Genomic DNA, 144,179 nt, shown 5'->3' with positions numbered 1-144,179 from the left:
ATTTATACTATGACAGCTTAGACCACAGAAGGTGGTTGTAGTGAAATTTTGACAGTTCTCTTTGGTATTTATGAAAATTGGCAGCTTTTGCTTTCATCATTTTGAACCATTTGCTATTGGTCCTCCCCACTTGGAATTCAATCACCATGCCAGATGTCTAAACCATGTAAAGAGGCCCATGGATATGTGAGCTGGTTCAAAGGACAGGGTAACACAAGTCAAGGGCTCTAGCTGTACAAGGTAGGAGGAAATATTAATTTAAAAGCTATTGAGTTTTAGTTCACTGAATAAGTTTCTGTCACTCTTAACCAGATGGATCCAGATTAATATGTGTTTATCAGTTTTACTATTGTGGAATTGAAGTATCTCTCCCAATTTCCTTTTCCATTTCTGAGTCTAGCAGCCACATTTTAGTCCTCTTTATCCAATTCTGAATCAGTTAAGGTAAAGATACCTGCTGTATTAAGCAAAAATCAAATTTCCAGTTACTAAGTACAACATAAGCTTCTTTCTGAGACAAATGACAGTCTGATGAGGGCAATCTCAGTGAATGGGTAGCCATCCCGATCCTGTGGCTCAGGGACCTTAGATGTTGCAAATCCATTATTATTTCATTTGACTTAGAATTCTCTGCATCTAGACCCAAAAAGGAAAATAAGATGGCTGAAAAGGAAAGATATAAACCACCAGTGTCTGTATTTGGTCAAGCAAACTTGGATTTTTTTTTTTTAGTTTATTCACATTTATTTAGCTATGATTTACTGGAAAGAGCTCTAAAGTAAATTTGTAGATCTAATCTAGCTGCTTGCCCAGGGAAAAGAGAGAAAGGATTTGTGGTACAGTTATCAAATTCTCCAATGCCAGAGTACTAGTTCTACACTGAAGAACAAAATACATTGTATGGGCAATCTGAAAAGGGTATTAATTTATACTACAGCAAGAATGATGAACAAGAATAAAAAAAAGCTTCTCCTTTAGTCAATGACGGGTGCTTCTTTTGTAAAAGCCCATTTTCTGGTTAGTAGGACAAAATAACTAAATGTCTCATTTGGTTTGGAGTTAGCTTGGTCTAATAATTCAAACAGTCCTTTAGAAAAGAATTTAGTCTTTTTTGTATTTAATCTTTAAGCATCACAAATAATAAACATTCCCCATCTTCCCTTTTGTCCTCTTTAGGTGAGTTTTACCATTAATTGACTCTGATTCAACAAAGCCACTGCTCCTATAAGGAAAGGGGTAGAGGAGAAAATGTAAGCAGGAGGTATCAGGGTCTTGTCATAGTAAGCTGCTACTTATTGACAGATGGCTTAATTGGTTTCTGGATAATATCACAATGGCTAATTTCTGTGAAGTTGTTAGATGAAATCTATCTCAAGTCAGCAAGGTGCTGCTCAAAATATTGCTTCTTTATATCATAAAGTATTCTTTTTTTTTTTTTTTTTTTTTTGCCATTCCTGGGGCTTGAACTCAGGGCCTGAGCACTGCTCCTGGCCTTTCTTTTTGCTCAGTGCCACTTGAGCCACAGCGCCACTTCTGGCCATTTTTCTATATATGCGGTGCAGGAGAATTGAACCTAGGGCTTCATATACACAAGGCAAGCACTCTTGCCACTAGGCCATATTCCCAGCCCTCATAAAGTATTCTTCCAAACACTGTTCCATGTTTTCTGTCAGTGCATATTCCCTAGTATTGTTTCTATCATAACTGTTCTCACAATGTGTTTTCACAGTTCAGTAATGATTGCATTTGATAATTCTTCTAAGTGTTTTGCTGTGGTTTAGAATTTGATTATCCTATAATATCTCATTGCTTGGTCCTCATCCTGAGGTGTTATTGGGAGGCAGTGGATCTCTAGGACTTAGGTCCAGTAGAAGGAAGTGAAGTCATTTGGGGCATTCCTTTTAAAAGGGATGTTGAGATTCAGCACTTTCTTGTCTTTTTTTTTTCCTTTTCAGCTGCATGTGAACATTCTTCCTTCGCCAATTGCTGTCTACCATGATGTGGAGCCATTCCATAAACCTAAACAAGGAAGCAAGTGGACTGAAGCCCTGAAAACATGAGAAAAAATAAACCCTCCCTCCCTCCCTCCTTCTCTCTTTCCCTCCTTTCCTCCTTCCCTCCTTCCCTCTTTCCTTCCTTTCTTTCTTCCTTCCTTCCTTCCTTTTTTTTATCTTTGTTTTTTTTTAATGCACCCCTCCCTCCCCCCTTTCCCTCCCCCCCAGGTGTTCAGTTCACTTACACCAAACAGTTTTGCAAGTATTGCTTTTGTAGTTATTTCTCTTTTTTTACTCTGTGTCTCTCAAATTTGGTATTCCCTTTGAATTTCCTACTTCCAATACCAGTAAACACGGTTTCCAATATACTCAGATAAGATTACAGAGATAGTGTAGGTACAACCACAGGAAGGTGATACAAGAACATCATCAATAATAGAAACTATACATACACATAGGACGTTGAAAGTAGTTACAACTGTGATATAACAATTGTTTCCATAACATGGAGTTCATTTCACTTAGCATCATCTTATGTGTTCATAAGGGTATAGCTATTGGGCCTTGTGATGCTCTGTTATGAATTGCCTAAACCTGTACTAATTATTCCCAATAAGGGAGACCATAGAGTCCATGTTTCTTTGGGTCTGGCTCACTTCACTTAGTATAATTTTTTCCAAGTTCTTCCATTTCCTTACAAATGGGGCAATGTCATTCTTTCTGATAGAGGCATAAAATTCCATTGTGTATATGTACCACATTTTCCTGATCCATTCGTCTACTGAGGGGCATCTGGGTTGGTTCCAGATTCTCGCTATGACAAATTGTGCTGCGATGAACATTGTTGTGCTGGTGGCATTACTGTGATTTTGTTTGTGGTCTTTTGGATAGATACCCAAAAGTGGGGTTGCTGGGTCATAGGGGAGTTCTATATTTAGCCTTCTGAGGAATCTCCATACTGCTTGCCAGAGTGGCTGAACCAGTTTGCATTCCCACCAACAATGAAGTAGGGTTCCCTTTTGGCCACATCCCTTCCAACAATTGTTATTGTTAGTTTTCTTGATATATGACATTCTTGCTGGGGTGAGATGGAATCTCAATGTTTTGATTTGCATTTCCTTTATGGCCAGTGATGTAGAGCATTTTTTCATATGTCTCTTGGCCATTCTCATTTCCTCATCAGAGACGTTTCTTTGTAAGTCTTTAGCCCACTTGATGAGGGAGCTATTGGTTCTTTGCGATTTTGTTTTGGAAGAAGGTAATTTTTTTTAGTTCTGCATATATTTTAGAGATGAGGCCTTTGTCTGTTGAATGTCCGGTAAAGATCTTCTCCCAGTCTGTGGGCTTTCTGTTTATCTTGCGAGCTATGTCCTTTGCCGTGCAGAAGCTCTGCAGTTTGATGCAGTCCCATTTGTCCAACCTTTCTTTGATTTGTAGCCTTTCAGGGTCTTTGTTAAGGAAGTTCTGTCCTGTGCCAAGGAGCCCAAGTGTTTCTCCTACTCCTTCCTTTAGTGTTTTCAGGGTGCCTGTTTTGATTTCAAGGTCTTTAATCCATTTGGAATTGATTTTGGTGCAGGGTGATATATAAGGATCTAGTTTTAGTTTGTTGCATGTGTTGAGCCAGTTTTGCCAGAACCACTTGTTAAAGAGGCTATCTTTCTTCCATACTATTGTTTTGGCTCCTTTATCAAAGATTAAGTAGGCGTAGTTCTGTGGGTTCAATTCTGGGTCTTCAATTCTGTTCCATTGGTCTTCAGGCCTGTTCCGGTGCCAATAACAAGCTGTTTTTATTATTATAGCTTTATAATACAGCTTGAAGTTGGGTATTGTAATTCCTCCAGCACTGTTCTTTCTGCTTAGGAGTGTTTTTGCTATTCTAGGTCTTTTATTGTTCCATATGAATTTCTGGATTGCTTCCTCTATTTCATTAAAGAATGGTGTTGGGATATTAATGGGTATTGCATTGAATTTGTAGATAGCCTTTGGCAATATTGCCATTTTGATTATATTAATCCTCCCAATCCAGGAGCATGGGAGGTTTTTCCATTTTCTTAGTTCTGACTTAATTTCATTTTTCAAGCTTTTAAAGTTCTCATCAAAGAGGTCTTTCACTTCTTTAGTTAAGGTTATTCCTAGGTATTTTATGTTCTTGGGGGTTATTGCAAAAGGAGTTGCTTTCCTGATTTCAGCCTCGGTCTTTGGGTTGTTAGCATAGAGAAAGGCCTTAGATATTTGAAGGTTTATTTTATATCCTGCAACTTTGCCAAAGTTTTGGATCAGCTATAGTAGCTTGGGGGTAGAGTCTATGGGATTCTTTAGGTATAGGATCATGTCATCTGCGAAGAGAGAAAGTTTAACTTCATCTTTTCCTATTTGGATCCCCTTTATATTCTCTTCTTGCCTAATTGCTCTGGCTAGGAATTCTAGTACTATGTTGAAGAGCAGGGGAGAGAGTGGACATCCCTGCCTTGTTCCTGATTTTAAAGGAATGGCTTTAGTTTTTCACCATTTAGAGTTATGTTTGCTCTTGGTTTGTCATAAAGTGCCTTGATTATATTCAGGAATGTTCCCTGGAATCCTAGTTTTTCCAGGGCTTTTAGCATAAATGGGTGCTGGATTTTACCAAACGCTTTTTCCGCATCCAGAGATAAAACCATGTGGTTCTTTACCTTGCTCCGGTTGATGTGGTGGATTACATTAATTGACTTGCGTATATTAAACCAGCTTTGCATCCCTGGGATGAATCCAGTTTGATCGTGGTGTATGATTGTTTTGATGACCTGTTGAAGTCGATTGGCCAGAATTTTGTTGAGAACTTTTGCATCTATGTTCATCAGGGAGATTGGTCTGTAGTCCTCTTTCCGTGATGAGTCTCTGCCTGGTTTTGGGATGACGGTTATACTGGCTTCATAAAATGAGTCTGGTAGTGAACGTTCTCTTTCAATTTCATTGAAGAGTTTGAGAAATATTGGAGTGAGTTCTGTTTTGAAGGCCTTGTAGAATTCTGCGGTGAATCCGTCTGGACCTGGGCTTTTCTTGGATGGGAGATCATTTATTGCTGTTTCTATTTCAATACTGGATATGTGTCTGTTTAGAAGGTTTAAGTCTTCATGGTTGAGTTTGGGGGTATCTATTTTTTTCTAGGAAATCATCCATTTCTTCCAAGTTCTCAAATTTGTTGGCATAAAGGTTTGCAAAATAGTCCCTTATTATTTTCTGAATTTCGGTTATTTCTGTGGTGATGCTACCTGTTTCATCTCTTATCTTGTTTATTTGAGTGTGCTGCTTTCGTTTTTTGGTCAGGTTTGCCAGGGGTCTGTCTATCTTGTTGATTTTTTCAAAGAACCAACTCTTTGTTTTGTTGATTCTTTCGATGGTTTTTTCATCTCTAATTGATTTAATTCTGATTTGATTTTAATTATTTGCTTCCGTCTATTGACTTGGGGTTTGGCTTGCTGTTCTCTCTCCAGAAAATTAAGGTGCTTCCTTAAATTACTGAGTTGCTGTTTCTCCAGTTTGTTGATGTATGTAGTCAGAGATATAAATTTTCCTCTGAGTACTGCCTTTGCTGTGTCCCAAAGGAGCTGGTACTTTGTGCCCTCAACTTGGTTGAAGTCCATAAACATTTGAATTTCCATTTTAATTTCTTCAATGATCCACTGATGGTTCAGCAGTGTGTTCTTTAGTCTCCATGAATTGTGGGATTTTCTGTGGTGGCTGTTTGAGTTGAGCTCTAATTTTATTCCATTGTGGTCTGAGAGAATGCAGGGAATTATTTTGATACTTCTGAATTTGTACAGATTTTCTTTGTGCCCTAAGATGTGATCTATTTTGGAGAATGTTCCATGTGCTGCGGAGAAGAATGTGTATTCTGTTGTTGCAGGGTGGAATATTCTGTAGATGTCGATTTAGTCTAGTTGGTCTATGCAATTGTTTAGTTCTGTGGTTTCTTTGTTCAGTTTTTGGCGTGTTGTTCTGTCCAGAGGTGATAGTGGAGTGTTAAAGTCCCCCACTATCATTGTGTTTGGGTCTATGAATGTTTTTAGAGCCAGTAGTGTTTGTTTGATGAAGTTGGGTGCTCCTGCATTTGGTGTGTAGGTATTTAGGATGGTTATTTCTTCCTGTTGGAGAGATCCTTTTACTAGTATGTAGTGTCCTTCTTTGTCTCTTCTTACCTTTTTTAATTTGAAGTCAATTTTGTCTGATACTAGGATTGCAAGTCCAGCCTGCTTATGGGGGCCATTTGCTTGATAGATTTGTTTCCAGCCTTTCACTTTTAGGAGATGTTTACTTTTGCTGGATAGATGTGTCTCTTGGAGGCAGCAGAAAGATGGATCTTGATTTTTGATCCAACTTATGAGCCTATGTCGCTTGATTGGAGAATTAAGTCCATTAATGTTGACAGTTAGGATTGAGAGGTGATCGTTTGTTCCTTTCATTATCACTATCTTGTTTAAAGCTGTGTCTTCCCATTTCTTGATCTAGTGTTTACTAATTAGGGTTCATTTCTCTGTCTGTGTTGGGATCTTGATTATTTTCCCTGTATAGTACATCTTTAAGGATTTTGTGTAAAGCTGGTTTGGTGGAGATATATTGTTTCAGTTTTTCCTTACTGTGGAAGACTTTTATTTGACCTTTGGCTATGAAGGAGAGTTTGGCTGGGTACAGAATTCTTGGTTGGTAGTTATTTTTATTTAGAGTTTGGTATACTTCATTCCAGGCTCTCCTTGCTTTCATGGTCTCTGCTGAGAAGTCTGGGGTAATTCTGATTGCTTTTCCTTTATATGTGATTGTTTTCTTTGCCCTAACATCTTTGAGTATTTTTTCCTTGCACTCTGCTGAAACTGTTTTGATCACAATGTGTCGGTGGGAAGTCCTATTCTGGTCTGGTCGATTTGGGGTTCTAAATACTTCTTGTATGTGTATAGGCCTTTCCTTCTGGATGTTTGGGAAGTTCTCAGCTAATATTCTGTTAAATAGGTTGCCTATCCCATTAACCTCTTTCTCCAAGTTTTCCTCAATACCTATTATCCTTAAATTGGGCTTCCTGATCGTGTCTTGAATCTCCTGTAGTGATCTGTTTTGTTTTGATTTTTTGATCTTTCTCCATAGAATCTAAGGAATCTTCAGCTCCTGAGATTCGATCCTCTGCTTCAGTTAGTCGGGACTGTAGGCTAGCTATTTGATTTCGAATCTCTTTTCCTTCTGACTGGTCTTTCCTGATGATTTCCATGTCATTTCTTAGGTCCTGTATGGACTTCTTTACTTCATTAACTTCATTACTTTGGTTTTGAGTGTTGTCTCTCATATCTTTAAGCTGGGTAGCTATCTTTTCATTTGACTCTTGAAGCTCATTTATCTTTCTATTTGTGTGCAGGAAGCCGGCAACAAGGCCATTACAAGATGGCTCCTACTTCCTTGCAGCCTTACTGGTAAATAACGGCAAAGCCTAACGGATTTACCGGCCTGAACCCTGCGCATGCGCAAGTGAGTTCTAGTCCCAGCCAATCCCGTGGCAGCTGCTAGTAGCAACCAGTCACAGACCAATCAGGGAGCGACCCATGCTCACCCAACGGTATATAAGCAGGCGGTTTTGGCCTTTTGGTGCCCCTCGCTTCAGCTCTCCCTCAACCAAGCGGCTCCTCAATAAAATGTGATTGGGAAGGATCCTCGTGTGGTGGTCGCCTTTCCTCGCTGGACGAGGTTGCCGCCCGCCGCATTTGTGGATGCCATGAAATTCTCCATTAATTTTTGCTTTGCCTCCTCACGCTCTAACATAATTGACTGAAGAGATTGAAACTTTTCATTTATCATGTTTATCAGTAGACTTTGTAGAGCATTTTGGGGGTTTTCTTCTATGTTTTTGACTGGCTGCTCTGCTTCCTGTTTGTTTTGAGTGGGGTATAAGACTTCATTGTTTGCTATCTTTCTTGTGTTTCTTCTGCCCATTTGAATTGGGGATGCCAGTCTACCAGCACCTGTGAGCACCATTTAAGACCCAAAGCAGCCCTTACCAAGCACTGTTGTGTAAATCTTACAATTTCACAATTATATACAGATAACTTGTATACCTGTCTATAAAGTTAGATTTGGTGTTCCTAAAGAATACAATTTCAATATAACAGCCGATCCTGGGCCCTGTATTCAGTAGTTATTTATTTACTGTTACAACCCTATATGCAATTCTTGTTTTTATATTAAGTTCTTTTAGGACTGGCTTTCTCTATGAACCCCTTTGATTAACTCGTATTAATCTGGGATACCCTCTATCCAATAACCAGGAGTCAATGGAACCTGGAGGTCCAGGCAGTAAGTCATGAGGGTAAGTTGGAGGTAGTAAAGAGAATAGAGTAAAATGTATTGCCGGGGGGTGGTGGTGGTGGTGGTGGTGATTTTGGTTTAGTTTCAGTGATGTGGAAATGTGGAGAAGAGTAGAATCAGTAGAAAGAACAATGTTAAAATGACAGACACTGGAGAGTTAGCAGAAAAGGGTGGAGGTGTTATTTATAGGAAAGTAATTTTTAAAGGAAGAGGACGCAACGAGAGAAATAAAGTAAAAATACTGGAAGACAGATACACAAAACAGAGAAAAATTATTTAAAAAGGAAGCATAAGTAAATAAAAAGGAAAATAACAGAAAAGGAACAACCCAAAGAAATAAACAAACACACAAAAAACTTGATAAAACAAACAGGTAAAAATGGAAAACAAACAAACAAAAAACAAACAAACAAAAAAAAAACCAATGATGTTTCAGATGTGAAAAAATTAAAAAGAAAATTAAAAGAAAAAAGTTTTAAAAAAATGTTTGAAAAGAAAAAGAAAAAAAAAGGAGTCCTCCTTGTTTGGGTGGTTTCTCCCCAGTCTCTGGTTTCCCTGCAATGGTCTGCAGTCTATTTTCCTGCTTTGCTGGTTTGACTTGATTTCAGTTGGCAAGGGGTGGTTCTGTTCTGACCTTCTCCCCTGTTGGTGCAATCGTGGGTCTCTGAGGTTGGCACAGCTTGCAGGCAGGCCTTGGGCATCCTCTGTCGATGGGGACGTGAGCAGTCTCAGGAACTGTGGCTCCTCTGTCTGCTGTGGGGCCGCTGCCTTTGATGCCTGGTCTTGACTAGGCTGTGAACACAGCAGGTCGGGGTGCCTCTGGCCTGTTTTGCTCTGCTGAGAGTTGCTTGCCTGAGGGAGGCGGCCTCCTTGGCCTAGGTGGGTATAGAATGCAGCTCCGTTTGGGGCTGGGAATTAGCTTCCTCTGTGACGGGACCGTTTAGCTGTCCCAGGAACTGTTTGTTCTTCTGTCTGGTGTTTCCGTGCCCCTGGTAGCTTCTCGCAGCTTTTGCTTTAAGTTTAGAAATTCTGGCGGGCAGGGCAGGGCACCTCTGGCTAAGCCCCGGACTTCCCTTCCTTCCTTTTAATGCTGGTCCTGAAGCTTGAACTCAAGGCCTGGGCACTATCTCTGATTTTTTTTGTATACAAGGTTGGAGCTCTATCACTTGACCCACAGCTCTACTTCCAGCTTTTGGGTGGTTTATTGGCGATAAGAGTCTCTTATCGCTTCTCTGCCTTTTCGCTAAGATCAAGAGATAAGAGTCTCACAGATGGAATTTCTTTTCCTGGCAGACTTTGAAACTTGATCCTCAGATCTCAGCCTCATGAATAGCTCAGGTTACAAGCGTGAGCCAGCAATGTCCAGCTTATATCTGTAGTTTCTCAAACAATAATAAATTGATTTATGGGGCAATTAACTATTTCAAACTTAGGTATTTTCTTTAAATATTGCAACAAATCACTCCTCCCTTAAAGAATAAGCACAATGATATGACCTGCTCATAGTTTTAATATTTACTCCTGTACTTCATCTTTTTCTCTTTCTTTTGTCTTTCTAAATGAAACTATCCTGACTGATAGTTTAACTGTATCAACATAAGTGACATGCCAAGGGAAAAGCCTGAAGCTTCTTCCCTCCCCCTGACACCTAAAGAGGGAGTATTTTTGAGGTTTAGGGCTATAATATTAAGCCCCTATGCCCTTTATTGTACAACTAATACTGGAACACTGTACAAATAAATATTATCCACTGCACAGCAGGCAAAGTTATAACTTTAGGTCCCGTCTCTGTATGTATGTATGAGTGTGCATGTATGTGTTAGTATAAATGCATTAACTCTCTCCAGCCTAAATTATCCTTTTACTATATGAAATTTAAATCTGCCCTACAGAGTCAATGAGCAAGGCACACATAAATCACAAATTATTTTCACAGACCAAAAACTCAGTTGTGCAAAAAAAGTAACATTATTTTTTCATGCCTGGACTTAATTTCTATCTTGATCTCCAATTTCATCCAGTCTCAGTAACTGCAGTTAATTAATTATAGGACATCATAAATATGTCAATCATTTCAAGTTTAAAATTAAATATAGAATTGGTTCTCCTTGCTCTTTTTTAAAAATCCTTGAAATTGACAATAAATTTTAGGGATCATATGAAAAACAAGTGAGTTTTGTTATGGAGAAAATTCTACCACTTGGCTGTTATTTATCCTATGTTCCTTTTCAGTGAGACACAAACACAAATGGTTGCTTTCTATCTCTATTGGCATTTATTGATGTGGTCTTACCTATAGTACAAGCAATTATTTCTGAATTTATGTTTGGGTTGAGTTTGAGTGTCTTTCTTAAATTGTGTCATTTTCTTTGAATCAGGTAAAGTTTGACTAGTTCCTTGAATATTTCTGAGACTGGGAGACTTCATTAAATATTCATTGTCCCTGAAATCCCAGGGAGCCATTTGTTCCTTCTGACTTCTATATAAGTGTTTACCCACAGTGCATCTACTGGTATCTTAGAGCCTAGTTTGGAAGTGTTCCGAAAATATCTTCTAATTTTATTTTACCAAGTTTTGTCTCAGTTCCAGAATATCTTCACCAACAAGCTTCAGTTTACTTTCCTTTTAAATCATGTTCCCATTCCAAGTAAGAGTCTTTTTTTTAAAAAAGTTGAGTGCTAGGCAATTAGAGACTGACAAAGACATTTATAATTTTTTTCAAATATCAATGTTCACTTAACATACACAAGTTCAAAGTTCAAACATGTGAGTCTCTGTTCATATCTTCTAGTTTTCTACAATAATGTTCTAGTTGGAATAAAAGCTGTCTCATTTTTCATTTCTAAGCAGAGGCCTCAATCAAATGTAGCTTGAAGATGAGTTCACAGGGAAATTAAAGTTTTTACACATCACTTTTGCACATACTAAGAGCTATGGGTAACTAATGATGGCTATCATAATATTGTGACCAAAAGATCAATGTCATTATACATGATCTTCTAGGCAAAACTTTTTCTAAGTGGGATCTTATTTGAAACTTTGAACAGGGGCTGGGAATATAGCCTAGTGGTAAAAGTGCTTGCCTCATATACATGAAGCCCTGGGTTCAATTCCCCAGCACCACATATATAGAAAATGACAGAAGTGGCTCTGTGGCTCAAGTCGCAGAGTGCTAGCCTTGAGCAAAAAAGAAGCCAGGGACAGTGCTCAGGCCCTGAGTCCAAGGCCCAGGACTAGCAAAAAAAAAAAAAAAAAAAAAGTCTCAACTAAAACTTTGAACATCACCAAGAAGAACCATTTTGTCCATTTTACTGATGAGAAATTATTCTTAGGAAAATTAAAAATTAAATGATTTTTCAGTCAAGGACATACAAGCTCCAAGTGGTGGAGCTGAATTTCAATCCAGTCTGCATTACCATGTAACCTGCTTAACCATGGACTTGTCCCATTAATACCTTTCTTGTTTTCTTGTCCCATTCAAGTCTGAAATTTTAATAATGATACAGAGAGAGAGCAGGTTGTAGAAAGAGAAATGAGAATGGTATGATTTCATGACAATACTGTTTGTTTTTGTGATTACATCTTTAAATAACAAATGGAAATAAAAGGCACATGAATGTAAGATCTTGTTACCATGAAACTGAAAGTATACTATGCTTCTGGATTTCTGACATGAGAAGTTTTCTCAGCATATATCATTACCTATTTTTCTTTGGGAAAACTTGCTGATGAATGTATTGCCTTAGCATTATATATGAAATATTAACCTATAAATAAATAGTGAATAACTTGATCAAAGTACATCTCATTAAAACATTAGCTCATCCATTCTGTCTTAGAATTAGTTAAGTTGAGTTTTAAGAACATCAAGCCTTTCTCTAGTTAAGTATTAGTGTGAAAGAGCTAATTCCTTCTCCACAGCTCTCATTTATTTTTCTCTTACTTTCCCTCATTTCTGCTTTGGTATTATTAGACAAATGATCAGTGAAAATCTGAGTTCAATAATGAAAGTGTTGAAGTACTTTGATATGGCTCTTGTGAGGAGGTTTCCAACATTTTCTTTTTGTCTAGCTGTAGAGAACATTTAATTTATCTCTGGACTCCATTAATTTAAAATTAAACCTTGTTCTTGAAGGTTTAAGGGAACAAAAATGAAATACCAGAAATACCAGAAAAAAATTAACATGAAATATTTGCTGAACTTTCTAATATTTGTGTGAGGATAATATAGGATCATATTTAAGTATACCTATTTACTATATATACCAAACCATGTCTAAACCAGTCTCTTGATTTGGTAGGCTACAGGTGTGAACCATCTTTCTGGGCTTACTGAGTGACATTTTAAATCCTAGAAAATAGCATGTAAATTCTTACCATAATGAACAGTCATATATTCAACAAATGTCACAGTTATAGAGGTCTGGAAATAAGCTTGAGTATCAATCCTAGATTTTCTTTTTTTGTCTTATGATCTATGAATCTGAGCCACATTATAAACTCAGTAAGTCATTTCTTCACTTGTCCCAGATTTGTTCTGCTTATTTGAAGCTAAAGAAGAGCATTCTAGGCAAAGGTTGGGATAATTAATTTAGAGGCACAATTTTCTGAATCTTTACGAATTGTGTACAATTGACCTCCTTATCTTTTTTATTAAACTTTTTTCCTTATTGTCTAAGTGTGGTACATAAGGGTTATAGATTCATATGTAAGGCAGTGAGTCCATTTCTTGTTTAACTTGTTAACTCCTCCCTCATTCTCCCCCTCTCCTTTTCCCTCTCCCCCCCCCAAGAGTTGTGCAGTTGATTTATACCAAATGGTTTTGTAAGTATTGCTTTTGGAATGGTTTGTCTTTTTGTCCTTTGTCCCTCAATTTTGATATTCCCTTTCCCTTCCCCAGTTCTAATACCCATATAAACAGTATCCAGGGTATTCAGATGAGATATAGTGGTAGTGGGGGTACAACCACAGGAAGGGAATACAAGAGAAACAAAACCAAACCAAACAATCAAACAAACCAACAAAAAAAAATACAAAAGGCACGGTTTCACAACAGTGGTAAAACTTTTGTTTCCATAATGTAGAGTTCATTTCACTTGGAATAATCTTATGTGATCATATGGGTGTAGCTATCAGGGTATTTTGATCTTCTACCATAACTAGCCTAATCATGTACTAGTTATTCCTTAAGAAGGATACCATAGGATTTATGGTTCTTTGGGTTTGACACTTCGCTTACTATGATTTTTCCTAAGTCCTTCCATTTCCTTATGAATGGGGCAGTGTCATTCCTTCTGATGGAGGCACAGAATTCCATTGTGTATATGTACCACATTTTCCTGATCCACTCTTCTACTGAGGGGCATCCCATATCCAGCAATGAAATTGAAACTGCAATAGGAGTTCTCCCTTCCAAGAAAAGCCCAGGTCCAGATGTATTCACAGCAGAATTCTACAAGGCCTTCAAAACAGATAGCACACCAATACTCCTCAAACTCTTCAATGAAATAGAGAGTAAAAGCTCACTACCAAACACATTTTCTGATGCTAGTATAATGCTAATCCCAAAACCAGACAGGGACCCATGAAGGAAAGAGAATTACAGACACATTTCCTTCATGAACATCGATGCAAAGCTTCTCAACAAAATTCTGGCCAACCGACTTCAACAAGTTATCAAAAAAATCATACACTATGATCAAATTGGATTCATTTCAGGGATGCAAAGTTGGTTCAATATATGCAAGTCAATTAATTTAGTCCACCACATCAACCAGAGCAAGGCAAAGAATCACATGGCTATATCCCTAGATGCAGAAAAGGTGTTTGACAAAATCCAGCACCCATTTATGATAAAAGCCCTGGAAAAACTGGGATTCCAGGGAACAGTCCTAAATATAATAAAGGCTGTCTATGACAAACCAACAGCAAGCGTAATACTAAACGGTGAAAAGCCACAGCCATTCCCTTTAAAATCAGGAGCCAGACAAGGATGTCCACTCTCTCCTCTTCAACATAGTATTAGAATTCCTAGTCAGAGCAATTAGACAAGAAGAAAACATAAAGGGGATACAAATAGGGAAAGATGAAGTTTAACATCTGTCTTTGCAAACGACATGATCCTATACCTAAAGAACCCCCCTAGAATCCACTTCCAAGCCACTAGAGCTAATCCAAAACTTTGCCAAAGTACCAGGATATAAAATAAATCCTCGAAAATCTATGGCTTTTATATACACCAACCAGAAGAGCAAGGCTAAAATCAGAAAAGTAATACCTTTTGCAATAGCCTCAAAAAACATAAAATATATAGGAATAACCTTAAAAATATAAGTGAAAGAACTCTATGATGAGAACTTTCAAAACCCAAAAAAGGAAATTAAGGCAGAACTCAAGAAATGGAAAACTTCCCATGCTCCTGGATTGGGAAAATTAACATCCTAGAAATGGTAATATTACCAAAAGCTATCTACAAATTCAATGTAATACCCATCAATATCCCAACACCATTCTTCAATAAAATACAGGAAGCAACTCAGAAATTCATATGGAACAATAAAAAGACCCTGAATAGCAAAAACAATCCTAAGTAGAAAGAACAGTGCCAGAGGACTATCAATATCAAACTTTAAATTGTATTAAAGCTACAGTAATAAAAACAGTTTGGTACTTGGATAAGAACAGGCCCGAGGACCAATGGAAGAGAACTGATGACTCAGAAATGAACCCACAGACCTATGGCCACCTACTCTTTGACAAAGGTGCTAAAAATATAGGTTGAAACAAAGACAGCCTCTTCAACAAATGGTGCTGGCAAAACTGGGTCAGCACCTGTAACAAACTAAAACTAGATCCCTATTTATCACCCTGAACCAAAATCAATTTCAAATGGATCAAAGACCTAGAAATAAAATCAGGTACCTCGAAAACACTACAAGAAGGAATTGGAGAAACTTTAGGTCTCCTTGGCACTGGAAGAAACTTCCTCAACAAAGGTTCATAAATGCAACAAATCAAAGAAAGGTTGGACAAGTGGGAATGCATCAAACTGCAGAGCTTCTGCAGGGCAAAGGACATAGCTTCCAAGATAAACAGAAAGCCCACAGACTGGGAAAAGATCTTTATCAGCCATACAACAGACAATGGCCTGATATCTAAAATAGACACAGAACTCAAAAAATTAATTCCTCCAAAACAAATAAAGAATCAACAGCCCTCTCAACAAATGGGCTAAAGACTTAAAAAGAAACTTCTCTGAAGAGGAAATGAGAATGGCCACATGAAAAAGTGCTCTATATCACTGGCCTTAAAAGAAATGCAAATCAAAACAATATTGAGATTCCACCTCACCCCAATAAGAATGTCCATTGTCAGGAAATCCAATAATAACAAATGCTGGAGAGGATGTGGCCAAAAGGGAACCCTACTACATTGTTGGTGGGAATGTAAACTTGTTCAACTCCTCTGGAAAGCAGTGTGGAGGTTCCTAAGAAGGCTAAACATAGGGCTCCCCTATGACCCAGCAACCCCACTTTTGGGCATCTACCCAAAAGATTACAAGCAAGATCACACTAAAGTCACCAGCACAACTATGTTCATCGCAGCACAGCTTGTCATTGCTAAAACATGGAACCAACATAGATGACCTCCTCATCTTTTATAGATAAGGAAACTGGGTTATAATCAGAAATGTTTTGCTCCACAAACAAATTTCCTTTACTTATACTAAACACTGTGATGTTAATGATGGTAGTCTAGCAGCATAGTTACTATAATATTTAGAATATAATAGAAGCTGGGAAAAAACATTCTTACACTCTTAAATTCTGTCTAGTAATAGAATCTTGGGTTTTTGTTTTTTACCCACAAATGTTTTTTGTCTGTTCCCAGAGAAGTAGTAAATGCCTACAAGGTTTGTACACTTGACACCAAATAATGAAATCCATGGCCAAAATATGTTTACTTCTTTGTTGTATTTAAATATGTGCATTTCTTTCACAGATCAGTCTTCTGAACCATTAACAAAAGCTCCATCCCTAGGAGCTTATAGACCTGCATCCTTTGAGTCAGAGGCAAAATAAAATGGCAAAATTTATTGCAAAATATATTTCAAGTACATTTTCCACCGGGAAAAAGTTATAGGTAATTGTACAATTCTAGTTTCTCCAGGCAGTTAGGTCTGTAAGAACATGTTTACAGCAACCAGAAACAAAAGTCCTATTTCAGTGGTATTTCAAGGAAAAGCACCCCGCCCCTTCTCAACACTGTAAAGAAAAGACTATGTCTTGAAGGAGGAATTTTAAATGCCACTAGAGACTTCTGAAACAGTAGATACTATCTGAAGAGTGCTTTACTACAGAGTCTTTAAACACAGGTCTTCAATGGTGACTGCAGTATATAAATGGGGAGATGGAGAATTAATTCATCGGACAGTGGACCAGAAAACTCACATCTGTTCTTTCTACAACCCAGTACACCCCATTTATTAACGCTGTTCCCTGCACTGTCAAGTCCAAGCAATTAACTTGCACAGACTAGCTACTATAGGATAGACATTGTGTTTTTCAGTGGAAATATAGTGGTTTTAACTCTTTTTCTCTATTAAGAGAAAAAGGAGTGCAATTTCTCCTATGTTTTAGTCTAAGCTGATGATACATTTACTGTCATAAGGTAATTTTCAGGTCAAATATTTAAAAATCTAGTTAATCAATAAGAGAAAAATAGATTGTTGGGTTTTCTATTATGTACAGTCACATTTGCACAAATATTGACTATGTATATCGTGTGTATTTTTCTTCATGTATTGGTAAGTCACATCATTAATAATGTACGAAAGTAGGAAAAAACCAAAGTGGATTTTTGACTTTGCTGCTAATTACAGAAATGACAGCATTATATATTTACATGTATATGGCTATGAAGTCCTGTTTTATATGTCCAGTGACTTTATAAACAATGAATTACTTTTTTTCGGAGGGAGTCCACATGAGCAGTGTACAAATTGCCAAATCAACATCTCATTTAGATGTTAACAAACATCTCCCAACTGATACACTCATATTTAAATCCTTAGTTTTCTCCTTACCTTCTTCTGGTGCAACAGTACCACAATACTCTTCTTTCAGTGCTCCCAATTTCAACAACCTGCCCAGCCATTCACCGGTGGCTTGGTTGTCCTGAAGACTTTGGGCTCTTCTTTCTTCAGCATTCAATCTATTAGCAAAAGATCTTCAAATAAGGGTCAAAATAATACTAATCATTGGGTCTGCTACTACTCTCTAGTATTTGGGCTTATTCAGTCTTTTTGCTTCGCTGTTTGTGCCCATACTTGCAAGTATATTTTCTGTTCTGCACATCCCCTAGTGACGTCCAATGATGCTTAGAGAAAATTCAAAAGGCACCACATCATCTAACCTTCACAGACCTCAGGAGATAATCGCCTGCACTTCCCACCCCATTTTCCTTCTCCCTGCCTGTGTCAACTGACCCCCCCAGTTATTTCTGCCCCCTGGCTTTTTGCACCAGCTACTCTTGCTTAGTATGACTTCTCTTTAGGTAATATTGTATCTTAATTTGAGTCTCTGTTGAATGTTATGTTCTCAGAGAAACGTTTAACCATCTTTTAAAAGCATTTTTTCATCATTTTAACCCATTATTGTTGATATTGATATTCGTTCATTTTCTTATTATCCATTTACATTAGCATATACAAAAGAGTTGTTATTAAGTTTTGTTTTATCTTATACTTTACTGTATACAGTATACAATGAGTACACAGTATATATTTTTAGATGAACAAATAAATATACAATGTTATTATCCAATCTATATGAACTTTAGGGTAATGTTTCTCACAAATACACTTTTATCAAATAGCATCATTGATTGTCAAATTCAGCAAATATTAACTTATTGAGATCATTATCAATTAACCAAATGGGACTCCAAAAGTATTCTCAAATAAGAAGAGAGAAAATGATTCTGAAGTGCTGAAAAAAAATCTTTAAAAATGTTTTAATGATCAACAAAAATACATATATTCCAAGCAAAATCTTTCTATTTAGCAGTGAAAAAATAGAGAAGATGTTGTTCTTATTTGGCTGGGTGTAGACACAACCTGACATGGATATTTACCAAGAGTTATGAAGTTTTATTGCTTGAGCAGATGGTGAGCCAAACTCCTGGGAATATAATTGGCCAGACTTTTCAAACAATAAATATAATACTGCATGTATGACAGAGAGGGATCCATATAAAATGGACAGAGAGAACAGAGATTGTTTGTAAAGGTTAGAAGGCTTTATATGTCCACAGTGTTCAGTCCTCGTTCTCTTCCCTCCACACTTTCTATTGCCTTAGACATGAAGTGATCATTTAAATTCTATTTTTCTCTAAGTAAAGCATTTTCTTGGGATGCCCACCCATTCTGACTCACAGATGTATAGAAAACAGTGGTTTATGCTGAGACAATAACCACTTGAAGCATGGCTCTAAAGGAACTCTTTCCAGAAACACTTGAAAAACCTCAGTGTTTCCTCTGGGCACTTTTCCTGCCATTCATAACTTAGTAGGAATTAATATGTAAAATGAATTAATCCTGACAAGTAAAATAACTTTTTGTCTGGGTGGTTTGACAGAATATTGAACTACATATCTATTTATAAGCAATCTTTTTTAAAGGAAAATACCCCTGCCAATGGAGTTTTATTTCTGTGTCATCATTTTTCAACTTCTTTTATCTCTTGATTGAATTCATTCAGAACACAAAAGCAATCCTAAATATAAATGTTCCTAAATACCAATTTGAAAGCATATGAAGCAAAAACTCTCCCTCCACATTCAAATCCCTCCTTTGTGAGAACATATTCACCTCATACAGAAGTTCTCAAAAGAGGCAATAAATTCAGTACTAATTCATATTAACAGATCACCATCTTTTTAGATACACTAGGAGTTTGTGTGGTGTGTGTGTGTGTGTGTGTGTGTGTGTGTGTGTGTGTGTGCGCCAACATATTGGACATAGAGCTTGAACTCAGGGCCTCACTGGTCTCTTCAGTTTTATTTTTTTTTGTTGTTGTTGTTTGATTGTTTTCTACTACTCAAATCACAGTTCCACTTCTGGCTTTTTGGGGTAGATAATTTGAGATAAGAATCGCACTGAGTTTCCGGCCATAGCTGGTTTCGACCCTCAGTCCTCAGATCTCAGCCTCCGTATAGCTACGATTGCAGGTATGAGCCAAGGACCCCCAGAAACACTGTTTTTCTTTTATGGTTATTCCTCCTATATTTAATGAATTTACTTTTTATTGTCAAGGTGAAGTACAGAGGGGTTACAGTTACATACATAAGTGAGTACATTACCTATCCAACTTGATACCACCTCCAATGTTTTTCTCCCACCTTCCCTCATCCCCATCCCCCAGTTGTACAGTTAGTTTACAACATATTGTCTTATAAGAATTGCTGTAACATTGCTCTTCCTCTTCAAAAGTCTCTTTTAGGTCTTTAGTCAGGGCTGGGAATATGTTCTAGTAGCAAGGGTGCTTGCCTCGTATAAATAAAGCCCTAGGTTCGATTCCTTAGCACCACATATATAGAAAAGGCCAGGGCAGAGTGCTATCCTTGAGCAAAAAGAAGCCAGGGACAGTGCTGAAGCCCTGAGTTCAAGGCCCAGGATTGGCCAAAAAAGATAAAAAGTCCTTAGTCCATTTTTTTATGGGGCAGTTGTTTCTTTGAGGATTTATTTTGGGGGAACTTAATTTTTTTGAGGTCTCTGTATATTTTAGATATGAGGCCATTGTCTGTTGTACGGCCAATGAAGGTCTTCTCCCAGTTTGTAGGTTTTCTATTTATCTTGCAAGCTATGTCCTATGCCATGCAGAAGCTCTACAGTTTGGTGCAATCCCATTTGTCCAATCTTTCTTTGATCTGTTGTGTTTCTGGACTGGTATGAGAGTTTTGACCTGTGCCACGGAGCCCTAATGTTTCTCCTATTTCTTCCTGCAATATTTCCAGGGTATCTGTTTTTACTTTGAGATCCTTAATCCATTTGGAATAGATTCTTGTGTATGGTGAAATATAGGCTTAAGCTTTAGTTCTTTTTTTCTTTTTTACAGGTGTTGAGCCAATTTTGCCAACACCATTTGTTGAAGAGTCTGTCTTTCTTCTGTCCTTTTTTTTTGGGGGGGGGGTCCCTTATCAAAGATTAGGTGACCATAGGTCTGTGGTTTCATTTCTGGGGCTTCAGTTCTATTCCATTGGTCCTCAAGCCTGTTCTTTTCCTCCAGCACTGTTCTTTCTGTTAAGCATTGTTTTTGTTATTTGGGGTCTTTTATTGTTCCATATAAATTTTTGGATTGCTTCCTCCATCTCATTAAAGAATGCTGGTGGAATGTTGATGGGTATGGCATTTGTATGCCAATGATGCGAAGAGTGAGGCTAAAATTAGGAAAGCAACTTTTTTTTTTTTTTTACAATATCCTCAAAACAAAACAAAACAAAACATAGGAATAACCTTAACCAAAGAAGGAAAAGACCTGTATGATGAAAACTTAGAAAACCTGAAAAGAAGTGGAAAACCTCCCCTGCTCCTGGATTGGGAAGATTAACATTGTGAAAATGACACACTGAGATTTTTTTTTCTTTATTGTCAAAGTGTGGTACAGAGGGGTTATAGATTCATATGTAAGGCAGTGAGTACATTTCTTGTTCAACTTGGTACCTCCTCCCTCATTTCCCCCCTTCCCTCTCTCCCATTCCCTCTCCCCCCAAGAGTTGTGCAGTTGATTTACACCAAATGTTTTTTATAAGTATTGCTTTTGGAATAGTTTACCTTTTTGTCCTTTGTCTCTTAATTTTGATAGAAGATTTCTTTATCTTTCCAAACACCATAGAAAGAGAATGATGCCTAGCCACAAATGACATTGAATACAATAACAAGAACTCCACATCCTGTCATCCATGCTTATTCAAATCTCCAGATATTCAACTGAGACTTAATTAAGTACAAAAATATGAATGAATTGTGGGGCACTTTCAATTTCAAATGTATTGGGAAGAGAAGAATCCAGAATCACATGTGCAGAGTCTCCTACTCTGTACAGGAGCCTTCTGAGTCTGCTGAAGGACTATTCATTTCTTACTCTCAAGTGTGACTGGCCACTTCCTACCAGAAAGGAAAATCAGAGAGAAGAGCTTAATTCACATACAAAATACATAATTGCCATTTTTCACATGTAAATGAAATAAACCCGGAACTTAATTTAAGATGGAAACTCATCTATTTTAAATGAAATCTGAATTGAAGGTCTTCCTGGCTTTGAAAACATGAGATGTAAAAAAAATGCAAATATTGTTTCTTTGAATGTAGATGTTTATGACAAAAGGTTACCTTTTAAATGTGCAAATAGTTTACAGATTAAAAATGACATTGCCAGTATTCTCTTGGTGCTCCTCTTTGGCAGGCCCTAGGTATATGAATCTAAAGTCTTGACTTCCACTGAAGCTCTTATGAAACCAGTTCCAGTCCTAAGGTGATGATAATTCTTCATAACTTTTATCACAAATTTGATTTGACAAGGGGGTAAAAAAGTGGTAATGGGTTTATTTTCTTTACCAAAACACTATATTTAGTAAGGATTTATTGTTACCCTTGCTTCAGACCCTAAATATCTCCGTGAGTTTTTCTGTTTTTAAGTTTTTAATATGGCTATATTTTGAAAAACCCAGTCCAGATTAATCCAGGGTCCAAACTTTTCTCATCAAGTGCTTTTCACTCTCCACTCCACTAGTTCTGGAAGACATTGCATCATTTAGCTATTTCCTGTTCTGGGAGGTCCAGTGTCTATTTTCTCCCAAGATGTATAAATGTATGGATTTCTAGAGAGGCCCTGAGTAGTTTGCATCTATTGCCTGGACAAGAGAATAGGAAAAAGTGCTTTGGATGACCTGCCTTGCCACTATCATTTCACTCACTTTCCTATTGATGGGATCTTCCTGCACAATAAATAGACAAATTTGGGGTGTATGTGGGAGACAATAGTAGAAATATGGTTTGAATCCATATGTACACTAAATAATAGGGTACTTGCCAATCCATCATTTTTCTGTATTGCCTTTTCATCATCTCAATGTCTCCTAGTGAATAGTCAGAGACAAAATTTGAACAAGTCTAGTGCTTCCTACTAAACAGTAGCCCCCTGTCCTTGTAACCATGTTTTGCATTAGACAAGTTCTTCAGAAGAAATCGACCCTTGGCTTGTACTGGTAGGCTGGAAATGAGCTTTTCTTTGCTAATGAGAGAATTTATTGATTGCAACTGGTACATGTTAGAAATTATGGCAAGCAAATTAAAAAAATTGAGATCCAGATGATGCAGATGTAGAAATATCTGCTTTGGTGCCTAATAACATGGATTCAATGTCTAACCCTCTGTGTTATGAACAGATAATTCACTGTCCAGGAGCCTCCACTTTTACATGCATCCAAGTCAATTTAATACTGCAGGAGGAGCTGATGAACGACTTCAGTGTAGTCACATTAGGAAAAGTCTAGCACAATTTCTGACTGTACAGATACAGTTTTTTATTTTATGAGTGTCCTTAACTATCTTTTTAATTTAATTGCATTTTATTTTACAGGTGATGTGCAAAGTAAGTATGTAAGTAATGAGTTTGTTTCTTGTTGAATCGTGTTACCCCCTTCCTCATTTTCTCCCACTTTCCCTCCCCGACTCCCTTCCCCCTCAAGTTGCAAAGTTCATTTCTAACATAGTGTCTTCTGAGTGTCACTGTTGCATTGGTTTACCCTTTGTTCTTTGGCTTACCGTTTTGTTATTCCTATCCCCTTGCCCAAATCAGATAAATGCATATACAAGACACAGGGTACCAAAATGAAAAAAAACAGTGACAACAGGAGATAAACCAAAGGGAAAAAAAGGAAACAGAAATAACTTCACACAGTACGTCAAAAAACAACAACAAAAATAATGTCTTGTTTCCATTTCTTGGAGTTCATTTTGACTAGCATCATTGTATATGGTCATATGTACATATCCATTGAGTTATTGTGATCCTCTCCTAGGGATATCTTAGACCCATACTAATTATTACTAATGAGGGGAATCATGGAGACTATGTTTCTTTATGTCTGGCTTACTTTACTTAATATGATTTTTTCCAAATTTTTCCATTTCCTTATGAATGGGGCAATGCCATTCTTATATATATGTATACATATACACATAGATATACATATACATATACATATACATATACATATACATATACATATACATATGTGTGTGTGTAATAGTTTCTTGATCTATTCATCTACTGAGGAAAATCTGGGTTGGGTTTGTTCCATTTCTTCACTAGTGTAAATAATGCTGCAATGAACATAGTTGTGCTGCTAGCTTTAGTGTGGCCTTGTTTGTGATCATTTGGTTAAATTCCCAGGTGTGGGATCACTGGAGCATAGGGAAGTTCTATGTTTTGTCCTTTGAGGAATCTCTATACTGCTTTCCAGAGTGGTTGAACCAGTTTACTTTTCCAACAACAGTATAGTAAAATTCTCTTTTGGCTACATCTCTGCCAGCATCTGTTATTATTAGTTTTCTTAATAATGGCCAACTGGGGTGAAGTAGAATCTCAATGTAGTTTTGATTTGCATTTCTTTTATGACCAGACTATTCAACATTTCTTCATGTATCTATTCGCTATTCTTTTTTCCTCTCCAGAGAAATCATACCACCACCACATTGCAATCTGTGCAGGATCAATGGAGTCCTAGGAAAGGATCCTGAAAGCTGTCAGGGAGAAAAGATCAATCATTTACAAACTAACACCTTTCAAAATATCTACAGATTTCTCAGCAGAAACCAAGAAAGCAAGAAGAGCTTAGAATGAAGTTTGCCATGCCCTAAAGACAAAAACTATCAACTGAGAAGAGTGTATCCCGCTAAACTTTACTTCATAACCAAGGGAGAAATAAAAACTTTCCACAGCAAAGAAAAATTGAACCATTATCTCTCTACCAAACCATCATTACAAAAGATAGGTAAATACCTCCTACACATAGAAATCCAACAAGAACAAGATACAAGCAGAGAAATGGCACCTAAACCGAAAATTACATAATCATAGTAAGAATTGAGGCTCAGTTACTAAAAAGGTTGATAAAGATGGCATGAGCTACCAAACACCTCTCAATCCTAACTCTCAACATTATTGGACTTAATTCTCCAATTAAATTACAAAAAGCAAATATCCATCTATCTACTGCCTTCAAGAGATACACCTTACCTTCCCCTCAGCATCCACCCCGCAAAAAAAAACAAAACAAAAAAACAAAAAAAAAAAAACATATTCTGAAAGTGAAAGGCTGGAATAAAATTGATCAAGCAAACAGCCCCCATAGGAAGGCCAGAGTTGCAATTCTAATGTCCTCAACTTTTCTGTGCAATTCTATATGCCCTCATTCTACTCTCTCTCTCTCTCTCTCTCTGTCTGTCTGTCTCTCTCTCTCTCATTTCCCAAGAGAACTCTTCTACATCTTATTGATTTTTGTAAGTCCTGTACTTTATCAACCCAAACTATCTGAACAAAGAAAAGAGCATGGCAGGATTTGACTCTCAACTCTCTGTCTTGTTACATATAAAAGCATCTAATGCACAATCTTTTGAAGTTGTTTTTCCTTCAATTTCCAAAAGTGAAGTCTATCCCCAACCCACTCAACACCTATATATTTAATTTCTCCCTCCCTCTCAACCTATAAAAATACTGATGCCTTCCCAGGCCTAAAAACAGTGGAGAAACATTAAAGGGAAGACAAAAATAGTTTTTGGTCTTTCATTGTCCTCTGGCTACATTCTACAAAGCTATTTCTTCTCAGAAAAGCATCATAAAAGAGTTTCTAAAACTAAGTGTAACTAACTAAAACTACTAATTTTCCAAAACCTTTCTTTTAGACAAAAAATAAATAAAATGGAATAAAAGTAACCCAAATACATATATTCCAGTGTTGGTCAATGAGGTAAGATCCACTCAATTTCCTAAGACTTAGCCCTTTAGATCACCCTCAATTCCTCTGTAGAATTCAGCAGGCTTTAAACATGCATGCATGTGATCCTGAAAACAATTATGTGATTATAGCTAATTAAATAATCAAATCAGGTTTTTACTCCTTTGCTTTCTGTCACCTGACTATGTTAGTATATTCCTCTCATACTCAGTATAGCTCCAGTTAGTCAACTTTTTCTTTTGTCAGTGTAAGAAATAGTGGAGATAATCAACTTATAAGGAGCAAAGGTTTATTTTGGTTCCTAGGTTCATTCATTGGAATTCATTATTGATTGGTCCTATTGCCTTTGGGCCTGTGGCAAATCAGTGCATTATGGCAAGAACAATGCAACAAAGCAACTCTCCTCACCTCATAGCCAGGAATCAGTGAGAGAAAGAGCCAGGGTCAGTGTCTCATTATCGTCTTCAAAGGCATCTGTCCAGTGACCTAAAGTCCCCTTTTATGTACTCCTACTTAAGGGTTCTACTGCCTCCCACTAGCACCTCCCTGGTACCAACTCTTCACAAGTTCTAAGTGAGGGCACAAGAGCCCTGGGTCTCTCTCTTCTATCCCTGCTTATACCTGTAAAGATTCCTGGAGTATCTTGTTAAAAGTTGAGACAATACATGAAAGAAAGATGACTGATCTCATCCAAAGCCCTTCATTGCATGGGGGGAGGAGGCATTACTTAGTATTTCTGGCCTTCAGCTATAGAAATGGTCTACTGACCACTAGACTTGAAAACTATATAAATGCTCATTGTTTCGAACCCTTAAATTTTGTCTGGGTTTGTGTTAAACAGAAGAGTATCTCATAGATAACACATACCTGTTTTAGTAGACTGTAAACTTCTTAAAGGTCCATAACATGTCAGATTCCTATTTGTGATGATTATTTTATTGAATAATATTTCATCTCTCTTTACTTTCCATATTAATTTCACATGCTACTGCTATTTTCTTGATAAGTTTGTATCTATTGTCTGAGTCTAATTTTTTTATGAATATAAAGCACACACTTCTTGGGATAACATCTCCTTCTACTGTCATCTGTATCATCTTAGTGGTGAAGTCATTTGTTCAACATTAGGATAACCCTTCACTAAAACAAAGATGAGTTGTCATTTTTATTTTGATCATTCCCTTTTCTATTAAGCAGTCTCTCATCACCTTACTCTTAGACCCAGTTTTGCTCTTCTAGACCTTAAATGTATTCAGTCTCTTTTCTTGTATTTTTATCTTGTCTATTTCACAAATATTATTTCTATTTATTTTCTTTTGCCATTGTCATGGTCTTTTCCTCTAGATTCTCAGCACACATTATTCTATTCTAATCTGAGTTTGCCTGCTAAGAGACCAGATCTTTCTTCTAATATCCCTTGTAAAAAATATATCCTCAATGAAAATATTTATTACTTGAAGGATAGTTGAAGTCTGATTTTTATCTTGTGGCTCTATTTGTTCTTTTGTGAATTTTGTATGAGCTGTAGTATCTGAATACTTTGCTTGAAGCTACATAACTCAGATCCTATTTTACTATCCATTTCATGACTCTGCTTTAAAGTTCATCCTCAATCACTAAAAAGTGAGGCTGCATTCCACAAATATTACTTGTGCATGTGAAGTCAGTTTCACAAGAATTAAAGAGTCCTGTGTCATTGACAAATTGCAATAAGAAAAGGTAGGAAAAAATTGTGATTATGGTTCATGTTAAAGTTTGTGACATTTATGCAGTGAATGAGCATACACACACACACTGAGAGAGAGAGAGAGAGAGAGAAATAAAGAGGAAATCAGCTATTTTTCATGTAATGCTGAACTAAAGGATTCGGTACCCATAAGGACCTGATACTACAAAATTATTGTGGCCTATGGAAAAATATTGAGAACAAAGACTTTAACAAAAATTCAGTGATTGCCATTGTCCAGATGTAATTATTATTGCAGCATCTTTTCAGCAGAAAGAATGTTTCCATGAGTTTGAGACCCACAATGTGAGGAAGAAATAATCCACTCATGATTGCCAGCTTATTATGATGGAAGATACTTTGGGGTTTGGGTGTGAAAAATGACAAACTGAGGCCATGTTATTTTTTGCTAATAGTATTGTTAACAAAAATCTTAGAGACTGGTCATTCGTTTTGTTAGGGAGACCTGCACAGGGGTTGATGTCAGCTAAGAATGTTCCTTACAATTTATACCATTTTATGTGGTAGCAGTTACTTCTTTTGAAAAAGCTATGGAGTTGAACAATGTTTTTAACTTATTTGTTCTGACTGATACATAAGTATAAAAAGTAAAGAATATATTACACATGGTATGTTGAATTATAACACAGAAACAAGGAATTCCATTTGAGTGTATTCAAATATCCTTTGTTTTATTGTCTGAGAAATAACTTCAATTCTAATTAGGGAAGGAGTGACAAAAATTAAACATTTTAGCAATCTTGATTTTTTGGATTTGAAAATACTACTGCATACTACAATGAGAATTGATTTACTTACAAAAAATAGGAAGGATTGGACTACTTTTAAGTTGTATTATATTCACTCAAACCCTCAAACTAAATTACTCTAAGGTAGGTGAGCTGAGATTCATCAGTATTTCTCAGTTACAAACTGAGGTCACTATCAGCATACTAACTTATATCAAAGAATACAAAATAAGGAATTTATATTGTGTAACTCACATTTGGACTACTGGTGGGAGGAGGGAATGGGAAGTAAAGGGTGATAGTACTTGAAAGAACCTTTAAAAATATAAAGAATGAAAAGTCCTTAGGAAGAACAATATCCATTGTTTAGTTCCTGTTTCCCTTGAACTTCATGGGCTTTCCTGATTACCTCTTCACTCCTTTGATTTTGTGATTTCCCCTTCTCATCTACAAGGGATGATCTGTGTATATTTTCTTTGTTGTTCCTATATTTAGGATATGAACTGTTAATTTTTTTTATCTTCCCAGGGAATATATTTTAATTTAGCAGGGATCTTATGAGAGAAATGGCTTAACAGAAAGAAATGATACATTTACCAACAGAAAAGGAGGATTTCAGTTGTATCATGCCAATGAACGATTTTCTTTGAAAATTGAAGCCTTGAGATGCCTCTGAAATTATACATTATTGCAGCAACCCATGCACTTCAATCTGCTCAGCATTGTGTATTCATTTGTAGGTAAAATTTGTCTCAGAACTATGCAGCAGATGCCTTTGGAATTCAAATAATGTAAGATAAGGATGATAACTTAAAATTTATCATATACTGTAATCGAATTTAAAGCCAAATGAAAAGTAGTTCAAATGGCATGTTCTAAGCAAGGAGCAGGAGAATATTTTAGAAACATGTAAAGTGATTTGATGTGATGATTTAGATTAATCAGATAGTCTTTCCCAAACCTAAAATAGTATCGGGCAATGCAAAATACAACCTACCCTGTTATAACTTTATGCAGTGGCCTCAGATCTAACTGAGAAGTTTGATTTACGGGCTAGACTTCAGTAAAATTACATCAAAGTTCAGGGATCAGTTGTGGCATTAATGGCTGTTTACCACCAATAATCAGAAGACTTAGATATTCTCTGATTCTCCTCTAATCTCTGTGTTCTCACTAGGCTAAAATGTGTAGAACTAGCACTTATACTCACATATGTGGAAATTTTACTTGAGAGCAATACTTCACTTCTGTTGAAGGACAAAATTTACCTTATGATTGTTTTTGCCATCATAAAATTCATATTTATGTGGCTCCATGATTCTGACTTGAAACAAAAAATATTACTTTAAAAAGCCAGGTGAATGCTTCTTCTTCTTTCTAACACTGTTAAAAATATAAAGACCATATTACATCCCCAGACTAAGGTGAGAAAGAACAAGTATTCCTAATATATGTTTATAGAGATATAATGGTAATTCCTACTTGTTGTGTTATGTGGTCAATATACTAAGGGCAAAGGATAATTAAGGGTGCTACCATGGTCATTCAGGTAGACCCATGAAATTAACTACATTGTTAAAACCCATGAGTGATTTAAGAAAATATCTTAGTAGAAATATTGGTTCTATTAATTAGTTTAACAATATTTGAGGTATTTGTGTTTAACTTCTGTAACATTACCTAAAGCTTACTTGATAAAAATGTTATAAAATCAATTGTATGCCTGTGACTCATGCCTGTAATCCCAGCTAGTCAGGAGGCTGAGATATGAGAACCAAGGTTCCAAACCAGTCCAGAAAGTAAAGTCTCTGTGAGACTCTTATCTCCAATTAGTCATTCAAAAACTGGAAATGGTGTTGTGGCTCAAGTGGTAGAGCACTAGCTTTGACCACAAGAGGCTCGGGGACAACACTCAGTCCTTGAGTTCAAACTCCAAAACTCACCAAAAAACAAAACAAAACAAAACAAAGATTGCAAAATCATTCTTGAACACTGAGATCTGAAATAATGAAGTTTCCTTTTCTTTGAGTCAAAATAACCTAAATCTCCACATCACAAGTATTTTGACTAAATCTCTATATCACAAGCATTTTGAAGTATATTCTGCTTTAAGAAAATGAGTGCAAACATATATATATTTCATGATAGTTGTTAGCATTTCAAAAAGCTGTTTCCTAAAAAAAAAAAAAAAAAAAAAGATTCATGATCACATTTTTTCAGAATAACATGCTCTCCCAGCACACCTAAGTGCTGGTTTACACATCATTAACTACTTGACAGAGAGGAAAAGGCTGAGAACAGAGGAGAGACATTTAGAACTAACGTAATAGAATCACTAATAATTGAATATAAAAACAAAATGTACCTGGAATTTATAAAGTAAGTCAATGAGGAAAGATTATTCTATTACCTGGACAATTTAAAACCCATTCCGGTGGCAGAAACATAAATAGCCTTCAATTTATCTTCTTAAAGTAATTGAAGATAGGTTGATTATGGAAATTTCTTTAGCTATCTTCAAGTCAGAATAAAGGTGACTATATTTTTTTTTCTTTGCCTAAGTGTCAGCAGCATTAAACTCAATGGTATGAGTTGTTATGGATGCCCATGGAAACTTAATACTCCTTCAACACAGACTGAGAAATACAGATCAATAACACACAGTAGCTATAATCAACATGCAGATTAATGAACAGGGCTATATCCACTGGGGAACACTAGAACAAAAACCAGTTGAGCATTTTAATTGCTAAGTTGCTGTTCAGTCTCAATTCCCCATCAATCTCCCTCCATTATGACCATTGATGCATAACAGACATTAAGAGGAAAACAATAACATAATGATTCATAAATGCTAGGGTGCAAATGAATGGTTTAACTCTGGGAAAATCATGGCTGTGATTATTTCATAGTTCAAACTACATAAAAGATCTGACACATTATTTCTAATTTTCATTGTTTCCTGTGCCTGACCTCCCTATATTTAATAAGTTGGTTTTAATGGAACTAATAGCACAGCAAAAGGTGAGTTGAGCAATCTTTTTTCTAAGTGTCTCTATACAGTTTTGAATTGCTGCTTTAACAGAAAATCAAAGACAAAGAAACTGAAAAAGAAAAAGACTTATGAAAATTTATAATATTGTCACTTTGTAAGGGCAAGATTCTTCACAGTATAATTATGTATTGTTGATTGGGTTAATCTTAGCATATTCAAAGGCCTTTCTCTTCATTTCTTCATTGTTGACAGCTTAGTTTATATCTTCAGTTTACAAATAATTTTTATGCTAGAAGTTGACTTTCATACAATTCATAAAAATGTTTCCTGATCAATAGGAAATGGTCTGGAGTTGCTTTAGAAGTTAAAAAAAAAAAAAAAAAAAAACTCCTGCTGTAGGCTTACCCGCATATGTGAGAATTTACTTTTGCTCCTTCATTCTTCATATTTTTATATACAATAATAGTGTTACTTTAACAAATTAAGCAACTAAAGCTTAAATAATGTCACACTTCCCATGGGAGATTCAGGTACTGGTGGCTCATGCCTACTCAGGAGGCTGAGATCTGAGGATCATGGTTAGATGTTAGCCCAGGCAGAAAAGTCCTTGAGACTTATCTCCAATAAACAACTCAGAAAACTCCAGAAGTGGTACTGTGGCTCCTGCAGTAGAGCACTAGTTTTGAACAAAAGAATCTCAAGGACAGTGCTCAAGTTCTGAGTTCAAGCCCCTGGCCCAGAGGGGGGGGGGGGGGAAGAAAGAAAAAATGAATTTAGGATATAAACACAAACTATTGTGATTTCAAAGTTAGTGTCATTTCATCTACAACTTGTTGAGCCCTTAACACCATATCTGGACTGGATTCTTCTGAGCATTCTTACTCAATAATGAGGTTTAAGGATTTTTATTATCTTTCAGATATCTGCATTTGGAATGTCAAAGCAATATCTTAAAGGTTATTTTTAAGGCAAGGACCTTGTACTTTCCTATGAACTATTTATCTAAAGTTTCTTTAGATTTTCTTGGATCTGTGTTCAATTTCTGATGGTTTCTGCAATTCCATTGTCTTAATCAAATGCATTTTTGCTTGGAGAGTTTGAACATATCATTAAATCAAGATGCATGAAACATTTTTTCTTAAATATATTGACCTTCTCTGTCATAAAATTCTACATTTTCATTTTTTTAATTGTATGCTTACCACCTTAGAAGACACTAATACCAATATTTGCCTTTCTGTACAAATTTAGATACAGAGAATCATAATATTAAAATAATTGTTCAAGTTTCCAAACATAACTCATCTGCAATGCAGTGGCATGTGAGTTAGGTAGAGCAAGCAGTTAGTGATATAATACCCAACATTGTATTATCACATTCAACATTCTGGAGGCTATTCAGTGAATATATGAGAGGTATGAAGGAACCTATCCAAAACCTGGTTAGTAGGCAGTGAACAATTAGCATTTGTGCTATTATTGATTTGCTGGGATTTTGCAAAATCAAAATATTTATGTTTCTTTTGTAAGTATATTTTAAACACTGATAAAGATTGGCCATAAAGGGATTATCTTTTAAATCAACAATCTCTTTAATCAGAAGAACAAAATAAATTATTGCCAAAGAACCTAGCTATATAAAGTAAATATTTATAAGCATTTCTATTTTTCATAAAGCACACCTGAAAATTACAAATTTTGGGAAGATTTTAACTCAAAATTTCTTTTCCTTTCATTTCTACTGCTGGACTATCAGCTACAACTTGCTATAACTTGTTATAACTTGCAAAAAAATGAAGGTAGAATCCAAGGAACACAGATACCACAACTTACACAGACTATGCATAAGAACTCTTCAAAAGAGTACTTTAAGCTAATGAAGGATTAACAGGATATAGGGCATGCACAGACAAGAGTAAGAATATTTCAATTGGAAGCCTATCTCTCAAGGGTATATTAATGCTATACTACAGACTTAATGAATGGACTGTGAAATGAAGGAAATACATGGGACCAGAATTTTTCTTTCCTCTGTTTTTTCTTCCTTCCCTCTCTAGTAACTGTAGGGTCATTCAAATAGAGAGAAATAAAATCTTTCTTACTTGTATCTGGCACAAAAAGCTGCATTACATTCCCTGAGCTTCTGTAATAAATTACTACAATCAGTGGTGCTTGAAACAACAAGTATCTAGCTCCTCCCAGTTTTGAGGCAACACATTTGAAATCAATTTATTGGCAGACCTACAATCCCTTCAAAAAGTTGCCAGGGAAAATCTGTTCTTCACTCTTCAAGTTCTGCCAGTTTCATATGTCCTGTGGTTTATGGTTGCCTAACTCCAACTTTGACTCCTTTACATGGCCTTCTTAGACATCTATGTTTAGACATATATGTTTTTTCTGTGCTTCGATCTGCTGCCCATACCTGTATGGATAAACTTGTATGGATGAATGATATTACATATCCAAATGTCCTTTGGCAACAACAACAACAACAACAACAACAACAACAACAGCAACAAAATAGCCTCCTACCCTTCTGAAAAGAGAGCATGCCATTAACCCTTCAGTTTTGCACTGTGATAACATTGCATTTAAAAATCTCCTCCTATCGTTTTCATATGCCAAATTTAGGACAAAATATCCACTGCCTCCTTCTCAGGTTCCTTATCTGCAAATTGAATGATTGAGAAGAACTTAATAAGCACTCTATTCATTAATAATAATCCTGACAATAGTAATAAATTATTTTTATTTTGATACTGAGGATGTGTTGTAGAAACTACTATACATCTCTCAGGCCAGTGGGTTACAAAGCAAAGATTAAGAAATTAGGTGACTGGATTTCTTCTTCAGTTTTCTGCATAGAGGAAAGGAAAGAAGTCAGTAATACCCATAATATTTCACATTTGTAGGAAGAATATAATCTTGAATTTTGGATATCATAGAAACATTAGAAGGTATAAAATCTGTGGAGTTGGGAAAGGGATAGGACAGATAGAATTTTATTTTTTTATCCTTTATAAAGACAAATGATTCCAAAAGCAATACTTACAAAACCATTTTGTGAAAACCAACTGTACAACTCCTGGGGTGAGAGGAAAAAAGGAGGGGGAAAAGTAGGGGGAAAATGAGGGAGGAGGTAACAACTTGAACAAGAAATGTACTCACTGCCTTACATATGAAACTGTAACCCCTCTGTACTTCACTTTGAAAATAAAGGGAAAAAAAATTAAAAGAAACCAAAGAATTTTGTTTGAAGAAAGTTTAATTATTAATTCAACTGGATATGACCCTATTGTGCATAATGACATTTTAGTGCACTAACAATAAATTCTAGATTCCTTTTAATTGCCTACAAAATCTCATGTTACCTTTGTTGTATCTATATATTATGACATACACTTCTTCTGTATCTACTTTCCTCCTCCCTCTTTTATATCTATATTTCTTGAAATCTTATGAGTAGGCCTAGAATGTTCTTTACAGTAGTCTTTCCTCATGAAGTTTTTCTTCTAGGACCATCTCTTCGCAGAGATCTTTTATCATAACCTACCTTCTTATCTGTTGCCTTTATGTTCAAAAAGTTATACAAACTGGCCCTTATCAGGATGTGCATTTGATTTTTCTCTGCACATCTGTCTACTTCACTGGTGTATTCTCATTTAGTATGAAGTAGATGAGAATAAAGGCTTTGCCTTCGTGCCAAAAAATACCAGTACCAAGTGTGAATAATTATTTACAGATTGAGTAAATCAAATAAGTGAGTCTTACCAATATTCAGGACTAAACCCTGTCATTGGATTTAGTGTTGGTGACCTGTATATCTTACACATGCCTTACAATTTTGCTTTCTCATTGCTTGCCTACTCCTTACACAAAACTATACGTTTTCTTTGTTTACACTGGATTTTAAAGTCTTAAAATGTGGCCCTCACAAATCTGAAACAAAGAAAATCTGAAGCAAAGAAAATCTGAACCTAACTTGTCTTAAAGGAGCTTCTTTCTCAGGAAAAAAAAGTTTCCACATTACCATGTTAAAAACAAATAGGAGCTCTTTTAAGTAAAATTGGGTAAAAATCTATGAATGTAGGTCTACAATGTTAGGTTTCTATGCTGTCTTGAAACAGGACTCCACAATTAGGTTGTTGAAGACCTTTGGGAAACATCCCTAAGGTATCTAAATATGCACCGAATAACAGTGCCTGAATACCTAATTCATAAGAATAACTCAATAATAATCCCCTAATCACACTCCCTAATCTGCTGTGTGCTGGAAATCTTGTTGTCAATGATACAGCAAGGAGAAACTATTTTTGACTCACAGACATATTTCAACATTTATTCAGTATATTTCCTACAATTCCATTTTCCTTCTTTTGCTCAGGGCTGGAAAAATTTTCAGAATTGAGATTATTTGTTTTAAGAAAAAGTTTCAAAATATTCCAAAAAAATAGTATAGCATTTATCTTGTTCATAGTTTACCAGAAGGCTCTGCCTGAAGAGCCTGATAAATAAATGAGTACATGTATGTCATCTGTAGAATTAAAAAAAAATAAAGTGAAAATAAAAATATTTCATCAACATTCTGGTATTTCTTATTGTCCCGTTGGTCTTTAAATCTTTCCTCTCTTACACTTGCTTGGTTTTTAGGTTCATTATTCTCAAGGTTTTGCCTTTCTCCATCTTGGGAAACAGTGATATGCTTCTATCAAATATTGTCATTTTTGCTTTTGCTCTTATTTTCCTGTTACCCATAACCATGCTTCCAAATGTGCTCTCTGTACTATTTAATACTGCTCATAAGATCCAGTTAAAAATTAGCCTACTAGGCACATTTTATCCTCTCAAACCCATGTAGATGATGGCTTTATTCTCTAGCAACTTTCTCATTGTTCTTTTATGATATTAAAGTAATTATGGATGAATGGCTTAATAGACAAATTAACTTCTCAATTATTGCCTTCAGGTATCAATGTGATACTTTCCAATCCTTTGCCTGTGGGATGAGGAAGGCCATATTTTCCCTTTAATTTTCCTATTATTTCCATATAAGCTACCTAGGGAATGTTTTTGGCTCTGAGACTCAGATCAGGAGTGATTAGTATTCCTTTGTATTAAATATTTTAGAAAGTAGCATAATTTTTGAGTTCAAGAAAGAGTTTCCCCGGGCATTCAAAAAGCAATTAAAAAAAAAAAAAAACATAGTTGAATGATCTAACATGGCTTAAATTTTGTGATGGAAGTTGTTATGTTGTAGCCATATAGAAATTTCAACATAATACAATTTGGGGGATATTTATTTTGTAAATTGTAAAAGTGGGCCTTTAAGATACTCTAAATGGAACTTGAGAACATATGCTCACATTTTGCATGCTGTATTTTTTAGGCCCTCATTTAATTGGCCTACTTATCATGGAGCACGAGTAGCTGTGGTAGTCGAATAGTATGATACTGTCTCTAAATATTATTGACATTGCTTTAGCAATGTGGTCATGCAGTTGTTCAAGAATTTGGGCTCCAAGAGCATCTGTATTTTCTTCTTATTATTATTGTTAATTATCTTTAATAGCTATATAAATTGAACATGTGAGTATACTGGATGTTGATCAAAGTCACCACTTTAATCATTCTCTCCAATCCCTCCAAACCCTGCCCATCTCCTCAATCTACTGGACTCCATTTTCACGTAGGTACATTGAATATCATGACTATGTTCTCCCATTTGTCCTCTCTCCATTCCTCTGCCTCTCATCCCTTGTTCTCAACCTCACCCTTACTTGAAAAGATATGTTCTAGCTTCCTGATACTCCTTTTGTTAAAATGTACATTTACATATCAAAGGAGATACTCTATTGGAATTGTTCCCAGTATTTACCATACTTCAGAAAATATGTTTGTATATATATAGATATGACCTTGTATCAATTTATATACATACTTATAATTTACAACTAACTCCCACATATAAGAGAAAAACACATCTCTGAGCCTAACTCAAGATATATGTGACAGACACACACACACACACACACACACACACACACACACTTACACACCCCACATTTTATATTTTCTTGATCCCTTTTTTCCATTGAGGAGCATATGAGCTATTTGCATAACTTGGCTATGGTGAATAGTACAGCAGTAAATATGATTGTGCACTATCTCTCTGTAAATTTGTTTTCTACCACCACATGCAAGGAGGAAAGAAGGAGGAAGCAGAAGACAGAGACTGGTAATGTGTTTCATTTACTTCTGCTCTTATTTGTTTCATTGATTATTCATCATAACAGATTACTCCTATTCACAACAAACTAATAAATAATATCTTCAGTGTCTATGGTTTCCCTAGATATAGAATCCAAATAGCATTTCATTTCTGTCTTGCAAGGTCTGCCACATCTCTTCCAATTGAGGGGTTGACTAGAATTGTTGGCTTTCGTCAGATCTGTTTTCAGGAACACTCATATGGCTATAGTCCTACCCCAATTCTCTGATATTCCCGTTTTTAGCTTAAAATATCTCTGTCATACCAGACATTTTTAAAGATTATTTATTTGTTTCAGAGAGAGAGAGAGTGCTTGGATGAAGAGAGAAAGAGAAGATCAATCGAGAAATGATCAGTAGTTCTTTTTCAACTCAGTTCAGGAGTCTATATTCTATAACTGTTACTGTATTTTATTCATTAGAAAAGACATATAAGGGCCATCCCATATCCATAACAAAATGCTTGGCTACCTTTGGGGAATTAAGTGCTGTTTTAGTGGCTGCTATTAAAATCTTCCCTCTAGCCACCAATGATTTATGTCCATACCAAATTTAAAAATACTCAGCCCCTACTTAGTTCCCCCAAAGTCTCATTTTATTATAATATCAGCTCAAAGCCCAGAAGCTCTTTATATAATTTAGGCTCAGGTATAGATATGGATTCTCAGATAAAGTTTCTTAAGTAGGGATCCTCGGGGAGTTTCTCTTATCTGTAAATCTGTACACCTATAAAACTAAAGAGAACAGTTAACCATACATCTACCCCCAAACTTGAAGTAATTTAATGAGGGGTAAGTAAATTCCTCCTCAGGAATGTTGGAGGAGACAGAGAGAGAGAGAGAGAGAGAGAGAGAGAGAGAGAGAGAGAGAGAGAGAGAGAGAGAGATCAACACATGTCACAATACTTTTGTAACCTAATACTTGAAATGACATCCTATCATTTTGTCATATTTTATTTATTAGAATTGAGCACTAAATCTAGCCTACCCTCAAGGGTAGAGGTTTTATAAGTATATGAATCCTGAGAGACAGGAATCATTAGAGGCCATTCTGGTTATTCCTTTCAAGATATCTGGCTACGCTTGTGTCCCGGCTTACATTGAAACACACCAGGCTTAAAAAAATTCCCATGACCTTTATAAATTAGCTGAAATTGATTCTTGCTGCTTGAACCAAAGGCTATGTAACTCCAGTCACTCTGGTATTAACTAGATTCTTCTTATCTTTTCCATGCTTTTTTTTTTAACAGAACTCAAACTTTTCTAGGACCATCTAGTACCAGTTGGAAAGTTTCACTATCAGAAACTTTCCTTTTCAATTCATGGTCCTAAATTACCTCTTGAAGTTGGATGTTTTCAGACCATTAGTGTTGATATCTTTGCATTATATGACACTGCTAATTGCTCTTTTTCTTAATTCCTCTAACTTCTGAGTTTAATCCTATGTGTTTATTTTGTGGACTTTTTGATGTCTCTTGAATTTTCAAATACATCAAGATCACATTATTTTGATACCATATAAAGTCTTTCGGTAAGTAGTATACACACTCACGTCCCATGTATCTATATATGTATGCACTGATTGCTGACATCTAAATCCCCATTCCAGATTACCATCCATAGCATTAGTTTAACTGTCAGTTCAACATTACTTGATATGTAACAAACATAACTTAGCATCGTTTCACAACTTTCTCCCCATTCTTAGCATTCTTTATACACCTCAGTTGTCAATCTAGACACTTGGATTTCATCTTTGTTCTCTTCCTTACATTCTACTCATTTAATTGAACTTATGACTCAAGTCCATTTTTCTTTCTGAATGTCTTTTGGGGACATTTTCTCCAACTAATTCTGTACTTTAAAAATAATAACTTACTGTTTCTAGTAATATGGAATACGAAAAAGAGTTTAAGAATAAAGAAGCATTGAGTGAATCCTGGTACTTATTAACTCTGTGTCTCTGAGCTGATCGCTTAACTGCTTTATGATCCAGCTTCCTACTTACAGAAGGAATCCATTAAGAGATGAAAATGAATCCCAGTGTAGAATGCTTACTCCTCTGTGTTCATTCCCCAGAACAGAAAAAAAAGGTGTAAAATTATGTTATCTATCTCATTTAATTTTTTAAAAAAAAGATTAAGTGGAACAATGCAAATAAAACATTTAAAGTAACTTATAGGAAATATAAAGTAGTTACTAGTATTAGTTTTATTTATTAGTTGATGCCTGAAATCACTTCCTAAGTGTAATTGCTTTTTGTACCTCTTTGCAATGTCAATCATTCTATGAAAACAGTGTAATACAAATGTCCTTTCACATTCTTAGGAGTCCTTAGATTGTTTTCATTGTTCTTGAATTTAAAACAAATGAACAAACAACAACAAAAACAAAAAGAAAATTCTAGTACCTACAATGATTCTCACAGTCTATTTCCATTAAACTTTTCAGGCATGATTTTTGTGACTCTCAGACCCTTACAATTTAGAATCATTCATTTCTTCTTTCCTCTCAGTATTTAGTTAATGTATGTTAGATCTGTATTAGACCTGGGAGATGCATTGTCCTGCCCTCAGAGCATATGAATGATTCTAGGAGCCATCATGACTCACTTAGTTTTAAAAATGCCTCACTGTCTGATTCTCCAGAGTTTCTCTTTATTGTTCCATGAGGTAATTGTAATGATTTGTCATTAAGAATACACATGCTTTTCTCCAGAAAATCTTTCTGACCATTCATGTGGTTACTTCTCCTCATAAGGCTCTTTTCAGTTAGCCAAATTACAGTTTTTTAACTTACTTTTCAGTTTTCCCAGAGAGAGTAAGCATCTGGAAGGTCAAGGAGAGGTACGTTTTTTTTATCATTGCATCTGAGTACTTAGTAGGGGAGGGAGGCAACCTTGTAATAACATGTGTATTGCATTTCTGGGCATGGATATGCTTCCCTGGAGGGCTGTTGAGGCAAGGGTTAGGTGAAGGAGAAACTTTTATCCCATTTCGGTAATAATTTGCCAGTGTATAAAGTTACCGAGTCTAGGTACAAAGACATTAGGACTAGCAATGAAATAAAGGGACCTATGTGAATACAGAGTCGAGCTAGTTACTTTATAAATCGCTTGTCCCCAGACCAGAAAATTATCTGATTTTTCTTATAGTGAGAAATTGAATGTATGTGTGTGTGAGAGAGAGAGACAGAGACAGAGAGACTACAGAGAGAGACAGAGAAAGAGAATGACAGAGACAGAGGCTGAGAGAGATAGACTGACAAAGATATTAAGTTACTTACATAAAATGAAATATTTCACAAAAATTTCTGAGGGACCTGTTAGCAAAAGTATAAACAAAGCAGTTACTGTGGTTTAGTTGGCAATTGCTACTCTAGCTGGGGCATAGACCACGCTGTTCTTGCAGATAGCATGTCCCTAGATATCTGGCACCCGAAGTTCAGCCTAGACTCCAGGAGATACCAACAGCAGTGACAGTGCCCCTGGTGAGTACTAGCTATGGAAATCATCTTTCTTATGTTGGCAGCTACAGAAGACATCTGTGCAGCAAGCTGAGCCAGAAAGGAATAAAATGGTATTTGTTGCAAGATAACCAAGAAGACTAATTTTGAAACTTCCATACATACATATCTGCAGAAATGTCTAGAAGGAATGTGTGCAGTAGGTTTAAGAGGATGAAGAGCAAATGAGTCAGGGAAAATAAATTTCTACTTTTAACTATTAACACAAATCTAATTTATCTCCATTGTGTTGTGTGGTATGTCATTATATATACAATATCAGCCCCTTGAATTGAGTCTTTCTTGACGTTTAAGTGAATGCTCTTGAAATGAGTTAAAGTATCTGTGTAAGTCTCATAATATATATATTATATATTATATGTAATATATATAATGTATGTGGGCACACATGCACACGTGCATGTGCGTGCGTGTATGTGTGTTGTTGTTGTATGTCTGCATGTGTTGCTTATATGCATTGGTGAGTCAGTGTGTGAAAGATTATGCTTCTTTAACAATTCTATGACATACAGAAAAAAGCACAGTGGATGGGGGAGTTTGGTTCTCATTTGTCTCTCTGCTATACATTGTCTCGACTTCTATTTGCAGTGTTCATCCTAGGATCTGCTTTCAATTTTAAGCCCTCTTTGATGATACACTGTGCTTGAGATAGAGCAAGGCATAAAGATAAAAAAACCTAGCAATGATTCTTACGGCCTTGTAGTAAACTTCACTTTATATTTCACTGGCATTCCTGACATCATAGGGAATCACACAACAAATAACTTGGTGGTAGGTAAGGATGAATTGTCTTCTCAATGCACTTGCAAGAAATAATTGAGAATGGTAATTTGTTAATCTATGTGCTTCCTTAATTAAATATGAAAAACAACATCCAGTTTCATTTGTCCTCTCTTTGTGTGCTGGTATATATTCACTAGCTACAGTGTTACCATGCTTGTACTTCGTTCTTTACTATGGTTATTTTCTTACTTTATTTTAATAATTGTTTTGTATGGTTATTTTAATTATTGGAAAAAAATCAATCAAGAGCACCTTATGACATTGAGTCTTCAGTTTCCCTTGATAATTTGGAAGTTATATAACCAGAAAACTACTTTCAATTGATTCTTCATTTCTTGAAGGAGAAATGTGTTATTTAGATATTACTAATTGTATTTGTTACTCTTTAGACTAGTTTCTTTTGCAGGAGATTATTATATCTATTTCATATATTTACAGTCTCTCACAAGTTTTGCTTTACAATGCTGGGGCTTAAACTCAGGGTTTTATGCTTGGTAGGTAAATGCTCTACCACTTGTGCTATATCTCCATAACTTTTTTGCATAATTATTTTTAAGATAAGGTGTTGATTCCTCCTCCATAATGGCAATAATCCTTTTATTCTACCTATGAATTCTTATTACTCTGACTCAACATATTTAGCTTTTGGATTAAGATGAGGACCAGCCTTGAACTGCAATCTTCTCAATTACAATCATGCAAGTAACTTCCATTCCAGGTATGGGTCATCATAAGCATCCTTTCTGATTACCAGCCTTGACTTCCTGTTTCACTTATACCTTCAGCCAATTTATCCCTACCAGAAATTGCTCAAGTTTATTAATATTATTATTTTGTATCATAGACAATTATATCTATCATTCATCTATGTACATATCTATGTATCTATGTATCTCTCTATCTATCTAGCTTCAAATGGCACTGGAGCTATTTGAATTGAGAGCTTCAGGATCCAGGATATACTCGAGGGTTTGGAAGGAGAATTTCAGAGGAAATACTTCCAGAGCTGCAAAGCTGAAATAATGTTGGTGTGAATGAAACATGTCAGTTATGCTGACAGTGAAATCAACACCCTGACACTTCCTGAATCTACTAACATGCAAGCCAGGTCCCAAGTTATCAGAGTGAATAAATTATCCACTGTTGGTAGGGGAAATAGCCTAGACATTTCCAGGATCTGTACAGAGACAATGTCTGTAGTCAGGGTTCTCGTTAGCACAGTTGACTAACTTTTGGACCAGATAGAGAAACTGGATCCATAGTCTTGCCTTTGAAATCTTAGGACCTAGAGAGCTCAAGTAAAACTTAAGTTCAGGTGTAAAGACAATTTCTAAAGTTGCTTCTAGAATTATATAAAGTAAGAAAGATCAGGTTGGACAAGAGAAAAGCTACAAAGAATGAGGCAGCCATATGGCTTCATGACTTACTGCTTCAGAAATGAATGTTGGAAAAGAAGAGATGGGCACTTTCAGTACCATGAAAGAAAATATCGTTAATAAAAGCTCCTTGTATAAGATATGGAACCCCTGGTCAAGGTTACTGCAATGGGCTGTGTGGGCATAGGGATAGGTCCATCTCCCCCAAAGAAGAAGAAATACAGAAAAGGTCTCAGGCTACAAGATAGCGTACTTTCTTGAATCTCTACAAAGGTTTTCTTTGCACGCCTTTCGAAGGAATTATGCTATTTCACTTCTCCCTTTTATCTACCGTATCTTAGTTAATACATTTTTATACACTTGCATATCACTCAACATCCTTATTTTTATGTTTTTAAGCTAATTCTAGCTCCCACATGTGAGGGAACATGTGCAACTTTTGTCTCTCTGGGCCTGATTTATTTCACTTAACATAATTTATTCCAAGTCTTTCTATTTGTTTTAATACAGGGCCCTGTGCTTTGTCCTATGACAAATGTTCCTGCATAAGCCTCTCAAAAGCTAAGATTGCTGATATTATCTACCATGGCTAGCTTTTGTGGTATTTCTGTTATCTTGGTTTTTTTTTTTGTTGAAGTCTTAGAGAAACATATATTACACATAGAACTATATGAAAAATTAAAAGTTACAGAAATTTAAAAACTGCATCAGTGAACTATTAAACATTTCCTTCTGATCACTAACCCATCCATATCAGCATAAATTCAAAGTTAATCCATAAACAAGCTCTAAGAATAGCTTTTGAAGAAACTAAACTTCAGTGATGTAGGTTTTCTGTACATTTTCAGGAACATAGGATGAGTCCTTTTTCTTGGTGCAAGAGTGTCACAGTCATTGCTTTTGTCCCTAGCCCCTGGATTTTCCCAGACTCCAGATCAGCTGCAGTGAGAATTATTTGCTACTATATCACTTGCAAAGTATGTTCTTAAGAAAATAGATCACTTTCCTCAAAGGACTCTCATGTCAACTGCTAAAAACTTTGTTTTACTGTATTTTTTATGTTGTTCTAAGCCACAAATGTTACCTCTTGAATTCCTGAGAGAGTGGTCTCTTCTCTAAGAGATAAGGACATGTACTATGTGCCTACCACCCATAGGCCCACTTCATGTAGTTCTGCTCCCTCTCACTGCTAATGTAATGATGTCACCTAGGAAATGGGAAGCTTTCCCTCTACCTGCTTGGACACATCTCTCCACCTAGATAAAATTAGGAGTTTACAAAGTATTTAATATAGATCGCTGAGAGGCAAAAATAGTATAGACGGGAAGTAAATAAAACTATAATCAGGCACAAAGTAGCTTATTATTTAGCAACTGATTTGGCTACATCAATGACAGTAGTTTTTTTTGTTCCATTATTAAATAATTATAAAATGTGCACTATTTGTTTTGTGAGGGAATGGCTGTAAATACATACAATTCAGAGTAAATTCTCACTCACTTCTTTTTTTTCTTCTAAGCCAGACTTGGGTCTTAGGCCTAGGCACTGTCCCTGAGCTTCTTTTTGCTCAAGGAAAGCACTGTACCAGTTGAGCCACAGTACCAGGTCTGTCTTTTCTAGTAGTTTATTGAAGATAAGAGTCTCCCGGAGTTTCCTACCTAGAATGTAATTGACCCCCAGATCTCTGCCTCCAGAATAGTCAGGATTCCAGGCATGGGCCTCTGGTGCCTGGTCATTCTTACTTCTTAGGCCAACTATGTTTTCATGAGTGTCTTTACTGGGAAGTATGAGAGTTTGAACTTAGACTCTTACTGAATGTCTGTTTAAAACTTTTTGTCTCTCAATTTGTTAAGTGCTGAATACAATTTTTATACTGCTCATAAATTTTTAAATGCTTTATTTAATATTATTTGCCTTGATTACTGAAACTTGTACCAAGCTTTACAGTTGTGTCTCACTTTCCTCATCCTAATTCTCACCCCGGGTGGCATCAACAACAGCAATGAAGACTGACTCAGTATTGAGAGGAGCAACAATTGCAATACGTCCATTTAGCATTGCTCCTTGCAGAAGGTGGAACTACTTAAGATACCTTGAATAGTTCCTTAAGTATTTGAAATAAGAGGTACTTTTTGATGTGATCAGTTCTAATGAAATTTAGCAACCTCCAGGAATAGATGCAATTGATATTTTGGTATATGAGAGAAGCTTTTAAAATTGTTGCCAGATTATACATTTCTTGAAGGAGTATCTTGAGATTCAATCGGCCAGCTTAGAAAGTTAAGTCCTTTTCTGAGCCCAGTAACGAAGACATATAACCAATGCAGAAGAGACATGGTGGGCAGGTACAGGGCAAAATAGTTCCTACTGAAGTGAGACAGATGCTAAGGCTTCAGTCTTGCATGAAGGATAAAAGTAGGAGGCCCTAGGGAATTCATGATTTTTTCCCTTTGAACTCTGTTACTTCTTTCATCTTTTCGAATTAGGCTTCTTTTTAAGTCAATCACTATAACCCGACCAATTTTTTTTTTATATTTCAGCTCTGTTATGTTTTTAGACCTTTCCATTTTCCTTCATAGCTTTACCTAGGCCTAAATCCACCTAAACGTTGAGCCAATCACATAAGCAGAAAATCTATGTATTTACATATATATATATATATATATATATATATATATATATGTAATCTAGGTTTTTGTTTAACCCCTACCACTGCAGTCTGACTTTCTACTGAACTTGAGAATTGCACAGCCATCATTTTCTGTGTAGTTAGTTAACCCATGTTTCTATAGCTGCCAACACAATCTTGGGTCAGGTACTTCGGGTGTTCATGCTAGCTGCTCACCCGATCTTGCTATGTTTGATACCACTCTGGTCCCAATTGCAGCCACAGGACTATACCTTTCTTTGTTTGAGTTGATTCATTCTACCTCACCAGTTCCTGTCTCTAGTATCAAAGCTTCAAAGTAAATTACAGACCTCACTTCAGCCTTAAGCTCTTATCCTTGACCTTGTTCTTATTGGTTTTCCCAGAAGCCTGAGTCTGCCCCTTCTCTCCAGTATTGACAATTTCTTGTGGATATGCTATCTGGAGAAAAATTTGTTTACTTCCTTTTCCTAAATACAGCAGAGCTCCAAAACTTCTCAATACCACCACTCCTGTTCCCATCACAGCTTCCAATTGGCTCCATTGTCTAGTGCTGTCTTTCTACTATGCTTCTGACAACCAATAATTACTTATTTGTTGTCAAAGTGATGTACAGAAGGGTTACAGTTTCATATGTAAGGCCATGGGTACATTTCTTGTACTATTTGTTACCTCCTCCCTCACTCCCCCCTTCCCCCCAAGTTCATCTCTTAAAAGATGAATTTCTTACTCAAAACCTCTTGAATACCTTCCAGGGCATTCAGTGTGAATCCCAGAGTCCTTAGAGTTGTCTACTACTATATTTCCTAAATACTATATTTCCTTTGCCTCCTCTGTACCACTTCATTCTTTTTAGGTGCCCTAGTCTAACTATTGAACTATTAATATTGCTCCAGTTGACCATGCTAACTTATTTTTATAGCCTTTTCATATATATACTATTCACTTTACTCATCTTTTTTTTTGCAGAGACATATGATTTACCTCTTCAAAATATGGCTTACCTCTTCAAAATAGTATTTAAGATAATTTCTCTAAGCACTCTTATCTAAATGAGCACTCATGTCTAGTCACAATTTTTTCATTGCTATATTTTCTTTCCTCAGTCCTTATCACCATTTGTCATAGAACATTTTACCTGTCTTCGTTCAGTAGAATGACTATAAGCTCTTTGGAGGTGAGAATGTTATTCATTGCTCTCATGTCACAGAATAGGAAGAATGCCCATCCAGGTGCCAGCATCTTAGGAGGATAAGAGTAGGAGGATAGCAGTTCAAGGCTTTCCTGAACAGAAAACAAAAACAAAAACAAAAAACCTCAAGATATTCATACTTTACCCATAGGAAGGCATAATTGCAGTGTCTGTCAGACCAAGCTATGTAAGAGGTGAACGATTGAGAGGATCATTATTTTAATTCACCTGGGCAATAAACATACATACAAACAACCAAACAAACAAATAAATCTATCTACAAGACTCCATCTCCACGGAGGAAAGTTGTGTGCTTGTGACTCCAAGAATGACTGGAATCTTAAAGTAGGTAGCTTGTGGCTCAAGCAAGACAGGAATTGAGACCTAAAAATGATCATTAAACAGGGCTAAAGATTTAGGTCAATTGTTTGAATGCTAGTTTAGCAGGCATGAGACTCTAAATTTTGAAAAAAGGGAGTGTATATGCAAAGAATAAGTTAATATTCAACTTTTAACAATGAAAAAATTTCTTGAACAAACTTTAGTTTTAGTTGAATACTTGCTCTCCTACTTAGTACATTGTTAAATACATTGGTTCATTCTTTTAAAAATGTTTTTATTTTCTTTAAGTAGGTATACAAAGGAGTTGCCGTTCAAAAAAGCAGTTAATCATTCATTAATTTCATATTCTTTTTCTAGTCAGCAAGGAATCAGAAATACATACTAATCCTTTGTCTAGTTCATGTATGTCATAGGTTGCTTCCTTCTTTTATCAATGAAAAAAAATGTATTTTCATTATACATTTGTCTAACTCATCATCATATATTTGCCATCACTGAGAAACACTGAACTAATTAGACTGTTCTTTTGATTACTAATGAATTTGCTGTTTTCCTTTTGTCATGAGATGTCATTGGTGAATCTAATGTGAAGTTAGTATAGTTATATTTATACATAATACATCATCTTGTAGAAGCAAATGATTTAAGAAAATGTTCATGAAATTTAGAATAATAAATTTGAAATAAAAATTGGGATAAAAAATTCCAATTTGTTTATAACACATTTAGTGTATTAAACATTCTGGGAATCCCTTATTAATCTATAATGTAATTATCTACATTATATACTGAAGCATGCCCTTTTTCATTCTTGTTTTTTTTCTAGTGTTAGAAGTTGTTTTGGTAAGATTATACCTTTGTAGGAAGCACATTGCTTATAAAAAACACTTCCATTAGTTCTTCTATATTTATTTAGAACAGTACAAGTCTTTTGTTATTTAAGAAGGTCAGAGATGACAAGCAACTATTAATAAAATCATGTTTTTTGTTGAACTGGGTCACTGGGTAGCTCCCAAACAACTCTGGAATGTAACTATCATATTTTGCCAAAGAAAGACATCAATGTAAAGTACAGTACAGTTTTTCATTCTTCACAAGCCAAACTAAAGGAGAAACTATGTTAGCAAAGAGTATTTTTGTACAAAATGACAACTTGATGGGCATTTTGAAGAATATTCTAGATGAATATGTAAGCCATGTTTTTTGAATTTCATTTTCTTCATGTATAAAATGATACAATATGAGTAGAACTCCCAAGTTCTTTCTGGACCTAGAATTTATCAATTTTATGTATGGTTATTATTTATACTTTGTATTTTGCAGGCATCCCTACTAAAAATATAATGATGGAACACAATGACTGATAAATTCAATGCTGATACAATCTTAAGACACATCAAGAAATAATTGTTTTCCTAAAACATAATCCCATTATTCAAAAAATAAATTAATATTATATACATTCACTTAAAGTAATTGGCATAGCTTAATGGAATAATAATGCATTTTTTACTGTTTATCTTTTGATGTGAAATATCTGGAGGGTTTATTGTCACAGTGGAAAGTTTGCTGGCTTTAGCTTCATTTATTCAAAACTATACTTTCTCTTTCTAATGGATGGATGAGGGACACTTTTCTTTTTATATCTGCCTTTGGCTTTAACACCAACACTGCTTCTATATTGAAATTTCATCAGATTAATTGCCATTGTGAAATTTTTGTGATGACTATTACATGTGTCAATATATGCTGAAGTTCTGTAACTGAGTCAAACTTGGCCAGAGGCAGCTACAGTGGCTTCTGAAAAGCCACTTTTGAAGGGTTTATCCCAAACTTTTCCTGGATTCAGAATCCTTGTGTAAGATTTTTTTTTCTTTTCTTTTGCCAGTCCTGGGACTGGGATTCGGGGCCTGACCATTGTCCCTGCCACTTTCAGTTTTTTCTGTGTATGTTGTGCTGAGGAATCAAACCCAGGACTTCATGCATGCTAGGCAAGCACTCTACCACTAAGCCACATTCCTAGTCACCTGTGTATAAGTTTTAACACCATGTCCCAATTTCTGTGTTATTTGTCACATATATTCTTTCCATTTGTGTTAACATTCATGGGACATTCCACAGAGAGTTTGAAGAGTTTACTTGCTGTCTGTCACTCCAAATTTCTGTTTTGATGGTATAGATCTACAAATATGGGTGTGCTTTGACTTCGTTCTTAGAACTAGTGAAATCAGTTACTAAATGTATTAGATTTAACTTCATTTCTGAAGGAGTTTTGGAGTGGGATTCTCCTCATTGAATGAATAAGGGTCTATAAAAGTGAAAGCCCTTAGTATCAATTCCAGGGCAGTAACTTCACCGTAGTACCCTAAAGTATTTATTTACACAGACACCAAGTTCCTAAACTCTAGGAATTTTGAGTTCAGGAAGAATGTTTTGTAGTCCTCACAAGAGAAGTGAAAATGGAAGACATGTAAGAAGCTGCTACACAGTCTTCCATCTCCCTAGCTATTTTAGAAAGCTACCATGAGACAGATTGTCATCATCTCCCTATCCCTGGTGAAAGAAGTTGGGGACTTTCAAGCTTACATCTCTAAGAATAGAACATCAGATGGTAAACATCAACTACAGAGTAGGCTCGTCAGAAATGGGATATCTAACCACACACAGCTTGATATGATTGAGTTTATACATACTCCCATGGCAGGAAATATCAGTTTGTAGTAAATGAGAACATAACAGACAGGAAAAGAATGTATCAAAGTATGCTAAGATCTGCATCTCCAACCTAGACATGTCTTCTTTGTGTCAGCCTTCCCTATATTTATTTTACTAATTATTCATTTGCTCTGGATCTTCATATTTTAAGCCAAATAAAACTTGGCTAATATGCATGTGATCTCCCCAAATGCCTGAAAAAATAAAATGAAACTTTGAGGTTATGGGTCCAATGGATCCCAGAATAATTTTTAAATGAGTAAATTGCTGTGTTACTCATTTTCCCTCCATTTCCCAATGTTTTCATCAATAAGGAGTCCTTTTTTTCAAATTCTGAGTCAATTTGTTTATTCATATGCTACATATGATAAATGTGTACACTTTGTTCCCAAAGGAAACTCTATGATCTACTCATAAAAATCTCCATGAGGTATACAGAAATTTACTAACTGCTACTAGAAATCCAGCATGGGCATGATTCTAGGTGGGTAAACAAAAGAATATGAATGAATATTTTCTTTTTTTATTAAGTTTTATTGACAAGGTGTTGTGCAAAGGGGGTACAGTTACATAATAAGGTAGTGAGTACATTTCTTGTGATATCTGTTACATCCTCATTTTTCTTTCTCTTCCCTAGATCAGGTAGGCTTATATACAATATCCAGTGTACCAAAATCATATACAGTAACCATGTGCAGTCACCAAAGGAAATTCACCTAGAACATTAAGCGTAATGTCAACAATAGAATCCTCCTGTGTCCTTCTGTTGGAGTTGGTTTTGGTCATCCTCATATGATCATGTGTACATAGCTGATGCGCTATTGTGATCCACTGATAGGTTTATTCTAGACCTTTGTATATTTGTTTAGTAGTTGTTTGGTTTTAGATACATAATGTAAAGTCGCTGACCCAAACATGTGGAAATACCATTTGAAAAGAAGTTTGTTATTTGGCAGACCTGGTCTCTACAATAAGGGGTCTTGATGTGGCTATCCACATCTATTTTGTGGGAAATATCAGGTATAATGTTGGACCTAATTGTGTAGTCTGATAGCAGATTCTACTTTCAACCAGATTTAGAGTCCTTGCTTCCAATAAAGAACAAATTAATCAGTTCACATTGGCAAATGGGGACTTGCCAAATGTAAATTACATCTCCTGGTTGAAAATAAGATATTTCCTTCTCTCTTCTTAGAACATTTACTTTAGAAAGCATGTAAGTTATTTCTCCTTTTCTTGCAAATATATACAAACTTTTTTACTAGATATATAAGCCTTTTATCTGGTAGATAATCCTGGAATGTCCTTCTCTAGGAGCTAGGGACAATAATGGAAAAGGAGATCATGCTCAAGGTCTCTCCATCCCTCTATAGGAGACTGATTTCCATGGTCATCTTTCTCAAAGCTCCTTCCATACAGATAGGAGAGTGTATAAAATCAAGTAATTTATATAAAATCAAGTCATTTAACACAAATAGTGACTGAAATCACCAAGTAAATTTAAGATGAACTGTGCGAAATAAATAAATGGCAATGTCATGTCTTCTTCAGAATTAGTCCTTAATCTTGAGGACATATATATAATGAGGACAATCTGCTTGGATATCAAGAATTAAGTCTGTTCTCTCTCCAATCTCTATGGATTTCCTAAGATTATGGCTTAATGTCCATTCAATATCAAACTCCCATTCTTTCTCTATTGCCCTTGTAGATTGTGTTTTTGTGATTGGAGAATATTTTATTTTTAATTATATTTTCCTAATAGTCATGTCTGAACAAAATCGTGTGTGTGTGTGTGTGTGTGTGTGTGTGTTCTTAATCACACTGGTTGGAAACAATGTTTGGAAGGGAAGATGCCTTCCATATTGGTGTCTTGTATAAGAGTAGATAAGGCTGTTTACTTCTGTGCAGTCCTTATCAAAAAGCAAAGCTGAAGGTCTTGTACTAGATAAGATTAGAGGGAAAATGGCTGAAAAAGTTAAGGAATGCTAACACTTGGAAATATGTTTACTAAGTACACAAATCTACATCTCAGGAGGCAACAAAATAGAAGAAAGTCAGGGACTTCATGGAGTCCATCTGAGTGGGTCTCTTTACTTCTCCACTTACCAAGTAAACATGGAGTTAACCACCTTCAGGCTCAGGTGCTTCACTTAGAAGAGTAACTTTAACTGTACATATTTACCAGACATACTTTGATTGGGCAATACTAGGTATAAAGTGTTTAGTTTGGGCCATGGTGCATGTTTAGTGCTCAACATATAATTGTTATAATTAGCCTTGAACCTAAAGGTTTCTTCTAATTACAAAATTACAACTTCAATCTTCTGTAGTCTCAAAGGCCACTCACTCACTAAGCTCTTTTCATTAAGATGCAAATGCCCTCTGGGTAAGATTACCTTTTAAGCTAATTTTAACACCTTGTAAGTAATAGTTTCTAATGGACCAGGTATCTGAAAGTGAAATATCCTGAGCCTAAAAAGAACAGGGAAAGGAGGAATACCTTCACTGGGTAATGATTGTGGAGACTGAATGAGACCTACAGGCATTGTCAAAAGGGATGGGGAGGGAGATCTCAGTCTATCATTTTACCCCTTTTCCCAAATGGTCACATTAATGAAGATAATGTAGTCTTTTCTTTATTGTCTTCTGAATATAGCATCTCACTGAATACTTACCACATCCCTACAGTATATATAAAACTCAGTCACAGAATATTCACGTAACTAGTGCCACTACCTATTCCAAACTTCAAAAGCCTAACATTATCATTGACCTACCACTTTCTGAAAAAACATCAAGAATCACTCCTGGGCTAATTTCTTTTAAGTAGAGGCTCTGGAATTCAGGATCCTACCACAGTGAAGCTTAGCCATTTCAATGTCACTTTCTATCATATATTCTGGAAAAAATAAAGAACTGAAATTGCCTCTGGGTTTTTTTAGGGATCTAGTTAAGAAAAGGTATACAAGTAGCCAAGGAGGTGAGCTTAATTTAATTGCAAAGGACACTGGGAAATGGAATCTCCTTGGTATCCTAGATAAGGAAACAAAATCCAAAAGGAATTTCCTTGTTTTTGTCACCATCAGGAAAATATTGTGTGTCTCTCACGATGCTTTCTGAATTAGTCACAAAGACAGGACTGGGCAAATTCATGTAGAAAAGCCTTACGAGGCAAGAAAATAAACAAGAGCTCCCTCCCCTCCAAAGCATTTGTATTGAAATGAAAAGGATGTTTGCTAGAGATTCTATGAGTTGTTGGACTTAAAATATCCAGGATTTTTTCATGTTCTAAGCATGAGTGAAGCCCAGAAAAGCAGTAATGATCAGTATTATGAACAATCAGCCAGAAGCCAATGATATTCCATATTGAGAAATGATTCTTTCTATGCTACTATGGATGCCATTTCACAATTGGGTTAATCTTTTCTAAGAATAAATCCTGAGAATCTTGAAATATTCTGAAAGTGCTACTGGCAGGAACAAGTAATAGCCTAGATCCCTGCATCTGAGACTGGAGAGAGAAGAGGGATATAACATGTGCAATTTCCCTGAAGAAAGACTGAATTTCTTTACCTACTTTTAAAATGTAAATCAGCCTGAGCCATGTGTCCCCAATAATTATAGATTTGCTTTGATTCTGAAAGTAAAAGGTACCTATTAGGACATCTGAAGCATATCTTTAATGACTGTCATTTGCAAGTTTGGGGAGCTTCTTATCACACTTGGGGATAGGGCCTTAAAACAGCTGGTAGGGAAACTCCTACCACATCTTATTGTGAGTCACTGGTGCTAATTTTGTAAGGGGAGTACTAATATGAGAATCAGGAACAGATAATTGCAACATACTTACCATATTTAGAGAGTATCCACTTCCCTGGTTCCTTCCATTTTAATTTAATCCATTTTACCTCAGTTCAAAAAGATAATGGGAGAGTGATGGTGTTTTGGTGGGAAGAATGGGTTCCCACAGTAGTGGCCTTGATTACAGTGAGCTTGTTATACGAATTTTAGATAAGATGTGTTAATATTGTTTTATTTCAGACAGTACAGATTAACTATAAAATGTAGTAAATGACAGTAAAATATATAAATGAGACTGATAATTCCAACTCTAGTAGAATTAAAAAATGCCATTTGTTACCTTAATTATTTTAGCCTCAGTATGTTCTCTGTCTCCCTATGGATAAAGATATATAGAGACTGCACATATTATACATACAATACATAAATACATATGTATTTGAGTTTTTGAAATGTACTTTCAAACCTCATAATACGTTTTGATGTTTTTGTTTGTTAATCAGAGATTTCTATAATGACTATATGAAATGCTGTTTTGTTTTTTTTCAAATTTTTATTATGAAACTGATATACAGAGAGGTTACAGTTTCATACGTTAGTCATTGGATACATTTCTTGTACTGTTTGTTACCCTGTCCCTCATACCTCCCTCCCTCCTCCCCCATTCCCTTTACCCCCCTGAAGTGTTCAGTTCACTTCCACCGAACAGTTTTGCAAGTATTGCTTTTGTTGTTGTTTGTCTTTTTTTACCCTGTGTTTCTCAATTTTGGTATTCCCTTTCAATTTCCTACTTCTAAAACCAGTATACACAGTTTCCAAAATACTCAGATAAGATTACAGAGATAGTATAGGTACAACCACAGGAAGGTAATATAAGAACATCATCAATAATAGAAGCTACAGATACAGATGGGACGTTGAAAGTAGTTACAACTGTGATGTAACAATCATTTCCATAACATGGAGTTCATTTCACTTAGCATCATCTTATGTGTTCATAAGGGTATACCTATTGGGCTCTTGTGATGCTCTGCTATGACTTGCCTAAACCTGTACTAATTATTCCCAATAAGGGAGACCATAGAGTCCATGTTTCTTTGGGTCTGGCTCACTTCACTTAGTATAATTTTTTCCAAGTCCTTCCATTTCCTTACAAATGGGGCAATGTCATTCTTTCTGATAGAGGCATAAAATTCCATTGTGTATATGTACCACATTTTCCTGATCCATTCGTCTACTGAGGGGCATCTGGGTTGGTTCCAGATTCTAACTATGACAAATTGTGCTGCAATGAACATTGTTGTGCTGGTGGCATTACTGTGATTTTGTTTGTGGTCTTTTGGATAGATACCCAAAAGTAGGGCTGCTGGGACATAGGCGAATTCTATATTTAGCCTTCTGAGGAATCTCCATACTGCTTGCCAGAGTGGCTGAACCAGTTTACATTCCCACCAACAATGAAGTAGGGTTCCCTTTTGGCCACATCCCCTCCAAGAATTGTTATTGTTAGTTTTCTTGATATATGACTTTCTTACTGGGGTGAGATGGAATCTCAATGTTGTTTTGATTTGCATTTCTTTTATGGCCAGTGATGTAGAGCACTTTTCCATATGTCTCTTGGCCATTTTCGTTTCCTTATCAGAGAAGTTTCTTTGCAAGTCTTTAGCCTACTTGATGAGGGGGCTATTGGTTCTTTGCGATTTTGTTTTGGAAGAAGGTAATTTTTTTTAGTTCTGCATATATTTTAGAGATGAGGCCTTTGTCCGTTGAAAGCCCGGTAAAGATCTTCTCCCAGTCTGTGGGCTTTCTGTTTATCTTGTGAGCTATGTCCATTGCCGTGCAGAAGCTCTGCAGTTTGATGCACTCCCATTTGTCCAACCTTTCTTTGATTTGTAGCATTTCTGGGTCATTGTTAAGGAAGTTCCGTCCTGTGCCAAGGAGCCCAAGTGTTTCTCCTACTCCTTCCTTTAGTGTTTTTAGGGTATCTGTTTTGATTTCGAGGTCTTTAATCCATTTGGAATTGATTTTGGTGCAGGGTGATATGTAAGGATCTAGTTTTAGTTTGTTGCAGGTGTTGAGCCAGTTTTGCCAGCACCATTTGTTAAAGAGGCTTTCTTTCTTCCAAGCTATTGTCTTAGCTCCTATATCAAAGATTAAGTAGGCGTAGTTCTGTGGGTTCATTTCTGGGTCTTCAATTCTGTTCCATTGGTCTTCAGGCCTGTTCCGGTGCCAATACCAAGCTGTTTTTATTACTATAGCTTTATAATACAGCTTGAAGTTGGGTATTGTAATTCCTCCATTACTGTTCTTTCTGCTTAGGATTGTTTTTGCTATTCTAGGTCTTTTATTGTTCCATATGAATTTCTGGATTGCTTCCTCTATTTCATTAAAAAATGGTGTTGGGATATTAATGGGTATTGCATTGAATTTGTAGATAGTCTTTGCAGTATTGCCATTTTGATTATATTAATCCTCCCAATCCAGGAGCATGGGAGGTTTTTCCATTTCCTTAGTTCTGACATAATTTCGTTTTTCAAGCTTTTAAAGTTCTCCTCAGAGAGGTCTTTCACTTCTTTGGTTAAGGTTATTCCTAGGTATTTTATATTTTGGGGGGCTATTTCAAAAGGAGTTGCTTTCCTTATTTCCACTTCGGTCTTCGGGTCGTTAGCATAGAGAAAGGCCGTGGATTTCTGAGGGTTTATTTTATATCCTTCAAATTTGCCAAAGTATTGGATCAGCTCTAGTAGCTTAGGGGTAGAGTCTATGGGATTCTTTAGGTATCAGATCATGTCATCTGCGAAGAGAGAAAGTTTAACTTCATCTTTTCCTATTTGGATCCCCTTTATATTTTCTTCTTGCCTGATTGCTCTGGCTAGGAATTCTAGTACTATGTTGAAGAGCAGGGGAGAGAGTGGACATCCTGCCTTGTTCCTGATTTTAAAGGGAATGGCTTTAGTTTTTCACCATTTAGAGGTATGCTTGCTGTTGGTTTGTCATAAACTGCCTTGATTATATTCAGGAATGTTCCCTGGAGTCCCAGTTTTTCCACGGCTTTTATAGCAAAAATGGGTGCTATATTTTATTGAACGCTTTTTCCGCATCCAGAGATAAAACCATGTGGTTCTTTACCTTGCTCCGGTTGATGTGGTGGATTACATTAATTGACTTGCGTATATTAAACCAACTTTGCATTGCTGGGATGAATCCAGTTTGATTGTGGTGTATGATTCTTTTGATGACCTTTTGAAGTCGATTGGCCAGAATTTTGTTGAGAATTTTTGTGTCTATGTTCATCAGGGAAATTGGTCTATAGTCCTCTTTCCGTGATGAGTCCCTGCCTGGTTTTGGGATGAGGGTTATACTGGCTTCATAGAATGAGTCTGGTAATGAACGTTCTCTTTCAATTTCATTGAAGAGTTTGAGAAATATTGGTGTGAGTTCTGTTTTGAAGGCCTTGTAGAATTCTGCAGTGAATCCGTCTGGACCTGGCCTTTTCTTGGATGGGAGATCATTTATTGCCATTTCTATTTCAGTACTGGATTTGGGTCTGTTTATAAGGTTTAAATCTTCATGGTTAAGTGTGGGGATATGAATTTTTTCTAAGAAGTCATACATTTCTTCCAAGTTCTCGAATTTGTTGGCATAAAGGTTTGCAAAATAGTCCCTTATTATTTTCTGAATTTCAGTTATTTCTGTGGTGATGTTACCTGTTTCATCTCTTATATTGTTTATTTGAGTTTGCTGCCTTCGTTTTTTGGTCAGGTTTGCCAGGGGTCTGTCTATCTTGTTGATTTTTTCAAAGAACCAACTCTTTGTTTTGTTGATTCTTTCAATGTTTTTTTTTGGTCTCTAATTGATTTAATTCTGATTTGCTTTTAATTATTTGCTTTCGTCTATTGACTTGGGGATTGGCTTGTTGTTCTCTTTCAAGAAAATTAAGGTGCTTCCTTAAATTACTGAGTTGCTGTTTCACCAGTTTGTTGGTGTATGCACTCAGAGATATAAATTTTCCCCTGAGTACTGCCTTTGCTGTGTCCCAAAGGAGCTGGTACTTTGTGTCCTCAACTTGGTTGAATTCCATCAACATTTGAATTTCCGTTTTAATTTCTTCAATGACCCACTGATGGTTCAGCAGTGTGTTGTTTAGTCTCCATGAATTGTAGCAATTTCTGTGGTGGCTGTTTGAGTTGAGCTCTAATTTTATTCCATTGTGGTCTGAGAGAGTGCAGGAATGGTTTTGATACTTCTGAATTTGTACAGATTTTCTTTGTGCCCTAAGATGTGATCTATTTTGGAGAATGTTCCATGTGCTGCGGAGAAGAATGTGTATTCTGTTGTTGCTGGGTGGAATATTCTGTAGATGTCAGTTAAGTCTAGTTGGTCTATGTAATTATTTAGTTCTGTGGTTTCTTTGTTCAATTTTTGGCTTGTTGATCTGTCCAGAGGTGATAGTGGAGTGTTAAAGTCCCCAACTATCAATGTGTTTGGGTCTATGAGTGTTTTTAGAGTCAGTATTGTTTGTTTGATGAAGTTGGGTGCTCCTGCATTTGCTATGTAGATATTTAGAATGGTTATATCTTCCTGTAGGAGAGATCCCTTTACTAGTATGTAGTAACCTTCCTTGTCTCTTCTTACCTTTTTTAATTTGAAGTCAATTTTGTCTGATACTAGGATTGCAACTCCAGCCTGCTTATGGTAGCCATTTGCTTGATAGATTTGATTCCAGCCTTTCACTTTGAGAAGATGTTTACTTTTGCTGGATAGATATGTCTCTTGGAGGCAGCAGAAAGTTGGTCTTGATTTTTGATCCAACTTATGAGTCTATATCGTTTGATTGGAGAATTAAGTCCATTAATGTTGAGAGTTAGAATTGAGAGATGATCGTTTGTTGCTTTCATTATCACTATCTTGTTTGAAGCTGTGTCTTCCCATTTCTTGATCTGATGTTTCCTATTTAGGGTTCATTTCTCTGTCTGTATTGGGATCTTGATTATTTTCCCTGTATACTATATCTTTGAAGATTTTCTGTAAAGCTGGTTTGGGGGAGATATATTGATTCAGTTTTTCCTTCCTGTGGAAGACTTTTATTTGACCTTCAGCTATGAATGAGAGTTTGGCTGGGTACAGAATTCTTGGTTGGTAGTTATTTTTATTTAGGGTTTGGTATACTGCATTCCAGGATCTCCTTGCTTTCATGGTCTCTGCTGAGAAGTCTGGGTAATTCTGATTGATTTTCCTTTATATGTAATTGTTTTCTTCTCCCTAACAGCTTTAAGTATTCTTTCCTTGTACTCTACTTAACCTGTTTTGATCACAATGTGTCGGTGGGATGTCCTATTCTGGTCTGGTCAGTTTGGGGTTCTAAATGGTTCCTGTATCTGTATAGGCCTTTCCTTATGGATATTTGGGAAGTTCTCAGCTAATGTTCTGTTAAATAGGGTGCCTATCCCATTAACCTCTTTCTCCAAGTTTTCCTCAATACCTATTATCCTTAAATTGGGCTTCCTGATCGTGTCTTGAATCTCCTGTAGCGATCTGTTTTGTTGATTGGACTGGATTTTATTGATTTTTGATCTTTCTCCATAGAATCTAAGGAATCTTCAGCTCCTGAAATTTGCTCCTCTGCTTCAGTTAGTCAGGACTGTAGGCTAGCTACTTGATTTCGAATCTCTTTTCCTTCTGACTGGTATTTCCTGATGATTTCCATGTCATTTCTTAGGTCTTGTATGGACTTCTTTACTTCATTAACTTCATTACTTTGGTTTTGAGTGTTGTCTCTCAAATCTTTAAGATGGGTAGCTATCTTTTCATTTGACTCTTGAAGTTCATTTATCTTTCTATTTGTGGATGTCATGAAATTCTCCATTAATTTTTGCTTTGCCTCCTTATGCTCTAGAATAATTGACTGAAGAGATTCAAACTTTTCATTTATCATGTTTATCAGTAGACTTTGTAGAGCCTTTTGGGGGTTCTCTTCTATGTCTTTGATTGACTGCTCTGCTTCCTGCTTTTTTTGAGTGGAGGATAAGACTTCATTGTTTGCCATCTTTCTTGTGTTCCTTCTACCCATTTGAGTTGGGAATGCCAGTCTGCCAGCACCTGTGAGCACTGTTTACGACCCAAAGCAGCCCTTACCCAGCACTGTTGTGTAAATCTTACAAGTTCACAACTATATACAGATACCCTGTATACCTGTCTATAAAATTAGATTGGTGTTCCTAAAGAATACAATTTCAATATTACAACCAATCCTGAACCCTGTATTCAGTAGTTACTTATTTACTGTTACAACCCTATAAGAAATTCTTGTTTTTATATTAAGTTCTTTTAGGACAGGCTTTCTCTATGAACCCCTTTGATTCACTCGGATTAAGTTGGGATACCCTCTATCCAATAACCAGGAGTCAATGGAAACTAGAGGTCCAGGCAGTAAGTCAGGAGGATAAGTTGGAGGTAGTAAAGAGAATAGAATAAAATGTATTGGGGAGGGTGGGTGGTGATTTTGGTTTAGTTTGAGTGATTTGGAAATATGGAGAAGAGTAGAATCAGTAGAAAGAACAAGGTTAAAATGATAGCTAATGGAGAGTTAGCAGAAAAGAGTGGAGGTATTATTCATAGGAAAGTAATTTTTATAGAAAGAGAACGCATAGAGAGAAATAAAGTAAAAATAGTTGAAGACAGATACACAAAACAGAGAAAAACTATTTACTAAAAGAAAAACATAATAAAAAGAAAAAAACCAGAAAGGAAAAACCCAAACAAACAGAAAAGAAAAAAACTTGATAAAATAAACAAGTAAAAATAGAAAACATAAAAAAAAAAATCCGACAAAGTTTCAGAAGTGAAAAAAAAAATTTTTTTTTAAGGTTTAAAAAATGTTGAAAAGAAAAAAAAAATGGAGTCCTTGTTTGGGTGGTCTTTCCCCAGTCTCTGGTTTCCTTGTGATTGTCTGCAGTCTATTTTCCTGATTGGCTGGGTTTGACTTGATTTCAGTTTGCTCCTCTGTCTGCTGTGGGGCCCCGGCCTTCAACACCTGGCTTTGAATAGGCTGTGGACTCAGCAGGGCGGTGTACCTCTGGCCTGGTTTACCTAGCTGAGAGTTGGTTGCCTGGGTGAGGCTCCTCTCTCCTGGGCGGGGAGGCCTCCTTGGTGGAGGTGGCTATGGAATGCAGCTCCGTTTCGGGCTGGGAATTGGGCTTCCTCTGTGACGGGACCGTTTAACTGTGTCAGGAACTATTTGTTTCCCTGTCTGGTGTTTCCGTGCCACTGGGAGCTGCTCGCTGCTTTTGCTTTAAATTTAGAAATTCTGGTGGACAGGGCGAGACCTCTGGCTATGTCAAGGCCCAGAACATGCCTCCTGCCTGGTCAGGGGGCGTTCTCCTTGGCGGAGCTGGCTCTCACTGGTCGGTCCCTCTTGCCCTTTTCAAAGATGGCTCCTTTGACCTCGCTTTCCCCAGGGCCGCTTTAGTTCCAATCTGGTCTGAGCCTATGCCAGTGGCAAAGATGGCGCTTTGCTCTGGTGGTGGGGGAAGGGCTGCCTTCCACAAGCTGCTCTGTGGGCGCAAGTGAGAATATCTTTGGTGGGGTACTCACGCTTTCTCTGCGATTTCAGGTCGTCCGTGCTCAGCCGCCATCTGGAGGATTTCTCCCTGGTCTATGCTGTGTCCTTTAGCTGCGTGGAGTGCGGATTGCTGTGCCGGGCACTGTGCTGGCGCCGGAACTGGCGAGGCGGTGAAACGCCACCCGGAGCTCAAATCTGTGTTTTCAGATGAGCAAAGTCGATTTTTCCTTCCTGGCCAGAATCCCTGTACTTTTAGAACTTACTCTGGCTGTCTTTCTAGGAGTAAAAGTTTCTATGGGGTGAGAAAACTGCGATGTCGGAGGGAGCTCAGCTAGTGCTCTGCAGCTCCTCCACTGTCTTCCCGGAAGTCCCCCACTGTTTGTTTTTTACTCAGTATTAGGATTTGAAGCAAGGCCTCTAGCTTGCTAAATTTTCTAACACCGGAGTTATCCTTCTAATACTCTTTGCTTCTCAATTATTTTTCAGCTAGAGACTTATATTTTAGTCTGAAGTTAGCTTGGATCATGCTCTCCTACCTATACCTTCTGGGTAGCTGGGACAAAAGATTCAAGTCATCATGTTTGGGCTTTTTCCCTGGACTAGAATTGATTTATAATCCTTTGCATCTCTGCCTCCCCAGTAACTGGGATTACAGACATACATCAACATGCACAGTTGACTATCTGTTTTTATGTTACTCACACCTTGACAAAATCAACACGTAGAGATTTTGAATGTTTGACCTAACATAACTACCCAGGAACTCTTCAAATCTTTGTAATTTAAAGACTGTTCCATATTTGTCTGAGGACTTTCATCTCTTTATGTATTTTTTCCTTCTGGTCTTTTATTCTCACTTTTTGGTTTATTATATATTTCCGTGTTTCTCTTAACTGAAACACAAGGCTCCATTTCTTACTGGAGTAAATCAGTGTGATAAGCTCTTCTACAACTTATATTCATCTGTCATTCGAGTTTTTTTTTTTCCTCTTTAGTTATTTGTCTCTGGAGATATCTCTTACCTGTTCAAAAGCTTACTTGACATTTTAAAATGTATTAGTTATTTATAGCCAGGATTTTAGGTATTTGAAAGCAAAGGGGTTTATTTTATTTAGAGGCATATGTGCTCTGTCAAGTTATCAGAAGTAGAAAATTATCCCTATTGCTGTTTAAATGTTCATAGAATACTTCTGGATAAGTACATGTTAAAGACAGAAGAAAATGGTTAGGTATTACTAATGTTACAGAATCTTGCAGAATATGTTCTATTATAATTCAAACAGCATAGCTTTGAAGATTGGATTCCATTTTTATATTATTGCTTGAGGTTCAGTTAATTTCCCTAATTTGCGTTTTAAAATTTAAATAAAAGTTAAGAAAATAAATATACAAACACTTAAGAAATTTCTGGGAAATTTCCAAGAATCTATAGGGAGATATATTTTATTTTTCTTTGACAATGAATAAATTTATTTATTATAGGAGAGATAGGGGCTTCTTTGACAAACCTGAATATTCTTCCTAAAAATACTGAAGAATAACACGTTCCTACTTGAGTAATAAATGCTGGGGGAATGGAAATAAGCTGTGCTAAGATGTTTTTATATTAGATATGAGGCCCTTGTCTGATGCATATTGAGTAAAAATCTTCCTCCATTCTGTAGACTTCCTATTTATCTTGCTAACTATGTCCTTTGCCATACAAAAACTGTTCCGTTTGATGCAATCCCATCTATCTGATGTGTTGTGATTCTGGATCTTAGGAAGTTTCCATCCATGAAAAGGAGCCTTAGTGTTTCTGTTATCCCTTTCATATAATATTTTCAGAGTATCTGGACATACATTGAGGTCTTTGATGCACTTAGAATTGATTCTGGGCCAGGGTGATATAATAATCTAGCTTCAGTTTTCTGCATGTGTATAGCCAATTTTGCCAGCACTATTTTGAAGAGATGGTCTTTCTTCCATCCTGTGTTTTTGGCTCCCCTATCAAATGTTAGGTAATTATATGTCTATGGGTTCATTTCTGGGTCTTCTATTCTGTTCTGCTGATCCTCAGGCCTCTTCTTATGCCAGTATGAAGCTGTTTTTATTACTATGGCTTTTTAATAGAGTTTGAAGTTTGGTATTGCTATTCCTCCAATACTGTTCTTCCTGCTAACAATTGTTTTTGCAATCTGGGGTCTTTTATTATTCCATATTAATTTTTGGATTGCTTTCTCTATATCATTGAAAACTTTTGTTGGAATTTTGATGGGTAGTATATTGAATTTGTAAATTGCTTTGGGAAGTATTGCCATTTTCATAGTGTTAATCCTTCCAACACAGGAGCATGGAAGGAGTTTTTCATTTCCTTAAATCTTCTTCTATTTATTTTTACAGATACTTAAAACTTTCATAATTGACGTCTTTCACATCATTGATTAAGTTAGTTCCTAGGTAGCTGTGGGGTTAATTATTTTTTTGAGGACATTACAAATGGAGTTACAGTTCTGATTTCTGTCTCAACCATTTCATTGTTGGCATACAGAAAAGCTGCTTATATTTGGGGTTAATTTTGTAACTTGCTTCTTTGCTAATGTTTCAGATTAGCTCAAGTAAATCTGTCCACCCCCCCAAAAAAAAATCCCCCAAATAGACAACAACTCAATAAATAAATGGGCTAAAGAGTGAAATGGAGACTTCTCAGAAGAAGTAAAAATGACCAATAGACACACAGAGAGATGTTTAACATCTCTGGCCATAAAAGAAATACAAATCAAGACAACATCCAGATTTAACCTAACCCTAGTTATAATGGCCATTACCAAAAAACTAACAATAACAGATGTTGGTGGGGATGTGGCCAAAATGGAATATTACTACACTTTTGGTGGCAATATAAACATGTTCAATCACTCGGGAAAGCAGCATGGAAGTTTCTCAGAAGACTTAATATAGAGTTTCCCTATAACCCAACAATTGAATCCTGGGCATTTATCCATAGATCACAAATAAGGACATGTTAAAGCTACCAGTACTATCAAGTTCATTTCAGTATTGTTTACAACAGTCAAGACATGGAATCAACCCAGATGCCCCTCAGCAGAATAATGAGTCAAGAAAATTGGTGTATAAACAGTAGAATTCTTTGTTTACATCAGAAAGCATTATGAACACATAAGAGAATGCTAAGTGAAATGAACTCCATGTTATGGAAACAATTGTTATATCACAGTTGTAACTACTTTCAACGTGCCATATGTAACTGTAGCCTCTATTATTGATGATATTCCCGTATCACCTTCCTGTGGTTGTACCTACACTATCTCTGTATCTTATCTGAGTATATTGGGAACCGGGTATACTGGTATTAGAACTAGGAAATTGGAAGGGAATACCAAAATCGAGAGACACAAGGTAAAAAAAAGACAAACAACTACAAAAGCAATACTTACAAACTGTTTGGTGAAAATGAACTAAACAACTGAACAACTCATTGGGGGGAGAAGGGAAAGGGGGAGGGGGGAATTAGGGATGAGGTAACAAACAGTACAAGAAATGTATCCGATGCCTAATGTATGAAACTGTAACCTCTCTGTAATTCAGTTTGATAGTATATATATATATAGATAGATATATAGATATATATCTATATAGATATATAGATATATCTATATATCTATCTATATATATATCATGACATTGGTAAGGAAATGGAATTCCTTACCAGGAAAGGAAATTCCTATTGGTAAGGAAATGGAATGGCTTGGGGAAAAGTATATTAAATGAAGTAAGCCCAACCCAAAGAAACATAGTTTTCATTGTTTCCCCCATTTGTAGCAATTACAATATTCCTATAAATGTACAAGTAAAGACATGGGATGACAAAAGTCAGAAAATACACTTGGACACAATAAACTATACAGGACTGTAGACATTAGCACAGTGAGACCAAATGAGAATATTCTTAGGAGAAAATAACAAAGGCTCAATAGTTAAGATCATATGATCATATAAAATGATGTTTATAGAAATGAACTCAAAGAAATGGAAACAAGAAGTTTTATGTTATTTTGCTTCTTTTTAATTATTTTTCTCTTTCTTACTGTTTTGATTCCTCTATCTTTTGTCTTGTATGTAAGTTAATATGTTTGGGGGAGGTTAAGGGAGGCACAGAAATGGTAGAATAAAGGGTGAACAAAGGTAGCAGTGATATTCACTAGTCACAATGTTGAAAATGAACTATACAACTTGGGGGCAGCAGGGTTGTCCAGAGGGAAAAACGGAGAAATCGAGAGAAGAGGTGACATTATCCAAAAGGCAATGTACTCATTACCTGGAATGGAACTGTTGTAACCCCTCTGTACACCTCTGTACATCACCTTTACAATACAACAAAAGTTTAAAATAAATTTTTATTTTTATAATGAGTATTTTAACATCTAGCAATTATCATTTCGATGAACAACGTGGCAAGGTGGAATTTTTGTGCTATTGTTCTTTCATTTATAAAAAAGCAATAATGATAAACAAGATATCATTCAACTATTTTTTTACAAATTAAAGTGCTATGCTATTTTTGAGGAGAAGCATTTAAGATATTTTAATGTTTCATTATCATATATCCATTGTATACATGACATATTATACGAAATATTTATGTGCTTGGAATATATAAAATTTAGTTCATATTTAAATTAATTTATGTAATGTAAAATTCGCCCCCAGGAAGGCTCCATACAGATGGCCCCCACCTTTTTAAGTCTGTTCCCAGTACCTGAGTTGCTTAGGTAACTGGAACACCTGGAGGCAGTTACCTCCCCCTTCTCTGAGGTCACATCCAACCCACCTGGCCATATATCTCCCACTGTTTCCTATATAATCCAGCTCAAAACAGTCCCTGCTCTCTTTTCTTTTCTCTCTTACTCTTTTTCTCTTTTTTCTTTCTTCCTTCTTCCTTCTCTGTCTCCCCAAACCTCCACTTTCTATGGGGGGGGGCAACAGTTTGCTTTCCCCCCAATAAACTCCTTTCTGCCTAAACCTTGTGGCAGGTTTCCTTTCTGGTGAACCTTACATCTAGTGCCGGGATTCGGAAGGGGAACAGTCAAGAGTCGCTAGATCCCCTCTTCCCTCTTCTCTTCTGGGGATTAATCCACCTCCTTGACTGCCCCTCCTTGGACCAGACTGCCAAAAGCCAGATGAAACTCATCTCAGACTTCTCGCCTTTACCATTGCTGGCTATGGACCCACCACACCATCTCCTCTCTACTTCTGGTGAGTGACTCCCATCGACAGGTCTTCTGTTTGTCTGACCATGCCAGAGGGACCCCCAAATGCCTTTTTGGCCAGTCTGTTCTCATTCCCGGAGCCTGAATCGAAACTTTGGCTCCACATCCTCATGAACCCCCTTGTACACCCTTACTAGACTCCTATGTCCTCTGTAGAGTACTCCATAAAGTAAAAATGCCTCATAGGCTAGAAAACTCAGTCTCAATGGCCCAACCTTTTGGCTTGTGCTGTCAAGAGCATGATGTGGACTGGGTTCCAGGGAACCCCCTCTGGGTTCACTGTCAAAGGCTCGCCATTCTGGGTTTGATCTATTCCACAAGCCAAAGGAAAAAGAGGGCAGTTTTAGAGAAATAACTCTGACAAGTATTTGTGGTCAATTCTTAATAAGTTACAGCCCGTGACTTATGACTTCTTCCAGGCTTCATTCAAGGACTAGCATCTACCACCAAGGGACAGCTGCTGTTTGCCTTCTCCTGGGGGTGCCACATCTCCACCTTTTATCCCTAATGTTGAAATCTTTTGCCAGAAGGAAGTAGCCAGAGGGATTTGGTGCTCTTTTTCATAATTATTAAAAGGCTGGAATGTAAGGTCCACCCCCCAGGGAGGGCTCTGTGAAGATGGCCCCCACCTGTGTAAGTCTGCACCAAGTACCTGATTTAGCTAGGTAACTAGCACACCCGGACTCAGTTACCTCCTCCTTCTCTGAGGTCCCATCCAATCCACCCCACCATATCTCCCACCTTTTCCTTTATAATCCAGCTCAACACAGTCCTCATTCTCTTTCCATTCCTCTCTTGTTCTCTTTCTCTTCTTCCTTCTGTCTTTCCTGCCTCCATCTTGTGTGGGCTGGCAGTTTGCTCTCTCCTCAATAAACTCGTCTGCCAGAACCCTGTGGTGGGTTTCCTTTCCCTTGAACCTTACATATAAGTTTTTATATATTCATTATTTTATATATATATAAATTTTTATATATTCATTATTTTATGTTCTCTTGATTTGACAATATATATGGAAATAGATTTATTGAATGATTTTGTGAGCCAGAATAAAAATATGACTGAATTAGAACTTCATAAGCAACTTAATTTTGGTTAAACTTTCTAAAACCTGTAGTTATGGAAGAGATTTACTTATACCCTAGTTATTAGTCAAAATATTATGTATCTGTAAATATTTTTGGAGGGATTCCAAAATGCAAAAACAAGGCTTTATTCAGGCCAGCTGCAACTTGGGCCTCGTCCTACCCACCAACACAGCAGAGGGTAGGAGGAAGGCCCCAGCTGAGATTTCACAGAGCTTATAAAGGCAAAAACCCAAAGTTACAGCAATCAGGTGTTCAAGCAAGATTAGGATATGGGTACAAATCTGATTGGCTCAGGGCTTGAGGTATTCCGGGGCGGTTAGAATTAACCATTCCCAGGCGGTTAGAGTTAAGCAGGGAGTTTCCTGACCAGCTAGGCCCTAATAAGCTTGTTCTGCTAGCCCGGATAATTGGTGGCCTGGGTTACTCATAGTTTAAACAGACAACAAAATGGGGGCTGCCTGAAAATGGGGTTTATTTTACCTCTTCATTCCCCCCTTCTGATAGGTAACTCAAGAACCAATCATGGTTCTCCTTGCTTATTAGTTTGATTCTGACTGAGAATCGGTAGGGAAAGGTTGGTATTGTGCCCACAATACCATAAATTGTTGGTGGCGCTTTACTCAGTTGGTTGCGGGTGTGGCTCAGGAGGAGGTCCAGTCTCATAAAGGCCTTTAGCTTGAGCCAGATCTCTTGGTGGACTTGCTATAGGGCTCTGAGGGGGTGATAAAAGCTCATAACAAATGTGATTACAAGTGAGGAATAACGTATATGACATCACACAAGTCCTGTAGATGCAGGTACAGATAAACATAGTTTTACACCGAAGCCCCAATTCTGGCCCTATTTATATTATAGCCAATTTGATTACATACTAACTTTACTGATATGCTTTAATTTTAAGACATACTGATACCCTTTGTTATATACTCAAGCATTCTAGGGATTGTCTTTCTCACTTTTAACATGCCAAAACCTTTTAATCTAAAAGAAACATTTTTGTTTCCCCAATTCTCTTTCTAAAGTCTTTCCTTATACAGTTTTATAATCCGTGTCTTATAAAATTTAACATATCCCCACTCACACCATCTTCTACTTCCTTACGCCATCAGCGACTTCCTGGAACATTCTGTGACAATTGACTTTTTTAATCCCTTTCTTTTTTTTTTTTTTTTTCAAATTTTTATTATCAAACTGATGTACAGAGAGGTTACAGTTTCATACATTAGGCATTGGAAACATTTCTTGTTTTGTTTGTTACCTCGTCCCTCCTACCCCCTCCCTCCTCCCCCTTTCCCTTTCCCCGAATGAGGTGTTCAGTTTACTTACACCAAACAGTTTTGCAAGTATTGATTTTGTAGTTGTTTGTCTTTTTTTACCCTGTGTCTCTCAATTTTGGTATTCCCTTTCAATTTCCTACTTCTAATACCAGTATACACAGTTTCCAAAATACTCAGATAAGATTACAGAGATAGTATAGGTGCAACCACAGGAAGGTGATACAAGAACATCATCAATAATAGAAGCTACAGATACAGATGGGACGTTGAAAGTAGTTACAACTGTGATGTAACAATCGATTCCATAACATGGAGTTCATTTCACTTAGCATCATCTTATGTGTTCATAAGGGTATAGCTATTGGGCTCTTGTGATCCTCTGCTGTGACTTGCCTAAACCTGTACTAATTATTCCCAATAAGAGAGACCATAGAGTCCATGTTTCTTTGGGTTTGGCTCACTTCACTTAGTATAATTTTTTCCAAGTCCTTCCATTTCCTTACAAATGGGGCAATGTCATTCTTTCTGATAGAGGCATAAAATTCCGTTGTGTATATATACCATATTTTCCTGATCCATTTGTCTACTGAGGGGAATCTGGGTTGGTTTCAGATTCTAGCTATGACAAATTGTGCTGCAATGAACATTGTTGTGCTGGTGGCTTTACTGTGATTTTGTTTGTGGTCTTTTGGATAGATACCCAAAAGTAAGGCTGCTGGCTCAAAGGGGAGTTCTATATTTAGCCTTCTGAGGAATCTCCATACTGCTTGCCAGAGTGGCTGAACCAGTTTAAATTCCCACCAACAATGAAGTAGGGTTCCCTTTTGGCCACATCCCCTCCAACAAAATATCTACACACCAAATGCAGGAGCACCCAACTTCATCAAACAAACACTACTGACTCTAAAACCACTCATAGACCCAAACACATTGATAGTTGGGGACTTTAACATTCCACTATCACCTCTGGACAGATCAACACGCCAAAAACTGAACAAAGAAACCACAGAACTAAATAATTGAATAGACCAAATAGACTTAACCAACATCTACAGAATATTCCACCCAGCAACAACAGAATACACATTCTTCTCCACAGCACATGGAACATCCTCCAAAATAGATCACATCTTAGGGCACAAAGAAAATCTGTACAAATTCAGAAGTATCAAAACCATTCCCTGCACTCTCTTAGATCACAATGGAATAAAATTAGAGCTCAACTCAAATAGCCACCACAGAAAACCCTACAATTCACGGAGACTAAACAACACACTGCTGAACCATCAGTGGGTCATTGAAGAAATTAAAACGGAAATTCAAATGTTGATGGAATTCAACCAAGATAAGGACACAAAGTACCAGCTCCTTTGGGACACAGCAAAGGCAGTACTCAGAGGAAAATTTATATCTCTGAGTGCATACACCAACAAACTGGTGAAACAGCAACTCAATAATTTAAGGAAGCACCTTAATTTCCTTGAAAGAGAACAACAAGCCAAACCCCAAGTCAATAGACAGAAGCAAATAATTAAAATCAAATCAGAATTAAATCAATTAGAGATGAAAAAAACCATCGAAAGAATCAACAAAACAAAGAGTTGGTTCTTTGAAAAAATCAACAAGATAGACAGACCCCCTAGCAAACCTGACCAAAAAATGAAGGCAGCACACTCAAATAAACAAGATAAATCCCTTTCTCATCCAGAGGAAACCATTTTGTTTTCTCTATCCCTTTCTCCAAGGCTTTCTATACTAACTTTCCTCTTTACATTTCCTGGGGCTTCTTTGCTGCTAGAGTTTTAAACTGTCTACATTTTCTTTTCCTCTGGTTTGTAGAATCCGGTTTATCTCAACTACATCAAAGCAATTTACTGTGACTTCATCTACAGGCTGTTGGGGAAAACAAAGATGGGGCAAGGGTCAGTCCTATGGGACTGCTTCTCCTAAGAAGCCAGACCAGAACCAACTATCATGAGTTACTATTTTAGAGTGGATTTCTCCAGTTTCCAGTGCCTCTGAGTGCCTAAGGTTGGCCAGTGGCATCTGTAAGATCCACCCCCAGGAGGGCTCCATGAAGATGCCCCCAGCAGTTTAAATCTGTCCAGTTACCTTGGTACCTGGCACACCTGATGGCAGTTACCCTCTCTTCTCTGAGGTCACACCCTAATCCATCTGGACACACTCTAATACATTTGGACTCATCTCCGACCCCAGGCATTGCCTGGAAGTGACTCTCCAGCCTGTCATACATGTTTTGAATTTAGCAGCAGGCCAGTCTGCTTGAAAATTTCTTACAATATCCAATTTTCTTAATAGAGCTAGTTAACTCCAGTCAACTCAAGAATGTCCCCCCAAAATTTTAGTTTTAGCAGATCCAAAGCACTTTCCAGCAGAAATCAGCTGCGTGTGATAGAGTCCCATCTGAAGATGTAGATTCTTCCAGATGACTGTTAGACTATCCTTGATCCTCACTCAAATGCAATGGGGCAGGGGCCATGGTGGTTGCAGGCAGCAGTGGCTCCCAGTGGTTCCAGTAGAATGTCATACCTTCTGCTGGGTTACCTGCAACTTTCTGTATAGACTGGTTAGAGAAGCTTAACCTAAGTTAACCTAAAGCCTAACTTTAGTCAAATTTCCTAGTATTTTCCTGATTCCTTCTTAAGCACACTAGCATTTGTAGGCTGGCACATCTCTGAAAGTCAAGACAGCTTTAGGCAATCAATGGCCCTTGGGTCATTTTGCCAGGGCAATAAGTTTAAATCAGATATTTCCAGTAAGGCTAGGATTTTTTTTTTAAAGCCAACATAGAAGGCTTGGCCTGTAACCATTTCTCACAAGTGCAGTCTCTTTATACAGTTACCTCTGTTTTCCATGTCTCTATCCTGCCTCATCTTCCCAAAAACAACTCTGGTAAAAGCGGGGGGGGGGGGGCGCTGATGGGCGAAGATCATCCATCTTCTATAACTTCTTCAGGCTGACTCAGGGATGTTGACCTTACCTAGCCAGGAACCTATAACCTTAGTCTACTTTACCAAGAGGCTGCAGATGTCCATTAGGAGCTTTACTCCAAACTGGAAATTACATTCAACATTTTAACTTTCAACTATACAGACTTCTTTTGGGGCTACTGCAGTGTAGCCTTTTAACATTCTAGTTTGTAAAAGCTTTTTCCTGATTGGCTGGGGAACTGATCTCTGATGACCTAAAAAAATGCCTACATTACCTTTGCAGGCCTTTAACAGATCTCAATAAGGACACAATCTCAGGTCTACAAGCTTTCTTTCCTGAACAGATGAATCAGCTTAAAATTCTCACTGCCAGTCAGGGCTTTGAGTAGATATGGGGGTTGGGATTTTAAACTATCCTCTCATTTGACAAACTTACCCTTACTACCCACTATCACAGATGACTGTCAAGTTCCTGCCCAGTAGACAGACATGGGCATTAGAAAGGCATGCTTATGAACTATTCTTCTAGGACTTCCCAGCTTTGATTAACTTTTGAAAGACCAAACAGGAGTGACTCTAGGATCTGACACCATCTCTGCCATCCAAGCAGGGGCTTACTGCCTCTGGATGCTCCATCACTTTTGTCCCAGGAGGAGTGACTTTTCACTGGACTTGGACTCAGGGCCTGAGTGCTGTCCCTCAGCTCTCCAGCTCAAGACTAGCACCCTACCACTTTGAGCCTTAAAGCGACTCATGACTCTGTTCCCAGCACTTCTGCTGGCCAACTAGAGATGAAGACTCTTACAGGGACCTTTCTCTGCCCTGGCTGGCTTCAAACTGCAGATTTCAGATAAGTGAGTCTTACAAGAGGCCACTTTACTCCAATTAAAAGCAACAATGTGGTCCACACAGAAGTAGTTTTTAAGCATGCTTTTACCTGGAACTTATTAAGGGCCAATGTTAGATCTTGACAAACTTAGAGGAATCACCTGTCCTCTGTGGGCCTGCTGGAAACTGTTACAAAAAACCTACAAAGAAACTGGAATGGCAATTAAACATTTTGATAGCCATAATTCTCCTTTTCTCACTTTGCAATAATCATTTAGGACAATTTTACTTCCAAATTTCTTATAAATGTATTGATTTCCAAAGCTTTTTTACTAACCTTTGCTTTAACACTAATACTTTAGCTTTTATCTGCATTGGAAAAACTCTGAAGCTTATAGGCATTCTGAAACCAGGTGCTGCCCTTCGCCTCTGGGATGCTTGTTTTAAAAGAGCCACTTTTCTTTTCTTTTTTTTTTTCTTTTTTTTTTTGTCTTCAGTCTCAGTTACTGCATGGCATGAAGACCTTTGAACTCAAATGACAATTTTTCCTTAATGCAAGAATTACAGGGCTGGGGATATAGCCTAGTGGCAAGAGTGCCTGCCTCGGATACACGAGGCCCTAGGTTCGATTCCCCAGCACCACATATACAGAAAAAACGGCCAGAAGCGGTGCTGTGGCTCACGTGGCAGAGTGCTAGCCTTGAGCAGGAAGAAGCCAGGGACAGTGCTCAGGCCCTGAGTCCAAGGCCCAGGACTGGCAAAAAAAAAAAAAAAAAAAAAAGAATTACAATTACAGAATTAGAAATACTTATCCATTCAGCTTTTCAATAAATTAGTGAGAAACGTTAGCCCATTTTGCCATTTCTTCCTACATACATAGAGTTAATGAGAATTTATTCCCATCCCCATTAGTTTAATATATGTCCTTTAAAATCCAAATTACAAAAATAGCACAGGAATCAAATCACATCAGATAAATAAATTTTTCAACCATTTAAAAAACTTTTCCAATTCTTAGTGCCTCTCAAGGGGCAGTTTTAGAAATTTCAGTCAAATCATTCATTTTTACCACAAGGTTTCCAATGTTCACCTGAAAACAAAGACGAAAGAAAGCCCTCTATTGGCTCCTTCCTGACTCCATAGGGCTTGATGAATTCACGCCAGCTTGCCCTTTGTTAAATCAAATCTTAAGATACCCACTTTTTTTGACAGCTAATTAAAGAACCCTGAGAAATCCTTTTTTAACTCTAGTTCCTTTTTTTTAAAAAAAACAATGCACTAATTTTAAAACATTTGGTAATGCCTGAACTTGATGACCATTTGAATTTAAACTTAAACTTAATTTTGCATCATACTACAGTCTTGAACATGTTCACATTCACGCATGCACACACACGCATGCATATTCAAAAGATCTTAAAGTGCACAAAATAAGCATCGGCCGTACATTTTCATATTTTGTACATACACATATATGTACATATACATATGTTCATATGTATATGTACATATATATGCATACATGTGCAGTTTAAAATACACACATACATATAGTTTTACTATTATTTAAGGACTAATAAAATCTAGGAAAAGCTTCTAGATGTTATAGACACAAAAACAAACATTACTATTTTAAAATGTTTTGCTAATTCAAAAAAACCCGAAACATTCTCTGTCAATTATTCAACCAGCATGTTTGTGGCAAGACATAAAAAGGAGGGTATGAAAGCAAAAAGAAAGAGGAAGCTTCAGTTCCTTCAATGATACCCTCCATCTGTTCTCAAAAGATAATGCAAAAAATTAATTTCAGTGAAACAAATCAGTGACCTTGCCATCCAACAACTCTAGCTACAAAGCAATCCCGAGCCTATTCTGTCTTCCAGCCTAATTATGCTTTGGCATATGCCAAATTTTTCCCATTAGGAGGAAATCTGAGAGCCTGGTATTGAATATGAAAATTAATTAATTTGGTGTGAGTGTGCGCACAGGTGTGTGCATGCACATGTATGTTTTGAACTCAGTTCCTGGACATTGTTACTCAGCTTCTTTTGCTTCAGGCTCTAGCACTCTACCACTTGTGCCACAGCTCCACTTCTGGGTTTTTGATGATTAATGGAGATAATATTCTCATGAATTTTCCTGACCAGGCTGGCTTTGAAACATTATTCTCAGATCTCAGCCTCCTGAGTAGCTAGGAATACATCTGTAAGCCACTGGTGCCCAGATTGAGGATTTTAAGTCTAGATCAAAATTAGGTAAATTGCATTGTAAGTTTATAGGTAAAATACATACATATAAAGTTGACAGTTTTCACTGTTAAGGTAGTAATTTTCCCCAGTGAAAAGGAATAACAGAAACAAATAGTAACTGCAACAAATTAAAAATATATGTGGGTCATGAAGTAAAAATGAAAGTTATTGATGTACTAATGTGTGTATGAATGTACTTATGTTAACTGGAATAACCTATAACTTAATATCACACATACTTTACAATCTCTAATATAGAAGAAGTGAATATTACTTTAATGATATTTTTATTTTTCTTCCAAGTGTTTTATATTCACCTTTTCTTTATAAGGTGCATTCTGTTATTCAGTTGCAACAGATATGAATAATGTCAATAGCCCTTAGAAAAGTAGTCATTTAAATCTCTATCAAGAACTATGTTATTAAAATTTTATAGATTTAAAAATTCAGCAAAAGTCCCTGTAAGCAGTGAGAGTGTCTCTGTGGAAATCAGTAGCCCTAGTGAAAAATTAATCTGTCCAGTAAGCAGTCTTTAAAAAAACACCTACTGCTCAGAGTGAACTTTCTCTGAACTTAAAATATCACTATCATGATCCAATCACATCTACACATTAACTTTTAGCCTCTCATAATGGTCTTTTTAAAAATATCTTTCCTGTCTCTTTTTAGTCAAACTGGTAACAAATACTTGTTCTTTCCCTAAGGCATTAAGGGCATTCAGCTTGGTGCTGAGGAGATGCACAGTACTGAAAGTTTTAGGTTCAACAAAATTTGAATGCAGCTGGAAGGTCAGAGTGTCTCTTGCCTTAGAAGACTAAGTTGAGTGAAGAGAAACAGTGATACATATGCCACGATTGATTATATATTCTGTCATCATTGCAACCTTAACATCTAGAGTTTAGAGGCATTTCTTTTGCTGGATGTATTGAAAAAGACTGTCATGAGAGACTTAGGAGCTCCTTCAGGATTTGGCAAGAAGCTTTATCATCTTAGATATAAGCCATCAGGTCTGTCAGAGATGAGAGACATTTTATACTTAAGTTTTAGTGAATGGAAATGTAACAGTTTCTCTTCCTAGCTGTTAATCTGTAACAATGATGATGATGAGGAGGAGGAGGAGGAGGACAATGATAGTGTGAAGGCAAAACCAGGCAAACAAACAAAATTAGTATTAGGGGATTTACTATACGCAACCACCTTGGTAAGCAGTATAAATATCATCACCACAGAGCTACCTATTAGATCCCTATGAAGGACAGTCAAAATGAATACTTAAAGCATGGCTAATGGAGAGATAACTTTCCAGATAACTCTTCCATCCCTTGCCTGTGTAACTTTGGTTTAGTAACTTGGTACTCACCCCATCCCCTGTAGTCTAAACTGGAATTCTACTATTATCTATTCATGATAAGTTAAATAATACATGCAAAAGTAGTCTATGGTGAACCCAAAGTGTCCCTTCTTAATGTTAACTACTGTTGTTTTCCATAACCACATGAAATGATAACTCTTACCTCTATAAAAGAGAAGGAAACTAGGAGAGAAAAACTGAAATAGTATGGGCAGGATAGGATCTTTAACTGCAGTAAATCTAATTCTACAACTTGTTTTTGGTACTGACCATAGGCCATGTTGGGAGTTTTGACCTAGAAATAAAATGGCAACAAAACTAAATTTTTCTTGTGGTGGAGGGAACAAATGAAATGTGTTAAATGCATATTTAACTAAAATTAATATATGTAGTAAAAGGAATACTTGTATGATTCTGTAAGAGACAGAACTTAGAAAGTGCATTTTTGTGTGACTGAAAAATATTTTGCAGAGAAAAAAAGACTTATGCATGATATTGAAGAAGATGGCAGAGGGCTAGCAGACACAGGATCTTGTAGTAATGACTATCTTGGTAGGTTTCCAAGGCACTGTTCAGAGTCTTTGAAAAATGTTAAACAAACAGTGACCTAATCATATTTATTGTTAGATAAAAATCCACTGGCTAGCTTGAATAATCCACTAAATATGCATTTTAATACTAGTCTGTGAGGTAACTAGTGATGGTAATAGTAAGAATTTTTTTTCTAATTTGTTATAAGTATTGTCCAGGAAAGAAATGAAAGGAACACAAAAGACATCATAAGGGAGGTGGTCATAACAGTAAAAATTTAAAACCTATTTGGATGATTCACTTAAAAGTATTTAGTGATCAATTAAATAGAGAATATGGGAGGAGATGTAATGAGAATGAACCCCACGATTCTGGCTTACAAGTAGGAATCTGGTTCTCTTGGGAGTGGAAGGTTACTGAGGTTAGAAAGAAAGATACTGTGCTGAGATATGTGGAGACTGAAGTGCTGTTGGCATCCTAATAAAAATGCTCAGTAGACGATAGACGCATAGCTCAAAGATAAAATACAGAGGTGATATTTAAGAACATATGCCTGATTGCTGAGGGACAGGCTCAGAGAACAGATGTCTGAGCCATGAGAAATTGCAACATTAAATAACCTGGTCTGAAAGAATGGACATAAAAATGGATTGAGAAGAGAATGAACATACAGTTGGGAAACCAAAAAAGGCATTTATAGAAACTAAGACTAGAGAAGGATAATGTGAGGGAGGATAGATGGAGTGATCAACAGTGGCAAGTGCTGTGGAAATATCAAATAAGGGGAGGACAGGGCACACACCCACTAAATATAGTGACATGGTGGTCTATGGTGGTTTTCATGAAGAAGAAGCAGAGGAAAGTGAGGAGTGGATTAGGGAGTGACTACTACTGGCTAAACAGAGATGAAAAGGGTGAGCAATTCTTTCTATTCAATTCTTTCAATTTTTGATGAAGAGTTTGGGAAAAGGCTGGAGGCAAATGCAGGGTGGAAGAATGACATTCCTAAACAGGAAGTAGAAGCAATAACTGATAATATAGGCATCCTAAAATTACAAAAATGAATAGATTCCAAAGTACAGATTGAAGAAGTTGCATTAAAAGAGACACTATCTCATCAATGTACCAAGATGCTATGTTCGGGCATGAATAGCTTTCTATGTCTGTGTTTTGTGTAAGAAATTTGGGGTATGTTCCTCTTGGATGGTTTTAATTTTCTGTGTTCACACTATTGTTTCCCGAAAATCAATGTATCTGCCTTTTAGGATTTAAAGTTGTTTTTTTTTTATTACCATATGCACCCATAAACAACTAAAGCTTCCGTCTCTGGTATTTAAACTATTATAATGATTGAACAATTTTCTTGTACAAAGTTAGCCTGAAGACTTAGGGTAAAGGTTGTATGCTAAAATCAATAACAAAGGCTAGATCTCCATCTGGTTTAATGGAAAGGATCAATATGTTGTAAAAGAGCTTTTGAGAGCAGAATGTTTACACTGGAAAAGAAGAAGTTTACTTTTATTCCCAAATGGTGATACAAATAATTTTATTAATTCTTTAAAGAATATATTTTAGCCAGGCACCTGTGGCTCATGTCTGTAATCCTAGCTACTTAGGTGGCTGAGACCTGAGGATTGAGTTTCAAAGACAGCACAGGCAGGAAATCTTTTCTCCAAGTAACCACCAGAAAACCTGAACGGGTGCTGTGGCTCAAGTGGAAGAGCACTAGCCTTGAGCTGAAGAGCTCAGGGTCAGTGCCCAGGCTGTGAGTTCAAGCCCCATGATTGACACACACACACAAAAAAAAAGGATGAGGAAAAATGAAATGTCACAATGACTTACACTTTCATGTCCAACTAATGCAGGCAAATAAGAATATTAAAAATATTTCTAGAGTCTTAATGGATAAATGGATCAAGAAAGTGTCATATGTGTCCGTATGTTCCTATTGTTTTTGTTGGATTAATTTAAAACAGCATTGGTCCATCAATATTTCATGTTTTCCTAATATTGATGGTCATTCTAGCTTCTATTGATTTCATTTGCTTCTCTGAATAAAAGACGGTCAGGATATTCTTGCTACAAAATCTTTTATGCGAGTGTTCTTTCTTTGATGTATTATTATGCCAATATATGTGTCTATTTATCAATAGATGATATTGATGTAGACAGATGATAAGTGTAGATTATAGATACATAAATAGGATATATATGATGCATTCTTCTCCAGGAGTAGGGTTTCCTTATTATGTGTGAATATAATAAATTATCCCAATAAATTTTGTCAAGTTGTATATAAACATAGTTGTAACAATTGATTTTTTTATTTTATTGTCAAACTGATGTACAGAGAGGTTATAGTTGCATACGTTAGGCATTGGATACATTTCTTGTACTATTTTTTACCTCCTCCCTCATTCTCCCTCCCCTTCCCCCTTTCCCTCCATGAGTTGTTCAGTTGATTTACACCAAACAGTTTTGCAAGTGTTGCTTTTTTAGTCATTTGTCTTTTTACCCTGTGTCTCTCGATTTTGGTATTCCCTTTCAGTTTCCTAGTTCTAATACCAGTATACACAGTTTCCAATGTACTTAGATAAGATACAGAGATAGTGCAGGTACAACCACAGGAAGGGGATACAAGAGGGTCATCAATAACAGAAGCTACGATTTCATATCATATGTTGAAAGTAATTACAACAGTGATATATCACTTGTTTCCATAACATGGAGTTCATTTCACTTAGCATCATCTTATGTGTTCATAAGGGTATAAGCTATTGGGCTCTTGTGATCCTCTGCTGTGACTAGCCTAAACCTGTGCTTATTATTCCCTATGATGGAAACCATAGAGTCCATGTTTCTTTGGGTCTGGCTCACGTCTCTTAGTATAATTTTTTCCAAGTCCTTCCATTTCCTTACGAATGGGGCAATGTCATTATTTGTGATAGAGGCATAAAATTCCATTGTGTATATGTATGTAACAATTGATTTTTTATGCTAGAGACATTTTTATTCCTATACTTCCAATAAATCAAGGTAAAAAATTTCAAAGGAAATATTAAAAAATTTTGTATAAATTGATGAACTCCAAGGTATGGAAATAAGTGGTTTTATCATTGTTGTTGTTATTTTCAATATATCATGTGAAATTATGCCTTTTTCTTCCTTATGATTTTAACCCTGTTGTCACTGTATTTGATTTTAGTACCCAGGATATTGCATATACTTACAAGACGATATGGTGTAAACCAACTGTACAAATGGGGTGTGAGGACATTGGGGAGGAGGGAAGGTGGGAGAAAAATGAGGAAGTAACAAGTTTGACAATAAATGTATTCACTGTCTTACATATGTAACTGTAAGCCCTTTGTTCATAACCTCAACAATAACAATTTGAAAAATAACTTTAAAAAATATTGATGGATAGATACCCAACAGTGGGGCTGCTGGGTCATAGGGGAGTTCTATATTGAGCCTTCTGAGGAATCTCCATACTGCTTGCCAGAGTGGCTGAACCAGTTTACATTCCCACCAACAATGAAGTAGGGTTCCCTTTTGGGCATATCCCCTCCAACAATTGTTATTATTAGTTTTCTTGATATATGACATTCTTGCTGGGGTGAGATGGAATCTCAATGTTGTTTTGATTTGCATTTCCTTTATGGCCAGTGATGTAGAGCATTTTTTCATATGTCTATTGGCCATTCTCATTTCCTCATCAGAGAAGTTTCTTTGTAAGTCTTTAGCCCACTTGATGAGGGGGCTATTGGTTCTTTGCAGTTTTGTTTTGGAAGAAGGTAATTTTTTTAGTTCTGCATATATTTTAGAGATGAGGCCTTTGTCTGTTGAATGTCCGGTAAAGATCTTCTCCCAGTCTGTGGGCTTTCTGTTTATCTTGAGAGCTATGTCCTTTGCCGTGCAGAAGCTCTGGAGTTTGATGCAGCCAAAAGCCCACAAACAAAATCACAGTAATGCCACCAGCACAACAATGTTCATCGCAGCACAATTTGTCATAGCGAGAAGCTGGAACCAACCCAGATGCCCCTCCATAGATGAATGGATCAGGAAAATGTGGTACATTTACACAATGGAATTTTATGCCTCTATCAGAAAGAATGACATTGTTCCATTTGTAAGGAAATGGAAGGACTTGGAAAAAGTTATACTAAGTGAAGTGAGCCAGACCCAAAGAAACATGGACTCTATGGCCTCCCTTATTGGGAATAATTAGTACAGGTTTAGGCAAGCCATAGCAGAGCATCACAAGGCCCAATAGCTATACCCTTAGAAACACATAAGATGATGCTAAGTGAAATGAACTCCATGTTATGGAAACAAGTGATATATCACAGTTGTAACCACTTTCAACGTCCTATGTGTATGTGTAGTTTCTATTATAGATAATGTTTTGTATCACCTTCCTATGTTTGTACCTACACTATCTCTGTAATCTTATCTGAGTATATTGGAAACCGTGTTTACTGGTACTGGAAGTAGGAAATTCAAAGGGAATACCAAATTCGAGAGACACAGGGTAAAAAAAGAGAAATAACTACAAAAGCAATACTTGCAAAACTATTTGGTGTAAGTGAACTGAACACCAGGGGGGAGGAGGGAAAGGGGGGGAGGGAGGGGGGCATGAGGGACAAGGCAACAAACAGTACAAGAAATGTATCCAATGCCCAACGTATGATACTGTAACCTCTCTGTACGTCAGTTTGATAATAAAAATTTGAGAAAAAAAATATATTGATGGAAACGTTTGGAAAAAGGGATAGAAGATTACTGAACATGATTTTGTTACAAAGTTGCACTTTGAGGGCCCAGGACCCATTCCCAAGTAGAAGGCAGGGAGTCCTCTCACTATCTCATCTACACACTGACAGAAAGCAATGGACTGATCAGAAAGTGAGGTGTCCCAGATTAAATATGAAATACTTAAATGAATCATAGCTAAATAATAAATAGGCCTTTAGAAAATGAATGTCAAAATATTTCAGGGTATGTAGTTACCCTAAATAACATATTCCATCTGAATTCAAATATAACTGGAAACTGGATTCAAATATAACTTTCCTGTGTTATAGCTGACACACTAAATGGAAAGTTTTGATATTTCTAGCCAGAGACAATGTCTGTGACATTCCAAGGAAATCTGGACATGACCCAAGATCTGGATGACCCAAGAAAGCCCTCATGGTAAACGAGTGACCCGCAATTTCCTCATTTGAGCAAAGGATGTATATTTTTCTCCAAGGACCAGATGCAGGAGGTAGGCAAAGGAAACATCTACATGACTGTGTATGCTCTCGGATTTCGGTTCTCTGCCAAGTCCAGGTCACCCCTGTAGTAAGTGTAGTAGTGAGGCCAGAGGTAGGATACTACTTCTAGAAGATGAAAAGGGAATATTCAAATACCAAAATATAATATATTTTATATAGTTTATGCAGTTCAATGAAACCTTAGGAAAATAGAAATAGTTCATGAAAATTTTCAGTAACACTCAAAAATAGGAAAGAATGTGAAAGTAAACATCAAAATTAGTCATCAAAGTCCTATAACAGGCTGAGGAAGGGGAGGGGAATGGAGCGGGCTACTCCGCCCCCCACATGAATAGCAATTTCTTAAAAAAAAAAAAAAAAGGCATGCAGTACTCTCCTTCAGTAAATCACTTCCTATCTCACTTCATCTTTGTCTTTGCATAGACTTGGCCAGGCAGCAGAACTTTAAGACTTTTCAGTTTCATTAATTTCAAGAACTTTTGATATGAAATACTTGTTTCAATTGCTTAAATTGAAGGGGAGAAATATAAGTAAAAATTATAAAAATTCTCAATGGCTGGGATAAAAGCCATAACCATGAAAGTAACCTTTTCCACTATATATAATTATATAGGCATACAATTATATATATAATATGTGTAAGTATATATACATATATATACTTACACAAATTATATCTATATCATTTGTGACAATGCTTTCCAATCTATAAACCTCTCAAATTACCCTATTTCTCTGGCTTTGAATACTCACCATCAAGCCAAGTGCTTCCTGCTCAGTGGTGAGACTTGACTGGCATCTGCTAAGAAGCCTTGAAAGATGAAGGAGAGTGAGAAGGCCCAAGTGAAGGGAACAGTTACTAAGAAGAAGAGAAATTCAGAAGCAGAGAAGTTGGCCTTAGGAAAAGATAATATGGAAAGAAACAATCAGATGAAATTTTCAGGAACAATAGGCATTAAGGGAAGGTTTCAACTCTAGGACCCCTTGGCAGCATAGGGTTGGCTAGGCAAATGGAAGAAGTATGACTTGGGAAACGAACAGTAGCTGTCTTTGGATGGAACAAAGTGGATTCTACACAGGACCACAGTGAAAGGAGGGTAAGAGACACATCCTAGGTTTTAAAACAATGTTTAATAATTTCAGAATTTATATATTTAACTTCCCAAGATATTTGAAGTAGTGAGTAACTGGTAAGAGGAAGATATTCTTGTTTCTTTCTTAATATCCTTGGTAACTAGAAGAAGTAGAAGAACAGAACTAGAAGTGAAAGCATGTGGGTTCAGAGGCAGTGGGATGTCAAAGAAATGTCCACATAATGGTTTATTATTTTATAGAATCTTGGAAAGAGTAGATACAAGTTTGTATAGAGCTATAACTAAAAGAGAAACAGTTTACATGGAGAATTTTGCAATAGAGAAGAGATTTTTAACATGACAGAAGGAATGAAAAATGACCTCATGTTTTATAGCTGGGAAAAGTGATGGTTTCATTAAAGAAATAGAAAAATGCAGGAATAGAAGAATTAAGTTTCTCTATGATATGTTTAATTGAGTAAAATGTAAACAGGGTAGACTTAATATATTATTTGCTTGTTAGCCACACATGAAAATATAGATTTATTTCATAACTATGAAAAAAACTTTCTCCCTATAATACATGCACAAAAGAAAAGTTCATCTGTTTAAAGCCTCAATGTAGCTGACTTTTTGTTTTTGTTGTTATTATTTTATTGTCTGGTATGTTAGTTGTTGCTAGCAAGCACAGCAAGATTGTAAGTTTACATTGGTTTTTCTTATGAGTTTGAATTTTGTTCATAAACTGTTTCTATTAAGTTCAATATTAAATATAAATTTAAATTCTTTGAGAGATCAATTAGTCATGGATTTAAAATGACAGAAAATTTATTTCTGTTCTATATAAGAGTCTGCTGGAACATAATTTTGTTTTGGAAAATTCACTTATTTACATCAGCACAAATTTCATCCCAGGGTCCAAGGTGAGACTGCTCTACTTTTTTCTATTTCACAAGTTTAGCTAGGCAAGCACTTTCAAATATGTGTTCACAACCTATTGGTTGTAACATGGATATACAGTCTGAGAAACATTATGCCTTAGTGGGCATAGCAAATTAAATTTGGGGCAAGAAGACTTTGTTTACAAAATGAGGAAAGATAGTACTCTATATAGGAAACCAATTCTGTTGACATTTCTCTTTTACAAATGTAAATGTATCAATTGCCTTTCCTTTTCATTCTGTCATTATCCCTTTATTAGGTATAGTATAATTATCTTATACACAGAGTAGAAAAATGCCAGGGCACTTGATACTTGGATTGAAAGTGGTAAGAAGCTATGCCATTTGTGCAAATAACTGAGTCCTTAGATTTATTTTCTATGTCCTATTTCTATGTTCTATTGCCTATAAATGATAAACTAATTGTAGATGATGATTTTAAAGAAACAGGGACTCTATGGTCTCCCTTATAGGGAATAATTACCACAGGTTTAGGCTAGTCACAGCAGAGGATAACAAGAGCCCAATAGATATACCCTTATGAACACATAAGATGATGCTGAGTGAAATGAACTCCATGTTATGGAAACGATTGTTATATCACTGTTAATGAGCTATGTGTAACTGTAGCTTCTATTATTGATGATCCTCTTGTATCCCCTTCCTGTGGTTGTACCTACACTATCGCTGTATCTTATCTAAGTATGTTGGAAACCACGTATACTGGTAAACAGTGGTATATAGGGTAAAAAAATACAAACAACTACAAAAGCAAAACTTGCAAAACTGATTGGTGTAAATGAACTGAACAACTCATGGGGGGAAATGGATGGGGGAGGGAGGAGAGGGGAATGAGGGACGAGGTAACAAACAGTACAAGTAATATATCCAATGCCTAACGTATGAAACTGTAACCTCTCTGTACATCAGTTTGATAATAAAAATTTGAAAAAAATGCTTCTTGCCTTGACATTTTTCTTTTCTCTCTTTCCCTTTTGAATGAAGTGTGTGAAGTGTGCAAAATTGTGGCAGATAAAGATGGTGGCAAATCACCTAGGTGACATATAACCTGAATGGACAGGAGCTGAAATGTTCTTTGTTATTCCAACTACCATTTCCCATACTTTGCTGGTAGACTCATCTTATACCTTCTGAAAAATGTTGCTTGGATGAAAAGATGAATGAGCTGTGTATGTGAACAAAAGAACTGTCTCTCAGACACAAGCAATGCTGCTTAGAGAGACCTGGGTGGTTAATGACAGAATAATTTCCAGAGATTGTATTTCCTCAAGACTTGCTCAGATAATATAATATTTTTGCAGTTCTATTGTGCTGGGAGATTAGGGACTGTGAAGAACATAGAAAAGGAAACAGGTTGAAGAAAGACAAGTGCTTTTCATGTACTCCTACACAGGAGTCCTCACAACAATTGGGCAATGATGCTGACAGTGAGAATTCCATGAAGTGCTATTTGAACTTGGATCCCTGACAATGACAGTTTCTTTACAATGTATAAAATGTGTGCTCAGTGATGGAGCTTTTCAAACTTTAATGTATATCTGAGCCATCAGGAGTCTTAGTAAAAGATAAATTCTGAATTATTACCTAGGGGGCTACTTACATATTTCAGGTAAAGTGCTGCTGCTGCTGTTGCCCAGGCAAATTCCTTTCTTTCCTTCCAAGAGTCAAACATGCCTGAATTTTATAACAGGCCAAGTCAGGGACTTAGTTTCATGACTGAAATATGTTTTTATGACATTGCAGTGTTTGCTGTTTCTTACCAGCAAATATTTCTTATTCTTTCCTGTATGTCAACCGGCATTACATAATTGTGTTCATTTGGAGTTAATGTGTGCCCATGTATCTTCAATGGTCATTAAAATAAACTCAAAATTATTACAAGTGATTTGCTACCTTCTCTATCTGCCCTGATTACTGGAAAATATTCTACTACATTCTTAATCATGAAGACTACCAAAGTAGAGTTCCTAAATACTAAAACCCAGTGGAAAAATGGTATGAGAATAAACTTTTATTGATGTATTCCATTAAGTTGTGAGGATGTGTCTCACGTTAACCGAAAGTGATTTACTTATGTAAGTATCAATGTCAAAAGTCACATAGCTTGGTTCTGATAAATATATTTCCTCATTTTTGTGATACCCATAAAATCTAGCTTTGAGTTATTTTCCCTGAATCTATTTTATAATAGCAATGATGGAAGTTAGCCATATAATTTATGAAATGATTGAGGGAATGGTGAAAACTACACTTACTTTTTTCTTTTTTATTTACCAACTTTTGTTTTGTTTTGGTCCTCATCAAGTTAGGTTGATTTGTAATTTGAGATCTTTCAAGTAAAGGAAGTTAAGTTGTGTTCAGATCTTTGCATTACATGAACGAGCAGTTCCATCTGAACCCACAATGGGTTCTAATCTGTTGGGTGATATTTAACACTGATTGGGGAATTCGGGTCTTAAAAATGGACTAAACCATAGTGATGGCTATTTTATACTTTCAATATCATGTTTTAATTTTTTCACTTTTTTGGCTCTTTGAAAAAATGTATTTTAGTATTCCTCTGAGCACCAACTTGATTTTGGCCCTCATGTGGCAATGTGTCTCCTATTTTTGAGGCATGAGATCTTTTAATACTTGATCTACTCTACCCCAAGAAGAAAAGTATTAGCCAGCATTTCTTTGACCTTTTTACTGGATTATAATTTAAATGACTGGGATTACTTTATTTCCCCTCTCAACTTTCTTCCTGCTTTGGAATCCATCTAAAAGAATAGGAATCACCAACTAATCAAACTATAGACAATTTATAGATACTGTTTAATCCAGTCTGCTTTAGTTTTTCTTGTAACTAATTTCATTCCTTTCTCTAGTTTATTTTCTCTGTATTCTAATTTTCTTTTAAAGGACATATTTTTCTACTTATACATTATTACATATATGTTGTTGAAGCATATATAAAATCTTCTCAATTAAGTATAACATTTGATAGTCATATAGCCAATTCATTTTATCATGTTTTCTTGTTCTGAATATTTACCACTAAAAACATAAAATCAAACCACTTGTAACACATGTGATCTAGGTGAAAGATAAAGATATAAATTTTAAAAATATCCAAGTATAGTATTATAGAAAAAATTGAACTATGGAAAAAACACACAACATATTCTCAAGGATGACTTCTGCTTTGAATAGGATTTACCTGGAAGGACTCATTGATTAAATGATATTTAACCTGAGACCCAACAGAGGAAGTGGTGGAAGCTATGGGCCAGTGATGGAAGAAATTTCAGGCAGAGGAAATAGCAGGTATCAGTGGCTACACTGGGTTAGCTTGAAATATTTGCCAACATTTCCCTTCTGACTTTGAAGGTTGTTATTGAGAATCAATAATAAGTGGCAGATGGAAGGGGAGATAGGAAACCACATGAGAGGTCTACGAATTAATTCTGGGTGTGGAAAATCTCATTTTTTCTTTATTCCACTGATTATGACTTAATTATACAAATGCATCTAAATTTATGGGAAGCTGAAAAATGCAGTTCTTTATTCAAGAGGAAAGGTATTTGATAAATAAGTGGATAGTTCCCAACATAGCATAAAATATTATACTCAATCATGTTATATATAATTTTCTATCTATGAATCACTTGGTGAATGAAATTCTTATAAAAAGTGTTCATAAGGCTACCTACTTATATACTATAATACTCATAATACTGTATATAAAAACAAATTCTAGAAGCCATCTAAATATGCTGTGGTAGTAACATGAATAAATTTTATTTCTTCACTGATGCATGTCGTTTGTTTTTTCATGTATCAACTCTGTTTTTGACCATGTTTCTTGATCTATGGGATAACAAAAAATGTGATGCAAAAAAAATCTTTAAAAAAAAAGATTTTTCATTGGAGGTTGTTGGTCATGTTAAGTTTGCAACCATTAATATGTGTTTGAGTCCAGAACAACCTGCTGGAAAGTGTTTTCCAGTTAACTCCATTCTGAAATGACAGCACCCATTGCCAGACATGCAAAGACTGTCATTGTCTGGCGTTGGTGGCTCCTGTCTATAATCCTAGCTCCTCTGGACACTGAGACCTGAGAGTTGTAGTTTGAAGCCAGCTCTGTCAGAAGTCCATGAGACTTAGCTGTGATTAATCAGTAAAAGCCAGAAGTGGGACAGTGGTTCAAGTGGAAGAACACTATCCTTGAATGAAAGAGATAAGGACACCAAGACCTTGAGTTCAAGCCCCAGACCAACACAACATATCACAAGAATAGAATGTCATCACTGTAAACCCACCTTATAGAGTACCCCAAATTTGTTAGAGTTGCATGCAAGTAGGTGAGCTCAGCACAAGCACTGCCAATCTAAGTTCAGTCTAAGCTGTTCAACTTCAGGATTGGTAATTAACAAAGATTGCTATTTGAAGACCCTACATTTTGAGGTGATTTGTTATAGCAAAACCCAAGTGAAATCAATCATGATTCAGAATATAATAATAACCTACTTTAACATTTAGATATTTCAAAACTAGTTTTTTAAAAAAAAAAACAACAACAACATGCTAGGTATTAAACCTAGGACTTTGTAGGCAAATCAAGCATTAACTACAAGTATAGCTCTTTTTATTCTTTTTCTATACATGCAGACATATATTACAAAATTAATTGAACATCTTCACACTTTGCACATCTTATACTTTGTTTTCATTACTTAGTATATAATTCTTTTCTCCAAAAATAAAAAATCTTTAATAATGTGTCTTATTGGTCTCCTATTCTTGATATTTAGGTTACATACAAAATTCTTCTAATACTTCAGTGAACAGCTTCCTATATGATTTTATGCCCTTCCTGTTAGAATAAATTTTAAAAGAGGACTTAGCAAAAATAATATAAATATGTTTAAGTTAATAATACCCTTTTACTAATTGCATTTCCAAATAAAATGTTATATTTTACCAGAAATACATAAGGTTATATTCTTTGTTGAATATTTGCAAGCATTTGGTATTATTCTATTTCTAATCTTTGGTAAGTAGAAAGGTAAACATGATATCTTATTTTAATTGCTATGATACTACCTTAGTGTACAAGTTCATTAATTATTTGTATTTTTATATTTCTGAAGTATCTTTTATATGTTTGTTTCACATTTAATAGGTCTTTTTCTTTTGATATTTAAGAATACAGTTGATTTGGTTCCGTTTCCTTGATTACAATCATATTCTAGTACTGATTAATGAGATTTTATTTTCATCCACTTGAAACACTTCAGTGTTTCAGTTCTCTGTCACTTTAAAAATGATACTTTACTGATGATTAAATTCTTCCTGTATGAGACTCTGGTGATTCAGATATTAACATAGTGAATTTTTCTTCCTTAGAAATCAAAGACCAATTTTAGATGCTTGTAAATAATTATAAAGAGCATACATATTTCCATAATTAAAGTTTACTTTACTTATTTTGTTCCTGTATGCTGTTTATGTTATATCCAAGCATACAAATTTTATAAAGCAATTTATGAAAGGTTTTGATCAGAAAATTAAAGAAAAAATCTACACAGTGTATTAATTAATCAAAGGATTTACCAATTGCTGACTCAATACAAGATAGTGATTTGTAATTTCAAGACTTCAAGTGACTGAATTCTGATTTCATAATATAATTTTCACAAAATGCTAAAATGGTATCTTGATAAACTATAGGCAAAAGTAAATATAAACCTCAATTTGTTATGCAAGCCAATGAACCTAGTAAAGATCATATGTTACAGAATGGAACTCAACCATCTTCTGCTGGGATCTTTGTCCTATTTTGTTTATCCACAAAGCATTGCTAAATGTTGCAATTAGTTGAAGAAATAAAAAGGCAATTCACCAAAGTGGAGAAAAAGGATCCAAAGTATATATAAACAAGCACAAGAGATGGATTAAGCAGAGGGCTAGTAAAATAACAGAAAAAGGTAAATATTCGAGGAGGTTATCTTTCAAGACTATTAAAGTATAAAGACATATAACATGAAAAAGTCCATTTTTAAAAAATGTGTGACAATGACTTTCTACTGAATTTATTTTGAAATCCAACTTTGAAAAATGATTTTTTCTTTTTCTTCTGGGTAAGAACATTTTGGATGCATTCATATTTTTCTTTGTTAACCTTGCAAAGGTACAGTGAGCACAGAGGATGAGATAGATGTGGACGTGTTCAGGTTAGGGCCTCCAGCCTTCAACTATAGCAAGGCATTCGTTAGCTTGGGATACAATAACAAACATACTCAGAAGAGCACATTTTTCAGAATATGTATACATTTCCTTTGCAAACCTGAGCCTTAAGCCTGCAGGCAGTTGAGAACAGAGAAAAACAAAAATATATTCTTTCATTCTTTTTTTTTTAAAGAAAGGCCATCAAATTAATGCTATAAAGCCTCCATACACATTGGCATGAATATTCTAAAATGTTATCCCTAAAGGCTTTGTTTAGGGCAATATTTTGACTTCTTAGACTACTGTCATGCCATTATTTCCTGAGAACTGATATGTAGAATTGGTATTATAAATGGAGGTAGCTAATCAGGAAATAGACTCTACACACTAGAATAGTTCTTAAAGATATTAAAGATATTACTTGACATGTGAAAAGCTGTTATAAGAGCCCTGCACTGTAGTATAATTAAATACAATTTAGATTTGTCCTAAATCTGCCTATCAAAACTATTTGTTTGAAAATCAGGTTCTTTATATCTCTCTGAATATGCAGCAAGTTCTTTTCAATCAGTAATACAATGGATGATTATTGTACTACTCACAGAAACCTTTAGTATTCATTAGGATTTCATTATGGAGTTAAGGAGGAAATGGAGAAACGGAATTGCCTTCTGTCAAAAGAATTCACCAGTAGTTTGCTTTCAGGAGACTGATTGCTGCAGTGAGAAGAGGAAAGATAATGTGATTTGTTAATGATAACCAAACAATATTGTGGACAACCTCATCATCAGTGTCTTTCATTAGATTCTCATTATTCAATGCTAAGAATACTTTGCATTTTCATTGTTACCACTCTCAGAGTGTGACACCCTCCATTCCTGCAACCCTTCTGCCTTTCATGTGAAACAACCACTGGTGGAGAATAAGCAGCTGCAATTAAAATAAAGGAAGGGGGATAAATATTGCCTAAACACAGGCACGCATGCAAAAGTTTTTCCTCCAAAAACCTGTGGTGCTTAGAGACAGCTGTGACTAAATTGTCAATTTAGTCTTGGAGGTGAGTGCTGGAATTAGCATTGTATCTTTTCCCCATTCTCAACAATTCACAATTTGTAAGTCATTGTTTTTCGGCAAAGGCGAACTCATATAGCTATGAGTTAGCATAAAGATAGTATGTAGATAGCACAAGGAATTGGCTCCAAAGAAATGCTGTGTAAAAATGTAACCTGAAATTCTTTTTCTTTTTTAATTTGCTTGGACTTTAAGCTTAGATCACTAGACCTTAAAGCTGTGTGATTTAAGAACTTTGTAGCCATTGTTGGACAATGCAAATAAAAACATTAGATAGCCTTATTATCTAGCTCCTTCCCAATTGAACCAACATGGCTATACTTTCAGACACATTCCCATGTCATTGTCAGAGCTGTTGGGAAAGAATACTGTGTTTTTTTCCCCAGTAAATGGTGGGTTTGAAAGTAATTAACTTCCCAATATTTTGTGAGCAACACAAACTAGTTTATGAAATATGGCATGCACTTGCAAAGTGTCTTATTCTTTCCTTTGACTTAATGTCACTTTTTCCATAAGCAGCATCCTTCAGTCTTTATCCCAGACATTATGAAACAGAGAGACTGTCTCCAGAAGGCCTCATCTAAATATCTGACCATCAGTTGCTGTTTGACCTCAGTACATTTTATAGCATTTTGTTATATAATAATTAGTGGCAGAGTATAAATTAACATATATGAAGAATTGAATATATACTTTCAATTTGAAAAATATTTTGTTTTTTCTAGTAATCATATTTGAAAAGCCAACTAGCCATGAACATGGTAAATAACGTATAAATATATTCTGTAGGCAATCTTCTCAGATTATAATAGGAGCCTCAAGATACTGATGCTTTCCCCATTTTTTATTTTGGAAAAATACACATAATGTATTAAGTGTACAGTTTAGTGGTATTAAAGGATTCATACTATTGTATACCTATCACCATCAAGTTCTGTAACTTTTCATCTTGTAAACCTGAAACTTTGTGTCAATTATAAAAGCCCTACCCCATTCCCTCTCTTCATTCTAATCTTTTAACTTTATAAAGTGGATCCCACATATAAGTGGAATCATATGTTATTTTTCTTTTTGTCATAAACTCATTTTATTTGGAATAATGTCCTAAAGATTTATTTACATTGTATCATAGTTGAGAGATTTACTTGATTTCAAATTGGAATAATATTCAATTATGTGTATGCTATATATATGTTTCATTTTGATATTCCTTTCATTTGTCAATAACTGTTTCCAGATTCTCAGATTTTTAGCATAAAGGTTTGCAAAGTACTATCTTATTAAGTTCCAAATCTTGCTTGTTTCTCTTGCAATGTTCCCATTTTTATCTCTAATTTTATTTATTTGCGTGTGTCCTCTTCCTTTGGTCACCCATGCTAAGGGTCTGTCAATTTTTTTCAAAGAACAAACTCTTTATTTTTTTGAGTCTTTCTATGACTTTTTAGTCTCTACTTCATTTATTTCTGATGTAATTTTAATTATTTGTTTCCTTCTACTGGTTTGGGGTTTGGCTTGTTCCTTGTTTTCAAGGAGCTTATGGTGCATCATTAAATTGTTGATTTGAGATTTCTTCAATTTGTTAATATAGGAAATCAGAGCTATAAACTTTCCTCTGAGTATTGCCTTTATTGTGTCCCAGGGAGCTTGTATTTTCTGTGTTCTCTTTTGTAAATTCCATAAATGTTTGAATTTCTTTTCTTCCATGATTCACTGATCATTCAACAATGTGTTTTTCAATCTCCATGAGTTAGAGAATTTTCTATGATGGCTTTTGGTGTTGAACTCTAATTTTATTATGTTGTGGTCTGACAGAATGCAGGGAATAATTTCAGCATTTATGAATTGTACACATTTGCTTTGCAACCTAAAATATGGTCTATTTTAAAGAATATTCCATGAGCAGCTGAGAAGAATGTGTATTCTGATCCTGCTGGGTGAAATATTCTGTAGATGTCTGTTTAGTTTAATTGGTAAATTCAATTATTTAGGTCTGAGGTTTCTCTGTTGAATTTTTGCTGGGATGATCTATTCAGGGGTGACAGTGATGTGTTTAAGTCATCAACAATCAATATGTTTGGATCTATGTGTGTTTTTAGGTTAAGTACTATTTGTTTGATGAAGTTGGGTGTTCCAGTGTTTTGTATATAGATATTTAGAATTCTTATATCCTCCTGTAGGAAAGATTTCCTTATTAGTACATAATGTCCTTTTTAAAAAAAATTTTTTTTAACTTTATTTTCAAAGTGAAGTACAGAGGTGATACAGCTTCATATATAAGGCCATGTCCTTTTTTGTCTCTTCTCACTCATTTTAATTTAAAGTGTATTTTATCTGATATTAGTAATGCTATCTGGGGGGGGAGTGGCATTTTCTTGAAAGGTTTTATTCCAGCCTTTCACTTTCAGAATATGTTTGTTTTTATATGACAGGATGTATCCCTTAAAGACAGTAGATAGATGATAGGTCTTGCTTTTTGATCCAGCTAGTCAAGTTATGTCATTTAATTGGAGAGTTAAGTCCATTAATATTGAGAGTTAGAAATAAAAAGTGCTTATCACCCTGCACCAGAATGAATTCCAAATGGATCAAAGACCTCAATGTAATACCAGACATCGTGAAAATATTACAGGAAGGTATAAGGGAAACACTAGGGCTCCTTGGCATGAGTCAAACTTCTATGTAAAAATCCAGTATCATGGGCTGGGTATATGGCCTAGTGGCAAGAGTGCTTGCCTCCTATACATGAAACTCTCAGTTCGATTCCCCAACACCACATATATGGAAAATGGCCAGAAGGGGCGCTGTGGCTCAGGTGGCAGAGTGCTAGCCTTGAGCGGGAAGAAGCCAGGGAAGGTGCTCAGGCCCTAAGTCCAAGGCCCAGGACTGGCCAAAAAAAAAAAAAAAAAAAAAAAAAAAAAAAAAAAAAATCCAGTATCATAATAAACCAAAGACACACTGGATAAATGGGATTTCATTAAACTGAAGAGTTTCTACATGGCAAAGGAAATAGCTAGCAAGAAAAATAGAAAAATAGAAAAATAGAATGGGAAAAGATCTTCACTAGCTATGCATCAAACAATGGCCTCATATGTAAAACATATTTAGAGTTCAAAAAATTAACCCCCCCCAAAAAAAAATCCTCAAAGAAACAACAACTCATTAGTAAATGGGCTAAAGACTTAAAGAGAGGCTTCTCAGAAAAGTAAGAATGGCCAATAGACATATGAAGAGCTGTTCAACATCTCTGGTCATAAAAGAAATGGAAATCAAAACACCACTGAGATTCCACCTCACCTCAGTTAGAAAGGTCAAGAAAAATAACAATAACAGATGTTGGCAAAGATGTCGCCAAGAGGAAATGCTACTACAATGTTGGTGGGAATGTACACTTGTTCAACCACTCTGGGAAGCACTATGTAGGTTCCTCACAAGACTAAACATAGAGCTTCTCCATGATCAAGCAATCCCACTCTCCGGCATTTATCTAATAGGCCACAAGTAAGGCCACATTAAAGCTACCAGCACAACCATGTTCATTTCAGCATTATTTACCACAGCCAAGAAATGGAATTAACTCAAAGCCCTCCAGTAGACTTGTTTTTCCTTTTGACCATTGAATATAATACTTTATGTTGATGAATTTTCTGATTTGAAGTTTCTTTTTTATCCTAGTTGGTGATTATTTTAAAAGTCCTGATAAGTTACCGAATTTTATCAACTATTTTCTCTACTTCAATTGAGAAGAATTTTTACCCTTGTTTCTGTTAATTTTGTAAATTACCTTAGTATGTTATATGTTGAGCTATTTTGCACTGCAGTAATAAATAATACTTGAGAGTGTTCATAATATACTACTATGTTCTGTTGCTAGTGTTTTGTTGCTAATTTTTATGAATCTGGTGGTATTTTTTGTAATGTTTTTGTAACATATTAGTATTGGTCTTATAGGATAAGTTAGAAATATCTCATCTTCTATAATTTTTGTAGAATTGTTTAAGGATTGGTGTTAGTCATTCTTTAAATATTTGTTGTAAACAATCAGGTACAGGGTAGTATTTGTTGAGAGATTTTTATTTTCTGATTTGATCTCCATACTAGTTATAGTATTATGTAGATTTTGCTTGAAATTTAGTTCTGGTACATTTTGTGTTTCCAGAAAATTGTGCATTTCATCTAATTTTTTGGTACTCATTGGCGTTCAATTGCTTATAGCACACTCTTGTAAGCCTATTGATTGCTTTTGAATTAGAAGTAATATATCCACTTTTACTTCTGAATGAAATAATTTGAATCTCCTTCTTTTTGTAGTACACCCAGAATTGTCAATTTAGACTTCTCAACTTAGTTGACCTTTACAAGATACCAGCTTTTGGTTTCATTGATTTTTCTCAATCATGTATTGTTAGTTTCATTTTTCTTGGTTCTAGTTTTTATTATGTCTTCTGTCTTCTATAATTGCATTCAGTTTGTTCTTCTCTTTCTCACTCCATAATTTGTAAAGTTATTATGTTTGTGACTTTGTTGTTTTGTGATGGGTTCATAGCTGTATATTTTCTAGTAATACAATTTTCATCCATTCTACAAAGATTTTTGTGATTCTCTTTAATCTGTAGGTACTTCTTAATTTCTTTGGGAGTTTCTGTTGATCCAATTATTACTTAAGATTTGCTGCTAAACTACGACAAACCAGAGAAACATTCAAGTTGACTTCTGACCTTGACTTCTATGTAGTCAAAGAAGATATTATTTTTTAATCATCAAATGTCTTTTTAAAAATAGACTAAGACATAATTTATGGGTTGTTTTTTTCCAGTTCTGGGGCTTGAACTCGGGGCCTGAGCACTGTCCCTGAAATCTTTTTGCTCAAGGCTATTGCACTCTACCACTTGAGCCACAGCGCCACTTCTGGCCATTTTCTATATATGTGGTGCTGAGGAATCGAACCCAGGGCCTCATGTATACAAGGCAAGCACTCTACTAATAGTCCATATTCCCAATCCCCATAATTTATGGTTTAATGTATGGTTTCCTATGAGAAAAAAATCCCACTGCATCAGAGAAAAATGTTCCTTTTTGTTTTTGAGTTGAAGTGTTCTATATATGTCTATTAAATCAAAGGAGACTATTGCATTAAGCCTTCTATTTCTTTTTTTTCCTGAATAATTATTTATTTTTTGTCAAAATGATGTACAGAGGGGTTACAGTTTCATACACAAGGCAGTGGGTACATTTCTTGTGCAACTTTACTTGTCTTCTGTATGCCAGTAAGAATGGGTTATTGAAGTCTGCAACTAATATCAAACTTTCCATTATCCATTTTATTCTGTCAATTTGAGCTTAATGTATTTTGTTTGCTACTTATTACTACTACAAATATTGATAATTATTACGTATTCTGAGATTATAAAAAAGATCTTTTTATACTCTTTCAACATATTTGTTGTTACCATAAGATTATACATTCAATATACCTAAATAATTGAATGATATTCAAAAGCATATGAGCTCTGCTCTTCAACATTCTGTCTCTATTCTACTCAATTATTGATGTGCAATATTACATCTTCATGAATTATGTGGCTTAAACAAAGCATATGTCTATATCTTTATCTATAATTACATTAAATTATTTTTGCTAATCCTGGTGCTAGAATTCAGTGTTCGGGCATTGTCCATGAGCATTTGTGCTCAAGGCTAGTGCTATTCCACTTGAGCCACTGTTCTACTTTCCTTGTTTTTGTGGTGATTGGAGAAAGGAGTCTCATAAGACACTCCTATTGGAGCTATCTTAAAACTGCGATCCTCAGATATCAGCCATCTGAATAGCTAGGATTACAGGCAGTAGCCACCTATGCCTGGTTCAAACAAAAAAATTTAAATGTGTTACTCTTTAATTTTTTAGAAAGCAAATGTACACCAAGGCAGCAGGATACTAAATTTGAGGTTAATGATTTACTTTTTGTGTTCCAGTCTTATATTGTGTGGAAAATCAAAATGTAGAGCTTTAAGGTGTTGCTACAGTTACCTTAACTTCATGATTGCTTATCTACTTTTCATTATTGAAAGCTTTATTTCTTCCAGTTTCTGCTAGTAAATTTTCATTTCGTTCTGCAGGACTCCCTGTAGGATTTCTTTAAGGTAGGGCTAATTGCAACACACTGACTTTTCACCTGAAAATGCCTTAACTTCTCTCTTACTTTTGAAATAGAGTTTTTCCAATGTAGGATTCTGATTTGGTATTGGAGTATGGTGTGAAAAATTACTGTAACATTTGATAGATTATTTATTCCAGATGTTATTAAATGAAACAAGCAAATTGTTGTAAATGGTTGACCATTTCATGAATAGCAGAAACACACATATTTGTTTTTGTTATTTAACTATTTCATTTGATTATAAACACATGCCTCTCAATAATATTCAATAATATAGTTAACACTATATTAGTCACTCAGTATTGTACAATTTAAGATAAATTTCTTTAAAATAAAACAAATTGATCTCCTGGGTTTTGCATTATGAAAATTTAAGGTGTGAAAAATAGCAGTTGTGCTAAAATAAGTCATTCTGAAAACTGTGCATCTTTTGTGTTTTGACTAATTTTGATGTACATTTTACAATATTGCATAAAATACTGATTCTACTGGTCCAGGCAGTTATCCAATGTCATCTTCAAGAAACTAGGTATAGTTTTAAAAAATGTGCTTGCAAATTTGGAGATATCTCTTACCTCTAATTCTTTTTTTTTCAAATTTTTATTATCAAGCTGATGTATAGAGAGGTTACAGTTTCATACGTTAGGCATTGGATACATTTCTTGTACTGTTTGTTAGTAGTCTAAACAACATAGATGAATAACAGTGCCTCATATAGTAAAATAGTTGGAGAAAACTAAAAGCCAAATAGGTAGTATATCAATTCAGAAGCTAGCAACAACAGAAAATCATTCAATACTCTTTCTTTTGATAGCTAAATCAATCAATTTTTAGTTGTCCAAAGGAATTGTTACTCACCCAAGCAGTTTATGTATACATTGCATCTTGATCACTGTCAACCCTTTCAACATTCTCACCCATGTCTCCCAAACCACCACTTTCCTATTTATTTTAGTTTTATATTATGTGTTTACTTTTATGCCTTTTAACAAATCAGTTTATGTATATGATGCATTTCGATCTGCATCACCACATCAAAATCTTCACTCTCCACTTATTTTTACCTACTTTTTATCTACTTTTTTCCCTTATGTTTCTCAATACTTGAAATTCTTTCCTGCCCAGAACTCTTACTTTGAGAGACAAAACATTTTACTAGAACTCAAGAGCAGAAACTTCCCAGAACAAATGTCTTTTTTGGACACTGTAACTGAGGGATGACACAAAACAATTTCTCCAGCACAATCAGAGGCGAGTGGCTCAGAAAACAGTGAGGATTCATCTTTCTTTATACTGATTTTACTCAGAAACTCCCAACTATAACTCAATTTTGACAGGACAAGCAGCATTCTTTACTTGAAAATGCTAGTTTGACTTTTTGAGTACAAATATTTTCTACTTAGTATGTATAGTCTTCCATTAATTTCATTCTAATGTATTAGAAATACTACAAGAAATCAGATGAACATACTGGTTTTTATACATAATCTTTTTTTTTTTTGTCCTACTGTTTAGCTGCAGCTTAACTTTTTCTTGATAGAAGAACTATAGTTTGAATTACTCTAGCTTTGTTCTTTTGTTTGTTTGTTTGTTTTTTCTTTAGATTGCTGGTCACAAGTCTGGAAGGGTCTAAAATAGTCTTGATTTTTTGTTAAGTGAAGCCCTGAAACCTTGAAAAGAGCTTTCTTCTTTAGATAATTAAGAACTATGAATGAACTTGTTACAGAGCTGAGAATTTAGATGGTCTCAGTGTGTTTGCAGATTCGGTGTAAAAAGATCCAGTAAAACTTCCAATCCTTGATTGCAATGATTGGAAAAAACTATACCTTGCACTTGTGGAGGAATCAAAATAGGTATCACATCCAAAAGGATGAAGGCAAAATTTACAGAATATTTTTTACTAACTGGAACTGTAAGTACATTTTCTGACATGTGTTCTATTTTAATATTAGATCAACTTCCTTTGGCTGAAGAAGTAGAATGTAAGATCAATAAGTTCCTTGGTCTTAAGTCATTTGATACACATATTTTGTGAAAGCAATACTTACGCAGTGCACTATGTTGGCAAACTCATTCCAGTAAGTCTTTGGATGGTGAAACTGCCACGGATATGAAAGAGACAAAAGACAATCCCATACTCAGAACAGGTGTCTTTCCTGGAAGGACATATTGCTGTTCCCCAGGAAAATAAATTTCTGACGTTAGTCAGTTATCATCTGGTGAGCTCCCTCAGGAACTAATGTCTTTCAAGGTGGGGTACTGATTTCTGCTTGTGGCAGGTTGGACACCCAAGAGTAGTAGAATATAAATCAGAGATGGTGTGGAGTAGATATTGCTGCACCTCTCATTGTGTCTTTTCTACAGCAGTGCAATTCTGTATATGGTCCATTGAGTAACCACTGGGTGACTGGAGAATGAGGCTGACTGACATTTATACGATGTCTACTTATTAAGTGCCTACTCAGCAGTGGATAGTGTTTATTGAGTAAATGTCCATGTATAGGCATTACTAAAGTTTGACCATCTCTATTTTCAGGTAAAAAGAACATCCAGATATATGGCTCAAAATTTGCTTATCCATGGGTTTTTTTTTTCATTCTTCTTTCTCAATTATCCTTGAAATGAGCTATTGGCATGTCTGTTAAGTTATAGGTAAAGGGCATTTGTAAACAAGTAATGTTTTCCTTGATTAGTTCTGGAGAAATCTCATTAAGGAATGCCAAAGGAGGACACTTCACAGGAGTCTAAGCCACCTACCATACTAATTACTTGTACTTATGAGACTGACAAGACACTCATGCCAGATAGTACATTTCTACTTTTTGATTGTGGCTACACAAGAATAGACTTGTAGATCAATGAATAAAATAATTCCCAGTTCAATTTGGCAAGTACAGTTTTCAGTGCTCTTGGAGATCTATGGACAAGTGCTCAGTCTTTATGATAATCCCATATCAATCTAGAAGCTATTTTTGAAAGGAAATGTGATACCAACAGAGAGGGTAATTGTTTTAAAATAGTGGTGGTACTCTTAAGTATAAAGGATCTGGACTTCAGTAAAATGTCTTCCTTGTTCTGAGCTCTTCTTCAGAAAGTGTTGGGACAGCAGAGGTGACTGGCTGAGAAATCCTGGCCCAAAGTTCAGAGAGAATGACAAGTATTGTGTTTGTTTATTTCATTTTTGAGTATTCCAGGGATATGATTTTATCAAGCCAGGTGCCATGGCTCAAGCCTATAATCCTAAGTACTTTGGGGGCAGAGATTGAGACTCCATTTTAGGGAAGGGCTGTGTACAATGGCATTCACCTATCAACATCCCCAATGATATAGTAAGCACAAGTAAGAGGATTGCAGGCTAGGCCAATGCACAGATGCTGGAACATGGCTCAGATGGTCAAGTTAGCAAGCCTAAGGCTCCGAGTTCAATTCTAGTGCCACAAAATATCTACAACAAAAATGAACTCCAGGCCACTAACATTTTATAAACTTACCTTGTGACAAAGGTCTACATCATTTAGAGGTTAAACTTCTTTGATTTGGTTTACATATATCTCACTAAAACAAACAGTATGTTCGCTATTTCCAGCTCAAAAGGTCCAGTCAATAAGTGTGTAAATGTGAAATCATTGATTTTCTTTGAAGGAATCAAATGATCTATTCTCTGCAGAAAGTATTATGACAGAAGATGGGAGTTTACTTATCTCTGAAATCAGATTGTAAATTAGCTGCCTGTCTTCTCATGAAAGCAAACTGTTTTTCTCTTAATGACTGGTTTAAAAATGTCAATATATATATATATATATATATATATATATATATATATATATACAGTAGTCTCTTATGTGTAGCTGATACATTCCGATACCTCAGTAGGTACCTGAAACCACAGATAGCACCAAATATTACACAAACTGTTCCCTCACATTCACACATACCTATGATCAAGTTTAACTTATTAATTAAGCACAGCTAGGAATTACTTGCAATAAGAAAAGTAAGATAAAAAAAAACTCCTAAAAATACTGTTGCAAAAGCTACCTAACACTTATAAATTGACTATTTCTGAAAATTTCCATCTAATATTGATGGCCCCAAATCGACAGCAGGCAATTGAAATTGCAAAGGATGTATGAGGAGGGCTACTCTACCAGTTTTTAATGGCTGTGTTGATGGGTGAAGCTGTGAGGCTTTGCTGTGTAACAATCCTCCATCTCAAACAATGATTATCTATTAACTCACATGATGATAGTTTGGTTTGTGTTCAATCTGGCCATTAGTTCTGCTTGTAGAAATCGATGAGTGCTCTGCCTTTCCTTCTTCTTGAGCTCTAAAAATATGAACATAATTTTTATGTTAGCTGTTTTGACAAACTAATGATCACAGCCTACTATTAGGTTTAATATTCCTTTTAATATGTAGAATGCTCTCAATGTTGAATTCAGAAGCACTATTTCCAATGGGGTGGAGAGGAGAATTTTTCTGTAATAGCAAAGGAATTCCTAACTCTTGTGTGTGCGCAGTTAATTAATTTATTCCATTTGTGGAAATCATAGGCTTCATTTTTTTTAGTTCATTGTCCATGTCCACTCAGTGTAAAAGCATAAAGGTCAGAAAGGAATGGTTAATGGCCAGAAAAGCTGCAAACTAAGGGACTCTAGAAAGTGTGAAATTGTACATTTTCATCTTTTGATCCTGGGAAAGTTCATATCCTGTTAGATCTTATATTTTAAAACATATCGAAGTTGAGTATAAAGCTCAATGTCCTCAATATGTGAAATGTGACAGGCTCTAAAGTTGACTTTTGCCCAGCAAATTTTAGAGATATATAAAAGAAAAAACATGTAATTCACAGAAATCAGCTGACACTACAACACTGGATAATAGAGAGCTTTTGAATATATAAAGTTCAGAATTTCCCCAATTGAATTTAAGCAGACTTCCTAGGGGACAGTTTATGCCATGGAGTATTTATTACCTTGAATAATGTGAAAGAAAAAAATGGAACAAAGGAAAAAATTTTTCTAAATAAAATCAATCATAAACTCCCACCTGATAAACCATCCATATTTTAGGAAGAATAGTGTAGTAGAAAATCCTGGCACTTTCATGACAATTTGGAGGAGTTTTATTTGTAGTGAAACACAAATACACATACTCAATTTTTACAGCTCTAGCATCTACAGCTAGACTTCTGAAAATTGTCAAAATCTACAAAATGGTTTACCTTTAGCTCTGCTCAAACAAGCAGGAAGGCCAACCTCCTTAAACATGGGTTCTCAGCACAGGCAGCAACAGTAAATAAGAGAGAGGCTCTTAGAGAAACCAAGTCAGAGATGAAAGCTCAGGATGGCCCAGGGGACCCGTCGAAGCTGTCATGACTCACTGCTTTTATAGAAGAAGTCTAAATCACTACTATGGAGCTTCCAGGAAAATTGGCTGATGACTTCTTTCTTGGGAGAAGCCATTGCTTTTACCCTAAGCAGCAAATCTGTAAGTAGCTGAAGATTGCAATTCCATAAGGAAAAAGTGCATTATAAAGGAAAGCTATGATATTTAAAAACATAAAAGACAAAAGGGAAATGTCTTGGTGAAGTATCTTCCTTTTCTATGGCCCAATCAGCTTTTCTCTTCATGGAAAATTTGAATGTCTTCTCTGGTCTCAAATAAATTTATTAGACTTGTTTTTTAAGAACATTTGAGTGCTTTAAATAGCAAATATAGGTGCAAAATAAAATTAAAGAAGTACATAACAATAGGTCTACCTGCCTGTTTTCTGCTTGACTGAAATTTCAAATACCACTTCTCTCCCCCTGCTTTTTTAATGCCCTGCAGTCACTTTAGAGATATTAAAATATTTTCTACTGGGAGGAAAGCCTTTTATTGTTAAATTATACTATCACTTGGAAAAAATCATGTGGTTTATTTTTACTATCAGGTTGTTCAAATGTACCAAGCACCAAGAGAATTATACTTTGTGATGCAGAATCTCTGGCTGATTTTGAAGACATACAGCCTTGATTATAAAATCTGTCCTTAAACAGGCTGACTCTCTGCTATTCCTTTTATGACTTCTTAGTGTGTTATATTGCTTGTAGAAATGGATTGTTCAGAGGCAAGGAGAGATAATGTATTAGAAGCCATGTAAATCAGCATTTATGAATCAATTTCCAGTGTGATTTCAGCATTGCTGAAGAATCCTACACAATATCTCATAGTAGAGACCTATGGAAGTCAACACCCAAATAATAAATAATTCAAGAATGCTACACATTACTACACACTTAGACAAATAACCAGTAAAATTCCTGACTTTAGAGAAAGCAATAATAATCAATGTTGCTTATGACATCATCTCCCTCATAGAAATGTTCACTATCCCTCTCTTCATTGAGTAAACTCTTGAGGGGGTTGGCTTCATTAGCATATGTTATCATAAGAGTACTTATCTCTACCTAAATTGAACAAAAATGGAAATGCTCAAATTAAACTCATATTTAACATATGAAACTTCCAGACAACACTCCCTTGACAGTGAATATAATTGAAATATATTATATTTGCTTATAGAAAGGAGATCTTCCTGCTAGTTGGCCCAGACTCTAGGAAATGAATCATTTTATTTTTGCCCAGAAATTAAATTTAAAATTCTTATTTTCTTTCTTTCTTAAGTAAAATGAAATTTTATTTATTGGTCAGGAGGCTCAAAAATGTCTCCCCAAAATGCTTTATTTTATTGATAAAAATTTGTTAGAGAACAACAAGAAACCCATAATATAGAGCTTATGTTTTTCTATTCATTCAACTATCCTTATCTATTTTGAGAAGCATAATTATATTGTGGCCTTGTGAGTTTCAGTCCTTATCTAAGCTGGTTAGGTTATGATGACTAGTCATACCTTGTCTAAAGCAGTAGTGTCTCCCAGAATCAAGAGTTATTGGCACTAAAGAAACCTGATTCCTAGTTGCCATCATTTTTTTCTAATTTTATTTTCTGATTAACCTCAAATCATCTTCTTTCTTTGATTCTAGGTCATTAAAGAAACTATTTGGGAAGAAATATGAGGGAAATTCTTATCCATCTAGAATTATAACAGACATAACATTCAACAATTTTTTTTTTTTTTTTTTGGCCAGTCCTGGGGCTTGGACTCAGGGCCTGAGCACTGTCCCTGGCTTCCTTTTGCTCAAGGCTAGCACTCTGCCACTTGAGCCACAGTGCCACTTCTGGCCGTTTTCTGTATATGTGGTGCTGGGGAATCGAACCCAGGGCCTCATGTATACGAGGCAAGCTCTCTTGCCACTAGGCCATATCCCCAGCCCCAACATTCAACAATTTTTTTAGGTCAGTTGGCAAATATTCCATCATTTTTAGTTTCCTATGCAATTACAATTAGACAAAGAAGTTATGAGAAAAATCACAAGTGCTGTGTGGCTAAGATAATGTCTCTGGAGATTTCCTGTTTTCACCTAGACTTTATTTTATCCTTATCTACAGATCACAGAGAAATCTTATAGTAGCATGGTGCTGTCAATTTAGTAGGCAATTTTAGCAATTCCATTTTTGTTAAAAAGTTTCAGTGAGCGGCATTAATTTCATTGTATCAGCTATACTAAAAGAGTATTATCTATCTATCATCTATCTATCCATCTATCAATCTACTTATTTATGACAGTATTTCAGTTTGCACTCTGGATCTTGCTACTTGCTCAGCAGTTGATTTATTATCTGACCTATACACCCAGTCCTTTTTCACTTGTTATTTTTTAAGTAGGATCTCACTTTTTCCCCAAGGATGGTCCAGACTACAATACTCTTAGTTATGCTTTTTACATAGTTGGAACAATGTACCACACAAATACGTGCCACTATGCCCAACTTTTTCTAATGAGATCTTGTAAACTTCCTAATCTCTGCCTCTTCAATAGTTAGGGATTACAGGTGTGAGCCACTGCATCTTGTTTCAATTTCTTTATGTACAGGTATTGCACCCAAAGACTAACCAAACAGTGAAGCTCAGTGGACAAGAAAATAACTTTCATCTTTGGTTTGTTAAATAATATCAGCCATAGTATTAGTACAGTAAAACATCAACTCCAGAAGAAATCATCAATAAATATATAAATTAGGTAATGACAATAGAAATGTTCATAAATGATGGTTCAACTCATCCTCTTGTTATTGATGTGAAATTTGTTTTTATTAAAATGCTCAATTCTGATTGAGGTCATTGCAAGGTGGAAAATCAATACATATGGGGGTTTTAGAATGTCACAGCTCTGCATTTCACACAAGACCCTTTGGTCTCTACTTCCCTACCTAGACCTTTGTAAATGAGCATAGAGAGTATACCCTCACAAAGATTAATCTTTAAGAATATACATGAGCATGAACTCCAAATAATAAAATCAGTAATTGTTTTGTCTCATGGAAGCTATTAGTATGGATTAAATATTTAGCAGCTTCATCTTTCTAAGACTCTTAATGATTCTCTAACTGGCCCTGGTGACATCATGGGGCACTATGGTAATGAAGTAGCTCAGGATTCCATTAGACAACAATAGGATATGGATGGAGGTAGTTAGGGAAAAGCATTAGCTTTTTCACAAGGAGAAGGCCATGGGAGGAAAACATGAGTTTATTTTTAGGGAAAATGTTGCAGCAATTTTAAAAGGAAATGGCTCTTGAAGAATATAAGTACATTGAGTAAATATATTTTGTATGTTTTCTGAAATCAATGGCCTTTATAGAATAAAATACCACTAGCCAAATACATCAATTGTGATCACATAAAACTCCAATTATGCATTCAACTATGTGTCATTTAGCTATTATGATAGCAGGGTTAGAAAACATGGAAAATGACTTCTCTATGAAGCTCATTTCTGTAAAACAAACTAAACACACACATTTTCCTAAAATAACAGCCATGACAACAAAGTATACTGTGATTGTTAATGCTTTTAAAGCATTTGGGTAAAAATATAAATGTAATTAGGAAGCCATAACAATAATAGAGTCACACAAAATACAGGATGTCTGATTACTACTGACTTTTTTTCCTTACAGTATAGTCAATACATGCAGGGGCCTTTACTTGTTTTTATCTGAGAAAAATGCTAAGTTAGCTTTCTTTGCTATTCAAGGAGAAAAGAAAATGTATCATTTTTCTGCCAAATGACGAAATTGGGAATATGCTGCTTTCTATTCTCTGAGATGTAAGAATATTTTTATGTGTAGTGTGCTTTCTTTAGAGATACATCAAAATATTGGTATAACACAGTTTTAAAGCTTTTCTGAATATACTACAGTGGCAGTTTTAATTCAGATTCATTGCTTCCTTAGAGTACTACGATGACATAGGTTAAAGATAATCAGTTTGTGTGGGTTATTTCACTAATGTATACTTTCCCTGGGAAAGATCTGGGCAAGATGCCTAATTTATATATATTTATTTGCATAAGGTTGTCTTTTTGAATTTTAAAATGTGAAATTGATCATCAAAAAGCCAGCTCAGTCAAAATTGTAGCAGATGGAAACTTTATTAATTCACACCATACTACTAGGTTGGAGACCTTAATGACCTTTAACCCCTCTTACAGGCCCTTGAGATAAAAAGTACAGGTTTAGGCAAGCCATAGCAGAGCATCACACGGCCCAATAGCTATACCCTTAGGAACACATAAGATGATGCTAAGTGAAATGAACTCCATGATATGGAAACAAGTGATATATCACAGTTATAACTACTTTCAACGTCCTATGTGAATGTGTAGTTTCTATTATTGATGATGTTTTGTATCACCTTCCTATGTTTGTACCTACACTATCTCTGTAATCTTATCTGAGTATATTGGAAACCGTGTTTACTGGTATTGGAAGTAGGAAATTCAAAGGGAATACCAAATTCGAGACACATGGGGTAAAAAAAGAGAAATAACTACAAAAGCAATACTTGCAAAACTGTTTGGTGTAAGTGAACTGAACAACTGGGCGGGGGGGAGGGAAGGGGGGGAGGGAGGGGGGCATGAGGGACAAGGCAACAAACAGTACAAGAAATGTATCCAACGCCCAACGTATGATACTGTAACCTCTCTGTACGTCAGTTTGAAAATAAAAATTTGAGAAAAAAAAAAAAAAAAAAAAGAAAACTAATAATAACAATTGTTGGAGGGGATGTGGCCAAAAGGGAACCCTACTTCATTGTTGGTGGGAATGTAAACTGGTTCAGCCACTCTGGCAAGCAGTATGGAGATTCCTCAGAAGGCTCAATATAGAACTCCCCTATGACCCAGCAGCCCCACTGTTGGGTATCTATCCAAAAGCCCACAAACAAAATCACAGTAATGCCACCAGCACAACAATGTTCATCGCAGCACAATTTGTCATAGCGAGAATCTGGAACAAACCCAGATGCCCCTCCATAGACGAATGGATCAGGAAAATGTGGTACATATACACAATGGAATTTTATGCCTCTATCAGAAAGAATGACATTGTTCCATTTGTAAGGAAATGGAAGGACTTGGAAAAAGTTATACTAAGTGAAGTGAGCAAGACCCAAAGAAACAGGGACTCTATGGTCTCCCTTATTGGGAATAATTAGTACAGGTTTAGGCAAGCCATAGCATAGCATCACAAGGCCCAATAGCTATACCCTTATGAACACATAAGATGATGCTAAGTGAAATGAACTCCATGTTATGGAAACAATTGTTATATCACAGTTGTAACTACTTTCAACGTCCTATGTGTATGTGTAGTTTCTATTATTGATGATGTTCTTGTATCACCTTCCAGTGGTTGTACCTACACTATCTCTGTAATCTTATCTGAGTATATTGGAAACCGTGTTTACTGGTATTGGAAGTAGGAAATTCAAAGGGAATACCAAATTTGAGAGAGACACAGGGTAAAAAAGGAGAAATAACTACAAAAGCAATACTTGCAAAACTGTTTGGTGTAAGTGAACTGAACACCTGGGGGGGGGAGGGAAAGGGGGGGAGGGAGGGGGGCATGAGGGACAAGGTAACAAACAGTACAAGGAATGTATCCAATGCCTAACGTATGAAACTGTAACCTCTCTGTACATCAGTTTGATAATAAAAATTTGAAAAAAAAAAAAAAAAAGTAATTGTTTGGAGAACTTGAGAAGCTATTGAGTGAAAGCTCAGTGACACGTCCCTAGGTACACTAAGACAGAAAAGGCACAAGAGAATGATCTAAGGCTGTATCTATTTGCTTTGCAAAGTAGCTTAGAAAGTTTATGGAGGAGAGAAAAATTGTCTTTCCTGGATGGTAAAGATTTTTCATCTTCAGAATTTTACTTTTAGACTGCCCCTAAAGAGGATTAAAAATATTACTCTCAATCTCTAAAAAAGAAAAAAATGAGGTTATTTTATTATGATATTTAATCAGAAGCAAGCACTTTAACTCAACTGGTAGTTCAAGGACATATATTATTATGAATTTTCTTTGATTAAAAAAAAATTACTCACCCCCAAGCAATGGGGTGGACTCATCATTAGATCTAGTTCTTTGAAGTAACAAGAATGTTTTTTCAAACATCATGAAGATGGAAAAAAAATCTGATGGCCACAGTCTTAAATATAAAATGTAGAAGGGTATAGAAACCCCATAGACTTCCTGACAAGTTTTTATGATAAAATAAAGTTATACTTTCAAAAATGAATTTTAAAAATTGAAACAATTTCTTTTAATTTAGATTACAAATCCACGTAAGCATTTTTAACATGATTAGTGAGCATGGAAAAATAATACAAAAAAAGAGAGCAGTAAAGTAGTAAGAAGGTATACCTTTTTTTTCCTATTGGGAGGGAATGTGATTTTAGACTCAGGGCTTTGTGTTTACTAGGCAGGTGCTGTCACTTGAGTAAAGACCTCAGTCCTCAGGAAGGAAAGCTACCTGTCTATTAAAGATATACTTCATGTTTCTGAAAAGTAGAATTTTCTTGCCATATTAGGGACTAAACCTAGGGCCTTGAATAAACTGGGCAGTACATAGTGGGCAAGTGCTTTGCCATTTGATATATGTACACATATTTTCTGGTTTGTTGTTGCTTTTTAAAATTCTATTATTTTAAGACAAAATCTCATTATGGTTTGTTTGGTTTTTTTTTTTTTGGTCTTAGGCTTATATGGCACTTTGTAGACATACCTGTCTGAGGACTTGTGACTCGAATGTCGTATTGTCATAGAAAGTCAGCCTCAGAGAACTGGTTCTAGCCATGTTTTCCTCCAATGTTTTCTTAGTAAGCTTCTTATCTCTTATTCCCACAGTAACTGAAATGCAGGTATGAACCATGATGCCTAATTAAAAAGAACAGAATATTGTAGGCATCAACATGTAGTTGAACAATTTTAAATTTGCTCTTTCTTAGGAATATTTCAAAATCTGAGAAATGCAAATAGGTAACACTCTTTGTGAAATAAAAAATTAACATGTGGATAAACTTTGCTGATAAAGAGATTTTCTAACATATATACCCCTCTAAACACTAATGAAGTATTTTATATCGATTGATAGGGCTTTCTGAGATGTTTTCATTGATGAAGTACAATCTAATCCTCCTAGAATGTAGAGAATTTCAAAGTATTTAAATGACAGATCTTTGTTAATTTATTTGTCAAAATGTAACTAAGGAAATACAAGTAACAATCGCACAGTTTGATAATAAAATATATATTAAAAAAAGAATAAAAGTGACAGATTTTTTTTCACTCGGGGTGAAAGCACCATTGTTTCCTTAGGCTCTGTGAATTTCTAAAGCAAAAAGCAGATCCTGTGCATCTCCATCCCAAACACATAATTGGTAGGTCTTGATATAGCTGCTTTGATAAAGTGCTGGGAAGGTAATAAGTGCAAATGAAGGCTGCTCCATTGCCCAGCTTTCCAGCGAGTTTACCTTGGGTGTATGTTCACAAACCAATGATTTTCTCATTGAAATGTAATGCATTTTGGTAATGCTGGAAAAGACAAAAGCTGTAGGGGGTAAGGGAAAGCTATAACAGTTGTGAGAACAACAATTATTCCTTGGCAAACTTGGTTTGATAGAAGGAGTAACTGACTTGCTTGGCTTAACTTCTTTTCTATTTGTTTCTTTTCCCCCATTTTTTTAAAAAAATTAATTTGTTGTCAAGATGATGTACAGAGGAGTTGCAATTACATACATAAAATAGTAAGTACATTTCTTGTCATACTTGTTGCTTCCCTCATTTTTCTCTCACCTTCCCTCCCTCCAATCCCTCTCTACCCCCAGTTCTACAGTTCATTTCCAACATATTTTCTTGTGAATATTGATTGCTGTTGGGTTGGTTTGCCCTTTATCCTTTGTCAGCATTTTGATGTTCCCCTTCCCTTCCCTAATTCAGATAAACATATATACAATACCTAGGCTACCAAAATCAAATACAGTGACAACAGGGGTTAAAGCATAGGAAAGAAAAATGAACAATAACAACAAAAAAGAAACAATCTCACAATAACAACAAAGAAAAATCTATTGTTTCCATATATTGGAGTTCATTTCACTTATCATCATTTTCTTCTATTTATGATTATGACTTTTAGTAAAAAAAAAAAAAAAAGTATGGAGAGAAACCACAGTTGGAAAAAGAGTTGTCTGGAACCAACTTTCTGAGACAATAAAATATCTAAGGCAAAAATAGGCAGTTTTGTCTACCAAGTGCCAAGTAAGCAATTTCAAGGCTATACAAAGCCAGAACATTTTAATAGAATATTTAATATAAAACAATGTGAGAAATAATCATTTAGTTTAAAATATGTACTTTAGGCACCCTAAAAAGTCTTCAAAAACCTTGTGAAGTACAATCCATATATAGTAAGTACTTCTGGCAAAGAATTTTATTTACCACTGAAATATGGAGACATGAAATGGTCCAAATATAACTCAGTTCTTCTAATACATAATTGCTAAAATAAAGTTATATAGGACACCTTCCATGAATTGTAAATAACATGGCAGAGGTTTATTCAATACCTGGACAACCACAGCCTTGCTTTCAGAATTGCTATGAAGACATTTCTTTTAGCTTTTGCAAATTACTATTATACTGATTACATAAAATTATTGTTTTCTGGTCACACCTGCACATTTCCTCTTTCCTTACTCAAATCTGTCTGTATTGATTCTTTAAACCCAATATAAATCAAAGTAGTAAAAGGTAGAGCCTACATTCTTATATCTTTCAATGTAGCTTGGTATTTGTGACCCAATTCTTATGTGAAAGTGTGTGATATCTAGGGTCAACAAGCAAAATGCATTTACAGCTTTTTCTTGAATCATTTGCTATGGGTGTCAGGTTATAAAACATGTAAGTATTTCTACAGAGACATGCCAAGGAACTGGGTCTTCCATCAAAAAATTAGCATGAAATGGATGCATTCTGTGATTAGCCTTGGAAGTTGTTTGGAAGTTGTTTTCTAGTCCCAGTCAAGCTTTCAGAAGACTGCAGCTTTGGAGTAGGACTTCATAAAAGACTCTAAGCCACAGCCTTCCATTCTGACTAAATTGTTGATTTTGATACCTGTCATTCTTGTGAGATAATAAATGCTCAATTTTTAACTGTTAAGTTTGAGGGTAATTTGTTGAAAAATAGTAGAGAGGCTATGAAACTACAATGTCTGGAGTTTTAAATTTCATACTGGTCTTTCAGAGTAGCAAATTCTATCTTAGTTATGGGGCTGTTGGGTTGATTCAATTCTCACTATTTTCCATCATTAGACACATGGAAGGAGATATCCCACTGTACTCTTGTCCTTTGGGGATGACTTCAATTTTCCCCAGTCCTGCTTTGTATGCAGCAAAGTCACCAAACAGGTCCTGGGAAGTTTCCTTTGCAGTGGGGGGAATTCTGATATGTGAAGCTGTAAGGTTTCAGTGCAGTATAGAAACTGGTGTGTTTGTCTGTCTCTGTCCAAAACTGTTCTGAATCTGTGCAAAGTTAATCTCTACAGCAGCAGCTAGTTTGGGAGAAACATCAGCCAAAAACCTGGTTGGGGCTCCCAGAAACAAGTCAGTCCAAGTGACTCTGATGTGGTGCCAAGGGGGGATGTTTGACATGAAACCCTTAATGGCTCCCTGTGAAGATACCAATTACTCTTGGTATAAAGTCCTGGCCTTTTTAGATCTAAGCCCCTCTTTCTTTATCTGAACCTAGTGGTTCTTCTACATCATGCTGTACCATACAGCATGCCCTTGCGATTCCTCAAATAGCCACACTGGTTTTATTCTCCTGTACCTTTGAAAATGCCCTTCCATTGTTCAAGAATAGTCTTTACTTCTCTTAGTTAGTGTCTATCAATGAGCTGCCTTGAAGCCCCTGTGATCTTGCTAGTATGAAAAATCTTTCTTCCAGTACACATCGCACTTTTATGCTACTATTACATGAGAGGATAACCACACGGTAGACTATCTATACTTGTGGTTAAAAAAAAAAAGATTGTAATATCATTAAGGGAAGAGTCTGTGTCTGCTTTTCTATTCTTCCTCACATCCTGAGAAAAATAGTAGCACTTGATAGTTCAAACTGTATTCAAATGTTAAGATTGTAGAGAATCTATGCATTAATTACACAGAAGAATTTTAACAGTTAGAACTCATGAGAAAATGCTAACATTTTGTGAGGGGGAAAACATAGATTATTAAAAGTCAAACAACAAAAACAGTCATGGCAGTGGCCTTATTAGTGTGCAGTGGTGTTTTAAAATGGATATCATTCAGATGTACTAGAGATACTATAAACTGTGATTGGCATTTGCTATCTGGACTACAATGCATGGTGTAAATCAATGATGGCATTAAATCTTGTCTAAATGACCACAACATGAACTAAAGCTCCTGGTGCAGCACGTATTTCTTTTTAGTTGATTTCACACCTCTTGACTTGTAGTTTGTGAATAGTCATTTAAGGACAGGAAAATCAAGGGTATTTTATTTCAGTATTGTAAAAAAAAAATCTCTCCGGGAAGACTTACAGTTTAGAAGTAAACATCCAGTAGTTTATACTTATATTTGCAATGGGAAGAAACATACCCTTGGGATAATAATACAGAAGAACAGAACTATCCTTATTGTAAGCAGTTTTACGCTTAGTATAAATATAATTAAGTATTTCAAAACAATAAAATAGTGAAAGCTAATTTTACATTTGTAATATCTGAGTTGATTCAAAGAAACTGCAAATACTCAAAACAAATAATGTTTAAGTTCCTGAGTATTTTTATTTTTATTTATTTATTTATTTGGCCAGTCCTGGGCCTTGGACTTAGGGCCTGAGCACTGTCCCTGGCTTCTTCCTGCTCAAGGCTAGCACTCTGCCACCTGAGCCACAGCGCCCCTTCTGGCCGTTTTCCATATATGTGGTGCTGGGGAATCAAACCCAGGGCCTCATGTATATGAGGCAAGCACTCTTGCCACTAGGCCATATCCCCAGCCCACCTGAGTATTTTTAATTAGCCATCATAAATGGATATCCTCAGAGAAAGACATGATCTAACAAACACTGATAAGATTTCAAACCCAAATGGTAACTTTGTATTTATATAAAAAATGTATTTCCCTTTCCCCTAGTGCTAAAAGGTCGAGTTAAATATTGAAATTCAAAAGAAATATAATATTCAATTGTGTTTGCTTCCCTTAGAAAATTAAACATCTCACCTTTATGATTGTATTCTAGAAAACATCTTAAACTCTAAATTGCTTGTTACTCTAAATCATTCTTTTCTTTCTTTAATTATTTTTGTTGGGGGGAGTGGGCTGCAGTACTGGAGATCAATCCCAGAACCTCATGCTTTCATACACTCCTACCATCGTCAACTCTTACTCCTTTCCTTTTAGCTTATTCATATAAGGTCTTGCACTTTTGCTTGGGCTGGCCTTATATCTAGTTCCTTCTACCTGTCCAATACATGGGTGGTGCCCAGCTTGTTTTGAGATAGGTCCCTACAACTTTTTGTTGGGTCACTCACAAGTAGTTATCCTCCTATCTCATTCTCTAAAGCTGGTTGGATCACAGGTGTTAGCCACCATTACTGGTTCTGTTATTCTGGGTTCTGTGATCCTACCATTTAATGCCTCTTCTCCAGTGATGTGTCTCGTAGACCATTTAGTGTACTTATTCTTCAGGAGAAAAAGAGGTGGCACATATGCTGTTTTCAAAGTCCTTCTGTGGCAGCACTATAGTGGAGGCTAGAAAAAAAATCTTTTTGTAGTTTTGGAACTATTGAAAATAAGGTTTAAATACACACTTCTCAATCATTGTCAATCTTATATATGTAGTATCTTTTTTTCAATCAATGTTATCCATTTGTTTTCTAGATTCAAAGTAGTTAGATTGGCTTAGGTCACTAATTATCTTCTGTTGCTATATATACACTTGGAAACACCATTTTCTTTGTTTATATGTTGCATGTAGTCTTCATTTCCTCTAATTTTTTTTGTTATCCCTCTATTTGTATTATAAAAAGAAATGGGGAAGTGAAAGGGGATAACAGAATGGTAAGACAGAGGACAAAGGCTGAACCAATGAATGCAACAGTAAGGAGGAGAATTGGTACTCACAGACATTATGTTGGAAATTAACTTTACAATTTGAGGGGGGAGGGAATTGGGAGGTACGAAGAGTAGAAGAAAACTGAAGGAAAGAGTAACATTGTTCAACAAGAAATGTACTGATTACCTTACTTATATAACTATAAGCCCTCTGTACATCATCTTTACAATAAATTATTTTAGAGAAAAGAATTATAATTGTCAAGTCATTTGAATTTATTTGGGTATACTATTCTTGTAGCATTTATCTTAACCTTTCATTAAACCATTTCAAAGGAAATTCAATGGAAAATAGCTTTCATTTATTTGAATAACAAAATAAGGAAGACTTCCAATTGCACTGAAACCTTAATGCAAAAGAATTCAAATTGTGTCCAAAAGAAAAGTTTACACTCCCAGTGAATCACAGTGGGTAGATAGAACAGTGAAATCCAGTGGTGTGACTGATTGACTTCCTGTGCTTCCATATGCTCATCTATTACATGAATGTTTTAAATCTATCTCTATAATCCAATATGAAGAATCCTAGAATAATGCTCTAATGATTCTTGTTACTAAAAAGGAAAAGAGGAAAAATTCATAGAACAACACAAACAGTCCTGTGCACTATTGTTCTTTGTGGTAGAATAAATCACATTCTTTTATGCTCTCAGCATCCCACCAGTAAATAATCAATGTAAGTCATGCTCTCCCTGGGATATAGTTAAAAGCCTGCTACCAACAGATGAGGTCATTATACGTAGAGATACAGGAATATATATTCTCTAAGGAATAAGTGGTCCTCTGTCCTGGTCTAAGAGAGTCTTGATCTGATTGTAAGTGCATTGATATATTTGCTGTGAGAAATGACATTTTAATGCATAGTAAACAGAAGAGTTTTCTGATTTTGGATTGAAACAGTTGCAATTAGCTTGTGATCATTTCTATTATCTTGCCCCAAATACGTGCATTTACTTGCAGGATCAGTACAGTGCAGAGGAGGGAAATGGCAGTTTCTTGAAAGCTCAGTTGTGTTCAGATGACTGGTGTGGGTTCATTAGGAAAATTAGAAACAAATCAGATGACCTATTTCCTCGAACATGGTTTAGCTCTTTTGAGGAAAGTTAAGTGCACTTCTTTTTTCCTGCCACTTCACTGCACTAGTGAGGGTGATTTTACATGATGCAGCACAGTTTCCTTTCAATATGACAGGGTGGGAAATCGCTAGGGAGACTTGAACATCTAAACCCCTTAAGACCTCTTCATCATGTTCAATAAAAGCAGAGATCAGTGATCCATGGTATAATAGACAGGCGTCTCCTGGACAAACCAATTGGTATGGATTTTGTGGTAGAGTTTTAAGAGGACAGTACTGTAAATAACAAATCCAAAAATTTGTTCAGTCTGTCTGATCACATGCAATTGAAAAGAAAATTGGAAAATATTTAATAGTTTCTTGCAGAATATCTGGTCAGACTTTGTTTTAATCTCCTTTTGGAAACCATTGATTTTTGTTACCATTTTTTGCTTCCCATGAAATAACTTTAAAACAAAAATATAAGAATGAGCAATAGCTACCAATAAGTATGGGATTCCCTTCCTAAAGAGTGAACCTGCTTCTATTTCCATCTTTTCTACTCCTCAAATTCCTGTCCATAAGTTACATAGGGAACATGTGTGTGTTAATTTGGGGAGAAGTTGAACTTTTTCTTCAGTTGTTCTATTAACTTGATCACTTCACTATTACCTTAGAATTCCAGGATCCTTTTATTATAAAGGATCCAACTCCCTGGGGAAAATGAGACTCAAAGGGAAAGAACATTTCGAGTTCACATCTTGCAGAATTCCTATCTTTAGGACACAAGATTGTCTCTTCTGATCTCCATAACTCAACTATGTATTTATAAAATGATTGTTGGTATATCTATTGCCTAATTGGAAAATTGTGTAGAGAATGGCAAGAGATTGCTAATGTTAGGTGTTGTCTGTGTTCAGATAGCAGAAGTACAATGATGCTCCCAGGAAGCTTTGGTAAATTTACCAGGCTTCTTCATTAAGTGGGATCCTTATATGGAATATTGGCTGGCAGAGTAAGTGATTTAAATTAGTAAGTGGAGTTTTCAAGGAAAATGAAGAAATGTGGAATGGTTTCTCATAGGAAAACATATTGCTTAGCCTTACAGTGATAATGTTAAACATCTATCAATTCAGGAAGAGAATTGTGGCCATCACTTATTTTGAAACACCCATGATAGCAATTAGGACATATTCTACCTTCAGGCAACAAATGAAAAATAAAATGCCAGTGACTTTGTAATCCAATGGTTTTCTGGTAGTTATGAAATCATGGTTAAATGAGTCAGTTAAATGATTCATATATCTCCTCTATTGGTCTCAAAATGTAACAAAATAGCTCCTATTGAGTATTGACTCTGTGTGTGTGGTGTGGATGAGTAGTTCATGAAAAATATCCCATGGAGAATTTATGAGTGGTATAGGCAGAGAGCATTGAAGTTGCTTGGTACAAAATGAAGCAAGGCTTAGGGAGGTTGGCTGTCTGTGGATCTCTCATCCTACCCGCCCTTCCAATTCCAGCCACTCTGCACATCTCTAGACCTTGGAGTAGTGTAGCACACTCCCACTTCCATGACTTTGCCCCTCTCTTGTCTATGCAAGAAATGTCTTTCTCTTAGTCTCTTGCTGTTCTTCTCTTCATTGTAGTCCTAATAACAAAATCAGTATTTCATTGAAGATTGCTTCACTCATTCCTCAACTTTTGAAACAACCCATATTCAGTGATTCTATATACCAAACATAGTTATTTCCTTAATTATGTGCATTTACATCAAACAAATCATATAATTAACTTACATATCATTTTGTTTTTTATTTCTCTGGTGAGAGAACAAGCTCCATGAGGATTCTTACTTGTTTTATGTAATATTCTATCTTCACAAGGCATGGTGAATACTCAATGTATATTTACTAAGTGAATGAATGAAACAACTGTCCACAGGAAAGGCTTGAGTGGGGAAAGCATCCAGTCCATTAAATATTAGGCGACCTCTTTAAGCACTTGAGAAGACTGGAATCATTGACATTGTTACTGTGACCCTCCTGGGGCTATGAGCCTTGTATTACTGACTCATTTGCCACCCAATTAGCACATTTTTTCCTTTAACACTTTCAGTTTTCTCATATATACTAGGGATCAACTTTTAAAGGTATTGCTTTGCAGAAAGATCATTCATGAGAAGGTAATTTGATAAATGCAAGTGACACTTAAAAATTATTTAGAAGAAATGTGCATACAAAATTCCCATACCAGGATTACTATATTTTAAAATTAAGTTTATTTCGTTGCATGTTTAACCAAATGTCTCAGTTGCTGCCCTGTTCTGAATTTTTAAAGAATGTAAAACAATGAATCAAGCTGTGTTTTCTGTAAAAATAAATACAGTGATGGTGTAATAGAATACTTTGCTTAATTTGGATTTGTTTAGGATGACAATAAATAGATTCAGTTTTATCAAGTTGTGAATCTAGTACATTTTCCCAAAGTCTTGCCTTAATCCTTTCATGTCTAATATTTCTGAAATCTTTTGTCTTATCATTCCATTTATTTTGCCCTCTTTTAAATATTTAACTCATCAAGCTGCTATATCTTCATCTCTAATATCATGTTCAAACATTTCTGTGGAATCTCCTACTTTATTTTTATTGTATCATATATCATTTTGTATTAGCAGGTGTCAGTTGGAATTGTTCAGAGATTTCTACTTTTAAAGACAAATTCATTTTCTGCCCTCATTTAGTCCAAAAATGAGTCTCAGTTTCTGAGCTATTATTATACTGCAGGTACTCTGTGGGGAGTTGTAATGTGTGTTACTATCCACAGCTAAAATGGTCATGGGGAAAGTGATTGTTGATACTCAACAATGATAGGCATTATCTCCCTTCTCATAAACTCTTGAGTCTCCCATCACAAACTTAAAGTTTAGAATAAATGAAGCCATTGATGGGTCCTTGGTAGAAGGTTTCTCCACCAAATCATTTTTCCCATAAGCTTATCCCAAATCCTCTCATTAGAGGTTCATTTCCCTGAACTTAGGCATTTCAAAGTTTAGCTGACCTACAGTTTTATGGTAAACATTAGTTATTTCAGCTGGATACAGGGAAATAGAAATGGATTTGGTGCTTTAACAGTTGTCAACAAGGGCAAGTGATCTCCGTTTCTATCTCAATAAGCCCAGAATCATTGTGGGGACTTGAATGAAGCTCAGAAAGATGGTGTGTATAAAACTGAAGTGGTAAGCAACTCTAAGTCATTATGTGATAAGTTTAGGGAAAAAATACATCTTAACTTGCAAATGAAAATTTATTTGAAAATAAAATTCCCCAGCACCATCAGCTAGAAAAAGATTGCCTGATTGTTTGGCAATCTGAAGAAGATTAAAGAATAGAAATAGTAACTTGAATTGACTGTTTTCCTCACCAAGCAACAGATAATTGCAAACATTATTTGTCATAAAAAAGCAGGAGTACTTATTATTTTACCTTAAAAAATATAAGTAGGTAGGCAGAAAATACCAGGACTCTTTTCCAGCCTCATATTGATCTCTGACCCTTCTCTCTTTGGTTTTATGCTGGGGCCGTAGGTATTCCAGTAGTCATACTTGGTCAAAAATATCAGGCAGGCTTGTACTTGCCTCAGAGTCTTTGCTCTTATTCTTGCTGCTAGGGCTATCTTCCCTCCATGGTGAATTAACTCATTCGTTTGATTAATATTTGTTCTCTTTTATAATCTTAGTTAAATTCTGTTAAATATTTAAACAGTATTTACAAATTTAGCAATTTTTAATTTACTTGCAAGCAATGTTTACCTTAACTAATAAACATTTTTCAGAGGTAGTAACTCTTATTTTAGGGTTTATATATTAAGTAAGTTAGGGTGTTGATTAATCATTCTGGTGGGCCAAATTCTCCTACATTGATTATATAATCAAATACATAAATTTCTTCATATAAAATATTAATAGCAACAGTTTTATTTTATGGCTCTAAATTGTCCTAAAGTAAATTGTAAAGCTATTGAGGACTTAAGTTTGACTTTGCAGTAAGTAGTCATTTATATTAGGCTTCAAAATGTTCAGGAATACCTTTTCAAGTAATTTTTTGCTGCTATTCAGGTAGGAAAACTGAAGTGATTGGAAGTTAATAACACCTGCTCATATTCCTAGTACATGGGATAGAAGAAATTGTGGACATACAGAGGCTTTCATAATGTTTGAGCTATAGTGTTGGTATTAATGTTTGAATTGAGATTGATCTATAGATTCTTTACAAATGATATCATTTGATTAGTTTTATTTTTCTGAGATATGCCAATGTTTTTGCTACCTAACTATAAAATTTATTAGCTATGAGAGAATGCAACATATTTTTCACATATACTAATCTCAGGATCATATAATAATGACAATTGTTATAATCTCATATATATATATGCATTTTCTTCTTCTGACTTTTAAGCCACAAATTCTGTCATTTGACAGGAAGTGCCTTAGTGACCAGATTTATCAAATATAGTATCCTTCTTCCCACATTTTGATCATATTAGCTGGCTTTGTTTTTCTTCACTGTACTTTTCATTCCCTAATCTATTATTTACCAATTTATTTATGTTTGTTTTTCCTTTACAATGTAACTTGTATGATGTGCAGTGATTCTTATTTTCTCCTTAAACATTGAAGACTCAAAGAGTACATGGAATGTAGGAGGTACTCCAACATGATTGAAAAATGGATGAACAAATAAAAGAAAGTGAGAAAATACTATGTTTATTCATAATGTTACATACTGGTAGATGGAATAACATTGCCATGCCTTTGACTCCTGAGAGATCTTGTGAGTACTAGAGATAATTTCATGTCCTCAGTTATGGATGCAGGATGGATGGGCACAAAATGCAATCATGATTTTACAGGTTTACTCACACACACACACACACACACACACACACACACACACACACACACACACCCCATAAGACTGCTTAAATTATTCTAATGACCACATTAAGGAGAAACAAAATCTCTGCAGAGAATGTTGTTTTGATAAATTACAACAATAATTATACAGGTTGTTGACAATGACCTTTCTCCTGCTAAAGATTTTGCCATATCCCTGAGAGTCTCACATCATTACCTGATTTTACCATATCCTTTGCAGGCAGGAATGTGGTTAAATGCCTCTTAGCCTAACCTCTTGATCACATCAGAAAGATAAAAAAAGATTAAAACTTAATTACTTTCTATTTGAGATATATAAGAAAGCTATTCTTATTTTATGTACTGGTCTTTCATGAGTTTTGTTTTTAGATAAACAATAATAAGGTATATAATTTTCTGTTGGCAACTGCTCTTTACTAGACTTTTTAATAGCATAAATGTAATTGTATATATAGCATTCCCTCTCACTTGAGGAGAAGGCGGTAGTTCCAAATTGAATAAAATGTAATCTGACTGGCTAATAGAGAACAATAGTATCATGACAATTCCCTGCTAAAATTAGAAGCTATATTATGACACAATATCCTTGTTGCGGTGGTCCAGAGTGAGGTCTTCAATACAGAACAGAATCTATCTTGAGTAGCTTAACCTGTCCTGAGCAACTGGCATCATGGAAATGTCTAAGGATGCTCAGGTGTAATGTAATGTAATGTAATCTATACACTCACATAGACATTCATTCTCAGGAATCACAGCTTGAATACAGTTACCTTTAATCATGCAGTTAGGAAAATGCTGGAGAGTCTTGACTAGAGATAAACAGAAAAGGATAATAACAGAAAAGAGTTTTTAACAAAACTAAACTAAATATAGGTACTTGTCTGAAAATGGCCTCTAGAAAAAAAAAATTATATAGCTAGGAGCAGGGGGCTCCTGTGTCTAATTCTAGCTAGTAAGGAGGATGCACTTTGAAGCCAGTCTACCCAGAAAAGTCAATGAGGCTCTTATCTACATTTAACCACCAAAAGGCTGAAAGAGGAATTGTGGATCAAATGGCAGAGTGCCAGCCTTTTGTTCAAATGCTAAGGGCTAGCACCCTGACCCCGAGTTCATGCCCTAGTAATGGCATTAAAAAAATGAGTTGTATATTAAAATAGACTTAAATGATAAGAAATAAACAAATACAACACTTTGGATATAAAATGGAAGTTTAGGGAATCAAATAATCACTTTTATTCTGTTGATAATTCATGAAATTAATCTGAGTTAATTTAAGAGACTTTCATATAGCCACATGATTAAGGGCTTGAATTGGAAACACTTGAGATCACAGTCTGGTGCTCTTTCCTTCCTAATATGGAGAAAATCCATGGTAAAAGTAAATTCTTATTAAAAACTTAGGCATACCAGCACAACAATGTTCATTGCAGCACAATTTGTCATAGCGAGAACCTGGAACCAACACAGATGCCCCTCCGTAGACGAATGGATCAGGAAAATGTGGTACATATACACAATGGAATTTTATGCCTCTATCAGAAAGAATAACATTGCCCCATTTGTAAGGAAATGGAAGGACTTAGAAAAAATTATACTAAGTGAAGTGAGCCAGACCCAAAGAAACATGGACTCTATGGTCTCCCTTATTGGGACTAATTAGCACAGGTTTAGGCAAGTCACAACAGAGGATCACAAGAGCCCAATAGCTATACCCTTATGATCCCATAAGATGATGCTAAGTGAAATGAACTCCATTTTATGAAAATGATTGTTATATCAGAGTTGAAACTACTTTCAACATCCCATGTGTATCTGTAGTTTCTACTATTGATGATGTTTGTGTATCACCTTCTTGTGATTGCATCTATACTATCTCTGTAATCTTATCTGAGTGTATGGGAAACAGTGTGTACTGGTATTAGAATTAGGAAATTCAAAGGGAATACCAAAATTGAGACACAAAGGGTAAAATATGAGAAACAACAACAAAAGCAATACTTGCAAAACTGTTTGGTGTAAGTGAACTGAACACCTCAGGGGGGGACAGGGGGAGTGGGGAGGGGGGTATGAGGGACAAGGTAACAAACAGTACAAGAAATGTATCCAATGCCTAAAGTGTGAAACTGTAATCTCTCTGTACATCAGTTTTATAATAAAAATTAAAAAAAAACTTAGGCATACGGGTGCATGTCTAATCTAGGGAAGAAAACTTCATTCAATTGTCTAAGTATAAATTATATTAATTTATTAAATTTAAATATTTGTACAATGATTACTATTAACTTCCCATTTGTTAAATTCTGGATATTACCCTAATTTACAGAAATATGACAGAATAACAGAATAACAAATTAACAGAATATTAAGTTAATATGAAAGATAAATGTCTCTCTCTGATTTTCTTACATGTATGTTTTTGTCTCTCCTCCCCCCAAACATGTGTATAAATGTAAATATAGAATTTTTCTTTGAAAGAATACATACAATCCTTTTTACAAAATGCAATACACTGAAGTGTGATAACCATGAGAAAGGTGTGTAGCAAAAAAAAAAAAAAGTCAATATCAAGGAAACTATTACCAAGTCACAATTAGATGCTTGTGATTTACATGACTATAGAACAGATTTTAAAATGATTTTTATTACTTTCTAGCAAGTGATGAGCCTCTTAGATTAGGCAGTCATTTCACATACATAAATACAGGCAATTAAAGACAAGATTAATTTTATGACCTTTTCAGAGTAAAAGGACTATAGTGAGTAAGAGATCTCATTTATTCAGCTTCATTGAGAAGTAGGAGTTTTATAGATGTGAATTTCCTAGATAACAGAGTCATTCATTCATTAATTTGACAAATATTTGTGGAGCTCTTTCTATTTGTCAAGTCTTATTCTTAAGATGGAGATAAAGAGACTACAAGATGCTCTTGCTCTGTTTACGTGCAATTAACAGGTGAACAAAAACATAATTGTGATCAAACAACTACCAGAAAGAAAATGAAGAGAAATATGAGTTTGAAAGAGACTGTGAAAGAAGTAATTTTGATTAATTTGTTCACACACTGATTTTTCTCAGGAACAAGATTGTGGATGTTTTACAAATAAAAATTTGTCTTTAAGGATCGGTCCAATAGAAATGGTTAAAAACCCCATGCACCACTAATTAGTGGTCCTTGGAAAACAGAAAATAGAAAAGTTAATACCATCATGTAAATTTTTATACAAATAAAATAAAATTAATTAGTTAGGAACAAAATTTTTCATCAGGAGAGAAATAATCTTAACTCACCCCTAACTCAAAAACATACCTCTAAGCTCCTAACGATATTTGCTACTATTCATGATTCTCAACATACATTTACTGGTGGAGTCCTTGACAAACCTTCAAGTCCCATTTTACAAACTTTTCCCCTATGTGCTTTCTATATCTGTTCACTAGTTGGCATACATGCTATAGATTAACTATGAGAAAAATAAATCATGCAGTGTGTACACTCTAGTAGAAAATGATAGAAATAAATATAGGATTACTGTGAAAGTTTGTAGTGAAAGAAATTGATCAGACTAGGAAAAGCATGCACAAGTAAACAGAGATACAATATAAACCCAAGAAGACTGGGAGGGTCATACATACATATTTTGAGGAGGCTTCTTAAAGAAGGAAAGGACATCGGTTATAAAAAACCAACAGAGAAGATGGCTCAATCATAGATGTCAGAGTGGAAGGGCTGTATGTCTAAGAATATTAATGTTTCACATATGCACAACTCAGGCTGTTTTTGCTTAATTATCAGAATCCTAGTGGTTGATGTGAAGAGGGGGTTTGAGAAATTTAGATCATCAAACACTCCCTAGGTCTTGATAAAGACTTAGAAAGAATAAAGTTGGAGTGCTATGGGGGAAACCATGGAAAGGTTTCAGGCTAAGCAATGTGATGATTGGATTCAAATTTTAACAAAATTTCACTGGCTTCTCTCTAGAGAATGGATTTCCAGGGATGGAGAGGGACTTGCCAAGGATCCCGCTGGCAGGTTATTGTAAGAGTCCAGCTGAGAGACAGTGTAGACTTGAAGCAGCACACAGTGGCAAATCGACAGAATTTTTGTCAGCACAAAAGCTTGTGACCTGCTCACCGAGTCCCTTTCATCTGAGCCCCCAAACAGATATTGATTGAAAGGTGGAACTACAAAGGGAAAGTCCTTCTTTTCATCTGTGACAGTTACACTGCCATACATTTTTGCCTATTTGCACCTGTGTGTTGTGTCAAAAAAAAAATCTATGTTTTAAACATCTCTAACAAGAAATCCATAAGGAGTGTCCACAAGAGCACATGAGTAAACACGCACAAATATTCAAGATGTACTTATGTTCATAACATAACATTTGTAATATTCTGAATATATTGAATAATGCATAGTTGTGAGGCAGGCATTAGATTCTAGCAACTGATGGATTCTCATCATCAAAAGCTGAATGACTTTAGATTCATATGGAAAACAAAATTGTGGACCCTGCGGTATGTCACACAGATCTCCTTTCAGACTTTTGCGAGGCTACAGGAGGTACAGCCTACCAAAGACTCACACAGCTGAGTTTCTCTCCATGAGTTGTCCTGGTCAATTGAGATGCTTTGTCTAAGGTCCTATTATCTTCTCTGTGAACATCCTATGTAATGATTCAGACATGTGTAAGGCAAAACTTACATTGGTACCTTCCTCGACTCAGGATTTGGAATGTTCATTCTTTGCTGAGAACTCTGTGTTATTGCCAAAGGCTCTATCTAATACAGCCATGGCACAATTTGCCTTCAAATGCATCCTGTTTTCCTTACTTCCTGGAAGATTTTGTTTTAAATCACAATTCCCACAAAGCCCACCTCTATTTGAGCACATTGACTTGTTTCCCATTGAACCAAATCTGTCCTGAGGTTGTACTGCAGTCAGTGGTGCTGGGTTATATTCCAATAATGTGAAACAAAAATCAAAACAAAACAAAACTTGTCCATCTCTCTTATTAGCAGTAATGATAAACCAACATTTCTTTGTGTTTTCGGGATAATCTGAGAGATTTCTGAGGAAGTTGCCTTGTTTAAAACTGGAATTAAAATCAGAATTAATGACAGCTTAAACTATTAAGCAGTATTTTATAGAAACTGTAGAAGTAGCACTAAGCGTGTCAAGTACCACAATCCTTGTATGTTTTTTGGATTTTTAAAAATTTGTCAAATTGTCACACTCACAAAAAGGTAACATGATGACATGTGATGATTGATTCCTTTAACAGATTAATACATCATTTAAAATTTGAGCCCTATTGAAACTCTTTATTGTCAAGGTGATGTACAGAAGGGTTTCAGTTACATACATAAGATAGTGAGTATATTTCTTCTCAAACTTGTTACCTCTTCCCTCATTTTCCTCCCACCTTCCCTCTTCCCCAATGCCCTCCTCCCCAGTTGTACAGTTATTTTACAATGTATTGTCTTGTAAGTATTGCTGCTGCATTGGTTTGCCTTTTACCCTTTGTCTCACCATTTTGATGTTACCTTTCCCTTCCCTAATTCAGACAAACATACATATAATACCCAGGATACCAAAGTCAAATATAGTTGCAATCATACTTTGAATGAAATCTGAAAATAGACTCATAAGGGAGTAATCACATATTTAAAGACATCCTCACAGTTTCTTCAAGTGTAACTTAAAAAAAATAAATTTAACCAAGGATCTTTCCACATTACTGAAGAGGAATAGGACATTTATCATATTAAAAATTAACTCAGGGGGCTGGGGATATAGCCTAGTGGCAAGAGTGCCTGCCTCGGATACACGAGGCCCTAGGTTCGATTCCCCAGCACCACATATACAGAAAACGGCCAGAAGCGGCGCTGTGGCTCAAGTGGCAGAGTGCTAGCCTTGAGCGGGAAGAAGCCAGGGACAGTGCTCAGGCCCTGAGTCCAAGGCCCAGGACTGGCCAAAAAAAAAAAATTAACTCAGGTCAATTTGTCCACGCATGGCCAAAGTTTGCTAGTTTTTAGGATCATAGCAAGTATTCTAATTATAAAATAATTTTGGGTAAAAAAGTTAACAGTAGAATCTGAGTTTTATCCAATCCTGAATGGACAAAAAAAAACATTGACTTTTATTCAAACTTCAGTTTTGATGATTGTACTTTGAAGTGTTTGATATAGGAGAATATTTTCATCTACCTGGAAGGAAACATTTTCTTTATTTACTGATCTGGCCATGTGCAAAGAAATTTTGGACTAAAGAAGTGATATTATACTTTGGATATCATTACTGATTTTTTGTTCACTTGGAAATGATTCAACTATATAAGGTAAACTTTAATAAGATTTTTAAAATTCTTGCTTTATAGCAATAATTTATAGTGTGGTATTTTAGAACAGTCCCAACAGACAGTTCAATGAAGATTCATACTTAAGCTGGGCATTTTCTTCTTTCCTCTGCCTTGTAGATGTGTATGGCTTAGAAGGGAGAAGAGATGCAGAGACTGACTTCCATCATTGCAAATCATATCTAGAGCAGTAGAAAATAGACTCTGGGGAATAATATTGCTATGGTGGAGGGAGTCAGCATAGGCCAAGATACTTTAATTTATCTAACTTAAATCAAATTTTCAATACTCATTCATGAGAAAAATGCACATACCTCTACTATTTTTCATTCTCCATTTTCAAGCTGGCCTGAGTGCTTGTCTCTTACCCAAGTCAATACTAAAGACCAGCATACAGTCTGAAAAGTGTTTATTAAATAATTTCATAGATGCAATATATATTCCCCATGCTATTTTAAATAATATATCACATTATTTTGTATATACTGTAGAAAAATCCATAGGAAATCAATTATATAATCTAGTATACCATACTAGGTTAGATGTTACCATTACAAAATGATGTATTTATATATTTGGAATAAATAATAAGCTTCCTTCCTCAAAGGCTATGACTAGAAAATGTACATAAAACCCTGTCTGCTGATTAACCTAAAAGATAATAAAAGAATATGAGTATCATAAAATTTTTAAAATTGTAAATGAGTAGGTAATATAAGAGGTAGGATTTACAAATCTAAAAGGAGAGAGAAAGCTATTTGTAATACACCTTGTCAGGTATTGCACAGAATCCCATAAACTGAAACAATGAAATTGGCTGCATTCATCTTTCTATATTTTTGGTGTTTTTTTTAATCTCAAGAGGAAAATATGTAAAAATAGCTAAATGCCTGTGGAAATATTAAGAACCTTCAATTATTTTGAATATAAATGTAATTTTTACTAATGCTGTTGAGTATTGGGTATAATTAGAATGATTTTAGCAAGGCTGGTCCATGAATAATTAAAGAGATCAGATTAATTTGAGGAGAAAAATTATTATTAAAAACCAAGTGTTAGAAGACAAGGACAGGCATGGAAAAGGCTCAGAACAGCATTTTCCAGTCACTTAGCTTTATTAGTATCATAGATTGTCTTGAATGAATTCAAAGTCCACCTGTACTGTCTATAGACCTCAAAGTTCTATCATGTCTCAACCATTGTTCCTTACAGAAAATAGTATTTGAATAATGTTGTCTGTAATTCTCATATTTTAGTTTTCTATATTAGTCTATAAAATTTAACAGCAGTATGGGATACCAGAACTTATTTAATCAGTTCCAAATGGTATTTGTTTTATCTATTAAAATCATACTAACCTGGGAACTGCTGGCTCACTCTTGTAATCCTAGATATTCAGGAGGTTGAGATCTGAGGATTGTGTTTTTGAAGCTAGCCTGGGCAGAAAAGTCATGAGATTCTTTATTCTATTTTATTGTAAAAGGTGATGTACAAGGGGATAAGTAAGGGAATGAGTACAATTCTGGACAACTCTTATCTCCAACTAACCAGAAAAAACTGGAAGTGGTACTGTGGCTTAAAATGATAGAATACTGTCCTTGACCGAAAAGCCCTGAGTTCAAGCTGAGAGGGAGAAGGAGAGGGAGAGGCGGGGGGAGGGGGAGGGAAAGGAAGAGGGGGTGGGGAAGAGGATGAGGGGGAGGGGGAGGAGTGGGAGAGGAGGGAGGAGGGGGGTGAGGGAAGGGGAGGGGGAAGGGAGGAGAAGGAGGGGGGGCAGGGGAAGGGGAGGGGGAGGAGAGGAAGGGGGAGGGAAGGGAGAGGGGAAGGGGAGGGGAGGAGAATGGGGAGGAGGAGGGGGAGGGGGAGGGGAGGGAGAGAGGAGGAGAGGAGGGGGAGGGGAGGGGGAGGGGAGGGGAAGGAGAGGAAGGGGGAGGAGGAGGGCAGAGAATGAGAAGGAGGGGCAGTTGAAGGAGGAGGAGGAGGAGGAGGAGGAGGAGGAGGAGGAGAAGGAGGAGGAGGAGGAGGAGGAGGAGGAGGAAAGAAGGAAGAAGGAAGAAGGCAAAAGTGAAGCTGTGGTTCAAGTGATAGAAAGTGGAAGCTTTGAGCAAAAGGAGTCCAGAGACAGCACTCAATCACAGAGTTCAAGTTCTAGGACTGGAAAACAAAGGAGGCTACTAGATTGAATATACATATTTGTACTCCTTTGAATACATTAATGAAGTGAATCCTATAAGTTTCACTTCTTGTGAAAAATAAAAAGAAATGCATTGTAAATTTAACAAATGACTATAACCATCTAGAAAGTTTTAAATTTGCACTTCCCACAAGCAATATGTGTGAGAGCTTATTTTGTTAAACAGAGGTCAAATGAGTGGTTTTACAATGCTTTAATTTAGCCAATGTGAAAAGTAGAACAACTGAATATAGTCAGGTCAATTGGCACACATGTTTGTAGTGTCGCGGAGATAGTTTTGTATTCTTTTATGACAGGGCACTAGCTCTCTTCCAAAAGCTGTGTCCTTACATTTTAAACTTACTGTAAAAATCCTAAACTTATAAACACTGTAGATTTTTGCATCTGCAAAATTAGTGAATTATTTACAAGCATCAATTTTCACACCAGTTCTGCAACTGTATTGCTTCACCTATGTAAAGTAAGTGGTAATATTGCGTTCTGAAACAAAGAATAAAGTCAGTTTCGAATTCAGAAATATCGATTATAGAAAATACATATACCTTAGGACAGTATCCTATTCCAAAGTCAGAGAGAAAGAGATTTCAATAGCAATTAAATAATTGTTTAACACAACACAAAATAGAACTATCCTCCTAAATGACAAAGAACTTTTGTAGTTCTGAAATAGAACACCATAAATACAAAATTGCATTTAAATTTCTGAAAACCCTGGTTTCTATAAATACCTGAATTTGATCATCATCAGTATAGCTATTGTGTGTCTTTGTTTAGAACTCATGGAGGCTATTAAATGTAATTACTTCCCCCTGAGGCTTGCATGGTAAAGGTGCACACAAAGGTGGGGCTTCTAAATTAGAACAGATTCTCATGAATAAGGATGCCATTTATTTATTGCAATTTGGAAAAAGCAGCAGGACTGAAAGCTGCCTACTTCAAGGTCTGGACAAGAATAATGGTTTGGGAGAAAAAGCATATCTAATTTCGAATAATATGCCTGAGGAAATTTTCAGCAGAATCCTTTTGCCATTTCTTTGATATATTTTCTGAGTTTTTTGTGGACAAGTTTTCCAAAGAAAGGAGGGTTTATATCTCAACACAAAACTATTGATTATTTCTGTTTAGTATCAATTAGGCTTGGCATTTCCAGGTTAATTTTTTACATTCTTACACATTGAAAATAAGATAATCTACAATGTCCTGTAATAATTGTCATTTTATTTATGGTTATTTTAGAACATTGGTATTAAAATTCTGTGTCTATTTCTCATTTATAGTTTATAATGTGCATGATTAATTGTTAGAAATATTCTTGTTGTAGTTATTTAATTACTAAGAAAGCCTTAATATTACTAAAACATTTCTTCCCTTGCAAAATATGTCCAGAACATAATTTGATTGTTTGTGGTATAAGAGAATTATATTGTAAGAATTTGTTTATTCTAGGTAGAAGTCTACTATGACAACAAAAATGTAAAATAACCCGTTTGGATTATCTGTTCACATTTATCTACTCTCTCAATTGTGTAATGAAGGCCACTGGAAAAGAGAAAAGTGAAATATTACACAAAGAACTTAACCCTTGTTCATAAGAGTAACTGTTGTAAAGATCTCTTATAAAATTCTATAATGAAGCCCCAATGTTTATTTTGAAATTGTTACCAATTTTTAAAGGAAATATTATAAAAAATATTATAACATTACATTTATTTTCAAGGGCTTATAAATACTGAGTTTAGAGTAGGCACTCAAATATATGCTATATGCTAAGCAAATGAGCAAAAAAGATACACAAATCTTGTCTCAAATACCAAACCATAAACTAGATGCTTTCCCAGGTAGATGAATAAGAGATCCCACAGTGAGACTATGTCTTACAAGTAAAGAACCTTTTATCATATCACGCAACTATCATGTTACATATGAAACTAATGATCATAAAAATAAATAAATAAGTTGACTGACAGTAGAATGAGGACTAAGGAAAAGACAATTATGGCAGTAAGGTGACGTGGTTTTCACATGCCAACACACTCGTATTTCAGTTATGGTTCTGCCATAATTGTGCAGCCTTAGGAAAATTGCTTGATTTTATTTTTCTGTTTTCTCATTTTTATAAAAATGTTATCTATCACACTGGCCCACTAAGAGTTATATGGATTTCTCAATACCCAGATTCATCGTCTTCAACTCCTTCAAGCTGGATGAGGCCATTGAATAGCTATGTAATGCTGGAAGGAATCTGTGCCATTTTCACACAGAAAGTTTAGGAGGAAATGAGGAATTATCTTTTCCTCTTTCTTCTAGGGGTTTGGTGAGAGAAATTAGACTCCAGACATGGAGCTCAAAAGGAACACCAAGCTTGTGTGTAAGCTGGGGGCAATGGTGTAGGTGTGTAATGCCAGCACTCAGAGGGAATGTGTTGAGTTCCAGATGAGCCTGGGCTACACAGGAAGATTATCTCTCTAAAACAAAACAAAACACACCAAGAAAGCCCCTGTGAATGCTTCAGAAACCTATGTCACAGTTCCATACATATGCTAGAATCTCTGAGGACTCTACATGTGTCTTCATTATTTCTTTTGTGCCAGTACTCAGGTTCAAATTCAGGGCCTATGACTGGCTTCTTCCACTTGATCCACACCTTCATTTTCATTTTTTTCTGGTTAATTGGAGATAAGGGTTGCACAGATTTTTTTCTACACAGGTTGAGATGTGACCTTGATGTTCAGGTATCATTCTTCAGAGTAGGTAGGACTATACACATGAACCACTAGACCATGGCCTATGTATTATTTTTTATATTAATTTCTGAGAATTAGAGGTTAACATGAAGAAGGTTTGGTAGAAATAAACAATATATTAAAAGTAACCACACCATCTTAGTATAATGCAGTTTTTGTTTGTTTGTTTGTTTATTGTGGGGCTTGAACTCTGTGCCTGGGCACTGTCCCTGAGCTCTTCAGCTCAAAGCTAGTGCTGCTCTACTACTTAGTGCCCCAGCGCCACTTCCTACAATGTATTTTAAAACCTGATTTTTGTACTTCATTTGGCCCATTTTCTTTCCAAAACATGTCAGAAAAGAAGTAGTGGGGTTTAACATAACCTATGGCATTTCCCATGATTATTCCATACTACTATTACAATGCAGGAAATGTCCATGCATCCCATGAAAGCAACCATATTTTATACATAAAAAATATTTGTTTCTGTTTTCTAGTAAATTTATCTATAAAAGCAGGTGGTAGCGTGGGTTGGGCCTAAGGGCCATAACATGCTATCCTGTCCCAACACTATTTTGGAATTATGAAATGATAGTGAGGGCAATGAAAGAACTGGACTTAAGAGAATGGAGTTGAATTCAAATGTTTCTAGAGAGCATATAAATGTGCATAGAGCACTGTGATTTGCTATGGGAAAGAAATTTATGTATATTGAATATTCTCCATGTGGCAGGCAATCTGTTAGCTACTTTATAGACATAATTGCTTTTAATTTTTATAGGTTGGCATTTTTCAGATAAGATTCTAGAGACAGAGAGAGGTTAAGTAGGAATCCATGTAATCTCATCTATAGGATGAGAAACCAGTCATATCTGAACTCACATTCCTGACACTTTTCATGTTTCTCTACCTGCTAAGTAGAATAAGCAAGACTGAAAGGTGTGAATGCAATGACTTTCTTCCAAATAATTGCTTCTAGGAACCTAATCTGTAGGGCCATTATTTTCCTCTCATGTAATAAAATTTGGGCAGATAGCCCAGGTAGCTTTTATGTGTTCACTCCAAGATAATAATATATTTTTTAAATACCCTGATCGTTTTAATCCCTGAAATAGTCTCTGTTTAATAATTAATATGGAACTTCTGGGAAGACAGCGGAGGAGCAGCAGAGCCCTAGCTGAGTTCCCTTCAACATCACAGTTTTCCCATCCCAGAGAAACTTTTACTCCTAGAAAGACAGCCAAAGTAAGTTATAGCAGTACAAGGATTCTGGCCAGGAAGGAAAAGTGAACTTAGCTGGCCTGATAACACAGATTTCAGCTCTGGCAGTGTCCTGCCACCACACCAGTGCCAGCTCCAGCACAGTGCCCCGCACTCCCCGCAGCTAAATCATACAACGGAGACCGGGGAGAAATCCTCCAGACAGTGTACAGACACGGATCACAGGCTGAGCACTGACGGGACAAAATCACAGAGAAAGCGTGAGTACCCCAAGAACGACATTCTCACTCATGCCCATAGAGCAGCTTTTGGGAGGTAGCCCTTCCCCCACCGCCAGAGCAAAGCACCATCTTAGGCACTGGCATAGGGTCAGACCAGACTAGAACTAACGCAGGCCTGGAGAAAGCAAGGGCAAAGTGGCCATCTTTGAGAACGGCAAGAGGGACTGACCAGTGAGAGCCAGCTCTACCCAGGAAAACGCCCCCTGCCCAGGCGGGAGGCTCATCCTGGGCCTCGGCTCAGCTAGAGGTGCCCCGCCCTGCCCGCTGGAATTTCTAAATTAAAAGCGAAAGTGACAAGCAGCTACCTGCAGCACAGAACAGCCAGATGGGAGAACAAACAATTCCCGAGACAGATAAACTGTCCCATCACAGAGGAAGCCCAATTCCCACCCTGAAACGGAGCTGAATTCATACCCAGCTCTGCCCAGGAGGCCGCCCCATCCAGGAGGGAGGAACCTCCCTCAGGCAAGCAACTCTCAGCTGGGTAAACCAGGTGCCACACCCTGCTGAGTCCACAGCCTATTCAAAGCCAGGAATTAAAGGCAGCAGCCCCACAGCAGATGGGAGGAACCACGGTTCCTGAGAATGTTCAAGTCCATCATCTACATTGGATGCCCAAGTCTTACCAGCAAGCTGTGGTAACCACAGAGCCCCAGGATTTCACTGACAGGGGAAGAGGGTTAGAGCAGATCCACCCCCTGCGAACTAAAAGCAAGTCAAACCAGCCAAGTGGCAGAATAGTCTGCAGACCATCACAAGGAAACCAGAGACTGTAGAAAGCCCACTCAAACAAGGAAGACTCCTTTTTATTTATTTTCTTTTTTCTCAAAAGTTTTTAAAGCTTTTTAAAAATATATTTTCATTTCTGAAATGTCGTTGGTTTCTTTTTTTTTTTTGCTTTCCATTTTTACCTGTTAGTTCTACAAAAAAAAAATTTTCTGCTTGTTCATTTTTCTGTTTTTTTTCTTTTTATTTTTTTTAAAAATAAATTTTCTCTGTTTTGTGCATCTGTCTTCCAGTATTTTTCTTTATTTCTCTCTTTGCATTCTCTTTCTTTAAAAATATACTTTCCTATAAATAACACCTCTACTCTTTACTGCTAACTATCCATTGTCTATCATTTTAACCTTGTTCTTTCTACTGATTCTACTCTACTCAACATTTCCACGTCACTGAAATTAAAGCAAAATCATCACCCCCACCCCAATACATTTACTCTATTCTCTTTACTCTATTCTCTTTACTACCTCCAACTTACCCTCCTGACTTATTTCTAGGACCTCCATATTCCATTGACTCCTGGTTATTGGATAGAGGGTATCCCTGCTTAATCCGAGTGAATCAAAGGGATTCATAGAGAAACCCAGTCCTAAAAGAACTTAATATAAGAATAAGAATTGCTCATAGGGTTGTAACAGTAAGTAACTACTGAATACAGGCCTCAGGATTGGTTGTTATATTGAAATTGTATTCTTTAGGAACGCCAAATATAATTTTATATACAGGTATACAAGGTATCTGTATATAATTGTGAACTTCTAAGATTTACACAACAGTGCTTGGTAAGGTCCGCTTTGGGTCTTAAATGGTGCTCACAGGTGCTTGTAGACTGGCATTCCCAATCCAAATGGGCAGAAGAAACACAAGAAAGATGGCAAACAATGGAGTCTTATCTCCCACTCAAAACAAGCAGGCAGCAGAGCAGTCAATCAAAGACATAGAAGAGAACCCTCAAAATGCTCTACAAAGTCTATGGATAAACATGATAAATGAACAGCTTGAATCAATACAGCAATCCTTCCATAAAGTAATAGATGATTTCATGGCCTCGACAAATAGAAAGATAAATGAAATTTAAGAGTCAAATGAAAAGATAGCTACCCAGCTAAAAGATTTGAGAGACAGCACTCAAAACCAAATTAATGAAGCTAATGAAGTAAAGAAGTCCATACAGGACCTAAGAGATGACATGGAAATCATCAGGAAAGACCAGTCAGAAGGAAAAGAGATTCAAAATTAAGTAGCTAGCCTACAGTCCAGACTAACTGAAGCAGAGGATCGAATCTCAGGAACTGAAGATTCCCTAGAATCTATGGAGAAAGATAAAAAATCAACAAAATGAATCCAATCGACAAGACAGATCAGTCCTGGAGCTCCAAGACACAATCAGGAAGCCCAATTTAAGGATAATACATATTGGGGAAAACCTGGAGAAAGAAGTTAATGGACTAGGCAACCTATTTAACAATATTAGCTGAGACCTTCCCAAATATCCAGAAGGATAGCGCTATACAGATACAAGAAGCATGTAGAACCCCAAACGGACCAGACCAGAACAGGACATCCACCAACACATTATGATCAAATCAGAATCAATAGAGTCCAAGGAAAGAATCCTTAAAGCTGTTAGGGAAAAGAAAACAATTACGTATAAAGGAAAAGCAATAAGAATTTTCCCAGACTTCTCAGCAGAGACCATGAAAGCAAAGAGAGCCTGGTATGATGTATGCCAAACCATAAATAAAAATAACTACCAACCAAGAATACTGTACCCAGTTAAACTATCATTCATAGCCAAAGGTCAAATAAAAGTCTTCCACAGTAAGGAAAAACTGAATCAATATATCTCCACCAAACCAGCTTTACAAAAGATCCTCAAAGAGGTACTATACAGGGAAAATAATCAAGATCCCAATACAGACAGAGAAATGAGCCCTAAATAGTAAACCAGAATATCAGATCAAGAAATGGGAAGACACAGCTTTTAACAAGATAGTGATAATGAAAGGAACAAATAATCATCTCTCAATACTAACTCTCAACATTAATGGACTTAATTCTGCTATCAAACGACATAGACTCATAAATTGGATCAAAAATCAAGATCCCATTTCTGCTGCCTCCAAGAGACACATATATCCAGCAAAAGTAAACATCTTCTAAAAGTGAAAGGCTCGAATGAAATCTATCAAGCAAATGGCCCCCATAAGCAGGCCGGGGTTGAGATCCTAGTATCAGACAAAATTGACTTCAAATTAAAAAAGGTAAGAAGAGAGAAAGAAGGTTACTAAATATTAGTAAAAAGATCTCTCCTACAGGAAGATATAACCATCCTAAATATCTACACACCAAATACGGGAACACCCAACTTCATCAAACAAACACTACTGACTCTAAAAACACTCATACCCAAACACATTGATAGTTGGGGACTTTAACACTCCACTATCACCTCTGGACAGATCAACATGCCAAAACCTGAACAAAGAAACCAAAGAACTAAACAATTGCATAGACCAACTAGACTTAACCGACATCTACAGAATATTCCACCCAGCAACAACAGAATACACATTCTACTCCGCAGCACATGGAACATTCTCCAAAATAGATCACATTTTAGGGCACAAAGAAAATTTGTAAAAATTCAGAAGTATCAAAACCATTCCCTGCATTCTCTCAGACCACAATGGAATAAAATTAGAGCTCAACTCAAACAGCCACCACAGAAATTCCTACAATTCATGGAGACTAAACAACACACTGCTGAACCAACAGTGGGTCATTGAAGAAATTAAAATGGAAATTCAAATGTTTATGGAATTGAACCAAGATGAGGACACAAAGTACCAGCTCCTTTGGGACACAGCAAAGGCAGTACTCAGAGGAAAATTTATATCTCTGAGTGCATACACCAACAAACTGGAGAAACAGCAACTCAATCAGTTAAGGAAGCACCTTAATTTCCTTGAAAGAGAACAACAAGCCAAACCCCAAGTCAATAGACAGAATCAAATAATTAAAATCAAATCAGAATTAAATCAATTAGAGATGAAAAAAACATTGAAAGAATCAACAAACAAAGGGTTGGCTTTTTGAAAAAATCAACAAGATCGACAGACCCCCTACCAAACCTGACCAAAAAACGAAGGCAGCACACTCAAATAAACAAGATAAGAGATGAAACAGGTAACATCACCACAGAAACAACCAAATTTCAGAAAATAATAAGGGACTATTTTGCAAAACTTTATGCCAACAAATTCAAGATCTTGGAAGAAATGGATGATTACCTAGAAAAAATTCATATCCTCAAACTCAACCATGAAGATTAAAGCCTTCTAAACAGACCCATATTCAGTATTGAAATAGAAATGGCAATAAGTGATCTCCCATCCAAGAAAAGCCCAGATCCAGACAGATTCACAGCAGAATTCTACAAGGCCTTCAAAACAGAACTCACACCAATATTTCTCAAACTCTTCAGTGAAATTGAAAGAGAACGTTCACTACCAGACACATTCTATGAAGTCAGTATAACCCTCATCCCAAAACCAGGCAGGGACTCATCACAGGAAGAGGACTATAGAGTGATTTCCCTAATGAACATAGACGCAAAAATTCACAACAAAATTCTGGCCAATTGACTTCAACAGGTCATCAAAAAAATCATACACCACGATCAAACTGGATTCATCCCAGGGATGCAAAGTTTGTTTAATATAGGCAAGTCAATTAATGTAATCCACCACATCAACAGGAGCAAGCTAAAGAACCAAATGGTTTTATCTCTGGATGCGGAAAAAGCGTTCGATAAAATCCAGCACCCATTTATGCTAAAAGCCCTGGAAAAACTGGGATTCCAGGGAACATTCCTGAATATAATCAAAGCACTTTATGACAAATGAACAGCAAGCATAACTCTAAATGGTGAAAAACTAAAGCCATTCCCTTTAACAGCCTTTCTCTATGCTAAAGACACGAAGACTGAGGCTGAAATCAGAAAAGCAACTCCTTTTGCAATAGTCTCAAAAAACGTAAAATACCTAGGAATAACCTTAACCAAAAAGTGAAAGACCTCTATGATGAGAACTTTAAATACATGAAAAATGAAATTAAGGCAGAACTAAGGAAATGGAAAAACTTCCCATGATCCTCGATTGGGAGGATTAATATAATCAAAATTGCAATATTGCCAAAGGGTATCTTCAAATTCAATGCAATACCCATTAATATCCTAACACCATTTTTTAATGAAATAAAGGAAGCATCCAGCGATTCATATGGAACAATAAAAGACCTAGAATAGCAAAAACAATCCTAAGCAGAAAGAACTGTGCTGGAGGAATTACAATATCCAACTTCAAGCTGTATTATAAAGCTATAGTAATAAAAACTGGTTGGTATTGGCACGGGAACAGGCCTGAAGACGAATGGAACAGAATTGAAGACCCAGAAATGAACCCACAGGACTGCGCCTACTTAATCTTCGATAAAGAAGCTAAAACAATATTCTGGAAGAAAGATAGCCTCTTTTTGGCTGGCAAAACTGGCTCAACACATGCAACAAACTAAAACTAGATCCTTATATATCACCCTGCACCAAAATCAATTCCAAATGGATTAAAGACCTCGAAATCAAAACAGACACCCTGCAAACACTAAAAGAAGGAGTAGGAGAAACACTTGGGGTCCTTGGCACAGGACGGAATTTCCTTAACAAAGACCCAGAAATGCTACAAATCAAAGAAAGGTTGGACAAATGGGACTGCATCACACTGCAGAGCTTCTGCAGGGCAAAGGACACAGCTCGCAAGATAAACAGAAAGCCCACAGATTGGGAGAAGATCTTTACCAGTCATACAACGGACAAAGGCCTCATATCTAAAATATATGCAGAACTAAAAATTACCTTCCTCCAAAACTAAACTGCAAGGAACCAATTGCCCCCTCATCAAGTGGGCTATATACTTACAAAGAGACTTCTCTGATGGGGAAATGAGAATGGCCAAGAGACATATGAAAAAATGCTCTACATCACTGGCCATAGAAGAAATGCAAATCAAAACAACATTGAGATTCCACCTCACCCCAGTAAGAATGTCTTATATCAAGAAAACTAACAATAACAATTGTTGGAGGGGATGTGGCCAAAAGGGAACCCTACTTCATTGTTAGTGGGAATGTAAACTGGTTCAGCCACTCTTTGCAAGTGGTATGGAGATTCCTCAGAAGGCTCAACATAGAGCTCCCCTATGACCAGCAGCCCCACTTTTGAGTATCTATCCAAAAGACCACAAACAAAATCACAGTAATGCCACCAGCACAACAATGTTCATCACAGCAATTTGTCATAGCAATAATCTGGAACCAACCCAGATGCCCCTCAGTAGACGAATGGATCAGGAAAATGTGGTACATATACACAATGGAATTTTATGCCCCTATCAGAAAGAATGACATTGCCCCATTTGTAAGGAAATGGAAGGACTTGGAAAAACTTAAACTAAGTGAAGTGAGCCAGACCCAAAGAAACATGGACTCTATGGTCTCCCTTATTGGGAATAATTAGTACAGGTTTAGGCTAGTCACAGCAGAAGAGCCTAATAGCTATGCCCCTATTAATGCATAAGATAATGCTAAATGAAATGAACTCTATGTTATGGAAACGATTGTTTTATCACAGTTGTAACTACTTTCAACGTGCCATGTGTAGCTGTAGCTTCTATTATTGATGATCTTCTTGTATCACCTTCCTGTGGTTGTACCTACACCATCTCTGTATCTTATCTGAGTATATTGGAAACCGTGTGTTCTGGTATTAGAACTAGGAAATTGAAAGGGAATTGAAAGAGACACAGGGTAAAAAAAGATAAACAACTACAAAAGCAATACTTGCAAAACTGGTGTAAATGAACTGAACAACTTATGGATGGGGGGAAAGGGAAAGGGGAGCAGGGAGGGGGAATGACGGACGAGGTAACAAACAGTACAAGAAATGTATCCAATGGTATCCAATGCCTAATGTATGAAACTGTAACCTCTCTGTAATTCAGTTTGATAATAAAAACTTAAAATAAGAAAAAATAATTTATATTAACATTCTAGTGTACCAAGAGCTTTATTCAAAGGGAAATATTTGTCTCAGTTTTAGTTCAAGCCTGATCCAGGTAAGAAACTGCAAAATAGGGAGGCAGTGTGTAGACTGTTTTACTTCTTTCTGTTATACTTTCTAGCCCCTTATTATTTCCAGTTCGGCATTGGATAATTCCTGTCTATGTCTTCTAACCTGTCTTGTTTGGAGCTGGAGATGGGCAGAAGAGAGCAGTGGGACAACCAATCTTACCTACTTGACCCTGAAAATTATTCTGAGGTAAAACTTTGCTTTAAATATTATCTACCACTGGTGGAGGGGGTGAGTAGTTCTATCCTCTTCCATTTCCTTTTCAATAGTAAGTGAGCCATCCTTTGATGCCCTTTCCTTCCACCAGTTCATTTGGCCTAGGTCTGATCTCTTTCAGGGGTTCTTCCTGGCAGGATCTAAAAATAACTGTTTGTGTTTCTCTCTGAAACATACTTTATGTACTATATTAGGTTATGCCAACTTCTCAGCATCACTTTAGAGAACTTCTTTGAGGTAGAAGTATCCTACTCTGCATAACTTTCTCTAGTCTCCAACCCCTGGATATTTGAATTTCCCAAGATTTTCAAAAGCTATGTTCAACACCACAACAGCTGTCTCTATTTAGGTGGTCAAAGGGTTCCCTATGAAATGTACGAAATTAGGATCTGTTTTCCTATATCATTGGTTGAAACTTTTTAACAGCCTTGTATAAACACACACAATTCTCTCCATTTCCTTAAGACACTTTTAGCTTGTTTGTGAACACAACATGAATACTCTGGAAATGTTTACAAGTTTCTTATAGATCAGCAGGGACTTAGAGATCAATAAATTCATTCCTTAACTGAATTGTTGATATTTACTCATTGCCCGGTGTTTGTAAACTCCTGGGTTAGTGCTTAAGTAAATGCAAATGAACTTCAGTCTCTACTTTAATATCTCTCGTTTGAAAGAATTTACTACCTTTTTAAAAGTCTTGTTCTCATTTTCCCTCCGTAAATCTTTTGGGTTTCCTGTTATGTTATTTTAAACTAATTTACTTGCCTTGTAAAGCAAGATAAATATTGAAAGGATGGAAAAGAATTAGAGAAATCCGGTCTTGAGAAGGAGATTCACATTCTCTTTCATCATTTCTTTTTTAGACATTGCATGATTAATTCTCTTGTAGTTCTTTTAAAGACATATGTAACAGGTGCATAATGCTACTCTAATACTACATAAAGACAAATGATAGGGTTCCGTTTTAGGAAATACTCATACCATTGTGGAAGAATAGATCCACCCTGCATGTCTGGGGCCTTAGGCAAAGCATGGGCCACTTTGGCTGTTGACCTGGCATTGTTGCACATAGACATCCTGTTAACATCCAGTTCCTCATTCCTAGTTCCTCTGGTTTTAATCAACATGGCTTCCATTGGTATGGAACATACCAAATAAATACATGTTGAAGTTTTAAAATAGAACATAATGAAGTGAACTAAACTGGTTCTGGCCTATCATGAAAATATGCAGTGTCAAAGTAGTGATGGAGAAATGCAAACCTAGAAAAATAGCTTTGCCCAGTAACAAAACCTGAGAAAAACTGAAAAGTCTAGTAATAGCACATGCAGCTGGCAATGTGAAGGAACACACACTCTCTTCTTCCATTGGCAAGGCCAGTTTAGAGAACAATTTGACAATATCCAATGAAAGCAAAAATGAGCTGACCTTGTAGCTATTCAATTTTTCTCTAAACTGTGTATCATAAAGACATGTTCAAGTGTGCATACAAAGATAACTACAACATGATACCTTAGCAGTGTTCTTCACTGAAAAAACTTAACAAAAAATAACATTGAGAATAGCTTATCATTCAAGAAAGAAAAGATTATAAAAAGTGTACATTTATATGTTTGTATGAACTAGTAAGTCAGTGGGGTGCTAGTGAACCATATCCTGTAATATTAGGTATTCAAAAGGCTGAGAACTAAGGACTGTGGTGTAAAACCAGATTAGGCAGAAAAAGTTGATGAAACTGTTATCTCCAAATAAACAGATAAAAATAACACAAAAACAAAAACAAAAAATCAGAAGTGTGTGTTGTTAACATGGTAAAGCATTGATAGTGAATGAAAAATCAAGAGAGAGTGCAAAGCGCTGAGTCTGAGCTCAAAGACTGGCACCGTACATGTTTTGAAGTAAATAACAAATATATATTGTTTTGCTATATTATAGAAATGTTAATATCTGAAACATTATTTCCAAATAGAATCTTTGCTTTCAGAAACATTGCTCTGCAAAGTCAAGGACAATCCAATTTACAAAGTTCTGATTAACTTATTGCTAATGTATTATTATCCATTAAACACTGACTTTTAAATTAGTATTGAATTAAATTCATTGCACTGAACTAAATATGGACTTACTATTATTTATTGAATTTTTGTCTTTGTAATTTTATTATAAAAATGTGAATGACTCTAATTAAAGAAAAGTAAATTACTAGGAATTATGGAAGTGATGAAAATAATAATAGATCAACATTATGAAATTTTTTACCCTATTGGCATATTCCTCACAGCTCCTTATATTCTTGACTTGGGTACATTTCTTAAATCTTTTTTTTAATATTAAACAGATTACTGAAGAAATTCTCCTCTCTTTACACTGCATTTTATCTTTATAGTCACCTATTTGTCATACAGATGATTTAGTATTCTATTCATATAGAATAATCTAATTTTGTTTTAGCTACATTAATTTATTTTAGCTGAAAACAAAAAAATTCAAATTGCTAGTTTTTGTCCCTCCTTTCAGAATTTGATTTTGGCAGCCTAATTATTTTTCCAAATGTTGGTTATCTTTTGTAAAAAAAAAATATGGCTAGGTACAGAGTGTTGTGAGAATTATCTCAAATTAAAGCATGAATATTATGTTGTAGTAAACAGTATATTTACAAGATTGTTGCCTGTAGAAATTTTCATTTTATTGATAAAAATAAGAATGTAGATGCCTGCTTTTGTGATCTTTCTGGAAATTTGTCTGAAGATTACAGGGTCATTATTGTCAGTTGCTTAAATATTGACATGTGTCTTTAAGTGAGCAGTAGAATGTGTGTCAGGATATATCCTATATATTTAAATATTTTACAAAGGAAAAATATAATGACCTAACTAAAACTTATTTTCCAAAACAAGTTTAGAAAAAGTGAAGAAATGAAAAATCTAAAATTTTTCATTTTATTTGATAGTTACACAAAATTGCATTGCAATGCTCACATTTTGCATGCTACATACTTATGTTTTTAATGGCATGGATAGTTTTTTACATAGTAATAAAATAAAAGAATGTATTTTTAGTATATATAATAAACACACACATAAACATATTTGTATACATAGACACAAAACATATAGGAAAGTCAAATATCAAAACAAAACTCTAATTCAGAGAGAGACTTTCCTTTCTGAGAAGGTTCAAAATGTTGTCTGTTTAAACCATAATTCCCTTTAACAATTATGCATGCACCATTCCTAAGGCCCAGTCTTTCATGAAGTAAGAAAAATACCACAATCTCTCAGTGGCTAGTTAATGAGATTAGTATCACATAAGGTGAAAAGAATTA

This window comes from Perognathus longimembris, chromosome 1 (assembly GCF_023159225.1).
Source record: "Perognathus longimembris pacificus isolate PPM17 chromosome 1, ASM2315922v1, whole genome shotgun sequence".
NCBI classification, from domain to species: domain Eukaryota; kingdom Metazoa; phylum Chordata; class Mammalia; order Rodentia; family Heteromyidae; genus Perognathus; species Perognathus longimembris.
Note: the sequence above shows the minus strand (reverse complement) of the source record.